The sequence below is a fragment of the Siniperca chuatsi genome, linkage group LG12 (assembly GCF_020085105.1).
Source record: "Siniperca chuatsi isolate FFG_IHB_CAS linkage group LG12, ASM2008510v1, whole genome shotgun sequence".
NCBI lineage: Eukaryota > Metazoa > Chordata > Actinopteri > Centrarchiformes > Sinipercidae > Siniperca > Siniperca chuatsi.
The window spans coordinates 21,827,214-21,971,392 of record NC_058053.1 but is presented as its reverse complement, the minus strand read 5'-3'; the positions used below and the strand labels follow the sequence as shown (position 1 = coordinate 21,971,392).

The 144,179-nt window shown below is 39.9% G+C and overlaps 7 protein-coding genes and 1 long non-coding RNA gene across 14 annotated transcripts in view; 4 read left to right on the top strand and 4 right to left on the bottom strand.

Moving 5' to 3' along the window:
- LOC122885077 overlaps positions 1-1,152 on the bottom strand; it is a 1,648-nt gene extending 496 nt beyond the window's left edge. Inside the window, exon 1 of one of the 2 annotated variants that reach the window (XR_006380039.1) lies at positions 21-1,152. This is a non-coding gene — a long non-coding RNA (uncharacterized LOC122885077). The remainder of the gene's footprint in view (positions 1-20) is intronic. The other variant, XR_006380040.1, reaches the window with a different exon arrangement.
- An 8,072-nt stretch (positions 1,153-9,224) lies between these two features.
- On the bottom strand, positions 9,225-15,728 carry hpxa (hemopexin a). Its single transcript, XM_044215719.1, has 10 exons — positions 15,591-15,728; positions 15,277-15,296; positions 15,057-15,134; positions 14,659-14,816; positions 13,579-13,732; positions 12,982-13,194; positions 12,604-12,699; positions 11,336-11,466; positions 11,096-11,243; positions 9,225-9,764 (listed from the first exon to the last, which is right to left on the bottom strand). Exons 1-10 carry the CDS (start codon positions 15,644-15,646, stop codon positions 9,535-9,537), a joined length of 1,284 nt encoding a protein of 427 aa, XP_044071654.1. The 5' UTR covers positions 15,647-15,728; the 3' UTR covers positions 9,225-9,534.
- Positions 15,729-25,021: 9,293 nt separating this feature from the next.
- ankrd50l (ankyrin repeat domain 50-like) lies at positions 25,022-44,566 on the top strand. 5 transcript variants are annotated; one of them, XM_044217216.1, is made up of 6 exons: positions 25,022-25,292; positions 29,341-29,460; positions 29,577-30,173; positions 38,306-38,523; positions 39,353-42,920; positions 43,295-44,566. In XM_044217216.1, exons 3-5 carry the CDS (start codon positions 29,725-29,727, stop codon positions 42,907-42,909), a joined length of 4,224 nt encoding a protein of 1,407 aa, XP_044073151.1. In that variant the 5' UTR covers positions 25,022-25,292; positions 29,341-29,460; positions 29,577-29,724; the 3' UTR covers positions 42,910-42,920; positions 43,295-44,566. The 5 variants fall into 5 exon arrangements, with proteins under 5 accessions (XP_044073151.1, XP_044073149.1, XP_044073152.1 ...); XM_044217217.1 differs by lacking the exon at positions 25,022-25,292 and adding an exon at positions 29,027-29,248; XM_044217214.1 differs by having other exon boundaries at positions 29,341-30,173.
- Positions 44,567-48,451: 3,885 nt separating this feature from the next.
- Positions 48,452-59,112, bottom strand: LOC122885051. The gene is made up of 3 exons (XM_044215666.1): positions 57,301-59,112; positions 51,143-53,122; positions 48,452-51,034 (listed from the first exon to the last, which is right to left on the bottom strand). Exons 2-3 carry the CDS (start codon positions 53,075-53,077, stop codon positions 50,282-50,284), a joined length of 2,688 nt encoding a protein of 895 aa, XP_044071601.1. The 5' UTR covers positions 53,078-53,122; positions 57,301-59,112; the 3' UTR covers positions 48,452-50,281.
- Positions 59,113-59,272: 160 nt separating this feature from the next.
- On the bottom strand, positions 59,273-85,469 carry fhip1b (FHF complex subunit HOOK interacting protein 1B). Its single transcript, XM_044215665.1, has 13 exons — positions 85,098-85,469; positions 79,891-79,990; positions 79,513-79,651; positions 76,706-77,110; positions 75,487-75,717; positions 71,421-71,666; positions 70,717-70,884; positions 70,003-70,082; positions 69,220-69,389; positions 67,258-68,649; positions 66,133-66,311; positions 65,288-65,450; positions 59,273-64,698 (listed from the first exon to the last, which is right to left on the bottom strand). The coding sequence occupies exons 3-13, from the start codon at positions 79,639-79,641 to the stop codon at positions 64,388-64,390; spliced, it is 3,474 nt and encodes a 1,157-aa protein (XP_044071600.1). The 5' UTR covers positions 79,642-79,651; positions 79,891-79,990; positions 85,098-85,469; the 3' UTR covers positions 59,273-64,387.
- A 1,615-nt stretch (positions 85,470-87,084) lies between these two features.
- Positions 87,085-92,647, top strand: cnga4 (cyclic nucleotide gated channel subunit alpha 4). Its single transcript, XM_044215667.1, has 7 exons — positions 87,085-87,649; positions 88,180-88,281; positions 88,399-88,505; positions 88,953-89,536; positions 89,651-89,896; positions 90,376-90,541; positions 91,503-92,647. The coding sequence occupies exons 1-7, from the start codon at positions 87,504-87,506 to the stop codon at positions 92,318-92,320; spliced, it is 2,169 nt and encodes a 722-aa protein (XP_044071602.1). The 5' UTR covers positions 87,085-87,503; the 3' UTR covers positions 92,321-92,647.
- A 256-nt stretch (positions 92,648-92,903) lies between these two features.
- trappc10 (trafficking protein particle complex subunit 10) lies at positions 92,904-116,189 on the top strand. Of its 2 annotated transcripts, none has more exons than XM_044215664.1 (23): positions 92,904-93,093; positions 96,936-97,017; positions 98,366-98,501; positions 101,019-101,218; positions 101,885-102,080; positions 102,469-102,580; positions 102,723-102,970; positions 103,423-103,569; positions 103,950-104,064; positions 104,914-104,990; positions 105,569-105,660; positions 106,506-106,646; positions 107,206-107,315; positions 108,147-108,679; positions 108,826-108,967; positions 109,572-109,730; positions 110,237-110,466; positions 110,943-111,043; positions 111,419-111,542; positions 112,108-112,272; positions 112,596-112,776; positions 113,371-113,565; positions 114,364-116,189. In XM_044215664.1, the coding sequence occupies exons 1-23, from the start codon at positions 93,033-93,035 to the stop codon at positions 114,609-114,611; spliced, it is 3,795 nt and encodes a 1,264-aa protein (XP_044071599.1). In that variant the 5' UTR covers positions 92,904-93,032; the 3' UTR covers positions 114,612-116,189. The 2 variants fall into 2 exon arrangements, with proteins under 2 accessions (XP_044071599.1, XP_044071598.1); XM_044215663.1 differs by having other exon boundaries at positions 109,554-109,730.
- A 1,154-nt stretch (positions 116,190-117,343) lies between these two features.
- On the top strand, positions 117,344-120,772 carry gdf3 (growth differentiation factor 3). Its single transcript, XM_044215670.1, has 2 exons — positions 117,344-117,908; positions 119,084-120,772. Exons 1-2 carry the CDS (start codon positions 117,620-117,622, stop codon positions 119,935-119,937), a joined length of 1,143 nt encoding a protein of 380 aa, XP_044071605.1. The 5' UTR covers positions 117,344-117,619; the 3' UTR covers positions 119,938-120,772.
- Positions 120,773-144,179: the final 23,407 nt, after the last annotated feature.

Genomic DNA, 144,179 nt, shown 5'->3' with positions numbered 1-144,179 from the left:
TTATCTCTTCCGTTTCATACCTGCCTCCTGATAGAAACTGCCAGCTCACCTTACTTGCATGTGTTTGGACTGCGGGAGGAAACTGGAGCACCTGGAAGAAACCCATGCAAAATGAGTATTGCTTGAGAAGAGAAACAAAGAATTATGACATAACTGCCCAAAGTGCAAAATGTAAACATGCAAAAAAAGCATGACTAAAAGCAGACTATGGACTATAAGCTTAATTTAATTTCCCCTAAAAGTGACACATTTTATTTATTATTTTACCTTATTTTATTTATTTTACCTTATTCCATATTAAACGTTTAAGGGCCTTTTAAAATATAAAAATGACCTCCAAAGTTTGTATATCCCAAAAATGACTTTCAATTTCAGTACTCTATCAAAATTCACATTCAGTGTTTCAGAAATTTGTTCAATGAAGTTTTGAGGATGCAAAAAAAAAAAGTGGTTTGTATTTTCAGTCAGTCTATCCTCAGATGAACCCATAGAATCTCTTACAGCCAGTCAAACTGTGCTGAGCGGCGTAGAAGCGTTTGCCTGGAGGATCATATGTGATGTAATGCTGCTTGCATCACACTGTATCTCCCCCAGCTGATGACAGTCAGGCCTGTTTCCCTTGCCAGCACATCCCAGCTGCTATGAGGCAATGTAGTCTGCCAGGCACAATACGGCGTGTCAGCCCTCAACAATGGAGGACTTGTGCTCCCTGGATGGCATCATTGTCACAGTTTTTTTTTCTTTTTGGAGGGACGGCTTTGTGAATTGTTGTTGTTTTTGTTATTGTTGTTTTAGCTACATGTCTCTCTAGGTTAGCCAGTTATTAACCCATGCATTGTTGGCTGGGAGACAATAGATGCGGTGTGTGATGATGCACAGCTCATACATAGAGGGGATGTGGGTCATGGGAAGAAGAAGGAATATGATGGTGTCGTGGGATTGCAGAGAATCTGTACTTTAGGTTTTAGCGATGCCAAACCAGATCAGTAACGTCAGACACAGTACGCCAAGCTGAATTCACCTAAAGGGTAAACCAGAGCTGGAGACTTGAGTTGGACTTAAAGCGAGACTATGTCACTTTTGAAAGAGGAAATAATACAGTATTATAATTTATAAGCAATAATGCATTACTTTGCTCAATTCAACACAGGGGGTTTATTTGCCATAACTGTACTTGGTCTGGAATGGCCAGTAGCTTATTATGTTGGCCAATTTTAGAAAACTTTAAATATATATTTCTGTGTGATATTACTGAGTGACTTTGCTGACTTAAAGACATTTTTCTACTTTTCTGCTATTGTTGCACTACATTTTCCATTATCCTGTAATTGTGGCCCACAATTGCCGTGTTGATTTGCTGTGTCAACCTGTTGTGTAATTATGGGTGTGTTAATACTCCACAGAAAGTCCTCTAACAATTTGAGTAACGAGCCTCTCTACTACATAAACAGGTGCCTTCTTAATGACACTGATGATTGCCTCAGGCCAAAATGTTTGCAGAGTCTCTTCTCCTAAATGATTCATTAAAACGTGAGAGAAATAGTCCCACGAGTGTGGACTTAAAGATACATCAATACCAATTTTTTTGCATTGCCAATGTTGTTGTTATATGATTTGAATAGGGAAAAACTGATATTAACTTTTACATTTTGAATCAATGTAGTTCGAAAAGCGATATTTTAGGGTTCATTTCAGGGTTCAGTTATTAGAAATGGAGTCATTTTAGGTGTGAGGTAGGAAATATTACCTTAGGCTTCGCAGGAAATTATCCACTGAAAATCTGTATCAAAGAAACCTCTGAATATATTGAAGATGAGTGTGTTTGATTGCTTATAAATTCAAATTTTCATTTGAATCAGAAAGTATGTGCTATTTCTTCATTCAAATATTGCAAAGGCTCGCTTTAGAGTAAGTGTGCATTGTTTCAGCATGAATTTATCAGTCTCGTTTCTCACAGATAAATTATATAATGTCGTACTGACATTAAGATGAACTCACTTGTCCACTCTCACTTACTCATTCCAACCCAGCAGCAAATTATTGGCAATGATTGTTGGCAGCCTTATAGCAGGCTGATATACTTGCCTTTACCTATGCGTTTGCATGTACATGATGGCTACCCTTTATATCCTGTGTTCCTTCGGAGTGCTGATTCCTCAGGAATGAACACTATGTGTCCGCAAGACGCAGCCCATTAATGGTGGAGGCAGTATGTCAGCATCTGAGGTACAGTCAGCAGGAGACTCTGAACAAACAGCAACAATGGCAGAAGGTTTTGAAGAGAAACTAACAAACACGACTTGTTTAGGTCTAGGGAAAGATCAGGGTTATGGTTAAAATTACTATTTCATTAAGGTTAGGGGACCTTCTTCGTCATGGTTACAATAATAAACACTTGGTTAAGGTTATGGAACGATCGTAGTCATGGTTTTAAAAAACAACATTGACTGTTGGTCTCCCCTGTTAAGGTTGGACGTTTTGTTGACTTTGTCGCTCTTTAATAATGTCACCTGACTTCCTCCTTTGCTATCGTCATAATTACTATGACCACTAGAGGGCTTTGTCACTTGAACGTAAACAGATGTCATTACGGGGTACTTGCTGAAACGACCTCTGCTTCCATTCAGCAGTTCATATTCTCTGTCTAGGAATAAAAACAAACATACTTTCCTTCTGTGATGATGATGACACACCACATGATCAGAGCTGATAAAAAGTCCGATCCACTTGAGTATTGGACATATTGAGACCTGCAGCAATACACGCTACCCAACCCAATCAGACTGAACATAATTTGGACCCGGTCCAACTCGGGTCCCAGATCAGGTCTCAGTTACCAGGCACCTGTGAAGACCCATGAAGAAGAGTATCTGTCCTTTCTTAGTCTTTCAACCACACGTGTGTTGTCACAAAGTAACTCCTGTTCTGCCCCCCTTCCACCCCCATGCTCCCCTGATGTAGAGTTAAAGTCATAATCCCTCCTCCCCTCCCTCACCCCACCATCTCATCAGGTCCCTTGAGCTTTGCCCGTCCTCATTAGTGGGTATTTTTCCCATGTTTGTTAATTGTGTCCTGCTTTCTGCACCACCTGCCCCTCCCCCCCCTCCCTTGCCCTCTCTTTTCCTCCTCCTCCTCGTCCTCCCCTCTTTCTCTCTCTCCTGCCTCCCCTGCTCATCTGTGCTCTCTAACAGCCACTAATTGTCATCATAAGGATGCGTTCGCTGTCACAACTGGAGAACAGACTGCAGACCGACAGTGTGCAGCCTGGCTCCTCTGGCCCCCGGAGGCCTCTGGAATGGTGTCTGGGGGCCCAGAGGACCTTGGCAGACAGGAAACCTCCCTCTGCAAGTGTAGCTAATGAAGACAGGATGAGAATTTTACCTGGCTGAGAGAGCGAGAGAGGTAGTGAACTCCACATAGGCAAACTGGGAATTCAAATGAGAGGAAGGACAGATAAGTACAGTGGCTGCCTAACAAGATATGACTATGTACAGTATAACAATACAATACTACAGTAACAGAGCATAAACAAACAATAACTCCCACTGTTGCTGATTTCATCACTCAGACTCCACTTACCAAGATCTCCATTTGTTTCTGTTATTTTCCTCCAGTCATTCTCATGGTCGTCTTGTCTCTGTACATTCATTAAGTTAAATCATGCAGCCTCAGGATAAGCTTAAATAAAAAAATTAACTCAAGCTTGCAGGAAACATTTGCAGAACCATCTTTGCCTCAGTTTTCAACCGCTAGATCAAACCTGTGGCTGTTTGCATCCCTTCACTTATCCGCATTCATGCTCCTTCACATTTAATGCCTACTTACATTTCTAATTTATTATGAAGCTGAGTGAAACATGTATATCCATGATGCAATGTTTTTTAAGAGTGGACCAACACATCACATGGAAATATTTATATTATATTAATATTTATATATACATACAGTAATATTTACTGGTATGTGTATAAAATAATTCCACCTGATACAGTTCTTTGGAAATTTTCATATCTTCATTAGAATTTAAAAGAAACTTCTGTAGGTTTAAACAAAACATAATAGTAGTATATAGAGGTTGTGGATTTTTTTCAAGCATTGGGTTTGTGAGATCTGTTTTAAACAATTAGATAGTGTTTCTGGGAAATCTGCCAATAACTTGTGAATGCCAGAATTAATGCAAATTCGACCAATCCCTGGTTGCAGTACTAATTTTTTCAAATAGCCACAATTTTTCCACAAAAAAATATCAAATTTGGAAAACAATTAGAAAAGCCATTTTTATCACTACAATTTGTGGATGAAAATAAACCAATAAAAAACACTTTTAGAAGCCAAGGTCAAATGAAAATCAAACTTAAATATTCACACATCATCTTCCCTGTAACTATGTTGGAAAGGATCGCTGAACTTGTCCTCTCATGTAAGCACATGCACCCAGGCTATGTGTCACAGGGAGATTCCTAAAGTCATTTTTAGTGTCACTGGAACTTGTTAAATTTTATAAGTAACATTCAATTCAATTCAACTTTATTTATATAGCGCCAATTCATAACAGAATTTATCTCATTGCACTTTTCCTATAGAGCAGGTCTAGACCGTACTCATAATATTATTTACTGAGACCCAGCAAATCCCACATCTGAACAGTTTTTAAAGCAGACTGATTAGATGACTCAAAAATGAATTACAATACAGCTGAAGTATTTTTTTAGTTTGTGTAAAGAGTATTGATATACCTTTGTGTTTAGAATATGATTTTTCTTTAAACTTCAGGGAATGAACACTGCAGATTGGTGCTTGTGTGTCTGAATGCATGTTTGAGTCTTAGCGTGTTAATGTATGTGTGCGTGTTTGTGTGCAAGTGGGAATTTGTGCTTTGTGGCATGTGTGCCCTCAGCATGGGGCCATGGCAGGCCCCGTACTGGCCAGCTGGAGGCTCAATCTGTTGAGGGGGTCCGCTGCTCAGTGGTGGGAGGTCGGCCGGACCCACATCGACGCCCCGACCGTTTGCCCCGGCCTCCCCTCTGACCAGGACGTGCAGCTTGGCAGGCCCAGCCAGGGACTGACAGCTCCGCACAACCCAATCCACAAGACACTGTAGAGGAGGAGGTGGAGGAGGAGGGGGGAGGGAGGAGAGATGCAGGAAAGGAGGAGATGATAGGAGGGGATGTGGAGGTGGTGGCAACTTTAGGGAGGGGGAGAGTGGGAGACTGCTCACAGCAAGGCAGCAAAAACAGCAGCAGAGCAAAGTCCAGACAAACTGCCAACTGCAGAGAGAAGCAGATTAAGACAGACAGGAAGGCAGAGAAAAAGTACAGAGTACAGACAGATGAAGCTCTACACTTAAATACATTCTTACACACTCTGGAGGCCACTTTGGAAAAGCTTCATTTTGGGGGGGATAAAAACACTGGTTTAGTCTGGACGGAGGATTGAAACAGAGAGAAAAAGATGCTTTTACAAATTTAATGTGGGCGAACTCTTCTTGTCTAAAACCAATGGTTTCCATCTGGTCATGCCTCAGGTCCACATTTCTCCTTAGTCATTAAGTCATGGTCCACACAAAAAACAAACTAAAGAAAACTAAAATACATAAAGTGCAATTGGGGTTTGATACCCAATGAAATTAGAGGGCTGTTATTTTTGGTTGCCACACTAAAGTTATTTTACCAGAAATTTGCTACACTTCAAGTTATTATTTTTTTTGTTGTTAGTTTTTTAGAAATTGACCCTTTGGCTCGCTGACTACTCAAAATGGACATACAATCCACTTTTGGACCACAACCCCACAGTTGGGAACCATTGTGATAAACATTCATGTGACGACCATTTATCTCTTATCTTTGAAGCGCTGTATTAGTAATCTACAAGCAAGACACTTTAAACTTGTAAATCAGATCGCAAATTTTGAATTTTTGAAAAAAAAATCTACTAGTTTGTTGTCAGTTTTTTTGTTGTTTAGAGTCATATTTTACTGATAGCATCTCTTAATACATCCATTTCTTTACCACAATATATGTACGCAGCCAAACTAGTTGTGCACTGAAATACTTTAAGAGCGACCTAAAGGGCCTTTTATCTGAGCTTTATTCACATCATTTTGTTGTGTAGGCATGTGTGCGTGTGTGTGTGTTTTGGTGTGTCTTTACCAGACTGGTTCACTGCTCTCTCTGACAGTTTGATGCAGGGCACCAGGGTTACATCTGAGGGAGTGTTTTTAGCGGTCACCAGTCTGCAGAGGGGACGTTAGTTGGCACCATCTGGTCATGAGATCCAATGTTTATCTGGCAGTCTTGGCCAATGTCCATACCTGCTTGTTCTACACACGCACACACACACACACACACACACACACACACACACACACACACACACACACACACACTTACTGGGGGTCAAGCTACCCTAAGCGACAGGCTGAGAGCAGATGTCCGTCAACCCTCCCAGTCCAGTTAATTAAGCAGCATCAAAAACAGCAATGAGACAACTCACATGCATACACACACACACACGCACAAGCATACTGTACATGCCTACAGCCAGTCCAATGGCTGTTTGTCCGTACTAGAGAGCAAAAGAGAAGAAGCATGGATAGCCACAAAGGCAGTACATGTGTGTGTGTGTGTGTGTGTGTGTGAAAGAGAGAGAGATTTATTGCATAAAACATTTTGTCACACAAAAGCTGCAACCAAAGATGTGTGAAAGTGAAAGTTACTGATGATTGTTAAAGCAGGTCTGAGCAATGAGAGGTGTTGATTCAACTTCATGATCATTTTGGACGATGTAGTTTGTGGTGCTGTTAAACTGCATTGCATCATACAGAGAGGCGTTTCTGTTATTTAGCCTACTGTCACTGATGTGTATGGGGTGGACAAAATAAGAGAAGCACCTGTCAGCACCTATAACGCAGTACAATCCAACAGCACCATAAACTGCAGCCCTCAAAATTATCATACAAATGTCTAAAACTATTTCAACAAAAACTGAACATTATAACCTTCATGGAGAGAGGGTTTACTAGGAATGTTGTATTAGACTGCATTAGTTTTAGCTAGGTGTACCTAATAGACTGGCTACTAAGTGTATACCTGCCCTTAATTATGGCCTTTTGCCAGATCGTTTATTGTGCCATCCCAGCTGTGGTGTTGCAGCCTTCTTGTTGTCGCATACTTCCTGTTTTTTGGATTTTTGCCTGCTTGCTTATGCCCTTTTGGACCTGGTTGACTGTGCTAACCTCTGCCGTCTTGTTTGACCAAGTAAACCTTACTTTTACCTTATCTGTTTTTCTTGCTGTGTTATTGAGCCTTTCACTGTGAGCATGTTAGCATGCTGATGTTAGAATTAAGCTCAAAACACAGCTGCGCCTAAGTACAACTTCACAGAGCTGCTGGCATGGCTGTAGACTTTTGTTTAGATGTTTAGGTTACATATAACTATGTTCTTCTCATTAGACACATTAACCAGATTTGATGTGTGTGTTTTGTTGGGCTGGCAGTCTCTGTAGTTGATTGTGGCATCATATCAGAGCTGGTGAAGGGCCTCAGTGTTTCTCACTCCTTTGTCATCCCAGCAGGCAGTGGGGTGAAGTAAGGGATTGTGTGATCCAATGAAGCGTGCTGTTATCAGAGACTTCAGCCCCGGTCATGAAGCTGACATCACCCCATTGCCTCAGTTTAGATCTGCATGATGCACAGTGGGTCACTGAGGATGGGAGGGAGAACCCTGAAATCACTGCAAAGCCTGTGTTGTTAATGATCAAAGTTTTCTTTTTCTGTTTATTAGGCCTGGCTTTTCTGAAAAGTAATTTCTCTCTAGCAAATGAAGGTACTTAAACCACTGTTTCACAATGAATGAAAGATGAAAAATGATTTCAAATCTGTTACTCTCTGAGCAGAGCTGTACATTGGATGCTTGAGACTTGGACTTGAGTCAGACTTAAGTCACAAAAATGAGGATTTGAGACCTGACTTGGATTTGACTGCTCTGAGTCTTGATTGACTTCAGACTTGACTCTCTAAAACATTCAAGTCAAGGCAAGTTTTGACCCGGTAAAATCCTGGAACAATAAAATATTAAGACAGCAGCAGGCCGGTCTTGCATAATCACAAAGCTTGAATATTTATTACTAGGCCTGTGCGCTGAAAGAACTTGGTCTCCTTATGTAAAAAAAAGTATATTAAAACAGCTGTGAAAGGAAAATGAAAGGAAAATGATTAAAGTTTGTGTTGTTTTGATGGTCAACATTCAGAGACTTGAAAGACTTGAGTCTTTACTTATAATTCAAACCATATATATTTTTTTTTAATTCAGAAAAAGCCTGACATATTTGGTATCTTTGTAAACTTTGGAATCTTGACCTAGAAGTGAAATTTGAGATCTGCAGGTCTGAACAATGCCTGATCGTACAGCATTGTTGGAAAGATGGAACCACTCGCAGGTACCTCAGAGTTTAATCAATATAAATTTGCAGAGACTATTCACCAGATATAAAACTACAAATTAATGCTAACTACAGTGGGTCTATGGGGTTCACATGAAGAAGAATTGACATAATCCGCATTTGAGTCTGATACCAAAGCTCCCTGTGGTTAACTCAAGTCTCAGTGTTTGCCACAGAGGAAAGAGATTACACCTGCACTGACTTATCTGTGCTGCTCTACTGGAGGGAAACAAGACAGAGACAAACACACAGTCTGAGAGAAGCTTAAAGTTTTACTATCGTGACAATTAAGCTGGTTCCTAAAGTGGAATGCTTTTGCCCTCTACTGGTGAAAAGCCAGAACTTGTGCTTGTTCTAGCATTGCAAAAAGGTACCTAAGGTCCCATTCAATTCTAGAAGAACTGGATAGTAGAGACAGTGTTCAATCAGTACACTTAATGAATAAATTAATTCCATTCCACACTAACGTCCTCTTGAAATATGTGTTAGTTTGTGTTAATGTTCTTACTGTAGTGCCAGTATGTCTTTTCTATGTTGTCTGCTATGACTGTCTGTGTCTGTCTCTTTCGTTGGTTGTCACTGCCTATGGGCGACCAAACTACTTTACCCTCTAATCTAATCTTAACTCAAGTAACAGTGTCAAAACAAGATAAACAATATAATGAAAAACAAATTACACATTACACTTCCTAGGAGATTATTAGGAAATTACAAACTTATAAAATGAAACGCCTAAATAACCTTCTCAGTGTCTCTCCTTGCCAGACAAAGTAGACTCTGTGCATTGTTTGTTACCTCTCCTCTTTATTCACAACAACACTACAAAATGAATCACAGAAAAACATGTAATACCCTTTAACTTCATGGTAGCACACTTTACACAGAGGACCACTGTTATTTTAAGGTAAGACACTGAAGGGAAACAACTAGTATGAAACATTGCATCATTGTCTGTAAGCACATGTAGTCAAAAGCTTAGTGACTTGTTGTTAGGGTCCTCCTGCATGAAATTGTTGGTGCTGTTGTTTTTCCATGTTTCACCATGTTGTATGTGACGTTCTGCACAATCCATTCAGTCCTGTCAAACAAGCCTCTTAGTGATCACAGCCGAACAGCTCCAGGGATACCTTGTGCTGCTCAGGCAGGGCCCTGCCAACAATAAACACCATGAGGCTTTCAAAGCGGTAGAAGTGGTTGCCTACGATCACCGTAACTCCTCCAGGACCACACATGGCAGCATCAACCTTCTTGAAGAGGGAAAATGGACGCTTGTTGCCAGCAACACGAGGGCTGGCCTTCAGTTCCACATCATAGATGTCCTGACCTGGAGGACAGCAGGCAGAGATGTGAGTGTATCTCTTTATAAATTGTGGAAAGCTATAGTGAATTCATTTCCCAGTACGTTACCATTAATTTGGTGATTTGCTGATCAAAAGACTTCAGACATCTAGGTCAAAACTGGACTAATTTTGGTTGAAAAGTGACACTTTTGTAGACCTCAGGGTTACATATAACTTGTTTAAACAGGATTTCAAGGACTAGATTTCATTGTGAAGCAGGTCCTAACTACATATTGAAATATAGTCCTTGAAAGGCTGTTGAAACAATAGTTATATGTAACATCTAAACAAGAGTCTACAGCCATGCTAGCAGCTCTGTGAGGTTGTACTTAGGCACAGCTGTGTTTTGAGCTAAATGCTAACATCAGCATGCTAACATGCTCACAGTGACAATGCTAACATGTTGATTTTTAGCATGTAAAATGTGTACCATGTCATCATCTTAGTTTAGCATGTTAGCATGCTCACAATTGTTTATTAGCACTAAACACAAAGTGCAGGTGAGGCTGATGGGAATGTCATTAGTTTTGTAGGTATTTGGTCATAAACCGTAGTATTGGACACATTTTGACCTGATGATGGCACTAGATGAAAAGTCATGAGATCACCTAAGTTATTACAATTATTTATGAGAGGGGCGTGAATGTGTGTTCCAAATTTCATTACAAACCATCCAATAGTTGTCGAGACATTTCACCAAGAACCACAAATATACAAAATTTCATGGCAATCCATCCAAAAATTGTTGTGATATTTCAGAAGGGCCGACTGACAAACTGACTTTGCCATCCATAGAGCCAGGCATGCTGCTAGCGTGGCTAAAAAGACCTTCACATCAAATTTAACCTGGTTTTAAAGACCTCTTTTGACCTGCTAAATCAGTGAAATCACCAAATCAGTGCTTAATTGGTTGCTCTTGAATTTATTGTACCAGCGATAAAGTCAGTGGTCAGTATTAAAAAGTATTGCAAAAAAATACTATGTTTTCAATAGTTTTCAAGAGGTTTTGGTTAATAACAAAACATTTATTAATTTTAGATTTGTTCTCTTAGTAGAATTCCTGCTGTTCCTGCTCAGATTTTTTGAGAGCTCCCTCAAACAGCAGAGCCGTTTCTGCCAAATAACATAACATAACATAGCATATACATATTTTTACATTTATTTACATTACATTTTTACATTTATTTACATAATTTCCATTTCCATTTTTAGTGCTTGTAAATGCACAGGCTAGTATCTTCAAAATGATCCTAGATTTCTTTCATGGATTGTCATCAGCCTTGCATATTATTTTAGATGCTGTCTGTGTCTTTACCTTTGATAATGTGAGCAATGTGATGATCCTCGCAGACAAATGCGGCATCAATGGGACCCTCGATGCCCAGCTCCTCCTTCACAGACTTGGGGTAACCGTCCAGGTGGGTGTGGGGCTCACCAACTTTGTAAACAAATAAATGTTCATCCTGAGGGGGAAAAAATATAAATGTTGTGTGTTTTAGCCTTGAGGAAAAGGTGATGACAAGATCAATATGATGCGTGTGTGCTTGCCACTTACCTTGATCATGTAAAGGTGATCCTCATAAGAGAAAACAGCGTCCACCTCACTGTGGAGCTCCTTGAAGGCATTCTCGATGGTGTCCGCCTTCAGTGTGTCATTGCCCTCATCTTTACGGAGGAAATGGTGACCTGCAAGACAAGTGAATCGCTTAGGGATGCTGCAAACAGTAACACTGTAGTAAGATTGAAAAAGTAACAGAGTACAAATGATAAACAGTTTACCAGCCACCTCAAAACGTTTTAGTCTCTCTGATTAAACAGGGTGGCTGGTAGAAGTCTTTATGATCTGAAACTGATCCTTACCTACCCAAACTTGATGTGCGTAAATTATTTTCCAAAAAAAGACACAATCCGAACAGGAGCCAAAGACAGTAAGAATACTTAGACCCAATCCAAAATTCATTTGACCTAAACAGAGCTGTTAGAGAGTCCGCTCGGATGCACTTGGGTATTAGACATTTACAAAGAGTCCCACCACCTGTTGCAATAGAACAGGATCCTGTCCAGCTCTATTAGACTGAATAGAATTTCAATTCAGGATCCAGGTCAGGTCTGGGTACCGAGTCAACCCATACAGACCTCTGGTGACCAACTGGTGTTTTAATAGGATCTATTCTATTATTTGCGTATACGGTGAGTAGATTTGTGGCTGACAGAAGAATACGCTTCTCTATAAATATGGCTACATACATAGTTTCCATTTGCTGCTGGCAGAGTTAGCTGTATACAATACATACAAAATACCATAGTTTGGTATATTTTGACAAAAATATTAATGTTTGTAAAATAGGTGGACAGAGGAGAAGAGGATGCTGGAGGAGTCATTGTTGGGATCTGTTGGAACTGTTGTGAATCCAAGCTGACTAAAAGTGCCATAGTCACCTTGTTGTTACCACATGTTTCTCAGTCCACTTGGATCTGCAACCCCCAGACATTTTGGGAAATTTTAGCTTAGTTTAGCAATTAAGCTTAGCTTTGCATAAAGACTGCAAGCATGGGGAAACAGCTAGCCTGGCTATGTCCAAAATTCAAAAATCTGCCTACCAGTATGTCTAAAGCTCTGTACTTAACACATTATATCTAATTTGTTTAATCTGTCCACAAACAGAAGGAGAGTTATGTGCTGGAACTATTTATTGAGGAACAGCTGCTGCCCGCAGTAACTTTGGCCGCTTTTCATTTGGAAATTGTTCCAGCACACAAGTCTTTCTGATCCCAAAGCAATCGATAACCATTTCAAAGAAATATTCTGTTGTCAGATCTCACCTCTGAAGGCATACATGTTCCCAGCATTGTCAGATGTGATGGCATCCAGGTGAACACGGCTGCAGCGCTCTCTCTCCACGTGGTCGCTCTCTTCGCCTGAACAGCAAACAAGCATAATGCTAAGGTTACTTATATATTTAGGCATATCAGCTTTCCTCAGCATTGCTTCCAAACTGACTCAAACGTGTTAAGCAGAGTATTTTATCATCACTTCATTGACAACCCTGAGTGACCTTTAAACTAAATTTTAATGTGCCACTGAGTTTGATTTGGAGGGAAATCTACTGGATTGCTTTACAGCCAAAAACAGATGCTGTTCAGAGATAAACATAGATAAAACTCTGATTGATGAATCGCTGACATTGATTTTTCACTTACTAAACTTGGAACATCTCATGAAGTAGTCGCGTGCCTCTTTGGGGTATTTGCCATGCACCTCGCCGGTCTTTGGATCAAACTTGGAGAACATGTGTCCATGGAAACAATAATAGTGCTCCATAAAGCGGAAAGCAGACGTGCAGTTTGGCATGGACTTGAACTTTTTATCATCTACAGTCTTGGTTTTGACGTTGTAGTGGTAGATGTCATTTCCTACAGAAAAAATGACACATGATGTTAGAGATATATTTTGAAGTTATTCTCCAGATGGCTTAAGATACTGAGCATGAACTTCCACCAAGGTTGCTCAATCCTCTAAATTTGTTCTTATCTTATCTTTATGTTTAAAAATGTTTAAATTGCATCTGGATGTGTTTCAAATACACACAGTGATTCTGACATTCACTGAAATACAGTTGTTGATGAGAAAATAGCAAAAATGTTTAAAAATGTCCAATCGTTGATTCACACCAAACATTGTTGACTTGTTCCGTGACTTAACCTTTCACCAAATTTCATTAAAATATCCTACTGAAAAAACACAAGTAGAACGTTTAAGGTTTTCTTGCAACGAGGTCGGTAAGAATGTACACTGACCCTTGAAGAAGATGACAGAGTCTTCATCACACTCTGACTTGGGACACTCCACGGCAGCATCCAGGTGGTCAGGGATTCCAGGGAAGACTTCGGAGATGTCCTTGGGGTAGCCGTCCTCCAGCTTGTGTTGGTAATAGCTGAACACCTTATTGTCCTGTATCAAAGGATCACCGCGAGTACCAGATTAAACTGACAATAAGCTTGCACAATCAAAATACAGAAGTTTATTAATCTATGGTGACACTATCATACAGTTTCTACCCTTGGGAGACTTACAAAAAGGAGGTAGTGCAGGAAGAATATTTGATGATTGCAAAGGTGTCATGATGACAGCAAGTTCATAACTTTCTGCAGTTGGGTCTGCCAGCTTCTAAATCTCTTTTTAGAACCTGCAAATCCCTACTTGTCCAGCAGTAGTTTTCAATGTCTTTCAGCCTTTCTTCATCACCTTACCACTTTTTTTGTAGTTGTTGTCCCACTTGCTTTGGATTGCATCTTTGGATTTTTTGCATGCCAGTTTTGCACGTTCCTGCCTGTTCTGACCAACTGCCTGTTGCCAAACTCAACTACCTTGTAAACTTTGTTTTTACCTTACCTGCCCTCTCTGAGAGACATGCATTTGTGTAATCATTTCACTGAACCATTACACAAAGGGACAGTCTTTCATAAAATAGGGTCTGATTATACATGAGTAAACTTATGATGAGCTGGATTAATTACAATTCAGACTGCAAAGTAATTTTCTTTACAGGAAGGTGGTTGAATCTAGGACCTCTGTTACATAACAGTTAATAATGAGTGGACTATGATGAGATCAGAAACTACTGAAATCAGTCTTTAATTTCCAAAACAACTTCAGTTGTTACATACAGGCCATTATTGGCGTCACTAGAAATTTGGAGCCCCCTGACAACAGCTGAGAAAGAGCTCTGACACAGTGAATAGCTCTAATCCCAAACGTGTTCTGGGTCCTCTGCAGGGGCATTACCCAAAGAGTTTATTTTTAGGAAGGAACACTTTTAATCTTACTATTAATCTCAATATTGAGAAAGATCATGAGAGTCACAGCCTGGACCGTACCAAGAAGAAGAACATGTGATCGTGGTCGGAGGGACTGTCCTCGTAATGCATGCGGAAAGCAGCATCTACATGGCCCAGGTGGTGATGGTCATCCAACTCAGCGAAGGACTCATTGGACAGCTCTGCTTTGCCATGGAACCCCTTGAACAGATGATCACCTGTTAGAAAATACAGGACACAACCTTTAGTTTGAGCAATTTTCTTCCACATCTTGTGAGTTGAAACTTCATGCAGTGAAACCGGAACATGGTATGATTTACAGAAAGCAACACTTACTGACTTCACTTGACACATGTTTAGGTATGATTTATTTTGGGGACATAAGGCAAGCAACTTCCCATTGTATTGAGATCATATGATGAATCCTACCCATGATTCCTCAATATGTAGGGACTTACCCTTGAAAAAGTATGGGATTCCCTCTTCGTTCACTGCAACAGCATCCATCTCAAGGCCTTCACAGCGGTCAAGGACAGCTGCAGAATATTATGGTCATGTGAAATTAAATAGAAAGTTTTAAATAAAGAGTTAACATTCATGATGAGAAATGTCTCCCTAATGACCAAGACGTCAAACTAGTGATGTCAAAATGAGTATTAATGCTTTCCATCAACTCACCTGATGCATGTGCTTCTTGCCTGGTTGAATAGAACAGATAAAGAAAATCATTATAATTTTGGTTACACTTTACTTGGATAGTCCACCTACACATAGGTTATAAAATAATTGTAACATTTCAACTGTTTTGCTCTTGTCTGTAGATGTTAAGCAGATAATCAATAAAGTATATGTGACAATTCATGAACATACCCTATACCCTAAGATGTTTTTTGTAGGCGGACTAGCCAAGTAAAGTGTAACTGTAATTTTTAGTTTTTAGTTTACAAACTGCATGGTGATTGTCCCTTCAGTTTAAGTGCAAAAATACTTACGACTGAGCCAATGCCAGAGCCAGGCAGAGACACAGGATGTGGGCGAGCAGCTTCATGGTGAGCAGTCCTTTGGTCCAGGAGAGGCCTGGAAAGACAGCAGAGCAATGCAAAAGGTATCCTGGCAGCTGCTGCAGCAACTATTTATACCATAGCCCAGTTTACGTGGGCAACATCATGGAGGAGGAGCGAACAATGTGCAGACGCACTTGGCTCATCAAAGACACCCACAATGTTTGACTTCCCAGAGCTGTGCCCCAGGGAGCTCTACCCCAATCATCTCACTGCTTAGACCCACAACCAGGAAAGTGAGTCCTGTGGCAGCAAAGATTCATAGAATTTAGAAGGCTCCCTTTTCACCAAGAAAATCTAATCAATAGATGTGTATCTTATGCACTTTAAATGACACTATGTCCTAACACGTGCATACTTCATCATGTATTTGTCATATTCAAACTTAAACTTAAAGCATTTTGCTGAAGATCTAGCAGCTGTTTATGACACCAACGCAGTATTCATTTTTAATGAATGTAAAGCTTTATAGATTTAGCAAATTTACTATGGCAGTAGAAAGACCTGCTGTTGGTATAAGAGAATTTGCATGCTTCCCTTTGCTTCATATATGTGGCTAAAAATAAACAAAGTCATTCTAACAAAGGCTGAAAAGTAGCCATACATTTATATTTTATTTTATTTATATTTTATTATAATTTTTATTATTTTGCATTACAGTATACAATATGCTCATAGAGATGTTTAGCCTAATCTGTTACAAATATATTCCAGAACATTCAAGAAGACAGATCAAAGTTGGATCTGCATCCAGGACCTGGTCCAATTCTGAGAGGTAACTAACCCAGTGCACCAAGAAAAATAAATAAAAACTGCTGACCACTGCCCTTCACAGTCCTCGAAAACTAGTGTTGTATAACGTTTCTATGGTGAACATTAACAGAGAATAGTGGGTTGGCCTCATTGTATGTAATACTTATCAGTGAAATTAAAAGTGCTCCACATTGCGTAGCCCATGTACGTGCTGGCTTGCATTTGCAATAGAAAAACTAGTTCTCTGTATACTTCCTATTAGGTACTAATATAAACTATGAAATTGAAAGTGTACTGGACAATATGAAAAGTCTATGAAGTTGTTGAAACAGTACAAAAAGAAACAGGAAAAGTGTATGGAAACTGTATAGAAATGGCAGCGGCACGGCTCAGCAGGTTTCTTTCTGGAAGCACCATTGTAGGAATTTCATCAACTTCCTCCTCATTCTCTGCATCTCTCCATCCACCAATCCCTTTCCCTTACTCCTTTCTCCATCCACTCCTTCTACTTCTCTATACATCTTTCTCTTTGTTCTTTTTCCTCCCTGAGCTTCTGTGCATTGGAAAGTAAAAAGGTCTAGTTGAGCAGTAAAACCCTTTTCTAACATTTTGCCAGTCTAGAAAATAGAGGTGTTTTTATTCAGAGTGGTTACTAACACAAACATTCAGTGAGTCACTGTTGAGCAATGATATTGTATAGAGGATGGTGCACAGGAGTAATCAGTGTGTTGACTGGGGCCGGGACCTTAACCTTGACTGAGGCATATAATATTCCAGGTCTGTCACGTTGAGCACGTAGTGCATAGCAAAGATTTGAAAGTGCTTTTTAAAAAAATAGCAACACTGTCTTGCTCTTTTTTGTTAATATTTGAAAAGGGCAGAACACATGTTGACCTTTAACATGGTTAGGTATTTTGTTTGTTTTTCATTTCTCTGGGAATTTATTGTTAATTTTTGGATATTAAGACAAGTACATGAAAAAAACTAAAATTTGTGTAGCTGCACTGTTATTTTTTTATTATTATTATTTTCTACAGCATGACCAGTAGCAGTTTTATTTGTCACTTAGTGGAAGCATTAACTGAGCTTTTGTCAAATGTAGTGAACACAATCCTCTTGCCGCAGGAAACGAGGAAACTTTTTTGCTGATTTTAAAAAATCTGGGTAAATATGGCCTCTCAACTGTACTGTTAGAAACAACAGGGTCTCACAGGTGAGTTTTGGCTACAAAGCTCTGAGTGACTCAGGGTTTTTTTCCAACCTGGGAAATAGTACATGGGCACATATTTGAATCACTGGAAAAAAAATTGGAGATGTGAGCAGCAATTCAGAAGTCTGGAGCCAGGGTAGTACAAAAATAAGATCCTTTAACTCCACTGTCACATTTTGTCAGTAAACCGCCTCAAAAGCCTTTCTACTCTGCCTGTGTGATGGATTTTGGTCCCAACTCCTGCCATCAGCATTACTGAACCATGATAGTCTGCCATCACTGTACAGCAGAGGAGGAGTCACCTGCCCAGGCCAGTCAAAGGGCATGTGGGCTGATCAACTCGCTTTGAGCTAGTTTTCATGGATGAGATTCCCCATTTAAGGATGAACTGGAATAAGTAAACCCATCTGAGGTGAAAACCAAGTGAACTTCCTGTGTTAACAAGGAGATATACTGTAGTGCAAGTTTCTCACCACTAGAGACCAGCCAAGCACAGTGTTATGTGAAACATTTTAAATTGGTTCAGCCTAAAAATGTACATTTCCCTGCCTAAAACAATGTGAGTTAAGAGAATTAAACGTATAATACTAGCCTTCCTCGTGGTTGTTTTCATTATTATCCAAAGAAACAACTGCAACTCAGCTTCATCTGTTTTAAACGGCACACAGCAAATTCCCATCACATGTGTTTTCTCAAAACTACAAAAGGGAAGGGTCTCTGGAGAGTTTTAACTCTCAAACAGTGCATACTAGGAAGTCAGCTAATATGCTAGTCATGTCAATCTTTTGATTAGCTTAGTCAACAGTACATTCATTCAACTCGTTATTTCAAGTCACATGACTTTAAGTCATTCACATTCAGGTTTCTAAGTTTTGAAATGGTTTAAAAATGAAAACTAGATATTTTAAGTTGACTTAACTTGAAATTAATAAAACTTTACATTAAGTTAGAGGTATTAGATTAGTTTCCACTAAAATCCTATATGTATATATGTTCATATATATGTTGTACGGTGTAGTAGCGACTGACTGATAATCAAAACTTGAATTAATATTAACGCCCATCCACACAGAAATTTATATTTATAAATTTATAAAATTTATATTCTGCAGTACATTTTTAACATCTTTTTATATTCTAGAACTGTTAAAAATCCTATGCGAAAGATTCATTTTTAATGAAAACAGAACAGCAGCGTTATTTAAAAATTATATACTAAATAGAAATGAATCTTGAAAAGAACTCTCCCACACACACACATACACACAGGGTTATGAGCTCATAGCTAGTAATTTATGGAAGATCATTATCGACAGAACCGCTGAAGCAGAGAAAATCAATCTGCACACAGAAAACAGATTTGTTACAGCAGAACAAGTTTACAAGCAAGCACAGACAGCATCCTGAGCACAATCACATATTTCACCCCACAAGACAACAGTGCTTAAACTGAGCGCCCACAGATTGCAGATTGCGATTACTCGATTTTGTACTCACTCAATTGTTTTGTCATTAATGATATTCTACATTTAAAAACTTCCTCAGAGAGCAGTTTGTTCAAATACTGTCAGCCTACTACTTACTAGTTAAGCTAGTTAGCCAGACATGCTAACGATGCAGTTTACATCAGAAAAATCCATTCCTTGTGTTATTGGTTATTATTCCAGTGCAAAAAAAAACACAACACATTACTATTCACACTCTTTAAATGCAGAGTATCAATCTTATTACAGTCCCATGTATACTGCTTCAACATGTGGAGAAATCCAAAGCTAGACCCATTGTGCCTAGCTACAGTTGCTAAGCTATAATTGGACAATCATCACCTGCCTGCACACCTGCCTTTTATTCCCCAATCAGCCTCCTACTATACCACTATACCAGCCCACCAGCAGCTCACATTATTATGATCGTCTGTCGTGTTATTCAGGCATTTACTGTCCAGCTCTAGTCTGTCTGTCTGCCTGCGTATGCTAGTTTTTGGTTTTTGACAACCTGCCTGCTCCCTTTTTGGACTCTTTTGCCTTCACTGACTACCTACCTGTTGCTGAATCTTTTTCTCATTCACCTTTTTTACTTTACCTGTTGTGCCTCTGCTTTCTGCTTTTAGGTCCATACAACACTTACCAGAATTGTCACAAATACATGTATGTGCATCTTAAATGATTGTGTTTACTCTCTTTTGTGTATTGTATCGTTGTACTTTCTTTGATGTAATGCTGTTTTATGCTGCCGTTTCAGGCAGGTTTCTCTTGAAAAAGAGCTTTTAGACTTTTACTTGGTTTAAAGAAGGAAAAATAAAGTAGCAGTATGTGTTGGGGTCACATAATCTCTTTAGTTTTCTTTCATTTCACCTATGGCAATGTTGTCGTTTCAGGACTCTCTTTCCTGTGTTAATAATGCATCTTGTTGAGGCTTCCTCAGACTACAAGGTATCACTGGCTGCCTCACATTACTTCTAAAGTGCTGTTTGACATGGAAGTAGCCTGTTTGTGTACCTCTCTGTGCTGTAAAGCTATTTGGATTGACTGTGTTGTGTGTAAAGTGCTATTTAAATAAAGATGAGGTTAAAGTTGAGTAGCTGAAGAAACTCTGTAGCTGAAAATTTAATAAATAAGTAAAGAAACTTTATTCATATCGCACTTTTGAAAGCAGTAGTTACAACAGGCTTTATAGAAGGGACAAACAAAACCTATAGAATAATATAATTATTAAACAATTGACACAAAACCACAAAATACAAAGTTATAAGATCACAAAAAGCAGTGCTTATAAGAATGTGCACTGATTTGACATCTGACCTTGTAAACCTGCTAAATCAACAGTTATGTAGCAGAATATTTGCAATTCTTGCCATGATATAATGAGAATAATAATCATTTAGGATCTTATTATCTTATTATGATATTCATGTTCAGTGCAGTTATCTTGGCATTTGTCATTTCTGTCTGTGAACTCGGCTGAGCCCGGATTATTGGCCTTCTTTGCTGTTCATTCATGAAAAAACAAAAGACGTAGATAACGAGGGTTATCTTTCCCTGTGTGTGCAACGCAAAGAGGCCCACAAGTTCATGTTTATGTTCAAGAAGTGTGTATTTGGATACCTTTTTAAATAGATGATTACATTTGAAATTACTTCATGGACAGAAATAGACAATTAAAGTTTTAGTTTGTTCAGGAATCAGTGCCTTACGTCCTTCTTTATTCCTCTCCTTTCATGTCTGTTGATGATTCACAGTGTTGGGTTTTGTAACATAATTACACTGCAATCTTGACCAAAAAAAAAGATGTTTCAAACACAAGGTAGTGGTACCTAACAGCAAAGACGAGAGCACAGAACAGGCAGTTTCATGTGGGTCTAAGAGTAAGCCATACTAACAGCAGGTAACGGAAAGTCTGACAGCAGATTTATGTCTGGCAGGTCCAGGAAAATGCAATCTGCCTGGTGAAAGTGTGTTCATTCATTAATTCTCTTCACCATCCTGTCACTGTAGTTACACTGACAGAGACCTGGAGCCTGTCGACCATGCTCAAAAATGCTCCTCCAACCTTTATGCACAAAGTTCAGATTTAAGTAGTTATTGACTCAGTTAAAAGAGTGACACTGTGGGTTATCTGCTTCAGAGGTCAGAATCCTCTTCTCTGAGAATGACATGTTTTTTTGTTTTTGTTTCTGTATGGTAAAAATGATTTCAACATAAAACAACTATGTTAAATAATTACTGGGATGGATTTTTAAAGGGGATGTCTGCAGAATTTTTCATCTTTTTTATCTGCAAAGTCAATATTGAGGAATTTACTATGCAGTCTTAAGTGTGCTATGGGAATAATTCCACAGATTTTCAGTTATTTATATTCATCTGTTAATAAATTCATACATCTGTAAAAAATACATCTTTAAATTTGCAATTAAATCATGCATTAAAAACCTTAAAGTAAAAAATAAAATCTAATGAATATTTCTACTCTGATATAAATGTTGAATTAATAAGTTGATTTTAAAATGGGTCTCCCAATTTCTTCATCTTGTTATTTGTGATGAAGGAAAAAACAATCAACTGAAAATAGAATTTACAAAATAGAGTTTCAAGGGTTCTATGTTTTGACTCTACATGGGTAGGGAAGTTCACTGAAAGTTTCTCATCTTTAAAAACCTCTACAAGATGAGAAAGTGCCCTGCACACTGTGGACCCTGACGACACTGAGGTCATGTGTCCTCTGAATTTTTTTCAGGGAATCTGGGAGTTTTAGCAACCTGGATTTACATTCTACAGTTAGAAAAATCCACATGGTGGTTATTTATTTGGGTCATTCCATTTTTTTTTTTTTTTAGATTCAGTATATTTAAATTTGACTACTTTTAAGCCAGCAAAATAAAAAATAAAAGGCTTCACAATTTCCCCACCAGAATGTTATTCCTGGCAGCGTGGAGAATGCTTTGAAATGGCATTTAGTCCTTCATGCTGGGAAATAAAATTGTAGTTGAATAAATCAATTAAAAATGAAAAATACATGAAAATATGCATATGTATTTTAGATACTTTCCTTTTGATATCCGAATTTATGAGGGGGTGCATCGTGGGGCTGGGATTTCTGAAATCCTGCCTACGCCCTGTGCTACACCTCACCTCCTGTAAGCACATGAAATAAAATGACTACTTTACATTTCTCCTGTTTCTCTCCCACAAAGCTCCCAGTCATATTTGTGGATTTCAGTCTTTCAGTGAATATTCACGTTGAAAAACAACAACATTGGTCTTGTGTTCAAACATTTATAACAACCTATGTTTACACTTTCTTGTAAAAGGCTGTTGTCTGTGAGAAGAGATGGCAGAAGTAGCGTGTTGTTGTTAGCGTTGTAAAATCTCTTAAGGAGGAGGTCGGGGTGGATGGATGGCTTTGATATGGGAGACTGCTGTTGGGCTCTGTTAACCGCGACTGTGATCTTTCCCTAAACCTTAGCAAACATTAAACATAGCAGTGGCAGATAGTACATTTTCATTTTCAGAACTATGATTTGTAACACTTTTGGAGGGCGCTGACAAACAATGCATTTTGTTGTTTATGTTGGATGACTTGTTTATTTATTTTTTTATTGTGACCGGAGGCTGACTGATTGTGTTTAATGTATTACTGTTACATAATGGTGTTGTGCATTTTGCCTCCACTCCCTGAAGTGCATCAGAGATGGTGGAGAGAGCTTTTGCTGACATTAATAAATCATCCAGCATTACAAAACAATGCAATGAGACACAATGAGAAACCAGCAGAAAGAACGAGGAAGAGGAATAGTTATTTAAACAAAAGAAGCAATGTGTACATCTATAATCTAGTACATGATTTATTCCCTATATAGAAAAAATCCTCTGTTCTCATGTGAGCCATTTTCAAACTTGGGAGCAATTATTTGGCCAAACAAACGCATGGATTGCACAGAGTCTACAATTTGTGTAGCTTCCTTTTGTGCCACAGCAGCTGTTTTAGGTCAGATGGCACTGCTGACCAACCTGAAAATGTTGTTTCATTGAATTTCAGTAATGAAGAAGTATCTTCTAACACAACCTGAATACCGGGTCTGTTGTATGTCTGGTATAATGTCTCAGAGCAAACCAAAGCTTTCAGGTTCTGACAAACAATGTTACCTTTTTTTGTTTGTTTTGTTTTTTTGACTGACTGCAGCTGATTACTATTATTCATTTTGACTGTTTAAATACTTTTCATACAGTGAATTTTAAAGTTGTAGAACAAACAACATTTGTCTTTTATATCATGCATGAATAGTATTAATTTAACAGTAAAAAGTGTGTCAGAGTGTGTAATAAATGTAACTTTAAATGTTTGAATGCTGTCTGTTTGTGAACTGTTTTGCTAAATAAAGTATCAAACTCTTTATTAAAATGCACATTCTGTGAGATATTAACAAATAAAATGCAATGTGATTGTGACTCATCTTCAGCTGAAAAGTTTTGACTGAAGTCTGTCGTTACCACAGATATCCAGTAGAGGTCTCCCCTGCAAATATAGTAGAAGACTGGGATTGACCTCCACATAAGAGATTTATCATTGACAAAAAAAAAAGTATTCTAAAAATGTACTGTTTATTATAGAGTTCACAGCAGCTGAAGTGAAACAGCAACATATAGGGAAATTGTTGGCTGTGTCATTGGTGTCTCTCTCTTTATGTAACTGGCATTCAGCGTCTCACCATGTCAAATATATTTTTAGTAGGAAATATCAATGCATTATTTAATCATCATTATTTAAGAGAAGGGATGTTTTTTGGTATTTATTAGTCTATAAGAGTGCCCTATGTTAGAATGTGGAGAATTGGCTAACAGGGTGAAAAGGTCATTTCTCATTTCACTGTGAGTTCAGTTGTGATCGTGGGACAGTTTGGGGCCCCTGTTAGCTTAAAACAGAGTTTATGTGATTTGGACGAAACACATCATGTCTCCAAGCCAGCTGTGAAATCTGCTGAAGGAATACTTCAGGAAGAACTCAAGGCATCTTACTGGGAAAATTCAGTAAAGACTGAAGGAATACTTACACATGTCCAAGGTGTAACTGGTCTAAAAACAAACAGATCACAACCTGAGACACATTTTCCCTTTTTTGGTCAGCAGGTGTCAGTGATTTAACGTCTTGAAATAACCTTTTAAATATAGAGGCCCAATTGGTATTTTTTTGACGTAACAGTATGCATATTAGCATTTAGGCACATTTGCACACTGACTCTGCATTTTGTGACTCTCAGCTGATCCAAAATTCAAAATACAAGCCTGTTTCACTGTTATATTTACAAATGTAATCAAATCTATATCATTACAAAACAAAAGTCAATTAGATTTATTTTGTAAGAATCTTGGAGTCAAACATTTTGAGATACTATTTCATAATTTGGATGTATTATCTCAAACATTTGAGAATATGACATAAAAAGTCTAAATTATGTGATAAATCACAATTTTATGATCAAAAATCTAAATCATAAGATAGAAAAAGTGATTTTCTAAGTAAATTATACATTTATTTATGCAAAATCAGGAGATCATAAGTCAAAAATTCATTTAAAAAGTCATAATTTTGACTTTCTATCTCACAATTTTGCCTTAATAAGTCTTAAATGACTGACTACCTCATCATTTTGACATATTATCTCATAAGTTTTACCTGGTAAATCAAATTAATAAGTAAATTTCTTGACTTTGTATTTTAGTATGTTATTTTTGATTCACCATGAGTAGTTATATTTTTGTCATTCCTAACATTTCATTTATGTTTGTATTTCTCTGGCGTAAATGGGCTTCCATACTCTGACAGTAAAATTGAGACAAAGCTGTAGTCCAGTCCAACATATCTGTGTGAAACCAGCCCTGCAGAAGATGCCCAATTGTTACACACTCCTTTCTTTTTCTTTTTTTCTCTCCAACATCTTTTTGAGAGTGTGCAAGGAAGCAGAGAGAGCAAACCCGCGGAGAGACGGAAGGAGAGAAAATGATAGTCTTTTAAATGTAGGCTACAGGACATTTACAGTATTGCCTACCAGAAATAATAATAAATTCACCTTTAATGTGATGTATGGAGGATTGTGGGAGTGGATACACGTGATTCAATCCGGTGAAGTGCGGTGGTCGGTAAGGAGAGTCAAGGAGGGAGATCGTCTCTGTCAGGTAAGATCATGTTTGCTGGATTTAAAACTCAGTCACAGTATTTTTGTGGTGAAATAAACGGTAGCCTATATCTGACTTTAGGAGCTTTAACGGAAACAAACTGACAAAGTAGGCTATTTGGGCAGCGCTTTGTGCTTTTGTTTACAATGGCGTCGTGCGTCTGGTTAATGAGGTAATGAGGTCAGTTAAAACCACAGACTGTATTTGGTTAAAACGCACATTGGCACGTAGATTATGGTTTCATTATCCACGCCTGTAGGGAATATCATCACATTGTTGCTGTAGAAGCTGACAGCCTGCAGCGGATCACTTGTAGATTCAATGAGACAAATGTGACCGTAGTGAAGGAGCTGATTGGCTGTAATGTTTAGACCACAGTAAGCCGAATAATTTATGTTGAACAGCACTGAGTCGGTGATTAAAAATCATGTACAGGTAAATAAAAACGTGAGACAGGAAAAAAGAAACAGTTTGGTAGTTTGAGGAAAAATCTGTTTATTTTATTTTAAACAGACCCAGTTCATCCCATAGTGATTTAGAATCCCTTTTAAAACCTAAAAAGGCAATATAAACAACTTAATTTACGAATACACCCCTTAATATAAACTAATAGTCATTTAAAGAAATAGTTAAACATTTTTGGAAATACACTTAGCTTTCCACAATTGACATTTTGTGTATTTACAGAGTTTTGTGCTGTAACTACTTATTCTTGATGAACAATAGTTCATAGTATCTATTCTGTGCAGCGTCTCCACTGGTTGGCTGGCAACATCAGTAGACAGTTGTTTTTTTCCAAGAAATAGTTAGCCAATATCCAGCACATAACTCCCCCTTAAAACCACAAATTGTTGTTTTTACATTTCTGTTTGTTTATGGGAGGAACAAATGCGATACAGTATGTTTATTAGTGAGCTTTAGAGCTGGTAGGTGGATTTTTGAACTTTGGACAGAGCCAGGCTAGCTGTTTCCCCCTGCTTCCAGTCTTCATGCTAAGCTAGGCTAATCGCTTCCCGGCTCTAGGTCAAACTTCCTTTTCTTTGAACATGGAGCTAGAGCCAGGAGGCGATTAGTATAGCTAAGCATACAGACTGGAAGGAGGGGGAAACAGCTAGGCTGGGACCAGTTGACAGGCAACCAGTGGAGACTCCAGGAAGTTAATGGTCCTGGCCAAGAAATAGTCTGACAAATAATCACTCTTCCAATGGTGAATTGTTGTCTTTACACTTCTGTTTTTGTATGGATTGAACAAACAAGATATAATGTGTTAGTTAGTGAGCTTTAGAGGTGACGGTAGGAGGACTTGTTACCTTTGGACAGATCCAGGCTAGCTGTTTTCCCCCGTTTTCAGTCTTTATGCTAAGCTAAGCTAACCAGCTGCTGGCTCCAGATTCATATTTAGTGTACATGAGAGTGCCATCAATCTTTTCATCTAACCCTTGGCAAAAAAAAAAGAAGCAAATAGGCGTATTTCCCAAAATGTCGAACTATTTCTTTAAGCCGTAAACAAACAAAAGTAAAAAACAAAACTTGTGGTTTTAGAGTTCAGTTAAGTGGTGTAACTATTTCATGATGGAAAACAGTTCATCCATCCTCCCAGTACTTCTGTGTAGTGTCTTCACTGGTTGCCAAACAGCTTCATTAAGTGTGTTTACATGCACTTAAGTAAACAGGTTACAGTAAGCTTTCTCCAATTAAGCTGATTTCCTACATGTCATGTGAACGAGAAACCCAGTCCATAATTAGGGTAGGGGATTAGAGAAACCTTATTTCTCCATCTAGATGTCTCCTCGAGAATGCCTGTTTCTTGGCCATGTATACGTACTACTAGGTTTCTTTAGGCATTTTAGTGTGTGCATGTGCCTGACAAAATATGGGTCATGCAGGGAAAGTTTTGCCATAACAGCAGCGCGGCAGAATGAAAGTACAGATCATTACATCAAAATAATTCCATCTGAAGGAAACTGACACAAAATAGCCTCTAGAAGTCTAAATAACTCATTTTCCACCACAGAACATTTGAGTATTTGTTAAATTCAGGCATATTCATGCTGTAAGGACCCAAAAACAGTGTCTTATACAACTACCACAGTTAAAATAAGTCCAGTAAAATAAGTAATGCTTCCAAATTAGGGTCTGGGGCAGGGGAGAAATCTGATTACTGCCCGGTAGACAGTACATGTACAACGTGTTGTCTGATTTCTTGCTTAACCAAATTTTTCTGATGACTTGGTTTCTTTTGTGCATGTAAAAGCACGCACTGTGACCATACGACTTCACTGTTGTTGGGCTATATAAATTAAATTGACTTGACTTGATTTAAAGTCTGCATAGACAGCATGTCAGTGAAGCACTATAAAGACGCTGCTCCTGGCTTTGCTTGCTGCACCAGCGACTTTACAGGCTACATGCCAGGTTTTGAGGGCTTTGTAAATACCACAAGTAATGACAAGAATGTAGACAACTTCACTGCTTAGTGTCAGTTCTCCTCATTACTGTCTTCAGTGTCTTGCTAAAACAACACATCTCTTCATTTTCCAGTCCATTTTCAGTATTTGGCACTTGTCAGCTTACAACATGTGTCAGCTGTCATCCACCCGTAGGATAGGGTTACACCATATAGGCTAAATGCTGCACATGTGAAACTTCAGCTGGCTGTTGTTACTTATTATGTTTCCAATTAGCTCTCTGAATCATACTGTACTGTCGCCAGGCAATCGTGTTGTAGATGATATGCGCAGCAGTGAGTTTTTTTCTGCTCAGTTCCCTCAAGTGTTAAATCACAGTTATAATCTGACAGATTCAGTTTAGTGTAGCTGATGTTTGATTAGTCATTGACTTAAAATGCGGAGCAGTGTGCACTCTCATCACTGTGTTAACTTTGTCACAGAAGCCTCTGACATTCCTTGTCTGGAAGGTTTTTATCCAACCATCTTGTATGGCTTTTTCATTTTCTTTCCTTTTATATAGCCTAGTTAAATTCATTAAATGAATTTACAGTATAAAACTGTCAGCAACTCTGAGTGAGCTGAGTGGTGTGGATGCTGCTGTGTTTCATCCTGCAGGATTTTGGATAAATGACTAAATTAATTACACTTAAAAGTGGCAGCATGCAGTCTAAAACTGACAAACTTTTGAAAGTGCTGTTGATAGACACATTGTGCATTACCTAAAAATTAAACACATGGTGGAAATTGCTTACAGTTACTCAGCTGATTATACATTGGGGATAAATTAGTTGCTTATATCATTTCATTTTAATACAAAATTGGACAGTTGGATTAATGTGGCTCAGTTGTCTTTTCATCAGTTTGAAAAAAGTTTTTGTAGTACTAAGAAGTACAATTGTGAGAAAAATTTAGAAAATATATGTAAACATCACATTAAGGCAAAAAACAAATTGTTTCAGCTCTAGTCTTAACATGAATTAATCATAAATTAAATACAATTTACTTCAAGGGTCATGCTGTGATGACAACAGTACCTCACAAGAAAAAGTAAGGTAAAAAGTAATTTTCATAAAACAAAACTTCAATAGCAATAAAACTAAAGCTTGAGGTGTATTATTGCCCTGTGACTGAACCTTGAACCCAGGTAACCCCTCCCACCTGTCAGCTGTAGAACTGCTCACAGCCACATGAGTCCTCCCTCTCTCTCCTCTCCTCTCTTTCTGCTCTCCTGTGCATGTCTTGACATGCCGGAACACCAAGGGAGGGAGGAGACAAAAAAAAAAAAACTAGACAAACTGGAGCATGAGCGACAGAGAGGTAGAGAGAGAGAGAGGTGTGAACGGAGGGCTGTAAAGACCTGGGGGCGTGAGAAAGGAAAAGCATATCTTATGCTACAGCTGCAGTTTGGGATCGATGCTTGAAATCTTAAGAGAAGCAGGACAGAAACTGAGTGGAGGGAAGACTGTAGCTGTAATTGAAAGACAGGATGATTCAGTCAGGGGAGGGGTGAGATACTGTATCATTATATCTGTGAAAAACATGCTGTCAGTTCCTTTCTTCTCATTCCTTTTCCCTTTTTCTGATTTCTGACTGAACAGCTCCACGATCTCCAGGAGAGGCTGATAAACGGTGGTAACCATGGATCCTCCTCTTCGCTTTAGCGTTTCAAACCGTGCAACAAAAAGATCATGACGAATCCGAATGAAGAAAATGAAGAGGTGAACCATCAGCTGGCTTAACCTTTCTCTGACTTCTCTTCTTGTCAGCCTTACACCTCAAGACCTGTAGGGGAAGGACAGCCACTGATAATAATCACCTGATGCAACACTTTCAGGAACTGACGGTGTGAGGAAATACACAGGCATTGCCCAGAGCTGTCAGGGAACCAGAGGTGTCACCAGCTGCAGCTCAACCTAAAAGTCAGAGTAAAATTACTGGAGGAGCATGGGACGTGGAGTTCAGAGCAGTGAGTTGTGCCCTGGATGTCAGACCCCCAGGAACAAATGAGTAGCAGTGGATTTGGCAGCAGCTCCAGCTTGCTCCAGGGTCGGCGTTTCTACTGCAGGGAATGGGCCCTGGAGAAGCTGCGGCGCTACCTGGACACCCGCTCCGTGCCGGGTCAGCCACCAGGGCTGCTGGTGATGGGGGGCCCCGGTGCCGGGAAGACCGCCCTGTGCACCGAGGTTGTGTGGCCCACGTCGAAGGCAGGGCTGGCAGTCGGGCTGGCACCACGCTGCCTGGCCTCCCACTTTTGCCAGAGGGAGGACCAGAGGAGTACGCTGCTGTGGAGGTTTGTCCTGGGCCTGGTGGAGCAGCTGAGGGCCTCACCTCTCCTCTCTCCTGGGTACGAAGAGATCCTCAACAGCCCGTCTGTATCCTCTGCACTTGAGCCTCTCACCTGTCAAAAAGACCCTGATGACACCTTCAAGAGGTTTGTATCACATTTGTTCACATTTTTACTTTCAAAATTCTGAGTGTGAGGAATGTCATTGCCGATTATTATTATTATTTTTTTTAATTATGTGATTTGAAGAGGGTTGCTCTTTATTGAAGCTGATTTGAGGGTAATTTCAAGGTTGCCAAATGAGAGAGTGAGAGAGGAAAGTTAACGAAAAGGTAACAAGCATGAAACCCATCCAGGCGCTCGGCATGTGTGTGCATGTTCAAGAGCGTGGCTCATTCCCAGCTCAACACAGCAAAATGTATGTGTGGTATCACAGACTGTAAATGGTGGTATTGTTGATGAAAGCAGGAGCAGCTGAACAAAGTTTCATCCAACATGTGTCAGCAGGCGAACAAGTGGTTTATCAAATTCAGTCAGAATTGAAAACCTATGCCACAAGTTCTTTCAGTTTTAACATTTGATTGTGGTGACCAAAAATGTTCAATGTTGGTAATCATTTTAGACATGATAACCCTGATCATGAGAATATAATCTGGTCTGTTGTGATCCAAACAAGCTTCGATTTGAGATCATAGACACATTAATGACCCATTTTGTGTTTTGTAACATACAAACGTGCTTAATGATCTTAATGCTACACAACATGGAGGATATGAATTTGATTTGTAGCCTACAGTTCCAACTAGGGCTGGGTGATATATATGAAATCGGTATCACAATAAGAATATTTCCCCTATCAATAGGATTGGGTAATATGAGACATAGTATATAACATGTGACTAAATTAATTTTATTTGATTTCATTAGGCCAGTGTGGGAAATGTTGCAAATCAATGAGCAGAACTGCTGTATGACAATACAGCATATGCTCATATGATTCTTGCATCAATGTGATGTAATACATTGAATACATCAGGTATTTAATTTGAACGATTAACAAACAACACACTTCTGTCAGGTTGCTTTATCCATAAACAGTTTATCAATTGTTTTTTTTTTTTCAGAAAGTGTACCATATATACAAGGATATCACAATATAACATTAGATATACTGTGATAGAGCGTTGTTTGCATTGTTTGCTTGTTGTACAATAACATGACATCTGTACAGTAACAAGAACAAAAAAAGAACTGATTTTGTGAGTAAAAAGATAACATAAAATTATGATATCTTGATATAATGGAAGTTGATAAGCAGTTATTTTGAATTATCAGCCCTAGCTGCAATGTCAGCAACACTGTAATAAAACATCCTTATATACATAAAAAGCTCCCCACTCTGTGTGGGAAATAAAAGTGGCTGAGTGTCAAACACAGCAGCAGCTCCTGCTCATGTTGTGGGAAAATGATCCATAAAAGCTTTAAGGCTGCATCTATTTCTTTCTAAATAGATATGATTCTCTGCAGGTGTTTAGACTGTCAACAGACAAAAAGAGTTTCAAAGCCTGTAAATGTAAAACCATGTGGCCATCACTGAAGCAAAGAGAGGCCCGGACAGTCACAGGAAAAACACGGCAGCAGCTATTCTTCCTCGTCTTATATTTATTTCTCCTCTCATAATGCAGCCCATTCACAGCACACACAATGGGCCTCCAGTGTGAATGAATGCTACTGTGTTATTTACGACACAGCATCCTTTCAGAGAGGGAAAAAAAGAACAAAGAAGTGAAAAAATGCCTCCAGTACCCCAGTGACCATCTCAGCACCAGTCAGCGAGGTCACCCTCCTCTCCCGGACTTTTTTCATTCTCTCCCGGTCTGTTTACTCTGCGATGAGTCTGAGCCCTTTTACATTCCTCCTGTGTTTGCTTACCTCTGGTGTGAAGTACCGAGCTGGATTCCACATTGCCCTCAGACTGGCTCACAGCCAGCCGCTGTATGTGTTTGTAGCTCTTGTGAGAGAAAGTGGCTGCAGGCGAAACACTGCCATGTGAGAACAGCCGTTGACAAACTGATGAAACATGGGTTTGAATTGGCGGTGAAAGGGCATGCATGGGAAGTATGCCTTCAATCAGTTGGTAGCTAGCTGTAGTCAGCAAGTCAGTAACTCTTCGCTGAACTTTTATGTGGTGCTGCTCCTTCTGCCTAAAACCATTTAACAGTCAGATTTAAAGTTAACAAAGTTGGTCTCTTTCTGTGAATTTAAATCATAGCAGCCGAAACTCAACACATCATAGCTGCAAAAAAAAAAAAAACTGGATGTCATATTGTTAGTTTTAGGTTTGTTTCACACATGTAGTTCGGTTCACTCGGCCTGGGAAAAAATTAGCCATTGTTGCCTTTTAGTTCTGGTAGGCCTACAATTAATGTTCACACTAGCTGATTACAAACGTACCAAGAGGAGTAAACACATCGTATCAGTCATATGGGCTGACAGGTCCCTACCACTCTATCTTCTCTGATGTCACCAGCAGCTCACAAGAACATCACTGATTACAAGCAGTATTAGTGGAAACTGTTACTGGACTTTGAATATGAATAATAAATAATGATGACACATAATATAGGTAGAAACAGGATATCGTGTATTGTTATGTGATCAAGGGTAGGACACAAGCACAACACACTGCTTTTTAAACCGCTTTTCAGTTTCTGACAAATCAGGTGAAACCCTCTCATTCACAATGCTGACATTCATACATAAATGCTACCATGGTTACCAAATGACCTTTCATATTTATATATACGCATATTATATATTCATATTTATAGTTCTTATACAGATGGTTTGCTTGTCAGTTCAAAATCAGCAGATGGATGAAATAGTAGTTTAGAGTTTGAATTCATGTCGACATCTTATAACTACTATAATCCTGTGGTTGGCCCACTTACAAACTGTTGGAGATGTTTAATTTTGATCTTGGTGATATTTTCTTTTCTTTTAATATCAGTAATCTGTAGCACATTGTTATGGCTGCATGTCTTGGCTAGGGCACTTTTGTCTGAATGAGAACAAAAAAAAAATGAATGAAAAAAGACATGCACATCAGTTAACAGTGTATTGTTGCTACGAAAGGAGTTTTACAGCCAAGTCGTCCCTGACATGACAGGCAGTAACCAAAAGCACCCCGACCAGATCCGGATCTTATTCTAGGTTCAGTTAGAAAACCACCATCTGATGGCCTGAGAGGTCTGATTGGATTGTAGTCTGTGAGCAGGTCAGATTTGATTGTGGCATGCTCCCCTCTACAAGTGCAATTAAAGCTCCGGGTCAAAGGTCACCCACAGACCTGTGTCCAGAACTATGTGGGCAAAATGGAGCGGAAATCCTCAAGCAGCAATAAAAGGTTCATTACACTTCCTCCTCCGCAGAGCTGAAAGTGTGCCCGGTGAGGGAGTGTTTCTTTAATCAGATGACTAAAGCCCACAGAGGTATGATAAGCTACCCAAACGTAGCTGTCATCCACGGTAGGGTTTAAATCTGCTTATAATTGCAGGATATGCTCAATTATATAAACCAAGGCTACCGTGTAAGGTAATGTGTTATGGTAATGAGATGATTCACACACATTAAAGGCCCCCACACATGATCAGCGTTAAAACCACTCTGCACTGGCTGTGCCATTGTTTTCCTATGGGGAGAGCAGTGGTGCCCAACTAGGTGGAGGTGCGACAAATTACTTCACCAGCTAACGTGATCCATGACACTAACTTATGTATTAAGACAAATGGTGTTGATTTTAGCCAACAATAAATGATGTAACGGTACAAAGCAAAGGTGTACAACGAATTGTTTTCTACTAGCCAAGGGTGATGCAAAGCAGCGGCGGCCAACTAGCTAACAGTAACCCATGCTAAACTGGGGTTGGCCAAATGATGTCATACGCTCATTTGCATATTGATTACATCATCATGCATTCATTTGCATACATCTTAGTGCAGTGAGGAAGAGATCACCTTAATTTAAGACATAAAACATAGAGAAATCTTTGGCCAAATAATCACATTTGTATTTGAAGTAAAAAAAACTAAATCAAAAAATCTACAAAGGGAGGGAGAAGATCAAACAAACTATTTAAATATTTACAAGATCAAACAAACTATTTACATATTAACAACATGTAGTAACATATTAATCTGGAGAGAGAGTGAGAGAGAAGCACAAACACACTATTTACATATTTACAAGCTGTAACATCCTAATCCAGAGATCCGGAGAGAAAGAGTGAAGGTGCCTCCCCCACACGGCACACTGACTGCCTGCGCACAGCGCAAGAGTGGAAGCGAGACACTGTTGGCAGAAGAGCCGCAGCATGCATGGGAATGAATTACAATATAACATATATTTAAGTATATTTCTCGCCTTTTCCCTGATGGTCTGAATAAATTGCTAAAAAAATTTTTTAGAAATAAAGTGTCTTAAAGAAATAAAGGGTCTTAAAAGTTGCTAAATGAAGTGACAAAGTCGCCAAGTTGGTAACACTTAGCAACAGGATGCTGACTGCAGTTCACTTAACGGCCAAAGGTGTCATTATTAGTCTTCTGAAAGTTATATATAGAACCTTTTAAGGGAGCTAATAGTTAATTTGTGTGTTTCAGAACATGGTGCATGTAGTAATGCACAATTTCATGATAGTAGCTCAATCAGGAAAGATTTGTTGGATGCATCATTTACCAAAGTCTAATCATTAAGGACTAATTTCTGTGATGTTGAAATTTCACACCCCACTCTCTACACATATGTTAATCCTAAGGTTGATATTTTGATGCTGGCCTCAGCACGTTCAGTTATTGACCCTGCTACTTTTAGTTACTTTTTTTCAACATCACAGACTTGCATGACCTCTTCCCAATTTGTTTTAAACACTGTTTTCCTTCCAGGTAGCAGCATATTCTGCTTTTACAAGATTGGAAACGTTGATTGATTTTTTTTTTTTTTAATTATTAGGCACCAGAAACACTTACAACACTTACAGTCTGTGGGTAAAATACCACACAGACTGTAAGATTAAAGGTTTTTTTAGGTTTTCTTAAAATCAGGTTTAAAGACAACCTGTTTGGTGCCTAAAGATAACTGGACCTTCTCGTCAATCTTAAATATAGACATTAACTCTAATAACAGCACACACACAAACACGCACCCTGTGGTTGTTGCAGGGTAATTGACCTGAGTTCAGCCTCTGTGTGACCCATTCATACCAGACTGCTGTGGTTAATCACTGTTTGTCACCTTTAAAACAAGACCCCTGTCTGTAAGTGTAGTTCTGTACAAATCTCTGCTAAGTAGAACACAGAATTAAACCATTGTTGTCCCTCGTATTACCAGCCTTTACCAATGATGGCCAAGCAGTCCATGTCTGACCTAAAGAGTATTGGAAACAAAGAACTAAAAAAAAAAAAAAAATGTAATCATGAGGGCAGACATTCATAAAAATAATAAGTAACAAACAAGATAGAAGGTATCCTAGAAACACAAACAAGACTAAGGGTCTACACAGCCATGTTGGCGGCTCTGTGAGGCTGTACGATGGCACAGTGGTGCTTTGAGCTAGATGCAATCGTCAGCATGCTAACATGGGCACAGTGCGAATACTAACCTGCTGATGTGAAACCGATATAATGTTTACCATTTTCACTATTTTAATTTAGCATGTTAGCATGCTAACATTTGCTAACTAGCACTAAACACAAAGTACAGCTGAAGCTGATGAGAATATTTTTTGCATGTATTTGGACCACCATGAGGTCAAATTTTGACCTCATGGTGGGGCTAGAGGAAAGGTCACCAAAGTCATTAGGATTCATCCTCTGGGGGTCATGAATGTCTGTACAAAATTTCATGAGAATCCATCCAATAGTTGTTGGACTAAAGTGGGGGACAGACCGACAAAAAATGTAACAGAAAAGATTTTTCTTTATTTGGTCTGCTTATGAAAAATTAAAGCAATGTTCTAAAATTCTCTAAGATTTATGCTTGACGATGCTAAAAGATGTTGTCAGTATCCACTGTATGGTAAGTCAGTAATACAATAACTACTTCTTTACAACCCTGTCCTGACCTAGGTTAAACACAGGTCTGGCACTGCTTGGCTTTGTTAGGTCAGGGTGAACATGGGCTTCTATAATAACTAGGATAATATACAGTTACCATAGAATTATTATAGGTGTCGGAAAACAGAGTTATTCTTTGTCTTTGGCTCAGGAATATTTTACTGCAGCCACACTAGCCATCTGGTAGTATCAACTTTGTTCTCAAAAACCCCCACTTCCCTCATACAACTTGCACTTTCATAATGAAGTTTTTATGTTCCAACAGCTCTGAACCTCATGTCGACTGCAGTATTTCATTCTCCTCAGATAAACTCAACTCTGATGTCTAGATTCTGGAATAAGAGCCTGGAGGTATAACTGGGGTCCAAAAAAAACCTTTGCTATCTGTACTCTCACGCTGGGTTCAGGTCCTTGTTCAGTTCATTTGTTGCTCTGTTCTATGTGATACATAATGTACAAGAGTTTTGTTGTTGTTGTTGTTGTTTTGAACATATTGTTTTGTTTGTTTTAAGGTTTGCGAACCACTTTTACGTTGCTTCTCTGCATGAAGGAATTCTGCTGAAATTATGGTTACTATGGAGTAAATGGTTTCACAGTAGTGTAGGTGATAAGAAACATACTTTTTAATCAAAGCTCAGGCATGTTACAGTGAGGAGGTTTAAGGGTCAGGAAATTAGTATAGTCAGTGGAAGGACCTCAAAAGGAGAGATGTACAAGTATGCTTGGGTATGTAAGGATTGTGTGTGTGTGTGTGTGTGTGTGTGTGTGTGTGTGTGTGTGTGTGTGTGAACGTGCCCAGGGTGGAGCAGGAAATTTCAGAAGTTCCATTAACCTGAGTCACCATCAGATCAAAGCAGGGTGTGGGTGCTGACTGTGCTCTTTAAAGGACAGTTACACTGTTTAGCATTGTTTTACTGTTTTGCATCATATTCCAGTGTTCAGTCACAGTAGAAGATACAATATTTGCCATTTTTGTTCCCTAATCACAGCTGTATTTCTGTGTTAAAGGTTTGAGGTAAATGCTGTCTTAATATTACAGTGTTCTAAGTAAAGAAGATGGTGCCAAATTTGAGCCATAGTGCCTGCTAATGTCAGCTTTTAGTGTTATAAACTATAGCTGATAGAAGCATTTTGTTTTGGTCGTCTGTTGGCCCTGTTGTGATGTTGGTTTGAGTGGAATAGAGAGCCGAGGTCATGACCTTACAATACGTTACTAGCCTCTTTAACTCAACGTCAAAACATAAAGCGTGTTCCTAAGATTTACTTTCCATAAGACAAAACGCCATCCACTACAGAAGTTGCTATAAGGAATTGAAACCTTTGTGATTTTAACAAAGTTAAAGGCAGAATAAGTAGGATTTGTTGGTTGCTGTTTGTAAACACATGATTCAAAGTTGGCCCCTCCTCCCCAGCTCAGAGCGAGAGAGAGCTAGAGAATGAATGAAGAGAGGGAGTGGCATTAGAGAGAACAAAGCAGTGAATCGGAGAAATAAAACCTTATTTTCTGATTGTTTCACGACGGTTACGTTCTGAAGCACAAATAAAATCGCCCACACCTCCGCACAACCCTGCAGGAAGGAGCCAGCATCATCATGTCCGCTGCTCTCTGCTTTGTGTGTGTAGCTCAGACCTGACCTATCTCCACACTTTGTTTGAGTGCTGTTCCAGCGCTGGAGATACATCTATGACACAGACAGAGAGCAGAGGAGAGACAGAGACAGCGATGTAACCTGCTCGCTTTTTATGGAGTCCCGACCTCACAGCCTGTGCGCTGTTATTGGATGGTGGCTACACACCACTGCCCAAAGGTTGATGCTCAGAAATGTCATGAACACAGCAAACTAATAAGAAACCTGCGGGGTATGGTAAGATTCTAAAATAGGTGAAATGGAAAACAAAAGCAAAAACTCAACAAACCATTTCCCTGCTTGAAGTGGAATTGCCTCAAGTCATGGCATTGATTTCATTTAGTGTCACTGACTTTATATGCAAAAGAGTTTGACCTTCTGTGTTTATCTGTGATGTAATTACACTGCAGTCAATATGAAAGAAAATGCTCACACTTTTTTTGAACTCCCTCATCTGCCCACAACTCCTGCATTTTTTACAAGGCTGTCTTAAATTTAATCTCTTTTTTTTAATGTCTCTCTACTTCTCACATGCCCTTAGAGCAGTGTTGGAACCCCTGTTGGACATTCCTCCTCCCACCCAGACTTTGATGGTGTTGGTGGACTCCCTTGACTTGGGATATGGGGCAGGCGAAGGAGGTGAGAAGAGCCGCTCCATTGCAGATCTCCTGGCCACCAATCAACACCTGCTGCCCAGCTGGCTGCTGCTGGTCTGCTCTGTCCGCCGCCACAACAGAGCTGTGTGCAAGATGTTCTCAGGTATGAAGAAAGAATAACTCATCTTAATGGGCCTTGCACTTCAAGATATCATTTTATTGTAAATTTTAGTCTGTGGGGGCTACTACCACAGACACATGTGAGGTGGATATTGGGCTCTGGTATGTATTTGTCTCAACCAACTTTAAAGTCATTGTTTTTACATCTGATAAAAGAACTCTGATCGAGTCACTTTTAATGACTATTGATTGACATACAGTAAACAAATCATTCAATCATTTTCAAAATTACTACCAAGGCTACCAGATGAGAAATAAATGTAGTTAAAAAATTTTACTTTTTATTTCTACAGCGAAGTTGGGGATTTTACAAGTAATCTAGCAGCCAGTTGTCCATCATCCCCCTAATCTGCACAATTTTAATCAGTGGATGTAAATCAAAAGATGTACAGTAATGACCTTAATAGGATAGGGTTTAGCATCCAAGTTTTTGTGTAACTATAGCAAAAAGGATCTCTGACTATAACTCTTGTTAAAAGCTGGGACTAGCCTGAGTGCTCTGGTTATACACTCACATTTTACTGACAAATTATAAATGAAGGAGGGAGGTGTTGTTTTGTAGCTGTCGAACCTGATGACCAAATTATACTATACTAATACTTATTTAAGGATTCTTTGGGCCCTCCGTCTTCTTTCTTATTTTGGTTATTTAAACAAGTTATCAAATGTACCAGATGGTGATGATCAGTGGGAGACACAGAGAGAAAAGAACCAAAATGACATAATGTAAGACTGATAAAGTCTATGCCAGACAAATATGCAAAACTATATTGGGGTTTTAAAAACCTGCACTATCTCTATCTGTGTTGTAGGTTTTCGTAAGCTCTGTCTGGATGATCTGCGGAAGCCCCCGCCCGTTCGTGACGTGCAGCAGTACATCCTCTGCCGGCTGGATGAAGAAGCGGCACTTCGCCGTCAGCTCACCCCTGACACAGCTGACATGCTGAATTTGCTGCACATTAAGAGCGGTGGCTGCTTCCTGTTCCTCGAGCGTGTGCTGGATGGTGTGGCAGGTGCACTGGTGGGTCTCCGGGAGATCCGGGACATCCCTGGGACTCTCAATGGCCTGTATCTGTGGTTGTGCCAGAGACTTTTCCCCCAGGGCCTCTTTGTCTATGTCAGGCCTCTCCTCAATGTCCTCTTGGCTGCCCCAAGGCCCCTCACGCCCCAGCAGCTGTTCACAGCAGCCTGGACACATAACACCTTGCTCAGCCTCCAGGACTTCCAAAACAAGCTCCGAACCCTCTCTCCTCTCCTGATCGATGGCCCTGGGGGCACCAAACTACTATTTCATGGCAGCTTTGCAGAGTGGCTGATGGATGTTAAGTATTGCACACAGAAGTACCTGTGTAGCAAAACAGAGGGTCACAGTATGCTTGCCATGGCTATGACTTTGCAGGGACCCCATCTGGACATTGAAGACACTTGCCAGCTAGCCACACATTTAGTTTGCTCAGGTCACCATAAAGATAACCTCTCATTATTGGCACTGTGGATGCTGTGGGCAGGTGTGCCTGCACTTAGTCCTGGCGACAGTAGTGCCCTCACCACATCCTTAACTCAGCCTCCTGTTGTGGTCAGTCAGGAAGTTCTTCAGCTGTTAATGAGGAGTGGGATTGTCTCTGCAGCCTTTTTTTCAGATGCAGACCCAAGTGTTGGACTTCATTGTATAGGTGAAGAGGGAACTAATTTACAACAGGCATTTGAAAGGGAGATGTCTGTAAAGAGGCTGCTAGACAGTGGAGTGTCTGTAAACCAGCCTGGTTCTACAGATGGAAAGACCTTGCTTGCCAGTGCAGCCCATGAGGGTTCTGCAAATGTAGCCAAACTTCTCCTGACACATGGATCTGATCCACTGGAAAGTGATCATCAGGGTCAAACGCCACTGACTTTGGCATCCAGGCAGGGTTATGTGAAAGTGTTGTCTGTGCTCCTGGAATGGGCAAAGAGCCAGGAGCCAGAAACTGCAATGCGGATGATGGAGCATGTGGACAATGAAGGCTGGACAGCACTGCGCTCTGCAGCTTGGGGTGGACACAGTGAGGCTGTCCGGCTTCTGCTGGATGCAGGAGCAGATGTGGATGGATGTGACGGTGAGGGTCGGACTGCTCTCAGAGCTGCTGCATGGGGGGGTCATGAGGAAACTGTCCTGACCCTGCTGGACTATGGGGCACAGGTCGACAAAGCTGACAGCAATGGCCGCACGCCTCTTATTGCTGCTGCCTATATGGGACATCATGAAGCTGTGGAGATATTGCTGGACCACAATGCAGAAGTTGACTTAGCTGATGGAGATGGGCGCACTGCTTTGTCAGTCGCTGCCCTCTGTGTCCCTACAGCAGCAGGGGTGAAAGGTTATGGTGAGGTAGCAAGTCTGTTACTGGAGCGTGGAGCAGATCCAGGACACAGAGACCATGATGGAATGACACCATTGCTTCTTGCAGCCTATGAAGGTCATGATGATGTAGTTGAGCTTCTGTTAGAAGCTGGTGCTGATGTAGATGAGACTGCTGGCCCTGATGGCAATGTCCCTGCTGCAGCTGCTGTTACTCCCCTGCTGGCAGCTGCAGCAATGGGCCACATGAAGACTGTGTCACGGCTGCTTTTCTGGGGAGCAGCTGTGGATGCCATTGATTGTGAAGGCAGAACAGCACTCTGCCTGGCAGCAGCAAGAGGGAGCGTTGAGGTTGTCCGCGCGCTGCTGGATCGAGGCCTGGACGAGAACCACAAGGATGACCTCGGCTGGACTCCACTGCACGCAGCTGCCTGTGAAGGCCATCGGGCTGTGTGTGCTGCTTTGACAGAGCGAGGCAGCATGGCACGTGTCGGAGAGATGGACATTGAAGGACGCACCCCTCTTATACTGGCTGCCCAGGAAGGTCACTGGAGCACTGTGAGGCTGTTGTTGGACAGACGTTCTCCCATTGACCACAGGGCGTACGATGGACATTCTGCCCTGAGTGCCGCCCTCCTGGGGGGCTATGCTGAAGTTGCAGAGCTGCTTATGAGGCGAGGGGCTGATACCGATGTCCGGGACGCAGAGGGAAGGCCTCTGCTCTACCTCCTGGTGTTAGAGGGTCGCCTTGAAATGGCTACTCTCCTCATAGAGAAAGGGGGGGTGCCCCTGGAGTCCCGAGACTCTGAGGGCCGTACAGCGCTTCATGTAGCTTCCTGGCAGGGATGTGTGGAGATGGTAGACCTAGTTTTAAAGCACGGTGCAAACCCCAATGCACAGGATACAGAAGGGAGACCACCAATGCATTCAGTGGCTTGGACAGGACATGTTGAAGTAGGACGTCGTCTCCTAGAAGCCAGTGGTGTCAATATAGACCTTGCTTGCCACCAGGGGGCAACAGCTCTGAGCATCGCTGCCCAGGAGGGATATGCTGACATTGTTGCAATGCTTCTGGAAAGAGGTGCAAATCCCAATCACATGGATAAATATGGCCGCAGTCCAGTCAAAGTGGCTGGGAAACACGGGCACTTTAACATTGTCAGGCTCTTAGAGAGCTATGGAGCAAAGCCATATGTAGGCCTGTTGTCTAACTCTGGTACTTTTTCTCCTGCAAAACACAAGAAGATCCTCTCCTCTGGCATCTCGGAGAGTAATGGAGGTGAAGTCGCAGCCGCTACCTCCTCCTCTTCAGTATCTTCTCCCGGCTCCACTGCAGAAAGATTCCACTCCATGCAGAGCTCCCAAAACTCATCTACCTGCCACTCGCTGGCCACCGTGCAGACAGTGCCAGCTGACAGCCTCAGCTTTATTCAGCAGATCCAACAGCACTCACTGCCCCGTAGTCGTAGCCGTCCCTCCACCCTCCGCCCACCAGGGAGCTCAGGCATGGGCAGCCTCCATGGAAGCAGCCAAAGGCATCCCAAAGGCAGCCCCCCTCCCACTGTTTGCACAGTCACTGCCATGGTGCACAACTGTGAACTGCCTCAGAAAGGCTTGTCGTCTGGACTTGAATATCATGACAAAATGAACAAACAAAACTCAAACTTAATAAAAGCAGACAGGACTACTTACGCTGGTGGTAAATGGCACTCAGTCATGGCTTCCCTTGGGATAATGCCAGGGCAGGACAGCCCTGCAGTAGGTGCTAAAAACAGGGAGAGTCCTCCTCTGGGCTACCCATATAGGCTACAGAGCCCACTTCAAGGGGAAGCTTGGGATTCTCCACCCCAGAAGAACATTTTGTCACCTGCGTGCTACAGTTTTACCCCAGTCACACCTTGTAGTGCCTTGCCAGAGGATGTTATGGTCACTATGACAACCGCAGACCCGCAGCTTAATCTGAAACAGGCCATGAAACTGCAGTTTGAGGGTCCCACCAGTGCAGCCTTATACAAGAGAGAGACACCCCTGTGAATGATGCTCCAGTATGTGACCAAAGTTAGCTTTTGCTGCACTGTCTTCAAACCTTTTTCTTTTACTTTGTTAAAATATGTGGGTTAATGCTGAAAAATATAGTTCATCAACAGTATATACAGTAATTTAAAGAAAGTAATTTATCAAGCAAAACTGCCAAATACTATCTGGTTCCAGCGTCTCCAATTTAAGGATTTGCTGCTTTTCTTTGTTTTATATAATTTTAAATTGATATATTAGGGTTTAGTCATTTAAAATTTTGTTATTTAGAGAAAATAATTGACAGATTATTTTGTGGTATCAAAACAAAAATAGTTGTCTCTGGTGGCATACATTTAGAGCATTTACAAACATTTTAATTCTAATGACAACATCTTTGTTTTAGGGGGAGTTGGACATTTTTGCAGTTCAAGGAGAAGGCGTGTTCACCATGTACAATGACTTTCTGGGTTCAGATGATAGAGGAAGTGATCACTTTCTCCACCCCCCTTCAGAAAACCAGAGGAAGAACGAACTGAATGACATCAAAGCTTACATTCCTGCCTTTCCGTTGACTGTTGTGTGTTTTGACCAGGGCTCTCACAGATAAGATCATACTGATTAATTTAGTGTAAAGCATAACTGTGTCCATTTTCAACTTGGACCATAATTTTGTACTGGTTGCTTTGTTAGTTCTACAGTGAATAACACTGCCTATTATGGAACACAAGTGTCTAGGTTGGGTTATGTTTTAAATATTTTTTTTGCTAGTAAGGAGCCCTTTTTTAAGCAGTAAACAACCTTGGTTAAGAGTTTTAAGCTTGTGGCCTTGATCTTTATTGAAGCATTTGATATTTACTATAAACTGGCCTTCATCCCCCATAGGTCCATCGCTGACAACCAAAAACAGTTTGCAGAAAAGCAAGCTTACCAAAGCCTGACCCAGTGCGGGGTTTATGATACAAACTATAAGACAGCCAAGTTTACTGAACCAACTTGGCTCGCTCAAACTGTCTGTGAGCAGGCAGGAAGGACAGTGAAAATTGGACCATTAAAACTGAGGGTGGATGTGGGAGGGTTGTTCATTCCTAACTTGTATATGGCCTAAAGAAATTTCTAGTTCTTTATCATTTTTCATTGGATTAATATTTAATTACATTCATTCATTAAAATGGCAAACAGTGCCATAAAATTGTCTACCTCTGCTCTGTGTGTGTGTGTGTGTGTGACCATGTTTTAATGTTTTATTTCATGCACTTTACAACTAAATGTCAGGGATAGCTTCTGATGTGGTAGCATCATGCAGAGATGAAAGTCTGCCAGCGCCTGGGATTATAAAACCAAGCACTTTTGGACAATTTTGAACCTGATATGTTGTATCTGTGAAACCTTTTAGATATTTGGACTTTGGGAACTACATTTCTGAACTGCATTTTCCATGTATACTCGCATGAAAAAGCATAGGTGTACTCTATTTGATGTCAATATAAGCTCTTTTGTCAACATTTCCCCTGATGAAGGTCTAGTGGCTGAAAGGCTTTATTATTCAATACTCAGGGTGGACATAAGTGCCTTTCGTTCTCCATATTTGATGTTTTGCAAAAAAAAATACTTCTATAAAGTACTGTAATAGATGCCCATTTAGCTTATAATATGAATAAAAAACCCCACGGAAACATTCAGTTTTTCAGGAAGACTGATGAAGGAACTGCTCTATGAGAAAGCTACATATAATGGAACAAAAGCTAACCCACTTGTGGGGTGGGACTTTGGCTCTCTATAGCTGAGCAGAGACAGAATATTTCTGTTTGATACACTGAATTCTCTACCATGTCTGTGAAGATTGACAGCCATACATAAGTGTTTTCAAAAAAGCTTTTTTTTCCTTTTTTGTTCCACTCTGAAGAGCATTTTGAAAAGCTCACTTTTCAGTGGTAGAAAATGTCAGCTTGGTGTGGCAGGAAGGCCAACTAAGAGAAAAAGATGTGCTTTGAAATCATACACATCAGTGAAGACTATTTTCTTAATTTGTATTCTGCATCCAGCAGTGTGTACTGAACTTTATTTTAGTGCCGTATGTGCACTGTCACCAAGGTGACTGACAAAGAGATAGCACTGTGTACATGATGTTTGTATGCATAGGCAAGTCACGCTACTCCCAAGTCATGCTGGCAACTGTGTTACTGCTTTTATAAGGGCAAGCTGGAAAGGTTTCAACCATTCTGCCTCTCTTTAATCCCTCAGGAAGAAACATCAGTCTACACACTGTGTTTAACATAAGGTAAGTACAAAAGCCAACTTGTTTTGGAAATGTTTTTGTGTAATATTTGTGAAAAGGATCACTTGGTAGACAGGATCCAAAGGTAAACATCATGTGTACACAGGTGTACAGAGACTCAGAAACATAAAAAAAGAAGCAACAGGGGCTGGGGGAATACAGCAATATTGGTATTTGCTTGACACTATGAGAATCAGACTATGAACCTCTTATGCACTTTACTCTGTAAGTAATTGGGTCATTTTATGTTGGTGTCTTGTGCGTAGGAGCCCAGTCATTTCCATAATTCTTCCTCCACAGCTCATCAATGAATACAGTGAGCACAAGGTTATAATGTTCTTATATAAATGCATGAATCTGTAATTTAAACAATGCTTGCTCCTAACAGACAAACTGAACAAGTATAAAGTTTATTTGATAAGTGTATTTACTTTCGTTTGAAGACATTATGTCTAATGTGCTGGTTTGACAATGAAAACATATTTTTAGCCAATCAAGTGCAAAAAACGTTTTAAAATCCATAATTTAGGCACCCTGTGAGAGAATTAAGAGTGTTCTTCCTTGGTATCATTATTTGTAAACTTGTTCTCTAGGAGTGCTGCTGAACATGGAATATTTCTAGAGAAAAGCTAGACTGTCTGGAAACGTGAACCATCTACTGTAAATAGAGTTGGGCAAGCGAAAGGGAGAATAGGGGGCTAGTGAACTGGGGTTAACTAATTGAGGAACAGGAAAGCTGGATGACAGGATGACCAGCTGGCTTGGAAACAAGCAGGCTGGCTGATTGGAGAACAATGGAGAAACAGGATAGTTCATCAGCTAGGAAACAGCTGACGGGAAACAGGACGACCTGCTGACCAGGAAACAGGAAGATTTATTCTGCAGAGAAGGAGATGAAGTTCACAGTGAAAAGATGAATGATCCCAGACAAAATAGTGACTGGGATCAACTTAAGTTCCAGAGAGCTAACCCAGGCTTGGCTTTAACCGTAATCCTACCGACTGAGGTAACCGCAGACCCCAGAAGTATACTTTTTGCCATATCTCAGGTGCTTTATTCTATCATTCCAAATTGGCATGACTTTGTCAATCAATTCGTTCCGAATGACTTCATATCATTGTTTTCTGTTTCTGTTTTAAAGTATTGGGGTCCTGGGGGACCCCAGTTAAAAGCACCTAATTCTGCCTATGCAGTTTTAATAGATGAAACTTTTTTGAGTTCATGTTTGCCATGGGTCCTAATTTAAAGTATCACACACTATCAAGGGGGTTGGGAAACTCTGTCGTTTTGAAGGAGACAGACACAGATGCAGCAGACAGATTTCCTCATGTGCTCTGTCGACAGTCCTAAATACTGCTCTTCCTAGGGTAAGATGATGTTCAAAGTCAGAAATACAATATATTATTTCATAATAAAATGTTTTATGACTATCAAGTTAAATGCTTATGTTGTGTTATACAGGATAAGACTGTAAAATAGTGTGCCATGACTGACATGTAGTACAGAGCATGATCAGGGTGTGGGAAAGAGCACAAATGTAACCATTTTTGAGGCAGCAAAGGGAGATGGTGAGAAGGAGAAATCTAAAATGTATTTCTATAATATAGAATGACATCAGTGTTTGTTTTTTACGCAACAACTGCAAGCAGATTAAGTCCGGCCAGATTTGACGTTGGTGAAGTTTTGCTGATTTTTTGTTTGTTTTACACAATATACAAATTAACTAACTTTACTAAAATAATTTAAAAACATTTCAGATGACATTAACATTTTGCCATGATGGTTGTTTATTCTTGGGGTCCCCAGGGACCCCAGTCGGTAGTCCTTGTATGTTAAATAGGCTACAGCAGGACCTATGTTGGCAGGATGAGGGTTAAAGGTACTATTAGTAAAATATGCCTCTTTAATAACATCTAGTGGCAGTGGCAGGAAAATACAACAATGTGCCTTCTTTACACATTACCCAGGGGGTTTTTAATTTCTGTAACGCTATCTGCCACAATCAGAGTCTTGTTGGAAGTTTGTATAATGCTTATGAGAGATGCTGTTGAGATTACATTGCTGTGTTTCATCAACAACAAACATTAGCTTGCTAGCTAAGCTTATAGCTTATGGTGCTTTGCATCATCATTGGTTGCCTATCCACCCAACATAAAGTCCATTCTACCAAGTGAAGAGCAAACAGTTTGTATTCTGGGGGCCTGAGAGGTAGAGAAATTCCAGCAAATACACAGAGCCACACCTAAGTAGTTCAGGGAGCCTTGTGGTGCAGAACATTCCCAGCAAATGCCCAGAGCTGGGGGATAGTTCAGGGGACCTGAAAATGTGGAACATTCCCAGGAAATGCACATAGCCAGCTGAAATAAGTTTGATTCTTCAGCAACTAACTGGGGTAACTGCATCGATCAGCAACACCTAAAAGCCCCTGCTAATATGTTATGGTTATTTAGCGCAAAAACAGGTAATATAACTGCTTGCACTTTTTAAAAACAGACTTGGATCCAGGAGCACAGGGCTGACAGTAAAACTGAAATCGAAGGAGGGTAGCTGACAGGAGGTTTGGTAGCCCAGTGGTAGCCCAGTCTCTGCTGGCCATGGTGCTCCAGGAGGGTGCTGACAGTTTTTTCACACAGTGTTTAGTTAAATCTACTGTGCCTGCTGTGACCTCTGTTGAAAGTACTTATCTGAACTAAACATAAGTGTACAGTATAAACCATAAAGTTTTTGAGAAAGAAGACTTGAATGAATCTTGGCTGCAAGCTATTAATTTTAATCAGCATTAAAATCGGCCAGAATTTAACTCATGGTTTCTCACTAGTGCAAGAAATGGCTGGTATATTGTGTCAAATAAATGACAAATGACTGATTGTTAAGTTAATGTCAAATACTGCTGGAAAATGGCTGATAAAATAATCAGATTCTCCATTCTGTACATTAATTTATAGATGTAATATTTATATACAGCAATACTCAGACAACTACATACACAAATTAACTAATATTTGTCAAATACTCCAAAAAGCATTTAAAATATGTCTGTAATGTTCCATAGTTAATTGCTACAAAAGAAACTGTGATATATTTAAGCTATATTTTATGTTATTGGCTCACCCATTGTATTTCTGGAAAGGCATATAATTTTGCTGACACTCCTGATCATAAGACTTGATAATACCAGGATTTACTAGATTTTTGTTTGTCATATGAGAAAAAACAAGACAAATGAAGAAAAGAGAAAATAACAGACAAAATTTTAATTTTTATTTACTGTTAACCTCAGGAGATTTTCCAGGAATAAACATATCTATAACATAATAATCACTCTTCATTCTATAATAACAATATCATAAAAACAGAAATGATAACAGATGAAACCAGCTTAGATGAAACCAGCTCGACCTCTCGAACAATGGCTCACCTACAACTGTACACCCTGCTAAAATATCAGGTCTGTCTTGATATGTCATGGCTTAATCTAAGAGAGCATGGGAACATTTTGGATGTAACCCATTTGGTAGAAAAGCACTCTAATCGCTTACTTTGGAAAAACAAAAACTCCATCATATGTAAAAGTCTTGTATTAAAGGTCATAAAGACATAGGAAAAAGTTAAAAGTATTAGCAGTAAAAAGTACTTAGCCTAAGTATCAAAAGTAAAAGTACTGACTGAAGAATGGTCTTTGTCACAGTGTTAAATTATTGATGCATAAACATTTAAACAGTATTTGAGCTACGTCTAACTATTTCATTATACTGTTTGGGGGCCTTAAACTACAGAAATATGTCTCAAGTTTTGAGGATTGTTATACTTTTAGATCAGATGAAGGATTACATGCTCCTCCAGAGGTTTGGAAAACTGTCTAACCTCTTTCCATTTCTAAAACTTATTAGATAATGTCAGAAATGCATTAGCCTAATGGAGCTAAAACAAGGCTGACTAGAAGTTTTTTTACCCGACAATAGTAATGTGACTTTATTTTATACTGAATGTAAAATCTTAAAAGTAGTAAGTAATTCCTTTGAGTGGTAGTGGAGTGAAAGTAGAAAGTATCCCAAAAATGAAATACCAGTAGTAAAGTAACATTGCTGCAAATATACTCTACTTATATACTACACCTCTGCCTGATCCCAAATAAGCAATGGTCCCCTGAATGAAACATCTGTTATAAACAGACACATTTCACAGAGGAGAATTTGGATGACAGTATGTTTCACTGCTGATGATTCACCCATCCTGTACTTTCTGGCATCAGTGCATCCACGTGTTAAATACAGACTCCATCAGAGAGTGGTGGATATACGTGACAGACACTGCTGGTGAAAGAAGGGAGTGGGAGGACTGAAAAAAGCCACCCAGCTCTACTCATTGTCAGAAAAGATCAGTGACAGCATGAAAAATTGTAGAATTTCCGGGAATTACTGAAGCCAATCGTGACAAGATTCAATTGAAATATTGAAACCATTCTCATTTGAACACATCAAAATAAAACACACTGGAAAAGAAAGTATCCCACCCTCAAGTTGAAATTATTTATTTAATTAATAAATTATGATAGTGGATGTGCGTGCATTCATATTTGTCTTTGACTTTGTTGAATTTATTAAATCCAAAGTGAATACTGTTGAGTTGATTTGTCAGTGCTAATCTCTGCAGGTTAGCAGCTGTGGGTGATGATTCTGACAACAGGTAGCATATCCTGGAGAAAATTAAAGGCAGCCCATACAGACATTGTACAGACTATAATTAAACTCTAATCTATAAACTATTTTCGGCAAGCAATCAGCAATTCTATTTGATCCTGAACCACAAAACTAAACCAAACTAAACTTTGTTTGCTCAGTGTAGCACCAGCTATTTTTTGTCTCCTTTTTTTTTTTAACTCCCTCACAGTACAGCTAGACCAAACACCAATTCATAATTTTTCAGTCTAAATGCACATGGCGTTCTGCAAACAAGTGAAGTTTGCAGAATCAGCACAGGAGCTGCATCTGACTGTAGTTCAGCAGTAAAATTACTCAAATAGTTTTATTAAGAATAAATACACACTATGTTTCAGGTGTGATTGGTTACCTTGCCACAGTTTTCTTTAAACATTGTGTATATTTAAACATCAACTCACTCTTTCTGGTCCTGGGTCACTTTGTACTGGTATATCTTTATGCAATGGTGCATGCTGTCGGACACTGCTAGTTGGCCCTCAGGTAGCAGGGTCAGGCCACGCGGACTACTCAAGCCCTGAATTACCATGGGCCACCCCACTCCCTGTGCCGGGTATAACAGGACTCTGTGCTGCTCCCCCCAGTCTGCAACCAGCACATTACCATCTGTATCTATACAGATGCCCCAGGGGCAAGCCAGGATGGGTCCCATACCAGCACATACACCCAGAACTCTCACTGTGTTCCAGCCTGGCTCCAGCACTTTGATGCAAGGCACACAACCTGTTTCATTGCCCCTTTCAGACACAGCTACCATGCCTGAGCTCAAGCAAGCTGCCACTAAGTAGGGCCGGTGAAATCCGGTCACCACTGTGCGCTCAAGACGGGAGCCTGTCTTAGGGTCAAGCTTTAGGGCAATGAGGGTACCTTTCCGGATATCAGCTACCAAGAACTCATCCAGCCTGGTTACGGTTACACCCCTGGGAGCCTCAAGCTCATCTTTTGCGGAGCCCAACCCTGACCCTCCAAAGGTCTGGAGCAGGCGACCATGCCGGCTGAACACAAGCAGGGCTCGCTCAGCTGCACAGCTTAATGCAATCAAACCCTTAGCATTGACAGCAATATCAAAGTAGTTCCGACATCGTCTGGCAGAGCCATCAGAAGTTGGGGAGGTCACTTGCTGGAGGACATTGCCCCGAGGGTCAGTCACCTGTTTCAAAGTTTAAATTTAGTTTTGGTGGCATCGGTGGCAGTTTTATTTGCTATAGCACACACTGTATGTTGTACATGTCTGAAAGACATTTAACACAACACATACCTGAACACGTGCATTTCCGCAGTCCACTATAAAGAGTTGGCCCTGTGGTGAGGCATGGATACCACTTGGCAGGGTAAGGTCAGCCCGACCTGAACCCTGTTTCCCAAACTGCCTGATCAGATGGACTCCTCTGGGGTTGAATGCTGTCAAGGAATGGTCTCCTTCTTCTTCCAACTCCACCAGGGCTGGCTCACCTCTCTCTCCTTTGCCTCTCTTTGGCTCTTGAGAGGAACCATCTATGACAGACATGGATAAAGACCTAGCCACCAGGGGCTGTTTTAAGCCTTGCTTGTGTTTCTGTGGCTGGTGCAGAATATTATGACTTCTATATGTAGGGTACAAGAGGGTCTGTCCCATGTCAGAGACCCTAGGCCCCCTACTGAGAGTTGGTGAGGTTGAGGTGGAGCTTGACATGGAGTTGAAGTTGCCACACTTTACCCTCCACACTCCCACGTGCTCATTCGTCCCACCGCTGATCAGCGGGCATGTCTTGTGTGTCAAGTCCACTGCAGACTTTGATAGACGGCAATTGTAATTCAAAGAGCCTCTGTTCATGCTGTAGTCATGAGATGGGCTAACGATGAAAGTATAGCTGGAGTCAAGGCTGTCTGTTGGGGATGGAGCTCGGCCAGAGTCACCATGGGTCCCTAGAGAGTGTTCATCAGAGGACTGGCTGAGGCGAGAGTGAGGTCGGCTTCTGGAGGTGAGGTCTAGGCAGCTTTGGCTGGTTAGAGGCTCTCTTGGAGTCATCCTTGGGCATGTAAGGGCACTGTTGCCGTACCTCAAATGTCTACTATTGGAATCTTGATTCACTTTTCCTTTATTTCGATCCTGGTTGTCTAAACTCAAGCAGTGACTCAGCTTTGCATGCTCCCGTCTTCGTTCAGTTGAGGGGGACGGCTTCCTATCAGAGACCACAGTACGCAACTTCCTCTGATTTCTAGGAGAGTAGTGTTTTCCATTACTATTCATCTTGTACACCTGCTCCTTGCCTTCAGTATCCATGTTTTTAAGTACCGTAGGGACAGTCAGAAATACGTCCTCCCTTTGTGGCTGAAAGGAGGCTGATTCCATCTTGTCATCCTGGAATGACTCCATGTCAGATTGTTCACACTTTGGAAGCCAGTGACATATCTTTGATGAGGATAGCTTTTGTTCCTCCTCTGATTCCAGATCACTCCAGGTAGAGAGGTTAAGCTTTTTAACAACCCTGCCTGTTGGTGAGGTCCACCCCTGTCCTACGGTGCTTTTTTCTCCCCCAGCACCTTGATGGTTTGTGTCTTCACACTGCATCTCATGTGAATGGAGAGCACACAGCTGCCCCTGTGGCCCACAACCTCCGAAATGCAGGCACAGGCTTTGTTCTTGCACACGAATATCTCCAAAGGCGACAGCATTAGGTTGGGAGCTGGGTTTGAAGTTCACTTTCTTTAGGGAAACTGATATTTCCCAGGGTTGTAGGAACTCTGCAACCTCCTTCAGCAGCAGGTTCTTGTGTGGCCCACTTTCATCCAGACCCACCTCCTGAATCCGCTGCTGAAGTTGATCCAGTTTACGGAGCCTTTGGTCCAACAGGGATTGGCTGACCCGTGCTGCTGCCATATTCTCCCTCTGAACCTGCTCCAGACGCTGCTGTGTGTCCCGATGGTCCTGCTCCACCCTCTCAAGTAGGCGCCGCTCTTCTCTGCGTGCACCCAGGATGGCTCGCTCTAGACCCCGCTTCACAGATTCAGTCTCAGTTGCATGACCCTCTTGTAGGCGACGCAGCTCTGCCTCTGCCTGGGCAAGGTCGCATCGTGCCTGTGTTGCCCAGCATGGAGGAGACTGAGGCAGGAGAGCAGGTGAAGGACTGTCTGACTGACATTCGGGACTGGGGATGTGGGCTGGGATAGGGGAGGTGGGATTGCTATCCAAAGGAGTTCCGACAAACATCATGATGGATGTATGGATCTTTTATTTTCTAGCATTCAATTTGAGTTCCTGCAGAAAGACATAATAAAGGGAAAGGGAAGATAAATGCACACATAAACAACAAAATCATGAATATAATAAATTCTTAATGAACCCATGGTATGTCAGGTAATTAAGATTTTAACATTAAGAGTGATATTTGAATGAATACATAAAATGATTGTGATTTTGTGCTGTATAGGAACTGAATCAAACTCAAACAAAGGCTTAGGTACTGTAACCAAATTAATTCTTCACCTGAAATTGGAATGACTACCGAACACTTATTCTCACTGAATCAGAGAACTGTGTGCACCACAAATTTATAAAGTATGGTTACCAAGTGGTGACCCACTCATAAATAGCCCAATAAATATAGTTAAATATATTTTAGTTCAGAATAGGATCTAAAAGGTCCTTTTTTAAGGCTGTAACTTGTGATGTTGTAGTATTGGAGTAGAATAGTATGCAGAATATTGACCTGTGTACCTGCGCTAAGCATTGTGGTAGTGACATCCAAATATGAAACATTTCACTAGAATGACAATGACATTCATCAGACATGATTTTGATTGATATTTTATTAGAGCTTTTTCTGTGCTGCCAAGTGAACAGATGCTTATTGAAAGGTGATAGAGCTTTAAAGGAAGGCCATAAGAGAGACGAGGCAGTGGGCAGAAAGAACTAGCATAGAGGAGGAAGAAAGTTTTAAGTTTTGCACAGAGAAATATATTACCATTTCAAATGGCGGCAGACAGCCAGAAGCATCCAGAGTGGGCGGTAAAGAGACACCCCAAGTGTCAACACAACAATACTTCTCAACTCCCCAGTTCTGCAAACAGACCCTGCTTTGATATTTTATTCATGAGCAGAACAAAGTGATGTAGAGAAATAGCAGTGAAAGTCGTGACGTCTGTCCTCCGTGTGATGTATTGTGATAATACTGGAACCCCAGGGAGCCATCATATAATAAACAGAAGTTAGCATTTTTACTGGGAATACATTAGGAAGTTTATGGCCCTAAACAATTTTTTCATTTAGGGGAATGGGTACGGTTGCCAGTCTTATGCATGAATACTATATAATGCTTTTTTGCTACTATATATTTTGAAAAGGATTTCTAAAATGGACAAAACAAGCTACTTCAAACAAATAAGCATTTAACACAGCTGTACAAGGACTTTGCCTGTAATAAATGCAGTCTGAAATAATCAAATTGCAAAATATTTCTTTAAGTTAAGAGGAATAAGAATGATCAAGTATTCAGTGACAACATTTGGTACTTCACAATTATTACTCAATGGTTTGCACACAAGTATTCAAAAATGATCACACATAAACCCATTCTTATTGTTATGGTTCATTCCACGCTACTGAGGGCTTATGTGTTTTCATCTGTATGTTGAAGCTTAACAAGTAGTTTCAACATACATACAGCTTCAATATGTGGCCAATACTCAAAGGTAAACAACATATTGTGCTTTATATTTGCTCCCTGGCATTGTCATTTCTGAGTTTCATCAAAGTAAAGAAAAAATACAGCCACAACTGGTGATTGTGGGGTCCATGTAGTGTAAATGCTAACACTATGAGTGTAAAGAAGGTTAATTAGTATGCCATACTGCTCATTTTGAATGTACAATGGAGATTATACAGTGATTATAACATATTATAGCAGTGCTTCGGTTATAAAGTGAAAGTGGTGGAAAGTAATTGACATCAGTGTATCATTTATACCACAAACTATCAAATATTACAGTAAGAGAAGTCTAGAAGTACGCTGTGGGGTTGATCTAGAAAATTCAGTGGTACAGTGGTACTGTTTTCAGTCTGGTTATACATACAATGAAAGTCTATTTGATGATTATTTTTGGGAATCTGCCTCCCTTTCATTGACTATGAAACCCTTTAGAAATGTTGCAAATAGAATAACTGTGGAACTCTGCAGGTAACATACAGGTTAACATGTGTATCAGTCTGTGTGAGATTTGGTACATTTGGTTGAGAAAGAAATTGATTTTTCAGTGTTATGGTGCACCCATATGGGCGACGTGCTTTCCCACACATAAAGCCTTTTTCAACCAAATAGTTCTAAATACTGAATAACAGGTCTAAGTTATAACCATATCTTAATTTAGTGACATTCAATAGTTAGAGGAGAAGAAAAAGAAAGATCAAAAACAAGAAGAGAAAGAAGCCATTATTTTCGCTATTTAAAAATGCGATAAATTGTGGTACAAAAAATATGACATCAGGGATGCAAAATATTAAACTGGACCTCCAAACCCTCTAGTCCCTTGAATAGCTATTAATCCTAAACCTGACCTATGGATCCTATTTTTAACCCTAAACCTAACTGGTAGATGTACTCTTAATTGGCATCTTGATCCTGGCTTTATTTCCATCCTTAACCCTAGCCCCAATCTAATTCTGCAAGGCACTATGGGTGATAATTTTTCTTGGCTTTATTTCATGCACTTGGATTGACATAATCTCACAAATTGTAAATCTAATTAATATTTTTAATTTAATATATATCTTTACCCTAATCACTGGAGTTAATTGACTGCACCATCATAGAAAGTGTCATTGCTGAGATTGGGTAATTCTGTTGAGGATTCTGGTTCAGGGTCTTGTTGGTAAGTCTGGATTGTTTTCCTTTTAGTGTCTATGTCCTATTTAGCTTGTTGTTTAAATCTCATTCGGCATTTCATGATTTTACATTAACCATTGTATTGTAATGGACAAAGTTAGCAGCTAACATTGTTAGTGACTTATTATTTTATAGTTTTAGCCATGTGAATGCCAAAGACCTCCATTATTGTCCAAAGACTATTTAAAACACATCAACGTCGCACTGGCTGGCATATTCTTCATTACCATGAACACACACATTGTAGTTCATTTTAAATCAATCCCACATAAACTGTCCTCCCCAAATACTCACTAGAGGACCAAATGTGTATTTATCCGCAGATGAAAATAGTCCCCAACAAATACACTATTTCTTCCTGTTTTGAGTAACATTTGCTAAAACTTGCACTGCTCTACTCTGCTGTTTTAGGAAATTACTGAACTTTTTCATTTTTAAAAATGAAATTATACTGTATATTTGTGACCAGTTTCATTTTAAAGATTAAGTCTTCAGCCAGCGCCAATGGGCTTGGGGTTGAGTGCCACAGACAGGACGAGAAAGTCTGAAAGTATTGAAAAAACTCTTGTTGGTTTTGGACTTTCATGGGATTTGTTGACTACAACAAAGTATTGAATATCACCAGCCTTATCCATGTGAGGCGAAAATGGAGAGACGCACATGTCAATCATGCAATGGTCATGCACCGTACAACTTAGAGTTTGGAGTTTGATATTTTGAGCTGCAGCATTTGTAATATGTTTACACATATTTTGAATTAAAGGGGCTTTAACAGATTTAAATACCAGTAATACTAAGAAGCTGTCAGAGTAGCAGTTGATATAGGAGTTGAGGGAGTGTATTATGTTTGAATTAGTGTGGCATTTGTATCAGGGGTATGAATAATTTAAGCAAGTAGCCTACTGTAAGTCTACTTGCTGCGGTATAAGTTGCGTAACACATTACTAATTAAACATTCTGAAAGAATCCATTCTCCATATGAGTTACTTGTTCTTTTGATATTTTTGTTGACTTGTATTTGGGTAAAATAATGAATGCATAACTTTTACTTTCAATGGCCTGTTTTTCTTTCATTGTGGTGTAGCTACTTGTATTTAGGAATGAATTTTGAGTTTTCCTTCCACCACCAGTGCCAGTAAAGTTATTTATGTTGGAGATACGTGTGTCTGAGGCACTGTGCCAGTCCCATCTCTTTGTGTCACAGACCAGGTTTCCACTCACATTACTAAACTACATTATAGATGAGGAGGGTCCAGTTGCTCATGTTGTGAGTGCTGTGGGATAACTGGGTCACATTAGGAAAACAGTGAACCAGTCTTACTGCTACTGTTTGTCTAAAAAAATAATACTAAACTTTAGAAGGAATGAAAAGATTAGAATTAAAGTTTTAAAATATATTTATTTTTATTACCTTGCCAAACACTTTTCACGTTCACATTTTCACGCAAAAGAAAAATAAAGTCAAGGAGCACTCAATCAAATTGTACTTTATAATAAAACCATTAAAAACAGATTTTGTAGAACGATAAAAAACACAAATCCATCACTGTCTTACCTGTAGTCAGGTACCAGCGCTGCTACGACCCCATGCTCTGCTCTTCTTCACATCTCCCCACTTCTACCATCAACCTCTGGCCCTCCCTTTGTGCTGTTTCCCTTCTTGTTGGCTGTTGCTAGGAGACCACCAAGCAGACTCCAGTTTCCCATGTGTGCAGTGTGCATCCACAATTGACATTTTTCTTGGCACTTCAAGCTGTGTACTTTATGCTTTACTTGGAATCCTGCTGTGTGTTTTAGCAAATACCACATTAAATAATAAAGAGTCAGAGTGGGGAGCAAATTCAGTAATAACACAAACCATACGGGCTGATGCTTGAGGAGCCAACACTTCCTTATGTTGTGTTATACAGCTATGAACTTTGTATAGATGTGCTGTGTGTCTGCATTAAACACTGATTTCTAGGGTCAGCTAAGACAGGATTAGTGTTTGGCACATACTCAGTTCTGGGTTTCAGCCAGTTCTTTCTGCATGGACTTTAAATATTGAGTTTCTGTGGTGTACTGGTGACTAGGGCTGCAACAAACAATTACATTATCAGTTAATCTACCGGTCATTTTCTCAGTTGATCAATTAATCACTTCATCCATCAGAAAATAGTGAAAAATGCCCATCATAAGTTCCCAGACTCTATGGTGATGTCTCCAAATATCTCCAAAACCCACAGATTGTTAGCTGTCACAGAAAACCAGTAAATATTCACATTTGAGAGGCTGGAACCAATGAATTGGTGACCAGTCCAACTGGCGAGTATGTTTTTGCGTACATTTTTATCCTGGTTATGAGTCTTACTTGGAATATCCCTGTATACATGATTATAACATTATAAATGCTGCAACTAACGGTTATTGTCATCGATTAATCTCCTAATTATCTTCTCGATTAATCGTTTGGTCTGTAAAATGGCAGAAAATACTGAAAAATGCCTGTCACAATTTTGCAGAGCCTAAGGTGATGTATTCAAATAGCTTGTTTTGTCAGACCAACAGTCCAAAACCCAAAGACATTCAATTTGCAATGATATAAAACACAGGAAAGCAGATAATCGATCCAGCATAGCACTGGAAAAACTGGAATATGAAATATTTGCCATTTCTTCTCGCCCAATGTCAGCTGGGATCGGCTCCAGCCCCCCGCGACCCTCTAAGGATGAGCGGTGATAGATAATGGATAGATGGATATAATTTCTTCTTAAAAATGCCTTAAAACAATTGTAATTGATTACTCAACTAATCGTTTTAGCTCTTAACATTATCCAGGTTTCTTTGACTCCTCGACATCCAGTTATTTCTGTACTGACTCAAGTTAAGGATGAAGCCACTTTGGTTGCCTGGATAACTGCTTATCACTCTGCTGTTTTCTTCTCCATCTCGTCACCAGTAATGGAAGATGAGAATGCGAGTGAAAACAATTAAGAAGATGAAGTGAAGATGCAGACAAAGATCAGAAACTTAGAAACCAAGATACCTTAACCATCAAAGTAACCCTGTTTCTCAAAACCAGGCTATGGGCTTCTCAAGGTTTCTGAAAGCAGGATGTGTAAACATAAATGATACTCCAAAAACGTGAAATTGAGATACTAGTGTGCAGGAAAACATGCTCAATACATGCAGGGATGGGCTCCAGCCCCCAAAATGGATAAATAATAAATGAACACTGCTTAGTATTTGTGCAATGAGCATGTGAACATGCTTACTAGTCACAAGCGTTGCCAGTCTTTTATCACCATGGTTCCCTTCCTGGGGCTTAGGCTCAAGGTGTCCCAAGGGAAATTTGAGGAGTCACCAGATACTTCCATTACAAAAAATACCGCATATTTGTTTTCTGATTTTTTTTCTAGTTTTTGCTGTTTTTCATGTTAAATACTAGATAGTTTCACCTTTTCAGGCCTCTAAAAATCTTACAAATGAAACTATTCAAGAAGGAAAATCCCTCCTCGGTTGAAAGAAAGGACACCAGGACAATGCGATATTGCTAGGCAAAGAATTTATAAATTAATAAAAACATTCCCTTTGTAGTGTTCTTCTAACAGCTTTTCCCAACTTTGTATTTTTGTCCTTTTTTCTAATGATTTCAAAATATAGAAAAATATTTCTGACAACATTCATCATTACATTATTCTTAGCATGATTTCCATTCTGTCCCGTTAGTTATTTCACATACCTCTGCATTTTTGACCCATTGCTTTTTACAATATTTACACATTAAATCTGTCCACATCATCTTTCAACTTCAAACGGGGGACACCAGAGCATTGCATAGATCACAGGGGAGAAATCAGTCAAGGGTGAAAAGTCAAAGCGTTTCAAAGAAAAAGGAAAAGTGAGAAGATGCTGTACATCCCGTGATACGCATTACAAATCAACACATGAAAATCAATTTCAAACATGGCACAAAGTGTACATGAAGTGTTACGAAATCAGATGTGAAAACAAGTTCTAAGAGGCAACTGAGTCCCTTCAGCTGAACTGTATACATTTTCAAAGCTAAATAGCAAAAACTGTTTCAGTTTGTTATATTCATACAGTCAAAATCTCTTGCAGAAACATACTGTCAAACCGTACGTGCACTGGAACTAAAATGTGTTGCAAAGTTAAAATGGAAGCCTCATCTGGCACACAGCTTTCAAAGCTCAGCTGCTGTGAAAATATGAGGGTTTTTTACCCACTTTTGAGTTGTGTTAGGGTGATGGAACAGCCAATCCCCCACCCTGAAACAAAAGGACGTGCTATAATTCCAATTCAAATGAAAGTCCGTGACAGTTGAACTTTGGCTTGCTGTTTGCAGTGGTTTGGCATGTAACATCTTGAATGTACAAAACACAGAAACTCAAAACATAATGTGCTCTGAATTTAGCCAAAACTAAACAATCTGAAAGATTCTGTTTTTAACTCATTGACAGATCAGTTGTAGTGTTCAAGTACATCTGTCTGAAGCAGTCAGTCAGTCAGCTGAGGGGGAAAAAAAACAACAAAACACAATATCTGTGACATTACACAACATTTTGTGAAGCTTAGCTTTGGGTTTACCACTCACCACCATCTTTGTCAGTTAACAGAGTCATAAAATCTAAATGTGATCAAGCAAATAAATTGGAGTCGGAGTAGAGTGGAGGTGAAACAAGGAATCAGAAACCATGACAGCTGAGACGCCTGTTTATCAAGCCAACACATTCACAAACATAAGACTTGATGCATTTTGAGGCCCTAACTCCTTATGGTAAGTAGATACATACATTTAACAATTTTTAAGTTCGTTAATTTGGTTCTCTCTGTCATTTTATTACAGGAAGATATTTTTGGTGACAGTTTCTGGCGGCCATTACAGGAACTGAAGTTAAAGACATTTCTGAATTGGCTTCAGCATCCAGCCGTGCTGCATGGTCTAAAGCCAAAATCCCTTTCCCAACTGTAAATTTAAAATACTTTAAATCAGTATTGGTGTTTGTGTATTTTAAAAGGCTTTCCCCCTGTCCACAATCCCTACTGGTGTCTGAACAGTTGGAGGGCTCACTTTCCCACCAGCAGAGGAAGCCATTTGCTGCCATTCATTCTTGTGGAGTATGAAAAACAACTTCCATAAAGCTAGGTAATCCATCACAGTAACCATGCAGCCGTGATTATAGTTGTTTTATTTCACTGTGTGTGAGTTGTATTTTTCCAGATCAGCGCTGCACTAAATTAAGCTCTGCTTACAGTCTGTCATCTAACAACTCCGGGAAGAAGTCAAAGTCCCTGGTACGAAATTAAAAAAAACCACCCCATTACAAACTTTGTCAAATGTATGTCTTTGTAGTCTTAAAAATGAAATACAACAGTATATATATAAAATACAAACAGTAAGCAGTGAAAAATGACTGCAGGAAGTGTAGACAGGATGTGCATGGGCTGAAATCCCAAATCAGAAAAAAAATTCTGTCGCAGAGGACCAATGCCAACAATTTAAGTTACTCAGCAACTCAGGGTTACTCAGGAGCTCCCTTTTTTTAGGGCTGAATCTCAAAAACACACCTTGCCCTGTTCAATAACCATCACCTGACAAAAATCTACTTTTTAAGGATGATTCCGGTTTATTACAGCTTGGGTCATATTTTCATAGGTTTAGCCATCGGTTCTATCATTTGACAATGTTGTAGTACCAATAAACTTGGTGAGTACAATTTTATCATAATAGTTTCCATCCTTTAACATTTTCCTTGTATTTGGCCATGTAACGTTTACTGTAAGCATATTATGTTAGGCATTGGCACCTTTTTTTGTGGAGTTATTTGAAAGCACTTTCAGCATTTAAAAAGTGCTAAATGAATAAGGTTTGTTACAGTATTCAGATTGTGTACCATGAAACGGTCTATGATTGCTTAAACAGACACACTGGGAGTTTCAGGTATTGAGATTGTCTTTGGTGTCCACGAATGTATCACAAAAATACAGATAACTCACTGAAATTGCTTAGTTACAATAACCAACTGACCAAGTAAGTGATCGTACTGAGAAGCTGAGCATTTACCATATTGCTCAAAATACAACTTATCTTTAACAGAACTGTTTGTAAAAATAGTTTAGTTTAAAAACACAATCTTGAGTGTAGAGTAGAGGAACCTGGTGAGGAATGAGACCCTCTGGCCTTTTTTTCTGTGCAAGGGAAACATTAATCTTGTTCTGAAAACACGGATGTAGAGCAGACTAGGTGAACAGATGGACGGTGTGAAGTGATTTCTCTACCAATTTGATTAGGCAAGAGCAAACATTCAGTGTGAAACGTGTTCTCTGAGCTCTGCAGGCACCGGGATGACTCACTAACCACTAAAACCTACTGCATGGAAGCTAATTTGAGCTCAGCACTCTTGCACAAACCATAGAAAACTTACTCTATACTACTTAATTGTTACTTAATTATAAACCTGGCCTTAATTGGCATGCAGAAACTCTTAACTAATGGCATTTAAAAAAAACACACTGTGGGGTGTTACGAAATGCGTCTAGAAATTCCTTAGAAAAGTGAGTTATAGTGTAATGAAGTACTACATTTACAAACATGCCAACCATGGCTATGGCTTTGACACATTGAGAAGGTCTCAACTTGTTGAGAAAGATGGAACAGTTGTCAAAAAATTATTAAATTTCAAAGAGTAAGACTTTGCAGGATGGCAGGCACATTTAGCAGTTTCTCGACTGCTAAAAGTTGAGAGAGAATGGCTAGTATGTGCAGACAACCAAATAATTTCACAGAAAGCTGGGTCATAGATGGATTTTGCATTGCAGTCATACAGCTAATGCTTCATTTTACAGGTTCACTATTTCCTAATAATTTTATTATAATTTCCTGGGGAGTTTACAGAGAAGAACTGAAAAAACTATTAAGAAATAACCTACCTGTAAAATAAAGAATTACCATCTCATAAAACAAACTACCAACAATTCAAAGCCTCAAAAGGTTTCTTAACGTTGAGGAAAAAAGTTGAAATAGATTTTGTCTTGGCAAAAGCTTTTAACACTGTGTGGCTGTGACTTCATTCAACCTCAGACACAAGAAAATAAATTAAAGGCCGATCACAACACTGGCTCCTCCACATCCTCACACACACACACACACACACACGCGCGCACACACACACACACTTATACTTGGTACCTAACAATGAAATGAAGAGATAGTAGCTATTACACTAATAAAAAAAGGGTGTTACTGTTAAATAAATAGCAGCATGTTAAGTTCCAAGTGGAACAGTTGTATGTTCAGTTTGGCCTGTCTCACCCAAAAGAGACATTTTGAAGCTAACTAAAACAAAAATGGAAAAACTGAAATGGAGATCGCTTCTTACGAGCGTCACCTTTAGCTCACAAACAGATCTGTTTAAAAAAAGGCAGTGAATGCCTCATGAGGACCTTTTTCTGTCAGTTCAAAGTAAATGGAAATCATGCCAACGCTCCCTAGACAAAACGTCCTTCCCTTCTCGCGTTTTTCTTGCAGACTCTCAGGTCTTTTAAAAAGACTAAATGACACACAAAAGGTATGAAATTGTAAAGCAGTGCTTCCTTTTCTATCCCACAGCCTCTTTTATGGCAACAGGTGAATGGCTTACTGATGGCCTGAAGAGTTGGCGTCACCTTTTGGAAAGGAGTCATTCGTCAAAATAAACTCGCATAGACAACGACAGACGCACCTGCTCCCGCATGTTGCTGATATGTCTAGAAAATGGTGCAAATGCAAAAGACAAACACGTTTAAAACAAAACATTAAAAAATGGCATTAATTATCCAAAGTTTTCCAGTACAATTGTGGTGGTCGTGCTGATTCACAGGAGAGAAAGTGGCTCTCTCTTTCACCTGTGTGTTCCAGTTTTCATCTCATTCATTGATGAAAAATAAAATGGACACTTGAGATGTTACTAGGAACACTTGCTGTTTTTCTGTGAGCTTTGTCTATTGGCCAGTCCTTGATAGTGGACGAAAAGCTCTGTGACGAAAGCAAAGATGAGTTTGACGTACAGAGATGGCCAAAGCTGATTGGATCACTTAGCCTAGCCTAAACTATCAATGTTTTCCTGCCAAACAATTTTTAGTGTTTGTCATAATTTTGTTGAGGACAAAACCTTCTTCTCCTGTGCCGCCTGAAAGCACCCTTTCAACTTAAAAGACAACGAGTATCGACTAGCACCAATATGTGCACCTATTTCTTTTATCTGTGGCTTTACTGTGTCACATTATACCATGACATGGTATGTGTATGTACAAGCTCCCAAATCTCAAGCATTTACTGAGATATTCTGTGTATAGAATGTAATATAATGATATGCACAATATCATATAAGTTTACAAGATGAGGAAAATTCTTCCAGTCCTATAGTTATCCTATAATGATTTTGGTACAAAAATGCCACTGTTTCCATCTTGCTTTTTGTCAGTGTCACTGCAGACGACCCACTTCAGTGACAGAAAAGTCTCAGTGGCTCCAGTCTGCTCCAGTCTGTCCTCTGGTGATTGGAGAATCCTATATAACTCTTTTTACAGCCAAAAAAGAAAAAAAAAGAAAAAAAGAAGAAGAAAGAAATGGAGGCTAAGAGCGAGTTTGAGGAGTTGACCGTCTATTCTTCTGCCTCCTGGCTGTGAGGGAAAGGCAGAATGACGGCGTGCTCTTGAGCCAGGGCAGCTAGCTCCTTGAGGAACTCACAGAAGATAACGGCACAGTAGACGGCGTTCTTCACTCGTAGTGCCTCAGCTTGCTTCTCCAGGCCAGAGGCCCCTCCGCCTCCACCGCCCCTGAACAGAGCGCTGTGCAGTGATTGGCCGCCGTCCCGTACGTGTGCAAGGGCCAGCTGAGCGGCGTGTCGAGCCCGGGTCGGGCTGTTGGTGTGACGAAGGATCAGGTCTCCGAGAGATGGTTTACGACTCTTCACTGGAACAAGGAAACATTTTACAAGTCATCACAGTGATAAAGGATATGTGACTTGAAATTAATCTGAACTCAAGGTCCACTTACTAGGTTTTTCCAGCTCTGTAAAAAAAAGCTACTAAATTGAGCTTGAGGTCAGATTATTTTGTTTCTCTCTTTTCATTAACGTTCATTAGAATAATTTCATGAATATGGTTGTCTCTTTAAAATATTTTTAAAATGTAAATGATGTCATTAATTCTTCTGTTTGTAATTCTTTTTAAAGTTAAATTGTATATAAAGCATTTTGAAACTACTGAATTGTGCTATATAAATAAACTTGTCCACTTTTTTAAAGAAAGATTTTAGACTAAATAATAGAAATAACTTGTTAAATAGACTTTTTGTGAGAAAATTAAGACAGTGACTCACATCAAGAGACATTTTTAGGCCTTGATAATTAACTGAATCACATGCAAAGAGATTTCTTATAAACTCCTGAGGAAATCTTATTCTGTTCCAGTTTAATAGCTATATCGGAAAGGCTTAAAAGCCGTCCTACTTTGCCTAATTAGATAGATACCAGAAACATATGACACACATACACACACACCTAGTGAATCAGAGCGCCGCAGGGGAGGAACTGCTGCAGGCGAGTCAGTCCAGTCCACTTTGCCTCGGGCCACCAAGTACTGCTGAGCTTTCTTCAGCATGGCAGGGAAGTCCTCATGTGAGGCTGCAAATGCCTCGATACGGTTCTTCACAGAACCTAGAACCTGAGGTGAGTCAGGGACAAAACTTTTAGAGTTTTGATTGATCTTCAAAAGCAACTGGCTTGTATTTGTTGATTACTTGGACAGTAAATTTCACTTTATTAATTTGACTTTAAAGATTCTGACATAGAGGATAAGACTTGAAGCTACGCTAGCAGTCCCTAGAGGCTGCAATGTACATTACACTCCACAGTATTAAAGTGCTGAATGGAAAGACACTACGATAAGGCTCTGAGTGTGGAGCTAGAGAAAAGGACATGGGGTCATTTAAATTGAAAGGGTTTACTTCCTTGCATTTATGAGTGTGTTCACACTGTGTGTGAATGAGTCACTCAACCAAAACTGAAGTGCTACTTTTTAAAAGTCCTGTCCAGTATTAGGCATCCATCTACAATATGAGAATATGGACAGAAATGGAATATGTAAAAGAAACATTATGCAAATGCATTGTGGGCTTGATGCTTTTGGAACAGAAGTTAGCACAGAAGTGAGGTGGGCTGAAAGTGGACAACCATGCCTAAATAATGAGACTAAAAACTCATTACTTCAAGTATAAATACAGAAACTATTTTCTCCAGTTTGTACTGAGCACCTGGTTTAGAAATGTAATACAGTTAAGGTCCATAGCAAGCATGGAGAGCATTCATAGGCCAATATATCACAGGTTCTGCATGGTGCAGTGTACCTGGATCAGTGACTTAACGCTGGGCTGGAAGACCATGTTGGTGTTGAGCAGGAAGGAGCGTAGGAGGGGCTGAGGATAGCAGGCCAGCTGGGCCACGATGCCTGTGAGCAGGATGTTGACGTACAGCGAGTTTTGGAGCATGTTCTCCAGCTTGGCAAACAGAACCACCATGAATGGACCTGCACAGAGAAAGATTGATGGTTCATTGAATGGAAAGATACGAGACACAACTTTAGCTCAGCTGCATGTGAACAAAACTAGGGATGAAATCAGAAGCGTCTTTGACAGATTTTTTTTAAATAACTGAGGTGGCGTAGAGGCTGTCAAACTGTGAAAAATATGCAGCAGGGTGCTTTAACAGCTTGTAGAGGTTAAATGGGGACAATGAAACTCGGCACCTTTCTTTAGCAGTGCTGCCACTGTGGCGAGTAAAACACTCTCTCCCCCATGAATTCAGGACTTTGACTTAATGAAAACCTGAGCCTATAAAGAAAGGTTATTACAAAGAAGAAGAATTGTTAAGTCTTGGGTGGATACTGCTGCTAGAAATGTTATTCAAGTGCTGTTAAAGCATGAAGCTGGTACTCAGACTACAGTGTACAGTATAATGCTGGCTAGCATAAGCAATCTTCAAATGCGCAGCAGTGTGATAAAAATCTGCTGGTTGCACCACACACTTCACTACTTATTTAAGAAGGCAACATACTTTCAGGGGAATTTCAGATTCAGTATTTGAAATAACAATGGAGGAAATAATTTATCCATTTTAGTCACTTTTGTTATTAAAGAAGTAAAATTTTCAAATTCTAACTGCAACTGAATTGTATCTTATGTAATTGGTTTAGAATCGTAGTATTGCTTATCATTACAAATGTATCTATCATTTTTGTATTGGATCATGGTACACAGCGAATAGTCAGAGAGAAAGAGACACACTGACAATAAAATAAAATACCACCCCTTAATGATGACCTTGTGCTGCACAACCAGGCATTGATAAAAATAAAAAATAAAAATACAACCAATAAAAGTCATTACACTTTTAACAGTGCCCCTCTGCAAATAAAACATCTAGGTTGAAAACACACATGCAGGAACATATGACATCAACAATGTGAGTCTTACCTGTGTACGGCTGAGAAGCAGGCTGATTTAGTGGTCTAGCAGGACTACAGAGGCCCACCACAGACCCTTCTCCCTTTGTGTCACCTGTCAGCTTCACCTCCAGGGCCAAGGACAGTTGTTGTTCCTCCTCCTGCCGCTCAGCAGACAGGGACTCTCTGGCAGTTTCCTCCTGCTGGCAGCTTGCTCTGTTGCGCTCCTTCACCCGCTCCTCCAGCTCCCTCAGCTCCTGTGTGAAGGCCTCGATGCTGATACCCTGGCCGTTAGAGTCTCCAGGGAGGTGTAGTTCTCCTGGTGCCTGCTCCAGCAGCTCCTGGATAAGACTCTCTACAGATTGTTGCGTCTGGTTGGCTTCTGGAAGCTCTGAGGATGCACTGTGTGGGTTTGAGATGTCACTGGTCAGCACTTTGGTGTCAGGCGCTGGCTGGGTGATGGAGCTCTGAGAGGGAATCTGGTTAGGGCAAAGAGATTTTGCATCACTCATTTCACTGTTGCTAAAAATGGACTGTGGGAGAGCAGTGTGGGAGGGGCAGGTGACAAGGGATCCATTTTGATTTGCGTTTTCATCCAAATACTGCTGCTCCCCCAAGTCTCTCTTCACTTTCTTTACCTCCAGTCCTCTGTCCCGATTGTCTGAACACCCATCCCCCTGCCCCACCGTTCCGTTATACATGGCCTGGTAGCTAACAGTGATGGCAGAAGTTGGAATGTGAGGAGCTGGGGACGAGGCGGGGTGGGAAGTTGATAAAGGGGTGGCTGAAGACGATGAGGGGGGGACGAGATGAGGTACAGGCTTTGGCAGGAGCTCCTCTCTCTGCAGGCTGCGTTTCTTGGAGCGTGGTGTGAGGCTGATGCAGTTGTTTTTGCCGATAGTAACGTCCCACTCTCCGCTGTCCCGCTCTGAGCTGCTCCACTCGGATCGTGCTGCAGCCACAATGGCTGCCCTATGCTGGCCTGGAGGGGTGTTACTGCTTCCTCCCTGCTGAAAAGAGAAGTGCTCAGGGAACATAGCCATGGAGGGGTTGGAGGTAGGGGGAGGTGGGGGTGGAGAGGCTGTGTTTGGGGAGGGGTTTTCTCCATCATAGGGTGCCGACCAATCACGGCAGGCCCAGGAGCAAAGCTCAATGCCCCGCCGGGCATCCTTGAGGTACTCCAGGTAACCTGAATCCCAGTCCAGACCCTCTGCGAGAGTCTGCTGCTGATGCATAGGGCTGTCAGGGGACAGGGGGTGGGAGCTAGATGGACCAGACTGCAGCGGCTCCATGCTGGTGGGGGTAGAGGGACCCCCTCCTCCTGATCCACCTCCACTGCTCTGTTGGCGGATGAAGAAAGCTAAGCGGGATGGGGTGCTGGGTCTGGCTGGGGCTGGAGACTCTGTGCTGGGACTGTTCAGTACTGTAGGATGACAGAATACAGACGCAAGCAGGCATTAACTTTCTAACACCACTGGTAAGTTAACATAAAACTTATTGGCTTTACAACTCAAACAAACATGAACACATACAACACAGAGAAGTTTGTTTTGATTTGATATTACAATTAGATGCAGAAAATTGGTCTTTCTACAGAGCCCAGCAGGTGTCATGAGAAAAAAAGGGCACGTAAATCAATCATTTGTGCTCTTGAATTACTTAATTTGAGCGCACGAATTAACAGAACACAACTTTACAAATGATTGTACACATTGCACAACATTTTAGGATTTATTAAAGGGATGTGAAAGATAACACAATGTAGTTTAACAGGCAGCAGCTTATTTAGACTTTTTTTCACAGATTATTTTTCACTGCTCAGGCTACACAGTGTTATATGTGCAGCTGGCCAGTACTGGTGAAACACAGTCAAATATAGTATCACAAAACACAACTCACAGTGTTGAGTGTTCACATATCCATAGTTGTTCACTTCATGTTTACAACCAAAGCTATAAGTGTGAATTGTTCCTTTTCCACAGGTGTTGCTCACCTTTGCCCCAGAATGCACTGTCCTCGTCCCGCTCACCAGAGGGTGTTGCATTCAGCCGGCAGCACTCTGGAATCAGCGACAGAAACTTGTCTGCTGACTTTCCATACACATCAGCCTCCCTGATAGCACGACGCTGACTCAGCATTACATGGGTACAGGGTAGTAGATACCTGGGAGCAAACCACACACACATATGCACAAACCATTTAATCTGGATTTACATAGTTATTCCCTATTCAGGCTGTCAAACATAAATTATTATTTCAAAACTTTAAACAGACTGTTGTTTGTGTTTTGGTGAAATCAAATTTTTGATACCACATTTTCATTGGCAATGTTGGCTATTTTATCTCGCTGGCGCAGGCCACCTGGTCACACACTGCAGTTATAAACTTTAGTTAATGTATTAATCAAGATTCTCAATCATCTTGGTGATGAAATACCCATAAGTACAAAGTCACAAACAGCGGGACGTGCTGTTTTATTCCTGAAGACAAACTTAGGCAAAACTGGCCTTGGAAGTTCACAAAAGTTCACAAAATGCTTGTAAAGATTTAAAATGTGGGCACAATATGTTCTCTATCAGTGACTAAACAACACTATCCCCTTGTTTAATTTTTCAACATTCTGAAATGAGGACACACATCTTAGTGACACAAACTGAGTGTTTCTTTGCCAATATGAAAATATATTTCACTAAAAAATAAAATTGCTCAAAGGACCCAGATACTACATCTAAAAACAACATATTAAATGAGCCTATGCTGAGATGTGCAGACATACCTGAGAATGAGCTGCAGCATGACGTCTTCACAATTCAGGGAGAGAAGAGTCCTGAAGAGGCTCAACGATACCATGCAGAGCTGCAACACATGGTCAGGAAAGTAGTTAGAAAACAGTTTTTATATATATAAAAATGTATTATTATTATTTTGTCACAAATCCCCATCAGAAATTTCACAAAATTTCCAGGTGTGTTCGAGTAATGAAAAACTGCTCAAGAATTTTTCAGGACGTGGGAATCCTGTGTTCAGTGGTACTGCTATATTAAAATGTTATCATGTGAGTGATACCAAAACTACAAAATATAAGACTTAAGTTGTCAAAAACCACAGCTTTCCTTTAAAGCTGAAGTCCTTACTTTCTGTTTTGTTTCCACTGTTTCCCTCTGCAGCCCTCTGAAATGATGTTTAAACTAAAACAAAGATGACAGCCACTGAAACATGAAACAGTGATGAAATCCTGTTTCTTTTTTCTAAACACTATGATTGTCTCAGAATGGCTGAAATGTATTTATTTGGAGGGAATTTAAGATTATGTATACAGGTTTGATTGTGGATTGTTTTACCAACTACATACAAAGTGTAACATAATACTTCTGTATTCTACTGGAGTCACTTTCAATAAATTATTGCTCTCAGCCCACTCACAACCCACACAACTGAGTTCACATAAGGGCCTTGAGGCTATCACACAAACACATATATATTTTTATACCCTTGAATTGCTGCTGATGCGTGTGAGCAGTGTGTCCAGGATGGTGTCATTGTCGTGGCGATGCAGCAGGATGAAGCGCAGGAAGGTTTTGAGGAGGGAAGTCTCTGACACGCTGCGCAGGAAAAGGTCCAGGTAGGCGGTGCTGGCGATCATCTCATCCACCGACGACTACAAACACACACACACACATTTGTATCCAAACTGCAAAAGAGGGCAGTGCGACAACTGTCCCATGAATAAGATGAAGTCTAAGATTAAAAACAGGCTATGAGACAATTTCTTGAAATATTGTGAAATGATTTTTTGTTTGACTCAGACTCTGACTCACTCTGTTTAAGAAAGTTCAGCAAATAAACCAGTTCACACAATTGTTCCAAGTCTCCTGCTAATTCACTTCAAACACATGATAAAAAATGTCTTCCGGTAACTTAAGAGGAGCCATAAACGAGTGGTCAATTTTCATCTGGTACACAATTTGTGGTCCACCTTATCCAGCTTTACTTACAGGGTCAGTTTACCCTAATCACAAAAAAAAATCTGGCCATGCAGGTAGATTGTGGTGCTCAAAGCAAAAGCTGCAAAATAGAAGCTTTGGAATCATTTTCTGACAAAAATGGTTCCAATGTAATTTGGTGACAGGGAGGTCTATGATTAACCAGAGTAACCGTGATCTTGTTTCGGCCACCCATCCTTTTCCTTCCCACCTTATGCAGTGCGGGGCCCATGACAGGTACGAGGAAGCCATTGTGGAGGTAGTCCAGGAGCTGGCAGCGGACCAGGGGATGAGCAACCTGCACCACAGCGTTGCAGAATTCCAGTGAGTTCATGAACAGCACAAGCGATGACACACCAATCCAGTCCTCCCGCCGCAGGGCATGCCAGTCGTCTCCTCGAACTTCAATCTTCCTAGGCAGAGAGGAGTAGAGAGCGCTGAGGCCGGTCGCCAACACCTGAGAAGAGACAGCGAGACTTCAGATGAGACAGCTGACTCTCAACAGCCCGAGTGGGTCAGTGGGTGATTGAGGTGCTGGACAGCTCTCAGGTAAAAATCTGTGTGTATCCTTGAAGTACAACGTTTTTTTGCAGATAAATTACTCGATTTTGTAACAATGGAAACAAAAAACAAAACAAAATAACAAACGAGAGCTGAAACAATAAGTCAATTAATTAAAAAGAATCAGCACCTATTTTGATTATAGACTAAGTCATTTTTCAAGCAAAATATTTTAGGTTTTGGACTGTTGGTCTGACAAAGTAATTTCAAGATGTCACCATTGGCTTATGAAAATTATGATGGGTAATTTTTTACCATTTTCTGACATTTTATAGACTAAATGATTAATCAATTAATCAAGAAAATATTCAGCAGATTAATGAATAATTAAAGTAATATGCAGCCCTATAATAAATCCCATAATAGATCCTACATGTTTATAATGTACATAATACTTCGTAGTGTTCTCTTGTACCTTGGCTGAAACACATTTTGTTTTCATAACACCACCAATGACTCTACGGATATGTACAACAGCTCACTTACCTATTGCACTCTTGAAAAGGGAGTTGAATAAGCAAAATGACTTCCCAGTATGTATAGACATGATGGAAAAGTTCCAATTTTACAGTTGAGGTAAAAGCCCTCATGTGACTTAGTGTTTTGACAACAGCTGATGACATTTATGAAACTGTATTTTTGCATTCTTGTTTGCTGGACCAGTGAAAATATATGATGGAGAAACCTGGTCCCGTTAGCCCGACTAAGCAAATGCAAACAACTCAATAATCAAAATTCATCAAATAAGAGCTCTACACTTAAACTGCAGGATGGGAGAAAAGAGGAGTGTGTTTGTGATGAGCACTGCTTAAAGTACCACACAGTAAGAGCTGTTACAGTTGTCTAAGAATCTATTGCTACATCCAAATGTGTCAAACAAAGCTGATTAGATTGTGTGAGAATGCACAGGCAGAAAACAGTGAGACTCAGGCAGAGAGGAGTGTGATCCTTGATGCCACCTCCACTGGTCCTTCTAGCCTGTAAGTAGGTCAGACTGAAGCTGCTGGAAGGAGGACGAGCAGAAAATAGCTAAGCTGACTCTTTAACACCAAAGTGAACAGGCAGAGTAACAGAGTACTGACCACAGCATAAAACTATGGTATACAGATATATTCATCACACAACACCGTTCACCCTCGTAATGCAGTTTTGAAGCTATAATGACGCTCATTTGTGTCATTTGTGACCAGATTTTGGCTGTTAAGACTGGATTTAGAACGATGGTCCTGATGTCCAAATGTATGCACACACGTCTTCGCCTTGCACTGAGTCACTATCAAAATTAAATCCAGCAGGCACACTCTATTTAGTAGACACACATTTTAAAGTGCAATCAGCAAAATATGACTCTTTAATAACACCTAGTGGCAGCTGGAAAAAACTACAACACAGGCAGACACCGCTCACAATCTTCTATATATTTTTTTGTCATTTACAGACTAAGACTAATTATTATCGCCATCACTGGCAGTGATGAAATGTCCCAGAAAGCACCTGGTAGATTCTTACAAAACAAAATCACTACTCTATCCCTCCAACGTCATATACACTAGCCTCTAAAACCTTCTACTAATAACAAAAGGCATCTTGTTCCAATCAAGACATTATCTACTTGTAGCACCACTGGTTTGTCTAGTATTGAAAAGTACAACCCTAACAAGACCCTCAAATTTGGTTTTATGAATATCAGATCATCTACTTAAGCCTCAGTGATAAATGATGGGCCCTTACTCCCAATTTTTTAGAAGAATTTGGTGATTTTATCTCAGTTCTTATTTCTCACTCTGATAAGATCTTAGTTATTGGTGACATCAATATTCACTTAAATAAGGCCTGTGACCCGCTTTGTACATGAACCTGCTCATAGCAGTCGTAACACCCTGGATTTGATTCTCTCCCTTGGGATAGAGGGGTCTGCCCCGGATGTTTCTTCTGTCTCATCCTCGGTGTCGGACAACTTTCTAATATGAAAATATGTCGAAAGAGACAGAGTGTTTTTGCTATTATATCTACAAGTAAAGTAAATTGTGATCACAACTTAATAGAAGATCTGTTTGTTTTGTTCTACGCTTAGACATTATTGATTTGTGTAAAGCAGCAGCATTTAGGGGTCTGTGTGACACAGAGGATTTTCGATTTATCTGTTTATCTTAAACATGGTAAACGTGTATTGTTGGGTGAGGTGCTTATTTTTTAAGATTTCTACAGGAAGCCTTCTAAGTTGAGACAAAGCTGATAGGATGTAGATAAGGATGAATGTTCTGTCAGAGTGCATAGTCATGTCCTTCCCCTTCCATTATCATACACACCATCACTAATAAATCAGAAGTAGATAGCACATTAGAAAAGAAATGCATCTTGCTAAACTGGAACCAGCAAAGACCTCAAACATTTACTTTGTTCAAACACATTCTGAACAAAACATTACAACTGTAACAGCGCACTTACACTTTAAAAAATAAGGACGATATCTTTCTGAGAACATGGGAACCTCTTATGAACCTCTAAACACCCGCCCCGCCCGGTTAGATGTGCTTTGATTCTATGTAGAAAAGAGATATACTGTATGTACTGTGACCACAGTTTATTTATTTTTCATCAATTATGTTATGATGAAAATAAATAAAGAAATAACTGAAAAAAGAAGTACATAGCACACACACCCCTCTCTTAAAAGCAGTGTTGAAAGCAAGCCAGGATCCCACATTATTAACTGTCCTCAACTATCACATCATTATAGAGTAGGTCATATTAATGTGTATAAAATACTGATGGCCCTTTTCTGTGAGAGCCAAAATTAACTATAAATAATAGAGTTGACTTTGATATTTTATGCATCGTATTGCCTAGGAATGTGAATTACAGTTAAGTCAGCTAAGCTAACAGTGGGGAAAAAAAAGGTTTTTGACCATATAACATAGCGTAAAAGAAAAGAAAAAGACAGGTTGTATATTTCCAAATATTTCCCTTTGAAAGAAGCTCAGTGGGATTTTACCCTGATGTTGGAAACTGAAAACTTGAGGATGTTAATAAACCATCAAACCCGAATGATCACCTTTATTTGGAGTCATGAGTTATTAACAATTTAACAACATAATTAATGAATGCTTGAATATTTGATATGCCCTTATAAGTTCAGCTGTCAGCCACATGCTGTGGCCCTTAAAAAAGCTGCCAAAAAAACAAAAATCTATGTTAATGTTACATGAGGCATCAGTAGTGTTGCTAAGGTTACCTGCAGTTTGATAAAACTTGCAAATATTTAGAATAGTAGTTAACTGTTGACCAGAACTAAATAAGTTTGAGTATAAATGTAGGATCTTCTGCTATTCAGAAACAAGTATTTTCTGTGGTCATGGTATATTGGAATTATCCTTTAACTTTACTTAAAATTTACTACAAAGTAAGGGAAATACTTACAACCAAGTCCAGTCCAGTTTTTTGTAAAGCCCAATATCACATACAATGTGTCAAAGGTCGGAAACACAACAGCAATAGTTTCAAGTGACACAACTCCCCCCAAAAACCTTGGGGGGAGTACGTAAAAAAATGTAAGAAACTTCAAGACAGGAAGAAAACCTGCATTACTGTATGAGCAAATACAAAGGATGTTCAAATTCAACATCTGTAACCACATCCTCTCCTAAACCCCCAGTTAACATCTAAAATACGACGCTTTCCATGATAACATGGTTTTCATGAACACCATCACTCACCGGGCAGAAGTAGGAGTTCTCAGCGATGTAACGTGCCACGGCCTCATTGCTGGCCGAGGCCGCCATGACCAGCAGCAGCGCGTCTCGGGCCTGCTGTCCGATGGCTCCGTCCCGGTGGATGAATGGCACGAGGAGGGAGAAGATCAACAGATTGGTGGAGCCCTGCTGAGCCGGCGCCGCCCGGAACAACATCTCTAGAACCACAGGCTGCCGGGCCATGGACACACAGACCTGGTGGGGATTTACAGTCACAATTAAAAACCGTACCATAGTTTAGCCTAAAATAGTGATGAAACACTGATGAAAAATCATGTCCAATGGAGAGTCAAAAGTGCATCTGTTATCATTACTAGGTAGGTTGTTATACATAACATGAACATCAGGTGTTGATATTGAATGATACCTCATTCCGAGGTGTCCTAAAATGATTGAACCGACTGCCATATCATTATTGTTCTATATGAGGACACCTCGGAGTGTTGGACTACAGTGTCAGATAATTTGCGTGTATGCCATGATCACTTTACAAAGAAAAAAGAAAAAAAAAGAAAAGCCATCTTCAAATCATCACCCATGGTTGTCAGTTTCACAAATGAGAGTTAGCTAGCTGTTAGTTATTATGGATGCCTGCAGTGTAATATACTGTACCTTATGCTCAAATCTGGAACACTGGTTAACTCCTGAGTGAAACTATGTTTGAGGTGTCCTGTTCTATGATTTTAACGTAAAGCTGTCAGCCAATCAGGAAAAAGCCATGGCTACTATATAAATAAATTAGAGATACAAGCAGGACAAGGTACGTTTAACATTTTTTTTAACACTTTCTTCTGATTTTAGCAAAGCCAATCCACCATTTCATCCAAATTCAGCATTTTCTTTCCTTTTTCCTTTTACATGTACATTGCAGTTAAATTAGCAAGGTAAACTTCTTGCAGTGCAAACTTCCCCCTAAAGCGTTCTCCTGGAATTTCTAGAGTTACCAGAACAATCATAGTCTACCTCAGTCTGACTGTCAAGACAAAAAAATCTGCATTATGTTGGTAGAAATAGTTGTTACGTGTGTGGTATCTAGTCTTTGTAGGTCTCAATAACCTTAAGATCTGTTCTCACCTTTAGATGACATTTTGCAAATTCAAGGCCAACAACGAACAAGTTCTAATGTAGATTGTCAGCAACTATATACACATTAGATAAGTATGTAGACCGTAGGTGAACGTACCTGGTTGAGCAGCAGTACCAGGCTGTTTTCCAGGGCCGAAGGACAACCAAGTTCTGAGTCAGCGCAAGCTCCCAGCAGCCTCAGCAGGGGGTGGAGGACGGCTGTGTGCTGCAGCAGAGGCTGCTGGGACTGGCCGATGAGCATCTCAAACAGCTTGAGCAGCGCCCCCTGGCTGTCTGGGTCCAGGCCGCGGCGGAGGTGCCACTGAACCAGACATTCCAGAATATTCTCGGTGACCACCAGCTCCAGTATGGGGCCCATAAGTGCCACGCTGGCACCGCCCTCTGAGCTCTCAGCAGGCCGCTCCTCTGCCAGCAGACATAACATCTGGTCGGTGTGATTCCTTACTGCCGTCAGGTCATCGCTGGAGGATGAAGGCTCGTGCTGCTCCAACACCCAAGAGACCTGAATAAAGGAACAGTGTTTTAGTGTAATGTTTAACTCTTAACACTGCTGTCCTTCTATGAGGAGATGAAAAAATAACAAAAGTGTGACCTCTAAAAGACATTTAGAGACATTCCATTTCAATTCAGTTCTGAATTGAGGTTTTGAATTCAGTATGCATACAACAGTGGGGTTATTAGACTGGTTAAATTCATTAATCTGGACATTTTGATATGTCACAGTAGGAAAAGCGCAGGTGTAATTAATGAAATGAATGATGGCTGATTTGCATTTAGCGGCTTCGGTTTCAGGGTATTGTCTGTGGCTCACTGTCACACAGGCTGTGTCCGAAATCACTCTGTATTTACTATATATTCCACTATATTTACTGTTTGACATTTTATTTAAGTGTCTGAATTCTAGGTGTGAAATCTATGCTCTATGAGTGGAATGAAAAAAGTAATGTCCATGGCATGCACACTACTTTCTGCTAACATAACGTTCCAATAACGCAATGTGGTGCATTTTCTAGATATCAAAATTACAGTTTTGCAACACTACGGCTGTCAGTGATGAAGCAAAATGCAAATGATGATGACTCATAAGTGTCTAACTTTACTGCTCACTAATTGTTAAGCGTTCGGTATGTAGGGAGTAGTGAATTGGTGAACAAGTAAGTCATTTCAGACACAGCCAATGTCACAGGCCTCTTGATTTGAACGTAGCAGTTGTTCATGTTATTGGTAAAACCTGTGTTTTTTCTACTATGACAAGTCACAATGTCTGCTTTGAAAAGGGCCTATTTGTTATGGATGACAGATATGATGGACTGTCAAATCTGAAAATCTTTGCCCCTTTTGATCTGTTGAAAAATGTGTTTGCTGTATTTTCTACCCTTAAAAATAAAAATAAAAAAAAGGTGTTATATGAACATTTACTTTAAATTTTTACAAAGTAACTGATTTACTGAATTCTAAAATGCGTTCACAGATATTATAAATGCAGTAAAAGTAATTACTGGCACTGCAACACGGTACAGATAAAATGTAACAAAATTGCACAGTAGTGGTATAAAAATAAACACATTGACAAATGAGGAGAGATTTCACAACATTTATCAGGAGGTCCAGCAGTCAGCATGACTACAGCAATGATGAATTTGCAGATGTGCGAGCAGCTTCTGCAGATAAGGGATGTGCTTCATGGTGTTTTAGCAGCTTGAAGTGTGTGTTAAATGTAGCCTATGAGCTGGAGGACTGGAGCCTAATAAAAAATAATGTTGCATAGCGCATATTTATGTTTGTACACACAAATATGATATGTTGCAATTCAGTTACAACATATCCACCTTTTAAGTATGATGTCTGCTTATTCTATAATGGATTTCTCCTTGAACAATTAGTAAGCATCCATGCAAAATGTCCAGTTGCAAAGCTTAAACACACCATTGAGCCAGACCAATAAGTATCACTCAGATGTCTTATTTTGCCTCTGAGGAAATTCAACAGCTAGGAAGTGGCAAGGCTCTGTAACCTATGAAACTTTCAGCCAGTGATTGGACATAAGCCAGTCACATTGTTAAAGTAGACTGACTGACTACTGTCATCAGCACTGGCACTGCCAACTGAATGTGTGAATATTCACACTTGGTGTCTGGACAGATAATCATTCACTAAAACAAATGAAGAGCCTTAAAATTTGAACTGGTTTCTTTGTCATTTACTGTCACCAAAAGTGAACATTCAAGCTTTATCTGTATGCTGCTCAACACAAAACAAAGAAAACAAAACCTGCCAATATTTTCTCAACCATTGTAAATTACTTGTGCAAACATTTATCAATAGAAAATCAATTCTCTGTTAACAGAAAAAATTTGAAATTTTGATAATCAATTAATTGTGTAATTTATCAAGCATATAATTGTAAACTGAATATCTTTGGGTGGTTGATTGGACAAAACAAGCAATTTGAAGAATTCACTTGCTCTGGGGAATTTGGTTGATCACATTTTTCCCTGTTCTGACATTAAATAGACTAAATTGTTCAAAACAATAAAATTATTGTTAGTTGCAGCCCTAAACAGGTTAAAGCAAAGGTTTTCAAAGTCTGACACACATAATCCAAACTACTTAAGTACTTTCAAATAAGTGGTTTGGATAGTATTGTTCTACTGAGTACTTCTAAACCCTTCTGATGGCCTGTGTGGTTGCCCTGTACACTTAATGGTAAAGCTGAGTATAGCAGAGATGCTGTGTCTCCACATCTCAGCTATGAAGTTTGTGAGTAAAATATTATTCAGTAAAACTAAAATCCAAGTTGTAAAAAATGAAATTTTGAGGCCGCAAAGTGTACAATATGTCATTATCATAACAAAATATGTAATTTCATCAAAATTTAAGAGAAGAGGCTTGTCTCCAGCTCACCTGTCTCCAGTGGTTCTTAAACACCATGAGGCAGGTCTCCGGGTCTGCAGTGCACGGGCTGGAGGGGGCGGCGCTCCGGCCGGACCGACTCCCAGGACCCCGAGGGTTCAACCTGCTCAGCCAGCTCATGCTGGACCCACTGAGAGGCAGGTCACAAGAATTCAAAGACGAGAGGATTTCCAGTTAAAAAGGTCGGAGTATAGAAGCAACAGAAGGCAAAAAGAAATTAAGAGGGAAGAAAAGGAAGGAAGGAAGGAGGAGGAGGAGGAGGAGGAGGAGGATGGTAAAGGGGAGGGAAAGTGTGTCTAAACAGAGAGAAGGAGGGCAGCTGCAAACGCGCTGTCACTGCCGTTCAGTGTACGTCTAGGAAAAACCCACTGCTGCTTTAGAATCTGAGTGACCCTGTCCTCCCTGTAGACCCTGTCATCCAGTCTGAAGCCAACACCACTCCATAGCCAGTCAGGACGGGCACTCTGCACTGTGTAAACAAAGAAAAAAACAGAACATAGACATCAGCATGTAAACCTGAATCTGTAAGACATTTCACAACCTTCCAAATCCTTCTTTTAAGGCTCCCAAAATATAAATATGCAATTGTGTGTTTTCCAAGTGTACATTACTTGAATATCGTCCTGTATTTCCCTCAGTTTGGCTCTGAAAAAGTAATGTTCTAGTTTTTATATTTATGGTAGTCGCTGTGTATGTCACACTATGCACCAAATCTAAAACTGATGGGGAAAAGTGCTTTACCCAACAATTATACATGTCTGACGCCCACCACATCAATAAAATTCTGAAAGTGTATTATTCATGCCAGCAGTTCATGTAGGAAATATGGATATAATATTCAGTCACTGTATATTTGATTTTGCAAGATGATAGCAAAATATACATTGTGAAAATGTAGGCCTACATTTTTCTCAAAACTTAAGAGAAATAATAGGAATGTCTGTTTTAGGTAATCTAGTAAATTAAACTTGAATTAAATATCTGAAAAATCAAGATATTTCATCACATTAATGGAAAAAAATGTAATCCAGTATTTCCATAAAGAAGTCCTATTCATTCATTTGCGGCATAGCATGAAATGGTCCCATACAGCCAAACATATTAAAGTGACAACTACCTCAATATAAACTGGAGAGCTAAACCTCTGTCAGCATGCATTGTCCCGCCCTCCAGCCCTACAAAACACCTCTTTAATTCAGAAATATAATAATTTGTGCTGAAGAGCATCTGTGTTTTTTTGTGTTTTCCTAAACAAACATAAGTCAGCCTCTACAGTATGTCGTTACCAGGGAAACCATTCGGTCCTTCTGTGGAAAAGCTACAGCCAGTCCACCTTCTGCTCAACATACGAGTAACTGTCTGTCCTTTATGTCGTTTATTATGGATGCAAATTCCAAGCAATTTTCTTGCTTCAAGCATGAGCCAAGTTAATGACAGATTAATCATTAAAGCTTATAAAGATGCATGCTTTTCTTCAATGAAAGCTTTACTTCAATGATTTACATGGGTGATTTCTGCCCCACAACCATAGCAAATTCAGTACTTCAATCCAAAATATTGCCACTCAAAATAGCTGTTCCTGCTCCAACCAACCTTTATTCAACAAACTGGCCAAAAAGTCAGAAAGGTTAAACAAAACATTTTTGTACAATTTACAGGCTTTACTGAAGGGCATAAATTAGATGAGACTCTACTTAAAACAAAGCGTAATCCATTCTTGTATCAACTAAAAAGGTTCTATAAAATGGGCTACACAGATCTCCTGACAACAGATTTATGTCTTAGTAGTATCTACGTTGCATGCAAAGTGTGTTCTCTTTAAGTTTTTGTTGATAAGAAATACGGTTGATCTGTTTTGCACAATATCGCAAGGAAGCAAAGATAAAAAAGGAAGCAGTCACAGGGAACTCACGAAGAGTTGCAGGCAACAGGCACTTGTACTTTAGTTTGGGCAAACTTAAACCTCCAACACGTCATTTTTATCAGTGACACCTTTGCCGTCATATTGAAGATGCACAAATCCTCCACCTTTGTGCACTGCCAGTTACTTTATTCTTGATCCATTAATTATCATCATTAACATCCCTAACGCCAGCGACACACTGCCTGAATTGCGTTGCTACTGCCAGTCTTATCTTTCTGCAATGAGTTTGCTTTTGATAGATACAATACAATAAAGGCCTCGTTAACAAATGAAGGGATTCTGTCGACAGAAACACTAGAGGGCTTTTAATCTGTCCCTAAATTAGCTAGGTTTTGTTCAAGATATTAACCACAGAAAAAAAAAGCTGCAGTCAATTTGTGAAAGCCTGAGCTTCATTCATTATTATGATAGTCACAGTCCTACAAATGCCACAAAGAAGACAGTAAAGGCTTATGTTTTGCTTGTGCTGTAGTTAGGTTGTAGTTCTGCCACGTAAGTATATACACCTTTTTTATAGCAAAAGGTGTTTGTTTTTGCATTTCAGAAATTTTTTTTCCCTTAAAACCGAGGATTTAATATGGCACAGATAATATTATTTTATGTAATTAAAGCAAGATTTTTCTAAAAAGGAAACCAATTAGTTGTTCATTTTAAGAGATCTGTCTTATTTTCTCTTTTGCATATTTCACATCCTGATAACTCCAAAAATATCTGCCGGAAGCAGTGTTTTTAGTGATTTATTGTGAGGATTACTTGGAAACAACTGACCAGCTGGATAAACAGTGGAGAAGTGGATTATGCTGCAGGAGTGGTTTTGATGCCTTTTTTTTTTTTGTTTGCTGTGACTCTGTGTTGCCATCGGAAATGAATGAAGGAGCAAACTGCAAACATTGGAGACCCACCTTTCAAGCCAACAGGCCTATTCAATACTTAAAAGATATATTTTCTTTGGCTTATTCCTTTAAGAGAAACCTGGTTATCAAAGTTTGATTTCTGCTGGAGAAACCCGATTTCACTAAAATGCATTTAGTTCATAGTTAATGTCACAAGCATTGGTTAATGGAGTTTCAAACCTATTTATGTGAAGCTGTTTGCCTTCAAGTGTTGAATAAAAGATCATTCATAAGACCCCTCTGGTTGGCCCAGCAAGGTTCAGTAGATTAATGACTTCAGTGCCACACTGTTGTTAAGGAAGTCTAGATATAAACTTAAAAATTAGATTACAAAAGTATTTGTTATTACTTGTGAGAGTAACAGATTTGATGACTTCTGAGTCGACTTCCCTATATCAATAAGGAAAAATGCTTTTCTTTATTGAATATCTATACAGAAAAAGCACTGAAAAAGGCAGGTAAAATTTAACGTCCACACCTTTTTTTTTTTTTTTTTTAATAATTCACCAGCCCTCAGCAGGTTAGTCAAAGTTAATGATACTCAAGTTGCTCAGAGAAAATTCTATCTTTTCTTTAAATGCACTAAATGAATCCATTTCCAGACATTAAAGCGGAAAGAAACTCAACCCACAAAGAGTCAAAATAGAGATATCTATAGCAAAATAACAGACTGAAAATAAGCTCGATGAAAATAGAGTATGTCTATGATTCACCATATGCAATTACCTTAAATGCACATAAGCCAGTTTTCCTCAGCATTTAAGACAAAACTTTCCGACCGTGACATGCAGGACTCGGCTAATATGAGGTATACCACATACGGAAATTCAAAATGTGTTTTATTTTCAGGTCACACACACGGCATCATAAAAACCACCCATGAAATGTGTTCAAAGTTCAACTACAGATTCCACTAAAGGGAGGCTGCCTTTTTAAAGACAAGAAAGTTTGACAAAAGGTTCGTGATTAAACACACCATACCAGTTTGTCTTGACTGTTATAATATACACTACAAAGTCTACAGGCCAAGATATACTCTCTCAGAAGTTCAGACAGACTGAAAGTAGAGAAAAGCTAGCTTCCAAAGTTTCTGTGACTTCCTACAACTGACAAACTGACAGCCACACCTGCTTTCTGCAGGATATTGGCCAGGTGTACACAGGTGTGAAAACTGGCAGTGCTCCAAGGTCTCTGCAAATTCTGTCCTTCACATTCGCACTACCTGTACTGGTCTCCCTCAAAATTTTAATCTCAAGGGACTTCCTAGTTAAATAAAGGTTGAATTTAAAAAAAATGCAATCATTTATTTCCTGTAGCCTGTTTACTGATTTCTTGTACCAACAAATACTTTCGCTCTGTAACCACCACCCCTCACTATGACCACCAGCTTCTCAACCCACCTTCAAAAGTTGTCTAAAATAAAAAAAAAATTAAAAAAGGATGTTTCTGTTATGACACACAATGCATAATCCAAGCTTATTCTGAGAATAGATTTCAGCCTTAAAAGTGAACTGATCAGGCAAAACACTAGGTCTATATAAAAGACATCTACACTGGAGATACAAAAATCTTGTCATGCAATGCTTAGGTGGGTCACTTTCAATCAGTTCTCTGGAGATGTCAGTGACTGTTCCCAAAACAGAACAAACTTCAAGTGCATCACTTTGTCATTTAGTCTTAATGCGAAGCAGACCTTTGCCTATATAAAATGCAATTACTTTAATTATCAATTAATATGCAGCTTATTTTCTAGATTAATTGATTAAATAGTGAAAAATGTCCATCACGATTTCCCAGAGCCCTGGTGACATGGCCATATCTAAATTGCTTGTTTTATCCGACCAACACTCCAGAACCCAAAGATATTTAATGTACCTCCATCGAGACTAACGGAACCAGCAAATATCCGCATTGGAGAAGGTTAAACCAGTGAATTTGTGGCGTTTGGCATTTTCAAATTTGTTGCAGATTAATTTTCTGTCAATCAAATTATTTGAGCATGAAAGTTCATTCTTGACCTTGAGTTTGTCAAAATAGCAAAATTATAGTTTGAAGCAGAAAATATGAAATCAAAGAAATACTTGAAAGTTTTCAATACTATATGCTACAGTCACATTCCAGTCAATACTCAGAGTATTGATATTCAATACCCAGCCCTACACTTTGAGAGTGGCCATTTGCCTTTGATCAAGAGAACTGATCTACTCAATCTCTAGGTGCATTTAGAGTACAGATTATTGAAGAATTAAGTGTTTTAGCCACAGTTGACATGGTTTGAGATAACAACAAAAGCACTCCTTGTGGTTAAGTTTCAGAGAAAACAATATCCACTCATTTAGCGTTCATTCAGGACGCCAACGTTCACAGATCGTATCATGCAAAGTCAGACATCAATCACTGCAGTGTTTTGAGTCATGTGTCCCCTTCAGTCTGACAGACTGTTAGCGCAACCATCAAATAGTACGTCCTTGCCTTTAAAATGATTGATTAATTAACGTTATCTTATTAGCATTTGGGCTTTACGCCTGATCTTGAAGTCATCATCCTGCGCCAGATCTCATGTTAGCGAACCGAAGCGGCGACGCTAGGGTCCGCCGGAAAACAACAATCAATGCATGTCAATAGCGAGATGATGTAGCAAGCTAGTTGATACAGCACAGATAATTAGCCCGTTTAGAAATGTCAACCATGTATATAGTTATTTTATCAAGTTGAAGTGCTGGTGCACTTTAATATTAGTTAATTCCGAAGTTACTCACCTTGGATGTTTGTAGGAGTCTCAACAGTTGTTGCGAGGTGCTGATTTCCACAGATACCTGCTAGCTGGTTGCTAGTAAGTTAGCGCTGGTGGGTTGCTAACGACTAGCTGCTAATGAATTCCACAATGTCAGAGCAGTAAACGGATGACCAGCACGCAAGTAACCTGGAGACAACCAGCGAGCTAGACCACACTGAGCCGGGGAAGCTAACAAATGAACCACTCCTTCGTTCGGGCTGCTGTGCATCCTGTTAGCGACATATAAACATCCCATTTGATGATTTCTCAAGCACTCTTCTCTTTCCCGCAGCCATCTTACTTTAACTCCTCCCACACGACTTCTCTGACTCACACCCACAGCGACTCTGCCCCACTCTGCTGTATGAAGGGTTTAAAGTGCCAAAATTAAGGAGCAAACACTGTGACCCAATTCCATACTAACTCTTCATTGTGTACTAATGTTGATATGGGTTATGTTAGGCCGTTAGTATGAGAAACAGATGAAAAGTAATCCAGAAACCAGCTCATGATGACTGAGCATCATTCTTGACTTTGGAAATAGTAGTTTGACAAAATAATCCCAACTCAAAGTCTGCTAACTATCTTTTCCTGGTACTTTCGACCATATCACATGGTCTTCGACAGTTTGCTTAGTTGTCATGAAGATAGATATATTGACGTGACCTCAGTAGCTGTTGAGATCTCATCCTATGACTTCATCTTGTGTTTGCTCAAAGGGGCACTCCAATTTTGTATTGTATCATAAAGTTGGGGGACTCACAAGAGACAGATTAGTAAAACAAAATGGATCAAAATTTGAAGCAGCAGAGGCCACGATACCTTGACTTTTAGTCCCCACTATGGCTCTAGCTCCAAAAACGCTGCATCCTACATTTCCCCTAATGCAACTAAATAATGTCTTTAGTTAGAGCCTCCCTTGCCTCCTAAATGCCCACTTCTTAAATGTAAACCACACACTTTGATTGTAAAGTTAAAAATGTTAAGTCGCAAGCCCAAGCTGAGATGACCCTGATACCATCACTATGACATCATCTGAGTTATTTTTTCAAACTTCAGAAAGCTCCCTCCAGAGCCACAGAAGACATCAGACAGGTTGAACAGTACTCCCTGTGACGAGTAAACTGAACTTCAGTGGAGTGCCCCTTTAAAAATTAAACATCAAAGTTCATTCTTGACCTTGGAAATCATAGTCTGACAAACGCTGTCTGCTGATGAAGGCTGAAAGCTGGCTAGTGGACCGTGAGTTTGTTAGGATTGTTTTGTTAAAATGCTGCTGATGATTTCCTGTCTTCGATGACATAGGCTGGTCTTTGATGCTCTCTGTCAGTCTGTGAAACTTCAATCTACAGTTAATGTGGGCAGTCAGACTGATCCAAATATTACATGTCAAGTAGTTCCACATTCAAAATTAAAAAGTAAATAAGTATTATCAGAAAAACAGAAAAGTTTTAATGTTGTAGATATGGAATTAGATTTGTTTATGTAGCAGTACTGTTCTGAAGATTATATAGCAGGACAGGTTGTTTGGGGGCGCAGCCATTAGGGGTCGCTGTACTGTTGGGCAGACAATTCATAATGATGAACCATCAACCCAAAATAAAATATGCAAACAGAAAAGAGCAAAATGCTAAATGGAGGGCAGAAAATGGTTAAAAAAAAACATGTTTAAATGTTCTAAAGATATAATTAAAGCTTTTCATTTAAACTCGCGTTGCACATTTCCACTCTCACGTGTCCATTTGAGCTTTTCCGTGTTCCCATTTCAAGTTTTTCAATTTCACTTTCACAGTTTCACTTTCAAAGTTGCTATTTAATGATATACATTTTTCAATTAAATACCAATAACACATTTCTTTCAAAAGTCAATATTTTTTATTTTTTGCAAACATTTCATTTTGGCCATATTATTCCTAGTTAAAAACTAATACAAATAAATGGAATAAAAAAACATGATTGTCTCCTTTAATTATTAGTTTTCTCTCTTAATGTGGCATATCTCTAAGTACATATACAGTGCACTCTGTATGTTTATTGATTGTGACACATTCTCTTGGGCTCTATACTCCAGTCATTGTTTGATGTCTCTAGCAGCCTCTGGGATGTGCAGAGGAAGACCTCTCTGGTTTTCTAGGCGAGGGAAGGATTCCCAGAGGACACATGACATCTGTTGTGGTTTTCTTCCATAGAGACCTGCATCACCAGGCAGTGCTCAGATAGACCTGGTTTGTTGTTAGGCAAACCACGCAGTACTGCCTGATGCTAGTCAACAAGGTTGCTTGAATTATTGTCCAAGAAAGTGCAACGCTCATGCAGGAGAGAAGAAGATCGAGAGCAAAGGCCATCGTCATTCAGAAAACAATGTTAGTCTAAGGCTACACTTTGGAGAATGGATAAAACAGGTGATGTTAGTGCTGGGGGCAACCAATGGCAAAGACTGCTCAGATGGCAACGGGAGCAGAAAGTGAATGAGGAAGGAGAAGAAGGAGTCAAGGATGGAGGGAAACTCAATCTGGATCTGAAGTTGAAAGTTAAGTGAGTAATTAATGGTTGCGATGGACATTTTTGCAAAAAGAAAAAAACATTTTTGATCACTACGAAGATTCTCAATCATGCAGTAAATGTAATTTTAGTTGTAAATGTATTCAATACACTGTATCATTTCTGTCCTGGCGAAGAACTGACAAAGCATCTTGGATGACAGAATAAATGTTTGAAGTCCAACTAATGCACTCTGCTATAGTCTACTACTCTAATACTACAGAACGCTTTCTTCATCCATGACAAGAACATTTGTTCAATTGTATACTCCAGCATTGTTCTTGCATATTAATGTGTTACAGGATGTAAAAGAGGGGTCTGCCAAATCATAGGCTTTTTCTAAAACTTTCAATTTAAATTACAGAGAGGTATATATTTACAAACACATAGGGTAGGCAATATGGACAAAATTTATATTTTGATAACTATGTGTGTCTATATGACAATGTTCCTTGTGTATGACAGATAAAGTAGTAAATACATTTCATTTCTCTCCATTCTCTCCATCATCATTTCCTTCTCAGTTGGAAAGAATGGTTGGTTGATCCGGCAGAACAGTTTTATTATGTCTGGCTACAGGTCATGATCTTCCCCGTTGTCTACAACTGGGTGATCATCATTTTGAGGTAAATGCTTGAAATATAATGAATATCAAATAGTAATAATAATCATATATCTAAACATATAACCAGTAATCATTTGACATCCCTTGAAAGCCAGTCTTATTGGTTATGTTTTCTCAGGACGTGCTTCACTGAAATTGCACTGAGCTACCTGCCTGTGTGGCTTACACTGGACTATCTGTCAGACCTCATGTATATGGTTGACATGATCATCACTGTTCACACAGGTTAATATTTCATTTTTGTAATTTTTAAAAATATATTTATATGTATTATATAATATAATATATAATTATAAATAATAAAGAAGCATTAGAACTATCACACCATAGACAAGTTGTGCAACATACTTACACCTTTCTGGTCGAGCTAGTTACAAACTACCAGACTTTACTCCAAAAAGCCTAATTAGAGCCTTGAACCAATTTTCATAAAAGTAACCTTTTTTTTCCATAAGGAGGCATTTTTTTCTACATGAGGTCTAAAATGCGGTTTGATGATATTTTGTCAAAATAACACACTCAGCATAGTCGACCAACAGTTACTCTCACAAGATGGATCAGATGGATCTGATACTCCCTAATAGTTAGCGCCAACCTACACTTATATTATATACTTATAATTACACGTAATTGTACCAGTGTAAGTGTTACACCTTGTTCTTCCCTCTCCAGGTTACTTGGATCAGGGCATCCTGATCAAGGACCTAACTCAGCTGAAGAAGCGCTACCTGCACTCTAAACGATTCTTGAGGGACCTAGCTTCCCTGCTGCCCACTGACTTCCTCTATTTTGTCTTTGGCATGCAAACGCCGCTGGTGAGGATCAACCGCCTTCTGCGTATGCCACGACTCAACGAGGCCCTGGATCGCATGGAGACGAGGACCTCCTACCCCAACACTTTCCGCATCTCCAAGCTCATGATCTACATCTTTGTGTTGATCCACTGGAATGCCTGTCTCTACTTTGCACTGTCCAGCTACATCGGCTTTGGAAGTGATCGTTGGGTCTACCCCAACATCACCGACCCAGAGTTTGCCTCCATGCGTCGTCAGTACTTTTACTGCTTCTGGTTCTCTGCCCTGATTTTCACCACAGTAGGGGACACCCCACTGCCAAAAAGGGAAGAGGAGTACTTGTTTATGATTGCAGACCTGCTCATTGCCGTGCTGGTGTTTGCATCAGTTGTTGGCAATGTTGGCAATGTCATCACAAGCCTAAGGGACCGTGATAATGTCTTCTTCCCTAACCATGAGCTGGTAAGTTGGGAAAGTAAGGGTATGGGAGATGGCTTCATGTTTAATTACATTATTTGTCTAGGTGATAATTTAATTTGTTTTATAGTAAATAAGGTTCTTCTTTTCCTCTTTCAGGTCAAGGCATATCTGCGTAGCCATTACGTAAGCAAGGAGCTTCGACAGCGTATCGACAACTGGTACCAGCATCTTCACATCAACAAGAAGATCATGCGAGAGAATGAAATCCTGCAGCAGCTGCCCATACACCTGAGGACAGAGATCGCTGTCAGCGTTCACCTTCCCACACTTTCCAAAGTCACCATCTTCCAGAACTGTGAGAAAAGTCTTCTGGAGGAGCTGGTGCTTAAACTAACACCTCAGGTCAGGGGAAAAAGATGGCAGTCAAAAGGTACAGGTGGCTCAAGGAGTTAAGGCAGGCACCAGATTTTTTTTTCCTCATCACAAATAAAAGGCATGGAAATGGGATTGGACGGAATTAGCTAGCCCCACCAAAAGCCATGTGGCTGAGTGTGAGCAATGGTATATACAAATTAGAACCAGGCAAGACGCATCACCCTATAGTCTGTCCAATGTTCATCTTAGGCTCTAGAGTAGAGTAGAGCTTAAATTTGGTTTACAGACAGTAGTCAAATGAATAATAAATACAGCACATAAGTACAACAATAAATACAAGAAATACTGTACACATAATGCACAAGTTGATGTCATCTCCACTGTTGTCACTGATCATCCAAACCATCAAAAAGAAAGCAATACGTTTATTATCTAATACGTCAGAAATGGTTTCAGAAAAGAACTGTTTAAGGATTAAGAGGTTTCTCATACCTTTTGTCTTGCAGGTGTTCAGTCCAGGAGAGTACGTCTGCAGGAAAGGAGATGTGGGCCATGAAATGTACATCATCAAAGAGGGAAAACTTGCAGTTGTAGCAGATGATGGGGTCACAGAGTTTGCTGTGCTGGGTGAAGGGAATTTCTTTGGGGAAATTAGTATCCTCAACATCAAAGGTAAGTCAAGTGTCAAGTACTATAACTGCGGTCAGAGTCACAGAGAATGTTCATGGGAAGATCCTGTAGATGAAGCTAATGAAAGGAAATTGCTTGTCCTTTGAGGTGGAACAGTGAGATGCTGAAGAAGTGTACAATACCTTTATAGTGTGAGAGTTCATCTTTTGGAGTGGGGGCATGATGGTGTATGAAGTAAGCAAAAGAAACATTAGTGCAGTGTGGTTGTGCTGCCTTATAGTTGGTACTGATTTGCAAAAATCTGTGCAAATCTCTATGACATGCGGACTCCCACAAGGGTTAATTCTTGAACTTACAATTCAAACTACATGAGCTTGATATGCTTCTGGCCAAGTTAGATGTTGCTTATTCAATAATTAAATAAGACAGTTTTGGAGCTGTGGCTTCCAGTCTTTGTACAAAGTTGGGCTAAACACATTCTGGATGTATCTCTGTACTGGATGTACAGTGATGAAATTTTATTTATTTTCATTTTCATGTATTTATTTAAGACAACCAGCTAGCTAATTTTCAACTTCAATCCACTGGCAAGATTTTCTAAAACCAATGAAAAAATGTTAAGAAATACAAACATGGGACAGCATGCTTAAGAGATAACAATAGCCAAAAAAATCAAATTTCTCAAGATAATGCACAAATCACGCAGAGCAACTGAAAGCAGCAAAACATCGATGCAATAATATAATAACATCCATTATTCACTGCAAAGCAACAAAGCACAAATGAGCAACACTAAATAAAAACTTGTAAAAACCACATTTTACACACAGCCATGAAGAGCAGCATTAAGCAATTAGACATGTAAACCACTGACCTTCTCATTTCCCTAGTGTTCCTTTAAACTCTGAAACGGGCTTGCCTTAATAATCGAACATGGGTTGGTAAACATCCTTTGTATTGATATTTGTTTCTTTTTTAAAATGTGCACCATGTTTCTTTTTAGGTAACAGGTCAGGCAATCGTCGCACTGCCAACATCCGAAGCATTGGCTACTCTGACCTGTTCAGCTTGTCCAAAGAGGACCTGACAGACGTGCTATCCGAGTTCCCTGCAGCCAAACGTCACCTGGAGGAGAAAGGCAGACAGATCCTGACCAAGATGGGCATGTTGGAGGAGAGTGGGGAGGGAGAGGAGGAAGAGACAGAGAAAGTCGAAACCAAGATAAAAAGGCTGGAGAGCAACTTGGAAATCCTGCAAACAAAACTAGCTCGACTTATGGTGGAATTAGAGTCGAGCAACCGCAAGATGCAGGCCAGGGTAGAGCAGCTGGAGTGGGAGGTGGCAGCAGTGGAGACTCAGCTGCCAGAAGATGGGGAAGAAGGAGAAAAGGCACAAGGTAGAGGAGAAGGGGTGGGAGGGGAGGTTGACTGGGAGCGAGAAGAGGCAGAAGGAGAGGAAGAGGAGGGTTCAGATGCAAAGGTAAAAAAACAGGGACAAGGAGAAGATGGTAATGATGTGACCAAAGAGGGAGATGGAGAGAGCACCAAAAGTACAAAAGAAGACGTGGAAAGGATTTTGGATGGAGATAAATCTGGGTTGAAAGACCCGGAATATCAGGAAAAGAAAAAAGAAGATGATGCAGAGAAAACCAGAGAGAAAGGAGATGACAGACCTGGAAAAGGAGATGGAGCTGAGATTGAACCTGAAGATGAAAAAGAAGAGAAAAATGGAGAGAGAGATTCTGAGGAGGGGAGAGAAAAGGCTGAAGAAGACTCAGAAAAAAGAGAGACGGGGCAGAAAGATGAAGGGCAGAAAAAATGAATGAAAAAGCAAAATAACTGAAAAGGAGAGTGAAGTTAAAAAAAATCTAAGTGTGTATTTTTGTCTGTAGGCGTTTGTCTGTTTTATATTATTAAAAATATTGAAAACCTCAACAGCTCATTGACAGACTTTCTGCAGTACAACGTTGCACCCCTAGATGGCAGCATTGTACCCCACTGTCGATTGAAACTACATGACAGATTTTTCTTCTTAATTTGATAAAATACTTTAGATAAATTTTTGTAGGTTGAATGCAGATGAATTGATTGCTTTTAAAAGGAATTCAATGAACAAATGTTAAGTGGGGTTTTGTCATATGTATATTAATTTTGCCACTTTATATTGTAATTTGTCTCTTTTGGGCTCGAAAAAAACATGAATGCTACATAAAATCAATGCTAGAGTTTTATAATGTGCTATTGCTATTTTTACTTAAGTAAAGATTTGAATACTTCTTCCATTACTGTAAGTAATATAAACTTACTAGCTGACTTCTCACTTCCAAGTCAAACTCCTCAATAATACACCTGTAATGTGTGTCATAAAAAAGCACAGGTCTGCCCTTTAATGACGCACAGTTTACGCACTTCCCGGAAGTGCAGTGGGGACAGGACCAGGCCCCATCGATTCAACACAACTGCATACATAAGCATTTACTAATAATAAAGCTCTGTTTGTATGTCATTTTCATGGAGTACTACCGCTAACACAGATGGAGTGTCTAGAGGAAAAGCCGATCATCTACACAATGGAAAACAAGCCGATTGTGACATGTGAGTGTTTATTAAAAGGAGACGTTCAGTCTTATTTTTTCTGGTCTTGACAGTTAGCCAGCTAGCTATATTCATTAGCTTGTTTTAGCTAGGCTAGCTGGTACCTATATTAACCAACTTAGAGACGCTGCGTGTGTGTGGCGATTGGTGGCTTAATTTCTACTTGTCAAGGCTATAATATTTTCATACTTATATACTACACCGCTGTCTGTGCTCAATGTTCACATGGAAAACGGTATCTCTCTCAGCTAGCTAGTAGCTACATTAATTAACAGGCCTAGCTAACCAAATAACGTCACGGCTAGTTGCTGCAGTTTTGGGAAGGATATCACCTTGTTCCCTGCTGGACAGCCACAGTTCCTTGTGTTAGCAGCTCAGACAGCAGTCGCCACATGATGTTTGGGCGTCGGTGTCAGTTTGCCATTCATAAGTCGCTTGGAGTCGTATGGAAGCTTTCTTGAAGGGGTTATTTTAGGAGCCGACTCTGGTAGTGGGTGCCGGTTTTAGGACAGAGTGGTCGGAAGGTGCCCCAGTACAGGAGTATGCACTGGGGAGTCGGAATATGAAAGGAAATCATAGGTGTGAACAGTTGACCAGTGGGATCTGTTGGTGGATTAAAAATCTAAGTCACAGGTTGACCCAACTGGGATCCAGGGAGTACCTGGATTTCCTGAGGGGTATCAGGTGTCCTAACTCAGGTGTATTCCTCTGAAATAATCTTGTTACATTTGTGACTTTTGCATTGATGAGTAGATTCAGAAATAAGCAACATAATTAATTGCAAATTGTATAACCGTCATTAGCGATTTATAGGGTACATCATCTGCATTTATAGGGCAGAAGAGTCTTTAAGATTATGGACATGAAGTAAGATTTGTTTGGTATTTATTGTTAGGTTCACAAGTCGCCAGTGGCTCAAGTTGGATGCAGGGAAACACCTGAGTTCTGTGAGGGGGGGTTACAAATGTATGAATGACTTCTCTTTACACTCTCTCTGCATGTTTATGATTGCACTGTGAGATCATTGATTTAAATCACCTGCAGACTATACACTACACCTAAACATTGATTTATAGATTTATTAATAAAAAGAGTGCATCTGAGTTATGAGTGTACAACTTCTGCATTTACTGGTGTCCCCAGCAAGATGATCAGTGTTGTAGTTTTATTATTATTTGACCCTGTGTGTAAGATTGACTCACATGGTCACAGGGATTATATTAGTGTTTACTTTGCAGGGTTGTATCTGATAGCAGTTTTTGATAGCCTTTGTGAACATTCAAAGTCCAGTTTTATTCCGGAGCTTTAAGAACTTGGAAAGATTAATGACAACAACTAATGCACACCGATGCATTAACTAAATGTGTATACTGCCGCATTTTAACAATGGCATTCAGCTTTCAGTTTCAGATCAGAACACCAAACCATACTGGTTCATGCCAAATTGAAAAGACCACCAAATGACAGTGTTTGCTGGCAGCCATGAACTATAAGAGGGACCATTTCATATTATGTTACTTTTTGTTCTTTTGACTTATAGCATATGATGCAATAGTGATGTTATATGCCACACAGCAAAACTCCACATCCAGTAATGTTTTGTATCTGTCCAGGTGTTAAACAGTGGATAGCCAGGCTAATTGATTTACATTGCAGTCAAAGTGTCAGCATAGGGAAATGTGTTGGACCAACTCCAGCACGCTGGATTCAAATAGAGCTCACAATGAGGTTTAAGAGCTGATGTTAGTCTTACAGGATGTTTAAGGGTGTTTACCTTAACATTGGGTGAACAGTGTGGGACTAGTAGTCCTGTTTACCTTTGGGGGGGTATTTATAAAAAGGGCTTTTTACGAGGTTCATTGGATGTGGCCCAGTTCCAGTGTAGCTTGAACAAGTACCTCAGTTTTATCAGAATGCACACAGCTGCCATGAATAACAATTTGAGCATTTCTGAAATGGGGCACCGGCTGTGAAATTGAAGTCACTTTATTGTTGAGCTGGACTGGGGACTCTACCAGTAAAGATGAACGTCAGCACCTTAATCTCATAGTCACAATTTCATTTTAAAATGCAATGTGCTTGAGTGCAGTGCCACAACAAAATTGTTGCAATACGTAATGACTGCTCTCCATATTGAGCAGTATAAGATGATCTGAGGGGCAGACTTTTCCTTAAAAGCACAGGTGAGGTGTGAGCAGCAAGTTATGGTGGTCTTTTCTAATAGGATTTTGCAATACTTTGCACTGTTGTTGCGTTTTTGTAATTGCATTGTCAACGATAGACATATTTTGTTAAAGTAATGACTTTGTGCTGTTAACCAAATGAGAATATACTGTATTTGAATGAAAGTCCTGGCCATTAGGGGTGACAAACGTTTTGTTGTGTCCCTGATCTTTTCTGCTTTCTGGCAGTTGAGCCTTTTTATAGCTGTTGCTGTGTGTGTGTGTGTGTGTGTGTGTGTGTGTTAAAATGGCACAGACTGTGTTCACTTAGGTATATACTATATGTAGAGATTACATAATGATGAAAAAGAGTCTAAGGATAGAGGGTGTTGCATGTTGTGCAGATTGTAAAGCCCTCTGGGACAAACATGTGGATGTAAATGTCATGACTTGAGCTGTCTTCACTCTGAAACTGAAAGCTCTTCGTAATGCAATGAATAAATCATACAGCATAAGTTTGAGTTCTGCTTCTTAAAAAAGATAGATTGATATGATACATCACAGATGTCGAGATATATCACATCACACATATGTGTCGCTATTTTCTGTTCTCGATGGTTTTAAACAGCTGTGCAGAAAGCTACTTTGTCAGTTTAGCCACACATTTTCAACATGAAAATTATGAAAGCATAATAACTGTAGAAAGCATGACACTGACATATGAATCAATTGCAATACAGAGCTAATGTCCAAAGTTTTTTGGAAGCAGGCATTTACCAGTCAGTCTGCTGAAAAGACAGAAATGACAGTTTCAATGACAAACAAGTAAAGTTACCAAGACATCCAAAAGAGAAGTAGACATTTCCACAAAGTTTGAGAGGAAAAGTATCTTTCTGTTTTGGAAAGAGATTTATGTTGCAAAACCCTGATGTAGAACAGTGGTAAAACAAGTTTACTTGTTCAAGGAAGTACATCGTGTAGATCCACAGGGCTGTTAAACAACAGAGAGCAGATGAAAAGGCAGAGCGCTCACTACAGGATGTTGACCCCTCCAAGGTCTGATGGACTCTGGGCTTTGAGAAAAGAGTGCAGCAAATCAGACTGTCCTGGCAAAACCAAAAACATCCTTTACTACATTCTCAAAAATGAAAATCACATCACAGCCTCACAGTGTTTGCTGGATGTGTTTATCTGTGAGAAGGCTGCTAAATAGATATACTTTCTGATACAGTTTTTCCCCAGTAATGTCACACAACCCCATAATTTCTTCCAGGCTCACTGTTGTTTTGTAACTTAACATCAGTACAATGGTTGAGTGTGAGGAGAGCAAAAACAAGAATTCTGATGTTTGCTTAAAATCTGCATTTTGTTCTTAAATTTTCTTATTTTTTTCAGTCAGTCATATTTTTCATTTTAAGTATTCTTAGTAGCTTGTACCCTTTTCACTTTGTACCGTTATGTGTGACTTAATTTTCCCCAAAATATCCTCCATGCCCTTTACACTGAACCTTTGAGTCATAAAATGGGAAGAATTTGGGGCACTATAACAAAATCAGAGAATGTATCTTTTGCCCTGTTATTTTTATGAGGACCTGAATGAACAGAATGAGTAGGAGCTATTTGAATGCTTCATTTCTGACCTAATTGTAAATGCTCTTTGTCCTGCCCCTTTCATCACAGGTGCGGGAGACCAGAGCTTGTTTACTTCTCTCTATACCTCATTGGCCCAACAACTTCCCAGGGAGCCAATGGAGTGGAGGAGGTGAGTACTGCCCTGGTGAATGCATGATGGAAAAACATAGTAATTCAGTTTAATTTTCAATTTTTGTTGCTACTGTGTCAGAGAGGTCTATGGTCATTTTGGCGGATGTAGTTGATGGGCTGCTCTTGAATATTTGTCCACTCCCCTTAATGTCACTGGGTATGCTTTCGGTACAGGTGGTGCAACATTTAATATCATCACACCATGCATTTTTTATTTCTTACATTGCCACAATAATAACCACAAAACATGCATGAAAATTTTACAGTAAAAGACAAGAAGCACATAGGAAGCAGTGTGTGCCGGATGTACATAGATTTAAAACTGTTCATTAACTGTTACAGTTTGAATTAGTGGTGCTGGGCAAGAGATCATGATGTACTTACTGGGTGTGCAGGGCCAGAGATTATGTGCCTCACTGCCTTTACTATCCTCTTCGCTTTCTGATAGAGACATTTAACGATTGGATGGGATGCTGGTGATTTTGGATGACTTCTTGATGTTGGAGTTTAATGCAGGTCTGACAATCCAGACTGCTGTAATATACTTCTGTGTATGATGTAAGAATACTTTCTATGATTGTCTCACCTTGAATTTTATGAGGTGACATCGGAAGTGTTTGTTGGGCTTTTTATATGATGCCTGTATCAATATTCCATTTAATGTTATTACTTATTAGTGCCAAGAAATTTGAATGAGCCGATGAAGGAAATCAGAGATGAGTATCAGAGTTTTGATATGTGACATACTTGTGTTTTGATGTGTTTAGAAAGAGATTATTGACCATGACCAGGCCAAATTTATCTGTACACTGTTTGTCACCTGTGTTCTGTGGTGTGGAGGTAAAATTACTTTATTTGTCAATGGAGTCTGGTGGCTTTGAGGAGAGCGATATACGGCTGTTTCTGGTTAAACAAAACGGAGCTTACTCTTTAACAAAAAGGTCTATCTCTGTAAGGATCATTTCCATAATGTTGTCAGACACTTATAATAACAATCTGAAAAACAAGCACGTTTATTGGATGTAAATTTATGGTGCACAATTGCCCCAGATGATTACATTACAACCGGTTTCGCGGCTGCAGCCATCTCGCTCAATACTGGACCAATTTCAAAAATTGTTGTCCCACTTAGTTACTTAGACACAAAAACGTGGTAAAATAGGGTCCAGGTTGAAAAATACCCAAGTTACCCTTCAAAGGGAAGGATGTGGAGCTTAAATCTATTTGAAAAATTCAGGCATAGGTATTCCATAGATTTAATATAGTAAAATAGGCATATTTTGTCATGGGATAATGAAAATAATATTCATTGTAAACCATATAATTCTGCTTTCTCTTTTGTGCAGGACATACGGCCGTGCACCAAAAATGATCCACCTTGAAGCTAATTTTGTCCAGTTTAAAGAGGAGCTCCTCCCCAAGGAGGGCAACAAGGCACTTCTCACCTTCCCCTTCCTCCACATTTACTGGACTGACTGCTGTGTGAGTAGCTTAACACACACACACACACACACATGCACACACTTTGCACAACAACCTCAATCATGCAGTCACTCAGTAATTTAATTAACAAAACTGGGAAACATTAATTATTGCACTGTGCATTATCAGATTGTTACAATACAAGGGAGGCTTGTTTTAAAATTTTGCAACTCATAGCTCTCCCAAAGACAAACGTCTTGTTCCAGTGGGACAACAAAGGACTGTTTTATTAAAAAAACGCTGGCAAGACTCAAGTGTTATTGTGTTGACAACCCTAGTCTATCTTTGGGGTCCTCAAGTTGGTTAAAAGATCTATAATGAAATGATTATCTGTGAACCCTGTTTTTGTGTTTCAGTATAGTTGAACACACAGTGTAGATGATGTGATAATTTTCTGTGTTTGTTGCACGAATAATGATTTGACTTGTGGTTTTAATAGCTTTCTGTTAAATAAGACTCATGACAAATATACTGCTGCAGTGAGACATTGGATTAAACTGCTGCTTTATTGTCATTATCATGAAGCTGTCTGACAACATAAATATAAAGACACATCAATGAGAACACTTTTATTGTCTGATCAGTTGTGTTTACGTACACATTGACCACAGAGAGTGGTGGCGACACAAAGTCTGCTTTTTAATGTTGCTGCTACCTGACTTTTCTGTCCAGTAAGTCACAAGAGCAGAATCTTGGTGAAGTTTGTTTATTCAGTGTGTTCTAGACGATCGGCAATGTCTGCTTGTCTACCCTCTAAGAATAGATTAGTGCTTATAGGCATCCTATCTGGGCAAAAATAGGTCACAGACAGCTCTGTATGCAAGATACGCAAACTCATATTGTGAGATAAATAAGAGATGCAAGTTCACGGAGTTAAGATCATTGTGTCATAACTCCATGTGTGTCGAGGTTTACAGGCACACGTCAGTGTTTTTGAAAAGCTTTATTTTCCCTGTCCACACAACACTCTGAAAATAGCATTTTCAAATGTATTTAAGTTCTGACATGTTTTTAAGAGCTCAGTTTTGCAGAGTGAAAAAGATCATCCTCGTGTGGATGAAAGGAGAAAATAATACGTTTTCAAATGTATCTGCATTAATGCACACATGGCCTTACTTGATGCACTTTAAGGAGCCTGCAGTCACCAGCCTAAACTGAATTTAACATCTACTTTGCAAGACTGCTTAGGGATAGCAGACGGGAGAAAAACAAGAAGGGAAGCAGGAACCTGCTGCTGCTGACTGAGCAGCTGTTTAGTTTAAGGAAGTGCTGTCATCAGCTCGTGACTCATGACATTTCCCAAGGACTATGCCTCTAGTGTGGGAGTAGTGAGCTGGTATGTGTATGCAATATGGACACAGTAACATTAACACCTGTACAGTATTACAATTCAATACAATAGACCTGCAATAAAGACTACCTTTGTGAAATTTGCACCGTTCAATTTTAGTTGAGACTGTGTCAGAGAGTGAATCACCACATCCCTGATAAACAACTATCTGAAAAGGAAGTAATAGTAACAGATTCATTAGTTTTAATTGTCAAATGTCTTGTTTTGCAAGGTTTAAAATGTAAAACACAAAGAAACAGAGACACATACTTCCCCTGCCCCTGGTGCAGGTTGTATTTTGACCAGTTTCCCTGACCAGGCCTTCCTCACTAGCACTTCACTACACAGTTTCACAAACCATGATGTCACGGTCGCCGCAGAATGTACTCCTTTTTAAAGGGGGAGGGTGTAAATAAAGAGGTAAACTGTGGGATGTTAAAAGCTACAGGCTGTCCTGCTGGAAGAGGTGTAACAAAGCTAAATGGAGATTCAGGGAGATATCAGTCAAACACAGTCTGTGCGTGCTCACACAGTCTTGACAGTATAAGCAGCCGGAGCATAAGGAGCCACAAATCCTATGCACACAGCATGACGGTATCGCAGGTGCTGAGGACAGGTGGGCTGCGTGGTAGACAAAGTTCAGTGAACTCAGTCAACAGTGAGCTGTGACCTGGACAGGCTATAAAACCACAGTGCACCAACTAGTCACATCTGTATTTGTATGTAAATTAGGCAATTATTTTACTGCTAAAATAAAACTCTGTTTACGTGCAGCTTTTGCACCGGCCTGTTTAACTTGTGAACACAAACTGCAGCAACCAAGTAAGTAAGCTTCCACAATCAGCTGACTGTGGGAGACATTGGCACCCTTGTCAAGTTTGGTTGGGTGGTCCATTGAGAGGACAGTCAGACAGAGCTGATCAGCTGAACACCTGTGTGCAGTTTCCATGAGTGTGTACAGCCTTCAACAAACTATAAGTTGTACAAAAATCAATCCAAGCCTTCAGTGGCACGGTTAAATAAATGCTTCAGTATCAACAATAGTTTTACATGCACTATTCCTTAATTTGTATAATTTTCATGTTTTAACATGAAGCAAGCAGAGCGAGAGGATCATTTTTGCCAACCTCTCGCTGTAAAGAGTGATTATTTTGCCTGAATAATAAATGCATTTTACTTTATTGCAGGACACAGAGGTGTATAAGAGCTCAGTGAAGGAGGACATGATGCGCTGGCAGAACAGTTTGCGGACTCATGGCTCAGCAGACTGGGTCATCATCGTTGTGGAGACCAACGATACTAAGAAGAAGAACAAGCCCAACATCCTGCCTCGGGCATCCATCGTGGACAAGATCCGCAGCGATTTTTGCAACAAGCAGAATGACAGGTGAGGACACTCCTCCCTATAAGCAAGTTGATTTAGGTGAAATTGGCAGAAGACGATGAGAATAGGTTAACACACTGACGTAGAAAAGGTTTCAGTCGTAGTCATCTGGACACTGTTTTCAGAATCAAGACGTTTCGGCTCCCATCCGGAAGTCATTCTCAATTGTGTCCAGATGACTACGACTGAAACCTTTTCTACGATAGAACACTCCTGGACGAATGAGGGACTACACTGTCTTAACACACTGACTTTCTTCACAAGACATTCTCAATCTCTAGTTCCTCCTGTTGCTACAGTAACCGATGATTGATGAAGACGATTGTTGCGCTCCTATACAGGATGACGTGAAATGTGATTATATGTAGTGTTGAAACGGTTAGTTGACTGACATAAAATTATTTGACAACAATTTTTAATAATCTTTTAATTTTTCAAACAAAAACACCAGATATTCTCTGGTTTCAGCTTCTCAAATGTGAACATTTTCATGCTCTTCAGAGACTAAATAATAAAGCAGTTACATTAAAAAATATTTGCAACATTAACCGAAAATTAAGAATCATTTATTGCTGCCCTTTTTATATGTTCTCACAGCTGGCAACATATAAGAAACCACGTTGATTCAACATTCCCTGAGTATATGAAGGTCATTGCTTTTTGACGCAGGTGTGTGGTGCTGTCAGATCCTCTGAAGGACTCGTCTCGGTCTCAGGAATCCTGGAATTCCTTGCTGCTGAAGCTGCGAACTCTCCTCCTCATGTCCTTCACCAAGAACCTGGGCCGCTTTGAAGACGACATGCGTACGCTCCGAGAGAAACGCACCCAGCCTGGCTGGAGCTTCTGTGAATACTTCATGGTCCAGGTACCTAGAAAAATAACAGGCATGTGGACTTTTGATTTTGTGACTGGATTGCCTGCAAATAAAGAGAAGTAGAGGTTGTGTCATGACTGAAACTGACTGGACTGAAAGGGCATAAAAACATGCACACCCCTTCACTTAAACTACAGATTTTATATTTACTGTTTCTGTATCTTTAAATACAGATAATTGCATTTAACCAACCTCAGAATACACAGTGAGGCTTTCAGTTGAGAACAAATTCACCACTTTGATGTAGAGGGACTCTATGTTGGTGGTGTTGATGCCGTCCTCTAACTCTGCCTTGTTTGCAGTTGTGTACTACGGTGCGTAAGTGTTCAGATGTGTCTCACATGTGAGTGTGTGTGTGTGTGTGTGTGTGATTGTGCAGGAGGAGCTGGCCTTTGTTTTTGAGATGCTGCAGCAATTTGAAGATGCCTTGGTCCAGTATGATGAACTAGATGCTCTTTTTACCCAATATGTCCTAAACTTTGGAGCTGGAGGTAAGCAACCACCACCCAGTACTATGGTTGGTTTCATTATGGCAGTCCTCTCAAGTAAATAAACATGATTATTTTCTGTTTCCAGGATAAAAGGCCTATTCTAGCTTTGGTTTTGGTCTGACTTGTTTGTTTCCGTCCACAGATACAGCTAACTGGCTCGGCTCATTCTGCGCCCCAGTGCGCAGCTGGAGCGGCTTGCTGCTTCGGCGGCCCATTGACATGGAGAAGAGGGATGGGATCCAGCGTGGGGAGGCCAGCCTATTAGATCTGAGGAGCTACCTGTTCTCCCGCCAGTGCACCTTACTCATCTTCCTCCTGAGGCCCTGGGAGGTTACCCAGAGAGCCCTGGAGCTGCTGCACAACTGTGTCCAGGAGCTACGCCTGCTAGAGGTAAACCGACTCCTACAGGGCCATTTTTTCATGTAGCTCATACTTTAATCAACATGTACTTTATACAAGCTTAATACCATGTAACACCAAATGTAAGCTCTTCAAACTCTGGCTTTAACAAACATAATCTTACTCACAGAAAACAGTACATTTTCCTGTGTAGCCAATTATAGAAAACGAAAAATGAAAATGGGTAATGTTTGGATTGAAATTTGGACTGCTCTACATCCTAAATCAAACTACATTAATCTCTTTGGCAACATGAATAAAGTGTTCATCTGTGGAATGTTTAGACCTTACTAGATGAGAGGTGAGTGGTTACTTAAATGATTAGGAATTATCGTTATCCATACTGTGCTGGATGGACAACAAACCTACATTGAAAACCTAAACGTACTGAACTGAATGTGTCACTCATCATAATCCTGTGTGTTGTTGCTGTTGTTGATCAGGTGTCAGTGCTGGAGGGGGCGCTTGACTGCTGGGTGTTTCTCAGCTGCTTGGAGGTTCTGCACAGGATCGAGGGCTGTTGTGATCAGGCCCAGTTAGCTGCAAACTGCTCCCATACTGTCGGGCTGTGGGCTTACGCGACTGACAAGGTAACAAAAAATACTGAATCATGTAGCTTTGGCTTTGATCACTTGTGTAACCATGTGTCATGATACCAGGTTCATTTGAAACAGACGTTGATGGAAGGAAGCTCTCACTACAAGTTTTTAACATTTTTGAGGGTTGTTGTCTTCACCCATTATCTGTCTCCATCAAGCTGTTAAAACTATTAATAACATATAATTCGTACGTAATTTTCTACTGTGCATTGTTGCACTAAAATCATGTGTCTGTCCATATTTGGTCAGTTTTGTTCAAATTAGAGCACTAGGAAATCTGGTAAATATCTGGTTAAAAATAGTTTTCTCCAAATAAGGAAAGTGTTTTCAAATTAAATTCTTTATTCTTTTTTCCTGTTTGCCTTCTCCAGCTGAAGTCCCTGGGGGAACTCTGTGGCCTGGTGTCAGAGAAGGGACCCACATCTGAGGACCTGAACAGGACTGTGGATCTGCTGGCTGGACTGGGGGATGAGAGGCCTGAGACTGGTGAGTTTTCAGACTCTGCTGTTAAATGAAACAAGTGTAATGTTTGAAAACATTTTTAAGTCCTGCTGGGTGATAATGAGAACCTAATTGCAAGTTTTCTGGTATTCTCAAAATCCCAACCCCATCCCCCTTCCCATTGATGATACCGTATCAACACTTGGATTGTGATTTAGGGCCCTGACACACCGAGCTAACGTGGCATGTTTGAGCCGTGTGTGGTCGTCTATTGCCTGTAGCTTTTGCAATGTGTCCGGCGCTGCTGACCCTTCTCGGCTCTGATCGGCCCTCAGCAGCAGCGATTCAGCTGATTCAGGACTTACTTGATGTCTGGCTTGCTTTTCAGCCTGAGTGATCTGTGATTTCACCCATTTAGTGCAGTTTCTTCTTACCTTTTCTTATTTTCTTCCATAAGCAAACGACAATTGGCTGAAAACTCCAGCAAATATCCACATATACTGTATATTCTCAATTTGTACTCCAATTTGTACTCCAAACACTTTTTATTAAGATTAAAAGTATCATTATTGCCCTGTAGTCGGTTTGTTTTGTGCTTGTTTCTCCGCAATGTTTTTTGTTTTGTGCATTTCGGTCCAGCTGTAGTCTGTAGTGTGTTCAAGTGCAGCTTTTAACAGCAGACATAAAGCAATGTCTATGTTGGCACAAGTTCTTTTAAGTCAGGTTGGTGTGTCAGTGCCTTTAGGATTAGGATTTCCTTTTCACTGAAAGAAGTGGAAGCTTGTTTAGCAACTATTGTTGATTAAGGTGTAATTAAGAAGATTGACTTCTATTTGAAAGACAATAAATAACTGTCTGTCTCTTGTTTTAATTTTCCTTTGTTTTCCTCCACAGTCAACAGTTTGCAGAGCCCTTACAAAAAACTGAAAGAAGCCTTGTCGTCTGTGGAAGCTTTTGAAAGGCACTATCTTGTAAGTTAATTTCTTGCCACAGCTTGGTGTTATGTTTCAGAAGTTGGCAAAGCAGGAAGTTAAAGGTCCAGTGTGTAAGATTTAGGGGGATCTATTGGCAGAATATGGCAGAAATTGAATATAATAATCTTAAGTATATTTTCATTAGTGTATGATCACCTGAAAATAAGAATCGTTAACCTTCGAATGAGCCCTTTATATCTACAGAGGGAGCAGGTCCTCTTCCACAAAGGCGCCATGTTACACCGCCATGATTCTACAGTAGCCCAGAATGGACAAACCAAACACTGGCTCTAGAGAGGGCCTTTTGCGTTTTTGCGAGTTTCGCAGCCACCGTAGGTTCTCCTACATGCTTGGAAGGGGAGGGTGAGGCGAATTCAGTTGGTTGCAATCTGCAACCTCACCATTAGGTGCCACTAAATCCTACACACTGCTCCTTTAACACACATTCTCTGAATTCCTGTCCAAATTTTTAAATCTATTGATGTAATCTCCCGGAAACCTCCAGTGGAAACAGTTCAGTTTATCTTTCTCCTCTCTTCCTCCCCCACCACCTTGTTGGCCACTTCTTGCATCAGGAACTCTCTCATGCTGCTATGGAGATGTACAGGGCCATCGGCCGGCTGAGGTCTGCCAGACTGGTGGGAAAGAGCCTGGCTGAATTCTACATGTAAGGAAACCTGCTAGTTCAATTGGCTTACACATCCGGTTTGTCTCAAAATTGCCTTATAGGTCCTGCACATCCACACTGCGATTTTCAGTTATTCTGGCTGATTAGGCCTCTTTTCCAGAACTGTCAATCAGTCACTGCTTGTAAACACCCACACACTCCCGAGGAAAGGGCTAATCAGGCAGAATAAATTAAAACACTAATGTGGTATGATGGGAGTGACAGGGTTTTGAAGTAAATGTGAAGCCATAAAAGTGCAGTTGAATTAACATTTCAGACACATTTATTTATTAGAGTCTAACTCATCATGCAGTGACAGGTTTCTTCTTGATGTGTTTAGACATACAGTACTTATGGTGAAGGAAACAAAGTGAACTGGGCCTCTGCTATTGGCCGATATTTGATACGTGATGTCACTCTTTAAATACCGATCATAACATCACGTATCAAGTACATTTACTGGTGTACTGTACTTTTACTCCACTACATGTCTGAGAGAAATATTGTACTTTTTACTCCAGCCAATAGCAGATGGATAGTTCATTATTCTGCATTCACAGTAGACATGAGCTTTTAAATATATTTTGATTTGCCAAATAATACCTTTTACAAAAGTTAAAGATGTCTTTATGCTAATTGACAGTACAGTTCCATACATATATGAATGATATAGAAAAAATACATTTCAACAATTATCACTATCTGTAATCTCTATCTGCCTTTACTTTAGTCTTTAAATTAGAGTTTTTAAGTAGCATTTAAAAGATTTGTAGACACATTCTGTCAGTATTCTCTGTTTCTGTAGATATGAAAAACAAGGTGATGTGTTTGTGTGTGCTTATTAGGAGGAAGGGCGATCCTGAGCGGGCAGAAACCTTCTTACAAGAAGCTTTGAAGTCATACGTATCAGAGGGATGGAGCCTCCCAGTCACTCACACCAGAAAACAGATTGCTGAGTGTCAGAAGCTGCTGGGCAGAACTGAAGAGTATCCTTCAAAATCACCAACCAGTAGTGCCAAGAGAAAACTGTAAAAGCAAATAACCTCTTACAAAATGGTCCTGTGTGCCTTTTCTTTTTAATACAAAAAAGGATATGGGATGGTTAAGGCGCTGTTTGATAAAGAATTGCACACTTTGCAATACAAGTAGATCTTTGTGGTACTGAAAGATTCAGATAAAAATCCATTGTATGATTGCACACCCTATATATATTTTTATTTTCAATTCAGAACTTCAGAACTTCATAAAAATAAAGTAGTTTTATTACCTAATTGTAATAGAAACCATTGCATCAATCTAAGGGAATTATTAAAGTAATTACATTTTAAAATGATTTTGTGGCATTTAAAGTTGTTCAAATAGTCAAGGCTTGTAGTGCTGTACATAAGAGAAGAAATACAGTAATCAGCTTTGAGTTGGTCCAGTTTTATCGTGCTCTCTTTTCAGTCAGGATTTAAGTAGGCTGGCCCATTGGTGATACAAAATCTTGTGCTATTCTTGCACCATTGCACTGTAGTGTTTGGTTTCCTTTACAACCCTCTGCAGCTACCTGCAAACCAGTGCCTTGTTGGCTGGTGATGTGAATCTGACCACAGAGGAGAGGAAGCACTTTTGTCAAGAAATTCTGACCTTTGCCAGCAACTCTGGAGATCAGTGTAAGTGATCATGTTCATTACTGGTACAAGTTTACCTTTACAACAACTAAAGGGGAAAAAACATTTTATATACTCTGTTCTATATCATCAGTCTGTGATGTTCAGTGCTTTCTAGGGGTCATTAAGTTTATCGTGTGTGCCTTTTGCTTCAATCTACCACCTCTTTTTCTTCTTCAGCTGACGATGTCTGAGATTTCCCGCAATGCTTTTAGACAACCTCAGTAGGAAGGGTCTCAACTTTCATTCTGCAGTGCACACATTGCATAAGAAGCTACATAGCCAAACAATTGATCAATAGTTGGCTGGTCTTTTGTCATCACATAAGTGATTATCTACTTCAAGGTGTCTCAATATTAGAATTGGTGGAGGAAAATGACACTCCACTTTGTGTTGTAGTGTTCTTTGATCCAACCATGTCCATTGTTTTCTTATATCAGCATACCTCATTGTGCATTATCACTTCCATACTCATTCCTTTGCTGTAAACATCCACAGTATTTTTGGCTGGACTGCAGCAAATTGGGGCCAGCCCTATAAATGCGAAAGTCAGTCCCCGACTTACTGAGTGAGTGAGTGATGAAGTTACACCATTGGTCGGTTGAGTGTTGGAGTTTCCCCATTGGCAGTTTAGGACTGTTCACACCTCCTAAATTACATCCTCAGGAGGCTTTTACAGCGAGGCGTTGACAGTCCTCAATTTCGTCCTCAGGAGCACATTGATCATACACGGTCCAGTCATATACTAGTTTTCGACCTAGTCTTTTTCTTGTAGTCATAAACTGCAAAAATCCATACTTCATTAACACCACATTTTATTTTCTTCCTCCACAGCTCACAAAGTGACTCTCAGCATGGGTGTTTTTTCGCAACTCACACGGCTACAGTTCCGTCCAGCCACTGCCTCGGTGCACTCTGGAGCTGTCCTGCAAGTGGAGCTCACTCTGCGGTGTTTGATGCCTGTGTCAGTGCGCATACAGCAACTATCTGCTAGCATTCACTTTGACCTAGAGCGTGGAGGGACTAATGGAAGGTCTAAGGGAGCTCAGAGACAAACAAACCCAGGGACAGTAGAGTTTAACCAAGGTAACTCGTCAGCGGGTCCCCCCTCCTCCTCAGGTGCTGGTCCCGCTTTAGAGCTAGATGAGATTCAGGACAGGAGTCCTTCGGACAATTCTCTCAACTCTACAGGAGTGGTGTGTAAAAACACTCATCTGGTCATGCGTCGTCATGACAGCAACTCGCCGCCGGACACGCCCAACTGTTTCAGCCCTCCAGTTGTTGCCATGAAGGAAGGAGCACAGATGCTGAAAGTGCAGGATGTAACGTTAGAGCCCGGGAACAACAGCATCGTGTTCACAGCACCAGTAAGAGACACTTTGCTTTTGCCTTATATCTGCTGATTGCATGTTTTTCACTCTCCTGCTCTGTCAGCCTTTGCTGATCTGTTTCATGAACCTTGCCTCATATTTTCTTACTTTTGCTTTTGTCTTTTCTCTGTCCTTCTCTGTAGAGTGGGCAACCAGGTACTTACACATTGCGTCAGCTATATGCCACGGTGGGTCAGGTGCAGTTTGTACTGCCTCACATCTACCCATCGGTTCAGTATGAAGTCTATTCTCAGGAGCCCCAACTCACCGTGGAGCCTCTCTCAGGTCTGAATTCTTTTATATGATGGCCGACATAAATGCTTAAAATCTGAGGTTGTGGTATTGGTTGCAATTTTCAAGTTTGTTTACTTGTTCATCATGAAGTTCATTTCATGAAACACTAAAATTACATGTTTTTACTCAAACACATTGATTTCTCCTGACAATCAGACATTCTAAAAATGTGCTGTTATAAATCACTTTCAGTGCTTACAGTAGAAGCTGCACTCACAGATTTCTCTTATTGAACAAACCAACGTGCATTTTTGATTCTGTTTTTTGAATAAGGAGAATTAAAAACATTGTGACTGCAGTTCCTACTTTCTTCATCATGCATGAAGTTTTGTGTTGGAGGTAGTTCAGGAAGTTCAGTATTTTATCTACTGATTAGTAAAAATATCATAAAATGATACAAATCATGTTGAAGTTTCACCTGAGATGCAGCTTGCATCAGACGTGTTTCTACTGCTCTGATTACCTCCAAATCACGTTTATGATTATATATAAACCACATTACAGTGTGTGTGTGTGTGTGTGTGTGTGTGTGTGTGTGTGTGTGTGTGTGTGTGTGTGGGGGCGTTGCTCACTGTAGTTGTGTTTGTGTTTTCAGAGCCACTGTTGGCCGGGCTGCCTCAGATGGTGAAGTTCACTCTGTTGACGGGTCACTACGCTGTGAAGAAAGGAGATGCTCTGCAGCTCAGCAACACAGACACCATGCCCATCCTGCCCTCCACCAGCTGCACCGCCCGCATCACCAACCCTGCTGCAGGTCGGTACACATTTTAAAGGCTTTATTTGAATCCACCAATTACATTTAAGTAAAGAGGATTCAAATATTTTAAGGGATTATCTTTGACACTTAGTAGAATTACTTATTTCAGTTTTGGGTTTAGTTGAACTTGAATTAAATTTTTCTCTAATTATTTTAGTATAGTGTAGTTATCTTTCCTGACAATCCATCTCTGTGATATCATTCTTTCCCCATCTGAAGTCTTTGTTGTACACATGACCACATGTAAAAACCATGTTTGAAATCTGGGTACACATCTACATGGCCAAGAAATCTGGTTTCTCCAGCATAAATCTACCTTTGCTAACTGGTTTTCTCTTAATCACCCGACTCAGGCCATGTTTCTTGTGTACATAATGGTCATAAAAACAGGTTAGTGCAGAAAGCTGACCACAACCAGATATTTGCGTGTCTATAAACACACTGACAAATATACAGCTTTAAAGTTCTCACAGCTTCCTTTTCTGTCCCCTTCATGTGTTCAGAGTTGGTAGGTGAAAGCGTCCTGTCCATCCAGTCGTCTGAGAAGGTGACCAGCATCAGCCTGCCCCCCACCCCTCCTTACCACACTCTGGAGTTCCAGCTAGAGGTTCTCTGTGTCATCCCGTCTGGGTCTGACCGGCCCGCAAATGAGAGGCTGACCAACGGGGAGGTCCGCCACCGACCACGCAGCTACAGTCACCCAGACACGCCCATGACCGCCATCGACCAGAGGGTGAGGCCCTCAAACAAATACACACTTTCAGAGTGGGAGATGCGTTACAACTTATGTGGAGAAAATAGTGATGGAGGCATGCCACATTTCTGTTGGTGCAGCTCTTCATGTGTTCAACTACGATTTAAAGGCTAGGGCGGTATCTACACAGTATATTTTATCAATGGATGGAATTGTAAATTTAAAACGATTAATTGATTAGTTGATCGACTAATCGTTAATACTTTTTTAATAATCAATTAATTGTTAGTCATTTTTCAAGCAAAAATGCCAAAAATTTGATATTTCCAGTTTCTCAAAAGTGGGGATTTGCTGCTTTTCTTGGTCTTACATTATAGTAAATTTAATATTTTTGGGTTTGGAACTGTTGGTCAGACAAAACAAGACATTGGATGAAGGGCTTTAGGATATTGTAACAGGCATGTTTTGTCACATGATACATTTGATAGTAAATTCTCGCTGGTGTCTGTCCACAGATGTCTATCGACTGTCCGTGGTCGATCTACTCCACACTGCTTTCCCTTACCTTCTACATCCCCTTCAAGACCAAACACTCACTGCTTTCTGCTGGTAACAGGTGAGCCTCCAGTCTCATACAAATGCCTGTATGTTTCACAAATTTAAAAAAAATCACATTTACATATGAAGTTAAATGTTGTAATCTCATCAAAATTAAGAAAGTATGAAAGGGAAACTAAAACATGTCACCACTGAAATTATTATCTAACCGTGTTCACAAGATGGTGCAATTTTGTATTGTGTATTATTGAACCAACAATGTTTATCCATGGGAACCCTTGGGAAATTTGCTCTTTCACAAAAAATCCTCAAAATACAAGAACCTATAGTTTATTTATTTAATATTAACATAGCATTCTTTGCCATGTGCACCCCCGCCCCCCCAAACTTACTCATATACGTCTGACCTGTGACCTTTGACCTGACCCCACAGGAAGTACATCCAGGTGTGTGTGCAGAATGTGTCAGATGTGAACTTCACACTGGCAGAAGTGAAGCTGACAGAGAAGCAGCATGCATCACTGGAACTACAGTCCCTCAACACTAAAACACAACAGGTGAGCAGAAAAAAAACTACAGAAACTAAACAAATGTCAGTGACTACAGGATGGATCAGTAGATAGCTTCCAGCATTTGAAAAATGGTTTAGTGTTTGTAAAAATATATGCTTATGGTAATTATTGTGAAATATAAAAAGTTTGAAAGATAGGTTCTAAGGTCATATTCACACTAATGAGGATAAATATGAAAATATAAATTTATTTTCCTTAGTTTCAGCCTTAAGAGGGAACTGAGCCTGAAGATGAAGCTCTCAATTTACCAGTTGCAAGCCTCATTTATGGTCATGAACTCTGGGTAATGACAGAAATAATGTGTTTACAAGCAAAAATAAGCCAAAATAAGTTTCCTTAGCAGGGCTGAGCTGTAAGGAGAGGGTGAGGAGCTCAGATATCCGGGGGGAGCTTGAAGTAGAATTTTAAGTGGCCAATTGATCAGGATGCCTTCATCCACATGAGTGTGAACACTGGCTGACAATATACATATATGTCAATATACATTTCAAAAATACATCAACCATTAATTCATATTGACGTCTGGTATGGGTTTTTTTTGTGTGTGTAGCTTTTGTGCAGTAAGCACAGTGTGTTCTGCTTGTGGGAGGTGAGGTGGAAGGACGACCTGCCCTCCTGTCTCCAGTGTGTTTTCTCTGCCAACTTCTCTCCGCTCAAGCAAGACATCTCTGCCTTCAAACCCTTCCACTACCAGTTCCAGCTCGAGAGAGTCACTGTAAGTCCACTTCAACATTTATTTTGTTCCTTTGCTCTAAGAGTTTGATAAGTGAAGCTGTAATTGTGTTGTCAGTAGCTCAAATATCTAGATCTTTTTGAAACATCTGGACAGGCAAATAAAACAGGTCTTAAGCAAGGGACAACTGTCTATTATGTTGTGCAGGAGAAGGCGAAGTATGCAAATTGGTTAATGTTACAAATGGTGCGATAAAGCTAATGTATGAAAACATGCATATACTGTACTATTTTGCGAGTTTTAGATTATTTGAGCACTCCTACAACAATAACTTGAGAGACTTTCCCACTGTTCGATGTTGTCAGACGTTGTACAGTGTGAGAGCTGAGATCTCGCCTCCTGCTGGTGAGCAGCACTGCCGCTCCGGTTTCCTCTGTGGGCTGGAGGTGTGTATAACGCGACTGACTGAACCTGCAGAGGGAGAAATGGGAGAGGACAGCAAGACTGACACTGATGGCCTCAAAACCACCAAACTCATGTATGAAGGTATGTCTGGAGAATGGCTTCTCGTCTGGGTTTTCAAAACAAAATTAATAAAAGCGTAGAGAATGGGGATTATAATAGCGCTGAAAAATGAATTAGAAATTCAGTCTTTGATCCAATAACATGTATATTTACAGCGTTTCAAATGTAAATAAACACTTTTTTTTGTTGCCAAGCACTTTAAGCTTTGGTAATTTGTGATACAGACTAAATGATTATATGATTACATAAAAACATAATAACAATAATCATTATTTGCAACTCTTAACAGTAAAATATTCAAATAACTATTCCAAAAATGAAATTTTCCGAGAACTACATACTTTACCAATATGAGACAAAATGAAATTAGTGCTGAATTAGTTTGTTGATTCATTGATTAGTCGACATAAAATGTTGTAGCGACTATTTTAATAATAGATTACTTGTTTAAACAAATAAAATTTAAAAAGCCAAACATTATAACTGACATTTAATAGACTGAATAGTTAATAGTTACGTGTGAGTATAAGTATGTATGAAAGTATGTTCCTATTTCATTATTGTTCTTTGTGACTTCAGCTCATATGTTTCTGTGTGTGTGTGTGTGCGTGTCAGTGGCTGACAGCAGCAGTAACTGGGCGGTGTGCGGGAAGAGTTCAGGAATGGTGTCGATGCCTATGATAGCTGACGCCACCCACAGGGTGCAGATCGAGGTGATGCCACTGTTTGCAGGACACCTGCCCTTCCCCAAGATCAAAGTGCTGAAGTACCTGCCTCACACTGCAGCAGTGGCCATTCAACCAGACCCTGGTAAGACCTGGAGACTTTAATATCCTGGAAAACAGTAGATGAACTCCTTTTGAATTTGCTGCCATCCGAAATGTTATGTAGCAGAAAAAGCAGGGAAAACCACTTACATGTCATTTAAGGTACGATATTGAATCACTGTCAGCTGGCGATCCAACAGCAGCAGGTAGTGTTTTTCAGACGCTGTGAGAACGCTGCTCATTGAGGAGGAGTTGTACTAAGATGTCCTAAAAGAGTAAAAGGCAGCTAGATATTGGGTAAACAACATATTGGGTAAACAACATATTAACCACTGTCTGTCTGGCAACATCCAGTTATCATTCAGGACAAACTTTAAATTTATTGTTGGACAACTTGTAAACAAACAGAATACAATAGGTAAACTGAGTTTAAATGGAGTGGAAATCACACTGGTCTGTCACAAAGCAGCATCATGTTTTCAGTAACACTGAAAAGGAGAAGATTGTGATTTAGTAAAGCCATTTCCACACAAATCTTCTGCTACAACAAATTTGGTAGAATTAGAAAAAAGTTTGTTTACAACCCGTCTGATAGCTTGTGTTCTGTGATCTGTTGGACTGTTCATCAATGCATCCCCAGATCTCAGCAATGAAACTGATGAGTAAAATGTAATTATAACCAAAAGGAATGATGGCCAAATCTATAAATTTATGGGCCAGAATGTAAAAACAAGAAAAAACAGAATCTTTCTTTGATTATAACAAATGGACTCCTGCTGACTTGTTGATCTTCTTTCTCATCCTGTGGACGCTCAGTAATTTGTTTTCTTGCCATCCTCAGACAGCTGCGTGGAGAACGACAGCCTGTCCCTGCTGGACAAGACGCTGGATGACCAGGGGGACACAGCGAGCATCCGCAGCCGGGGCAGCGTGCACTCTGTGGGCAGCGGCGACCAGCAGCAGAAAGGCGTGGCCATGCCGCGTCTGGAGCCCTTCAGCCCCGGACAGGTGTTCAACCACAGCCACACACGGCAGGTCCTGGTGCTGCCCGCCACTGACGACCACATCATGGAGGTCAACGCTACATGACCCTGGTGGCGAGACTGCCCGTCCCCTTCTTATAGAACTGAACCCAGGCCCCGGATGGACTCTGCTGAGCTTTTGCTCTGGGGCAGATCGGGTCCATGTCGTAGACTGCTGCCGGTTGCCGGTATGGACTCGCACCTAAGCATGAAACGTTCACATCACTGGAGACATTACGGACTAGACGCAGTGAAGAGCCAATGACATCTGCTGATACAATTTAAATAAAGATTTTTCTTTGCCATACTTTGTACATAGCTCATTGGATGGATTTATAGTTAGAAATATATATATATATATATATATATATGGACTGATCAATCAGATCGGCGCCTGTCGTGCTCCTTCGAACTGAAGAATCACAGTCCTGATTGTCCCATGATGCACCAAAGCCCTAGATGTGTGTACGCCTTGATCAACTACTCAAGTACTGTAACTTTGACTGAGTGTGTGCAGCTGTAAGTGCTCTTCCTGTGCCTCTCAAGTAGTCCTTATTTTTACATTTAAAACTTCGGCCTTGATGTTTACATTCAAGTTGCCAAAATAAGCTGCTTTTTTCATCAAAAATATTACAGAAATCAAAACCAGGCAGACTTTAATGCATCTATGGAGACATATCCATAATCCTCACAGACTCTTCTGTCCTGCCGATTAAAAAAAATAGTCCCTCTGGTGTCTGTTGAAGTACACTACACATTCTAGGATCAGCCTGATAAATTGTTTTCTGTAATGAGGTTTTGTTTAGATAAAGCTTTGGATCATCCAAAAAAATGTTGCTTCCCCTCCACAGTAGAATTTTGATTAAAAAGTCATCTGAGGTAAATTGATGAAAATGTATGTTACTATACTATATACTGTATTCTAAATATCAGTTTTATAGAATAGTTTTTGTGCCTGCAGGAAAGAAAAGTATTTGGTGATTATGGATATATCTTCAAAAACGTAGTCAGATTTATTAAAAAACTTTATTTATTTGAACAAAAACAGTTACATATTCTCTATGACTCGAATGCAAACATCAGCACAAAATTCTCAAATATAAAACCATTGATGACGTGAGAGGCTCAGGCTGAGTCTAGCGGTGTGTGTGTGTTGTGTGTATCCGTTCAGCTGTAGTTCTGTGAATGTGTGAGGGGCTATGTGTATGTGTCTGTACGAGCGTGTGTGATCAGGTGAGACTTTTAAATAAGGATCAGCCAGTGCACATTATTGTCTCTCTATTGTCTTACCTATCAGTGGATTGATCATATATCGTGTGTGTATATTTATTCTGCGTGTGTGGGGTGTGTGCGTCACCAAATCCGTGTCTGAGCTATGCACACATACCGTTAGGTGTTAGGTGTTGAATTGATGGATGAAATAAGTCGTTTATTGGATTTATTCATTCATTTATTTAAAGAGATGAATGTCAGCTACTTCTGCCCCCCCCTGGCACACACACACACACACACACACACACACACACACAGAGTGTAACTACAGCATCCTGCTCTTCTTTGACCACTGTACATACTGATCTGTAAATAATGATTCAAATCAAAATCATCTTTGATTGCCAACTATATTAAAAATGATTGGAACTGACTTGATGTATAGTGTTTATAACAGCATGTTAGCTTGAACATGAGCATTAATCTGCTGCTTTAACAGACTCCACTCTTCTGGTTTCAGGCGTTCCAACAGATTTATGAACCTGGCTGCAGGGATTTGCTCCGATTCAAGAGCTTTAGTCGGTGCATTGGCATCGGTGTTCCAGTTCACCCCAAAGGTGCTGGATGGGGTTGAGGTCAGGGCTCTGTGCAGGCCAGTCAAGTTCTTCCACACCAAACTGGGAAAACCATTTCTTTATGGACCTGGCTTTGTGAACGGGGGCATTGTCATGTTGAAGAATGAGACAAACGCAAACTGGTGTCACAAAGTTGGAAGAATATCGTCTGAAATATTATTGTATGCTGTAGTATTAAGTATGTGGTCAAGGGTTTTAAACTTTTGGCCATGTAGTGTAACATAACAAAAAAAGACAAAGCATACACAAATGATAAACTGAGTAGATTTTTTAAAAGTTTCATTTTTATGGATAAGTTATCAGTCGGAATAGAAATAAAACCTTTGAATAAGCCTGAGCACAACTAAGCAGAAAGAGATCAAATATCTCTGGAAGTGCAGTGAAAATCAGTCCTACAAAAAAGAGGTCTAGCTGCAATTTTATACCGCAGTTTAGTGTTGTATAAGTAGAAATCAGGCTAAAAGAATCAGTTACCAACTTTTTCTGTTGTTAAGGAGAACAGTGACAACACTGACTTGCAAAGACTGAGCTTGTTGCTAACAACATGGCGGTCAGGACCGTCCCAGGTGCACAAAGATAAATCTGTGGAGTTGCAAGATCCCAAAGTTTGTAGAATTACAGTAAGTAAGTACCAAAAATGGACACTAGATGGTGTAATAAACTCCCTGCTGGAGCAGACCTGTTTGAAAGCAGATATCTCAAAACTTCAGCAAAACTTTTGTGGTACTTTTAATATAATTTCGGTGAAGTGACCCTTTAATCAGTTAAACAGCTTTCTATTTTTCATCTATAACTCAAACTCTTGGGTTTGGTGAACCTCAAATTTATATGGTGAAAAAATACCGATTGGACCATGAAGGGGTAAATTGGGGACATTATAGCGCAGGGCGACTAACACTCCCAATGAATGGAAGAAAAACTTTGGGATACATCAGAATAAGTATTTACAAACACATTATGTGTTAAAAAAAAAAAAAGGTTTTGCAGACTGTTTTTTGTAGTTGGGGTCAGAAGCCTCCCTGTTTGTTGATTTCTGAGGGCCTGACCTGAGATCAGTCTGCATGTGTTCCCGCCCCCCTCACCTTATCTCTGGCCTGTCTGCCAGCTTCTTATTAACATAATTATGCAGCCGCACACCGGGAGGTTTCACAGGTTAAAACAAACGTCCTGCGCTCTTTGGGAGCAACGTTACAGGTGAAGAATCAAACAGCGCTGAGTTCAATCAGACATGAGGCCAGACATGAGTCATCTCGTGCTGCTAGCGGTGTGTTTCCTCGGTGTGTGCGCTCTCTCACATGTGGATGAGATGAAAAGCCAGGAGCGGCTCTTCCTCAGCTCCCTGGGGCTCTCCGGGCGGCCCCGACCCGCAGGGAGCCATCAGCCCCGGCGCCACGTCCCCCCAGCCCTCTGGAGGATGTTCCGGAGGTCAGAGAACATCCAGGCCCAGGAGAGTGATCCCTGCACGGTGTCTGAGTACGGAGTCCGCGGCAACATCATCCGATACGTGCAAGACCAAGGTAGGCAGGGTGCCACCGTAGTGCGTGAGCGTGTATAATGTTCACGGTTGTAGAGACCCAGTATGCTCATAAACCCAGCAATTAGACAAGCCGCCATGTGAAATTGAGTTGCTTCTGCATGACCAGAGCATATGGAGCTTGAAACAGATCAAATGTGACTTCTATCATTAAATCCTCTAATTAATGTAAGTTACTCTTAGTCAATTAGCCCCCCCCCCCTTTACAGAATATGGCTCTTGGCTCTCAACTTTTCTTGATAAAGACTTGAAAATAAAGACGGAAACCAAATGTTTGTTTATTAATTATGCTTTCAAGATACCGTTATTTACACTTCATATTTAAATAATACATGTAATTAATTTATTTAGATAAAATCAGACTTAAACATCACCTAAAAATGTTGTTTCCTATTCTACTGCAAATCACATCTAAACGTCTGTTAGGAATTCATTTTTACAACATAACATGACAAGTTTGAATATATAAGAATACATCCAGTACATCAAACATATTCAATTTTGGTTCACCAGCACCAACATGTACAGCTTTAAGAACTGTTGACAGCCCCAGTAGATCTTTTTGCATAGCCTATAATGTGAAAATACAGTTTTGAAGTAAATTGGATAGAAAATAGTAGCCTAAATTACTTGTGGAGTTTTGGATGGACTTCATAATTCTCATTTATATACATAGCACTAATACTCCATGTGTGTTGTGGTTCTGTACTGTACTTGTCTGTAAAGCTTGGCACATTTTTGTTCATAAAAAAGCAGGTTCAGCCAGGATTTGCACACAGGTATGAGAGAGAGAGAGAGAGAGAGAATATACACTATTATTTATTGATCAAAGTGTTATTCAGTAACATGGCAGAGCAAACAATAACAGCATGTCAGTTTCATTTTTGTCAAATGTTTTTAAAACGTATAAAACAAAGCTTGAAAGGCTTGTTATTCTTTATCATACCGCAAAAGTGCTTCAGTAAAACTCAGTCGTCCTGCTAAAAATGCAGAGTGAGTACAACCACAGTGTGTATTTGAAAGAGAATTAAGTGATCATGACAAATTATTCTTCTCTGTGATTTAGATTATCATGCAGCCCATCTCCACTTAAATAAAAAGCCTGATAAACTGTAATGTCCTTGTTAAAATGCTCCTCTCCCTGCTGGTGTTTTGCAGGCAGGCTGGTGTCTGGCTGGAGCAGCAGCTGTCAGGCCTGTCTGGAGAAACAGCTTTTCTTCAACATGTCCGTCCTGCAGCCTGTGGAGCTGCTGTCTCTGGCTCAGCTGGAAATCAAGTTCCACTGGAAGCCCTTCAGATCTGCAGAGCTCCTGCAGGGGCCCCGGGCTCTCAGCGTGTCTCTGTATAAAGTGATTCGAGCCACGCTGAGGGGAGCCAATCCCCAGGCCAACCGCAGACCCCTGCTGTCACAGTCAGTCCAGCTGCAGCCTGAACCCACCTCCATCACCATTGACCTCACCTCGCTGGCGGAGAGCTGGCGCAAACCGGGACGCAACTACGGTTTGGTTTTAGAGTTGCTGCCTCTCAGCGCTGATCCAAAAGAGCTGCTTCCTTTTCACCCCGGGAACTCCCTCCCATTGGAGCCAGCCTTCACCTTGCCGCTGATCCAGGCCTCGCTGGTGGCCGTGTCCCTCAACCCCCACCAGTGTCGCTCCAGACAGAGAAGAAGCGCCGTCCACCTCCCCGTGACCCCCAGCAACGTGTGCAAGGCCCGCCGCCTCTACATTGACTTCAAAGACGTGGGCTGGCAGGACTGGATCATAGCTCCGCAGGGCTACATGGCCAACTACTGCCACGGCGAGTGCCCGTTCCCACTCAGCGAGAGTCTGAACGGCACCAACCACGCCATCCTGCAGACCCTGGTGCATTCCCTGGACCCGCACGGCACGCCACAACCCTGCTGCGTCCCCATCCGCCTCTCCCCAATCTCCATGCTCTACTATGACAACAACGACAACGTGGTGCTTCGACATTACCAGGACATGGTGGTGGATGAGTGCGGGTGTCGATGAGGTTTCGGGCATTTCGATTGGCCCTTGACTGTCAGATATCCACCTGATGTTTTTTTTTTTTAAGCTTCTTGGTCAAAAGTTAAGAGTCTTAATATCTAAATGCTGTTTGATGATTTGTCAGTTTAGGTTTTCACGGTTCACAATGTTCTTTGCAGTCAGTGATTTTTAAAGAATTTAAATATGTATTTGTTTGTTTTCACAGAAATTTAGACATGTCTTTTAATATGAAGGCTGATAATAAAAATTGCGATAAAGCCACACTGGAGGACTGAATTCGAAAGGCAAGTTTTCTTTTTTGGTGGAGCTTTCTTTACTGATCCACACTCTGAAAATCAAATGACCTGGGGGCCACTGGCCAGGTTGTCCTCTCTTATGTGGCCCCTCAAACGCTTGGTGGAAAATAATCCAGTGCACATACATATCATATATATATAAATATGCTGAACTGCTTCAGGTGCTACATTTAGAAACAATAATAGATAAAGAAAGTGATTTTTTGGCTTTGTCAATTTCTTAGTGATTCAGTGGATTTGCATGGTGATTTGTAAGAGACCAAAGAGATTATTTAAGTCCAAAAGCTAAAGATAGTCGAGTTGCAAAGATACAAAACTCAGCAAATCTCACATTTGAGAAGCTGTTGACAATGTTTGGCATTTTTTCTTGATAAAGGACTTAAATGATTTCTGTTGATCAACTAATCGATAAATCACCTAATCAAATTGTAATTGTAGCCTGAAGATAAAACTCACGTCTTCCTGGGAGACAAATGCTCATTTCAAATAACTATGTACATAGTATTTGCATTACAATAAACTCCTCAAGTTTTGGAATGTAATATTCACTGCTTATTGTGGATTTTTGCATAATTCATTGAAATATTCACATCAGCAAAAATTCAGATAACCACACATACCGGTATGTACAGTGTAAGTCTTGGCCTTTACGTATCACCACTGTTTTCCTGTGGTTTAAATGCTTTGCTGACAGAGACCAGCTACTCTTTTATCTACTAAAGAAGAAATTAACTCTTATCTCACCTTCCCGCCTGATAACACCCCCACCACCTCCCTCACTCAGCCAGACAGACCACTGGAGTTGCCATGACAACGGCCGGTTGCCACAGCAACCGGGAGAGGCTGACAGGTTGTAGTAATTAGTAAGAGAGACAGAGAGAGTTTGGGGTGTGAAGGAGGAGAGAAGATCAGTTTTTGACTTTCAGGATGTTTCCCTAACATTCCCAGTGGGTTATGGTAATGTTAGTTTGAAAAACATGTTTGGTAGCAGGTTTTTTAAAGGTTCCCAGACTGTTGTTCTTTCATTCCCAGGTTATGAGAACATTATTGACCATTCCTGTTATTGAACATTCTTGAAAAATTCTAAAACAACACTATTAACCCATTTTTCGACTATTTCAAATTAAAGTTCTGCCGTGTTTGAACAATGCCTGGCCCTACATCACGTTTGGACAAATGGAACCACCCATACTGTAGGTACTTCAGAGTTTAGGAGGCTGAATTAAGTGTTGTCTGATGCACACCTTGTAGGAGAATAAGAAATCAAGTAAAGGAAAGTTTTGAAAATGCAACGTTTGCGGTGAATATGACCAAAAACATTGCTTTTTAAATAAACTTGGTGCTGACAGTGTGTGGGAATCAAATACTTTTCCTTGTAGAGTTTTAGATATTAATACAACGACAGGAAAGTAGAGCCACTAGATGGCACTGCTCCTTGGCGGGCTCACAAGAGACAGATTTAAAGAAGAATAATCAAAATCTGTGCAGCAGAGGCCAACTTTTAGTCCCTATGGGTCAAGCTCCAAAAACACTGGATCCAGCATTGCCCATAATGCAACCAAGAGGGTTAGTAAGACTAACCACGACCAGTAAACTGACCATGTGTGGTTTTGATAATGTACAGGTGAAAAGAACGCATGGATGTCCATGTTTATTTATTTTTTATTACATGCGTAGAAGATTACATATAATTGTTGTTTCAGCAGCATTTAAATAGCAATATTTCAACATGTAATTAGGACCTTCACTCACTGAAATATAGTCATCTAAATGGCTCATTATTTTTTTTGTTTTTACTCTAGTATTAGTGTACACAAAGATTGTTATTTCATTTTGTTGCGTTTTTTTATTCTTCATTTAACCAGGAAAAACAATGTGGAGCTGCCCAGTACAACCAGTTGTCTTGCACTGACCACAGACTAAAATCAATCCTCTAATTATTAAAAGACGCTTCATCTGAAAGCTGTGAAGTATTTCCTCTACCATTAGGGTTTTTGTTTTTTCCCATCCCTTTCTTTATCCCTTCCTATTTATTGTTTTGCCAATTTCCTTAATCATGTTGTTTTCTTATTCTCCTCTGATGTGTCACATAAGTGAACTGAAACAGAAGATGAATGGAAGAGAGAGAATGTGGCGCAGTAAAGAGATAAACAGGAAAAGGAAGAAGCCTCAGGCTGTTCAACAGTACTTTGCTGTCAAAGACAAAGTCATTTCCACTTTACCCTCTGGAGCCCACAATGCACACTCTCTAACAGTCAGAAGTGTTTTTCTTCCTGTCTCTAAAACTAAAACACTCGCTCTCTCTCTCCTCCTCCCAAATGAATCTTTACTTAGATAACTTTAAGATAAATTATATTTAAGCTTCAGGTCAGTGGTGAAGCCTGGGGACACGCTGAGCTTCTTCAACACTCTTAGAAAACAAGATACAGAGTTGAACCTTTTGTCACTGGGTCTGGGACAAAGGGTACAAGTCTGTTTTTAGGAGGGCAATGTTGGTCAGTTGATCGGTCCACCACTTTGGTCCTGACTGAAATAACTCAAGGGTTGCCATGAGATTTGGGACAGATATTCATGGTCCCCAGAGGATGAATCCTAATGACTTTGGTGATTCCCTGACTTTTCCTCTAACGCCATCATGTGAGGTTGACATTTCAATCAATCAATCAATCAAACTTTATTTCTATAGCACCTTCCAACAACCGAAACTGAACCAAAGTGCTGTACAACATTGAAAACAAGATAAAAAAATAATAATGATAATAACAAATAATAATAATAGTACAAATAGGTCAGCAGAGCACATTACAACATTAAGATAAAGAGAAGTGTCACAGGGCCACTAAGTGTTAAAAGCTATTCTAAATAAGTGGGTTTTAAGTTTGGCTTTGAACAAAGGCAGGTCAGTGATGGACTGTAAGTCAATGGGCAGAGAGTTCCAGAGTTTCGGACCCGGACACTGCAAAAGAACGGTCGCCCCACTGTTTGCACCGGGACCGGGGGACCTCCAGCAGATGTTGCCCAGCAGATCGCAGAGATCTGCTGGGTCAGTGAGGGCTCAAAATCTCACACAAATATTTGTGGTTTTAAGTGAAATGTCTTGACAGCTATTGGATGGATTGCCATGAAATTTGGTTCAAACATTCATGTCCCTCTGAGGATGAATTGTAATAACTTCCTTGACCCCATAATGTTTCCGCTTGTGCCATCATCAGGTCCAACTAATGTCCAGTACTTTGGTTTATGACCAAATACCTGCAAACTAAATTACATTCCCATCAGACCCTGGGATACATGGGCTGAAAGCAACACACAGACTGCACCAGTTTTCACCTTTATTGTCTCATTTTTCTAGAAACAAGTAACCTAGTGGCTCTAACTAGAAATGATTCCAGTGATTATATGATCAAAGTGGGGTCTATCAGATCATTGATATAAAACCAAGCTCCCAGGGACAGAAAACAAGAGGTGTTCTGCAGAGTTTAGTGGTGCAGGACACCTATTTTAATTTCATCATTAGTTACATTAATTACATATTTACCTTCCAGAATCAACAAGCAGGCTACTGACTCAGCAAACAAAGCTAACAGCTGGTTGATTTAGGATTTAGGTGATAAGGCTACTTTTCATACCTGTTGACTACAAATAATACATATGGATACATACACACACACACACACTTTTGTTAAATCTGTGCTTTCATCGACTAGTGTCATGACCAGTTTCAGATGTTATCGGACACAATGGATAATTGCTTGGTTTTCTTTCTCCCTTCCGTCTTCTGCAGTTTCACCCTTCCACATGTGCACAGTCAATGAGAAATGAATAATCAATACCAGTCGAGATGGAGCCTGTGGAGCCAGTATGACTCAGCCATCCTGACTGGATGTTGCCTCTTCCGTCTATATGTATTTCTGTCTCCAGTCCCTCTATCCATTTATGTCTTCTCTTGCTGCCTTGCAAGAGAAGAAATTGAAGGGAAACCTTAATGCTACAGTATACAATAATATTTCAGATAATACGGTGCCTGATCTTGACCGGCCTGCACAGATCTCTGACCTCAACCTCATCCAACACCTTTGGGATGAACTTGAACACTGGCTGCGAGCCAGATCTCATCGCCCAACATCAGTGTTGGACCTCACTAATGCCTGAGAGCAAATCCCTGCAGCCAGGTTCCAGAATCTGGTGAAAACCCTGAAACCAGAAGAGTGGAGGCTGAAAATAGAAGCAGATTAATGCCCATGGTTTGGGAATGGCATGCATTTGACAGCAATAATATGAGTGTAATGTCCGCATACTTTTGGCCATGTAGTGTAGCTTCTTACTTGTCTAGTTGCAATCGTTGTTTGTGTCAAAAAATGGAGATACACCTTTTGACTGTTTAACTTAGTTTATTTTCAATTAAACAGCATCTTTTTTTTTTACTTAAATGTAATTATTAACCCAAAACTGTGAAATGTAAAAATGCATCAGCTTCTAAACTAGTGTGTGCTTGTTGCTTTACTGATTCTTCCCACAGAACAGGATGTGAAGACACATCAGATTGTTGGATCGACTGGGATCTGCTGCTGTTCTGACTCCCCATGAAACTAGGAAACAGGCATTATGAAATGATTTCCTTTATTTTCTAAGAGATTGCAAGCAAACGCCTATGGTGGAAAGCACGACATTTGATAAAACAAGAAACCAGAAAACAATGGTGGAAAGTAACCACCTATACTCAAGCACTGTACTTCAATACAATTTTGAGATGCTTGTACTTTACTGTTAATATTTCCATTTTATGCTACTTTTTACTTAAACTTCACTACATTTCAGAGGATAATATTGCACTTTTTATTCAGCTACATTATTCCAAGACCTACACTTTTACTTTACAGATCAAATTTAGCAAGTAAAAAAAGTTTTAAAAGTCTTTAGACATTGATTTTGAAACACTCAGATTCAGCTTCACTCGGATCAGGTACATTATACTGCTTCCGGGTTACCACACATTAAAAACACTGAAAGGAACCATTCTTCATAATGAGTAGAATTACTTTGACACTTGATTACATTTTAATGTAAATGCTTGTTTACTTTTACTTGAGTGGAGGACTAAGTGGAGTTTCTACTTTCCTTTTTAGTAAAGGATCTAAATACTTTGGCCACTTAGAGGAAGTGTTCTTCTATCGACCAGCAGGGGGCAATGTGGCTTCAGCTCAGAGTCCAGAGCTGACTGGCTGCTGTAGCTGTCTTTGTATCCACTGGTTTGATGTCTGTGTGTGTGTGTGTGTGTGTGTGTGTGTGTGTGTGGGTGTGTGTGGGTGAATACTCTCAGCATGAGGTAGCTGGTTAGCAGTGGGTAGGCGCTGAGCTGACCACTGCAGAGCCCATCAGTAGTGAATCTTAGTGAGGATTGGATGTGTGTGTGTATGTGTGTGTTTGTGCAGGGCTCAATGGTAAGTTTTTAGCATTTCATAATTTAATTTAGGACTAAATGTGTCAATAAAACATCCAGAACACAGTCAGAACTCATATTTGTTCCAATCTGCCATCATTTCCAAATTGATTGACAGGTCGTCAAATACACAGACTTACACTTATAAACATCCTAATTAATGTTTGCTCTGTGCTCTACAAAGATTAATTTATAGCAGCTATGTAAACACATATTTTCAAATTAAAACCGATGATATGCAAAAAATGCAGATTTTCCATCTAAGGCTCAAACTCTTCAGTTATGTCAATTATGCCTGAAATGTTTGTGGAAAAATTGAAATGTACTGATTAGGCCTTTAATTAAACACCATTAATTCCCATAAAAACACAGTCTCTTAACATTTCAATATAATCACACATGAACATGTGACAAAGGCCAAAGATAACTGAATAAAATATTAATTTTATGGCAGATTTGTTTTGCTTTGAAACTACTTCTACACATTATGAGTGTGTGTACAATTTCTGCATGTTAACATATGTAAAAATATGCTAAAAATGTACTTCTGTCAAAGACTTAAAGCTTCTGTATTCAATAATTTTATATTAACAATGGATCACATGGCTACTTTTATGAACCAACAGAGAATTATCACCCAACTCTGCAGTTCCCCTCAGCTCTACAGAACTGTATAACGTTTTCCTGCTTTTGTCTTGGTTGTGTGGCCCAGGGAAAAATGATGTCCTGCTGTACATTTATTTTGCATTCTGTGGCGGCTTCTGGTGGCTATACAAAGTTGGGAGAGTCCAAACCTTAAAATGAGAGCTTAACACTGTTCTTTTTTTGGCTGTTTTGCTATTGGCAAAGGGTAAAATCATTATAGATATAAAATACACTCAACTGAGTGGTAACATTCCCAATGTAGAATTTGGTGTGTCAGTGTTGTTGTAGCTAGCTTACAGCTGCCACTAGATGTTACTTACGAGACACATTTTACTGAACCTTTAATATGACTACATGATCATATGAGTGGTAAAGATGACAGTGAGGCACTTATTATTGTTCCATTGACCTCCATAGTAAGTACAGTAATACTTCGTCTGATACGACAAGCACTCTGACTAATGTTCTGTCACCAACCACACACACACACACACACCCACACGCATTTCTTGGCTCCCATATTTCTAATCCTTTTACAGTCTGTGTCACACTGATATACATTTGGCACACACACTCTGTCACCTAATCAATGATAATGGAATCACTGTGTATCCTGCCTAGTAACACAAGCCTCTGTGTCATTAACATGCTAACCTACACTTTCGGTCACACACATACACATGTTTGCATGTCAGAACATGTATATACAATCAACAGCACACTAAACCAGATGTTACACAGTAGGTCATGTTGTCACTGTGCCGCCTAATGGGTTGATTGAGAATATGTAATGTTTAAAAATAATAATACTTTAATACTAGAGCTCCAAAAATCTATATTTTTATATAAAAAATTAATCAAATGACTATGAGTAATGTAAAAGGTGTCACCTGTATTGATGAAGTTTTGATGAAGGTTTTACGACACATTTACTGTTTGGTTTAGTCTCATCATTCTCATCAACCTTTTTCCTGCAGCATCAGGCAGTTGTTTTTAGCAAAACAAAAAAAGCTGCCAAAGTTAGCCACTAGCTGTTGAAGAAATCAGAACATTTAGCAGCTAAAGAGCCACGAATAGCTCTCAGGAGTTGGTGGAGACCAAAACTGAGCTAAAAGGAGAGGGAAAATTGGACTTACATTCATCAGGTGGACAGAAACATGACTCAAAATCAATGCTAATGTCGCTCCATGTCTGCTGGATGTGTAAATAGCTGTTTGCTAACACATTAACATGATAACGTCAAAAAGCGATAGTATATATAGGTGAGTTTAAGAAAAATAAATAATAAATAAATAAATCACAGCTTTAAGGCAACAGATTTGTTGAAGTGTTTACAATTTACAGTGGCGGTAATATTGATAGCACCGTCTGGGAGTCGAGTGTTCACAGATTTGAAATGGCAGTTAAAGTATTACTGAGTGAAACTGATATATGGACAGGTCATATGTTTTGGAACGATTTGATCAAATTGTTTAGGAATTTGATTTGATTGCTCAAACAAATGGCTCAGTCACACTGGCATTCATAACAGCAACATTTTGAGCTGAAATCACTTAATTTCAAAGGAATCACTCTGATTAGTGGATTTAGAGAGTTAGTGGTGAAGCACATTCACACACTGCTTTCACATAGAGTTCAACTTTGGTGAACATTGAGATGCAAATTTGTGCCATTGACAAGCAAAATTATCTTGACAGTACTGACCTTTGAGGGAACTGAGAGAACCAGAGAGTTCAAAATGGAGAGAGCTATCATATTAGCTTCCAGCACCACTTATTTTGTGAGGACACATGAATGAATTTCACTTTGCCACTTTCTGGTGTGGCTGGGTAATCTGCTGTGCATCCACAACACTTTAGGAAATACACACAAGGTTTATGGCCAACTGACACCAAAACTAGATGTCCACTTGGGTCCAGAAGTTTGGACCTGATCCGAATGGAGCCCATGCAAAACCTACCCAAACCTGACATGCCAATTAATGTTTTTAAAAAAGACACTTGACCCAAAAGGGACCTGGCAGCAGCAGCATGATGATCAATAAATGAGCAGCTACAGTTGAATAGAGCAGAAATACATCATTTTTCCTGCATGTCACAATTCACACTTTCTGTGTACCTCAAAAAGACACATTTTTCTCCTGTGATGATGATGACGCACCAAGGAACAGAGCCAATAGAGAGTCTTGGATCAGGTATTGACACACACTCACAGGAGACCTGCAGCAATAGAACTGGATCCTACCTGACCCAGTTATACTGAATATAAATTTCATCAGGCCTGAATCAGATCTGGGTAGGGTCTTGGTTTCTGGGAACCGAGTGGACCTGTGAAGACGTCTAAATGGGAGGAGTTATCTTGTCCACAATCACAATTGATAGGATAATGAATGTATGTAGGCCTACTGTACTTGCCAATGAGTGCAGGATGATGCATATTTTAACTTTTCACAGGAAGTGGAAAGAGAGGGACCTTGATATCTAAATACTCAAAACTGCTTCTTTTTTTTTTTGTTTTTTTTTTTACACATTTGAGGGTACAGGGATAAAAACACAGAAAAGGTATTTTTTATTGCACTTCGTCTTTAACAGTTTTCTCCATTCCTCAGTAAAAGTTGATTCCAGCAGCTTTGTGAATGTGTCTTAAAAGGAAAAACTCTTAGCTCAGAACTTTTTGGTGCCATTTAGGAGAACTCATGGTGGTAAAATAAAATACTCTGTGAATACGGCCCCTGGACGTCAGCGTGAGTTGTGGCCGGCGGTGTCCTGTAATGAGGTGACAGCAGGTTCCACCAACACACACTTTAACACCTCACATGGACACATACACAGACACACAGCAGACAGAGGTGACACCATTACCCCTGACCCGTCAGCTCGCATCTGTGTGTGTCCAGGTGTGAATGTGTGTGTGTTTACAGTGGGAGGGGCCGTGGCAGTTGGAGCATTTAATTACAAACCATAAGGCTGAGCTCACGCTGATACAGTTCAACACATTCATATTAATCCTTACACAAATATGATTTTAATGAGCATCTAACAACAGTGTCAGATAGTCAGACACACCACACTCTTAAGGTCACTGACCCTCTTCAGGTTAATGCGTCCTTTTGCCATATTTATGAAGAATGTTTTTGTTCAGTGAGACAGCTTCATGACAGGAAGTGTAAAGTCTGTCTTGACTTCCATTTATATAATTGCCAGAGGAGGAGGATGGTTCTGTAAGAGACAAGGATAATCAGCAAGAAAACACTAGTCAGGTTTCCATCCAAATGTAGTGCAAATTTTAACCAAATTTCCCCCAAATTAGCAAAAACAAATGCAAATTAATGCATATTTCCAGTCACTACTGTTTACGTGAATATTAGAAGTTGAGCATCTCGAGATAAACAGCTGGTGGCTCTAATTCTCTAGTCGGATGCCATTAATCCATTGCAGAAGAAGGGGATGCAATGAGATGACATAATTAAAACCAGTCAAACCTTAAATGTGAAGAATCATGTAGAAAACATGATGGAAACATGACATTTATTTTTGTTTCATGTATTCATTTGAGGAACGTTAAAATCTCCTCATCACTCCACACAGATCTGACGTTTTCATCTTGTTCTTCTTCCTTTCTTCAATGTCTGGGTCCACAAATGTAACTGAATATTGGTGTTAACAAGTTGGCATTAGGTTTGTAAGATCTTCTACCTCTTCTACTGTCACATAGAACTCAAACTAAGTGCTGAACTGATTAAACTCAATGGCAGAATATACACCTGGATAATACCTGTCTGTCCATACCAGACCATATCAGTGTTTGTGCCAGTTTGAATGCCTTAATATTCACGTGTGCTTACAATTTTTAAATGCATGCTGAACAGTTTTAAATTTGTTCCACTTATTCCACTCCTTCCATTATCACATTAAAGTCAATTAGCAGACTCTTGAAATGTGTTTGGGTTGTGTAGTCCATCACAGTGATCATCAAGTCAAGTTACAGACTTTTCAAATCAGTTACAACAATGAAAACTTTGGCAAAAAACTTATGAAGGAAAGATGAGACAGATTACACAGCTCAATCAGGTTTTGATACTTTTTATACTGTGACACTCCTCGCCCTGTCAGCACCAACCTCAGTAGACAATTGGTTGATGATGGAGGGTCGTCAGCTGATTAACCTCACCTGGGCCTTTGGGCTATATTAGCTGGCCCATGTAGTCATACTGTCTCTGCCTTCCTAATGCTGATATTCACCCTGCAGCACATTCTTTTGGTTTGCTGATGTACACACTCTGTTGTTCATTTGAATAAATTACTCTTGTTTTAAGAATAATGTTTGTGTGGGCCCCCTCCATGTCACTTTTGTATGGAAATAAATGGAAAGCAATTGCTGCCTTACAAAAATCTAAAACACACAAGCATGGATTACAAAATGGTGATTACCTGTAATGTATAGCATACGTGATTTTTAGTAAATGGGCTAAAACATGCAAAATCACTGTTGATACTTCAAATCTTGGGGGACCCAGGAAAAAAATATATTTTACATATTTTGGACTCACTACTAACAAGGCAAGAAAAATCACACACACGTGCTCCGGACAGCATTAAAATCACTGATCAGCACATGCAATGTCAAATCACAAACTCCCCTGGAGAAATAAATCCTGTCTGAATGAGGCTTTAGTCTGTCTGAGTCTGAGGTGATGGAGGGGGATGGCTGCCAGGAAACCTTTTCAGGTCTTCCCACACACACACCAATAACCTGAACCAGAGAACCAGACAACAGATATTGAGGATGAGAAGACCTATATATAGATCTGGTATCGGTTGAACTTTGTATATGTGTATATGTGTGTGTGTGCTGGTGTACACACTGCTTCAGTGTTTTTCCCCCCACTGGTACTCTCAGACCAGCATGAAAGCAACCAGTCAGATTTACAGCATATTGATTAAATTAGCATTTGTTCCACAACCTGAATATTAACTCATCCAACACGCACGCACGCACGCACGCACGCACGCACGCACGCACGCACGCACATTTACATTTGTACACACACACCCCTTGTCACACACAAGCATAGAGTAGGCGTACACACCAAGAAGTGATTAATTTCTCCTCAGAGACAGAAAATTGACTCAGAAAAAAAACATCTGTCATAAGACCCGAGGTGCATCTGGTTGGTAGGTCGGCAGAAAATGGCAGCAGGCGATGATCACCTGTCCACTCCCTGAGGAAGAAAAGGGTGGATTTTTTTTAACCTTTTTATTTCTCCAGGGAATATTGACAAAGCTGTTTTACAGAAACACCCTGCACCACATTTATGCAAGGGGCTGTCTAGTCTTTAATACTAGAACACACACACACACACACACACACACACCACAACCCAGTGACCTGCCTTCCCATTGTCTGTACAGCAGCAATTACAAAACTTTCCATCCAATTAATTTGTTGTAGAAACATGATCAATTAGGTGGAAAAACAAAGAACTACCTGGTCGGTTCTCTTGTTGTGCTTTATTTCCTCTTTCCGTTACTCAATAAGCTCTCCTGTAGAAGAAATGCTTACACCAACATAAATGATTCTTTCATCAGCCGGTAAGATACAGTTCTATTTGTGAGTGGTACAGCATATAAGCCTGATTCTCTGCAGATAAACAGGTTCTGTTTTTACAGAGCTGAGAAAAAATTAACAAGCCTATAATTTTGCACATATTAGTATTTTATTTGGAGTATTGTATAGTATTGTTACCATTTTGAGCCAGAAATTACAGAATAGATTTAACCAAAATGAGTTTTTGTGGGGCGATACTGATTTTTAGTTACTGAAGCAGCTTGTGACCATATTTTCATGCCACAAAAAACCTTATACTGTGCCTCTAATAGGTATATGATATAAAGACTGATATGCAAACTAGATGAATATGAACACATGCTGTACCATTAGCTAAAACTTTCTCCTATACATATACAGTATAACACTCTAATGATGTTCTCTAATGAGGCTTTCAGGATCTTTTGCTAAACTTCCTTGTTTCCTCTCTCTTTGCTCCTTTTCCTGTTGGCAATTTTCATTCATGAATTTCCTGTTTCTGCCATTTATAATTTCCCATGCTTTCATCTACAACTGCATTTTTTTAAAACCATAATTCAATCACCTCTTGTCCCAACATTGTAGGCACCAATCATTTAGTGGATACTGATCTTTAAAGCAGCATTTCGTTTCTTTTTACCACTTGGGGGCAGTAGAACAAGCTGTAAACATAACATTGATATATTGTTACTTTAAAAGTTGTTATGGTGAATGTGTTAGCAAACTGCCTATACACATCCAGGAGACACTGAGCAACATTAGTATTCATTTTTGGTTTTAGTTTTTCTGTCCATCCGGTGAATGTAAGTCCAATACTGACTCTCCTTTTAGCTCTGGTTTGGTCTCCACCACCTCTTGAGAAAATGTATCTGTCTCTTGTTGCACTTTCTTCACCAGCTGGTCAGTAACTGTGTCTGTCTGCTGTTTGGAGCTGTGCAGGTAGTGTACAGTGGTTTTATCAGAGCTTCTTTGCAGAAAATAGCTTCCTGCTGCTGGAAATGAGGTTGATGCACTTATTTTATTTTATACTTATACCCACTTAGTACTTACTTTATTTTCTGACCTGTATTATAGTGTATTATATATATATATTTTTTGCTTAGTACTTCTATTCCTGTGTGCACTGAGGTGATAGTGAGCTGCTGTAGCAAAAGAGTTTCACCTCGGGGATCAATAAAGTATTTCTGATTCTGATTCTGAGAGCGCTGAGACTGAACCATACAGTGCCGTAAAACCAAAACAATGAGCTGAAAGACTCCATAATTCTCTGTAGAGCCGAAGGGAACTGCATGATAAATTCTGTTGGTTTGTCACTGCAAGCTACCCCTTTCACTTTACATGTAGTCCTTTGATTCAAATGTTCATAAGTGCAGCTTTAAATACTATTGCACATTTTGTCTTTCAATGCCAAAATATTTTGCATCCCTCCACCTCCCTCAACTCCACCTTCAGAGGTTCCACCACCACTGTCCAGACCCCAAGGAGGTTCCTGTCCTGACTCCTCTATCTTCCTGGGCCTGTATGTGGTAGTGATGTTATATTTTAATGCATTCTAATTGCTAAAACCTTTCTATGTATGTGTATCTATCATAAATAGTTTTTAATTTCATTTTATTCTTTACTTATTGAAATGTGCAAACATTATTGACTGAGAAAAAGGACAGTCAGCATCACTGAGCAAACCTGTGGCAAGCAAAGACAAGCTGGTGAAGTGTACGGCAGACAGTGACGTGAGAAAGACTGCATGCACTGACACATGTTTTCTTGTCGAAGGTGTCTTGAGTTTGAAAGTAAAATTCAGTTCCCACTTTTGTTAAACAAAGGGATCATTTGCTCCCGTCCCCTTGTTTTTCCTTCCTTCTACAAGAATAAGAGAATGCAACCCTTCATTATTATATTCCACAGTTTATCTGCTCTTGTGTTGAATGTGGGCTGAGGATTTATCTGCACTGGCTGCACTGGTGGGACTTACACCACTGAGACGCTCACTTTATCCACATGCACAGCGTGTAGAAAACATTTTCTCCCACAAACATTTTTCCCAAGGCAAGATGAAAGTTCAAGCAATGTATCTTGAAATCAGTAATCCCTGCCCATCTGCTACTCCTGGCAGGTTTAAAGCAAACAATCAAATTGAACATGATTGTTTGTGAAACCTGTGAAACCATGTGCCACAGAAAACCGGATGAATTCAGAGAACAGCAGAGCTTCAACCAGAAAGAGTGGAATTAATCAGATGTCTCACCTAGACTGAGATTCAGATAGTTCTACACTTTTGTTTAAAATCTTGTTGTTGTACTCGTATTGTAATTTACTTCTCCAATTTAGCCTATTTGCTCTTTGACAAACCAGGGAGTGCAACAGCTCCCACACAGCAGCATGGACAGTAAGGTAAGAGACAATTTCTAACTCATGGCCAAAGTAAAAGTACATGTGTGTTCAGACTGACTGTGAAGCAGATTTTACATGGCTGCTCTAGGGTAGGTGGGACATAGTACGGTGAAGATGCATCCATGTGAGTCGAAAATGTTTCAACTTGGGCGAAAAATTCCTGCTTTTCCTGAGGTTTTATGACTCCACTTAATGACATCACAGAGACGAGGAAAAAGCAGAGAATCTGAAAGAAAATAACAGAAAGAAGTTCCTGGTAAGCTGTCACACAAACACACGCAAATAGAAACACTCCACACACACACAAACACTTTGGTATGTTGGTACATTGCTAGCTTGCTATCAGCTAATGTCTGAACAGTCGGTATGGCTGTTTGTGGCAAATAAACATGGATTGGAAAAACACCAGCTGTCAAATTCACTTAAATAAACAAGTAGAATATTGCTTAGTGATCAATCTGAATGCAACCACATGTAAATGACAATATTAAGATAAGATGCGTACACTAAACTTGCTAACTTGTATTATTTCTATGTAGTTTGTGGATAAGGCCAAAATAATAATGTTCCAGTATATACCTCAGTAAATATAGTGTATTATACAATGACCAATGACAATTCTGGACTTTGATTGGCTGGACGGATTCACTTTAGAATTCTGAGTGTCCTTTCACCTCCAGTTTTTGTCACATCCAGCACCCATGGGTCCTTCCACTGAGCCCATCAGAAGTCCTGCTCCACATCACATCCATTCAGATCTTCAGCCATTGCTCTTCACCCTTTCACCACCGCCACCAGTGTCTAGACTCCACTGGGGGGGGGGGGGCGCATCACTGCCCCCTTAAACTATGACATCATAAACATGACATCATGCAGCCTCTTATCACAACGACTCCTCTCATTTTTCTTCTACTTTCCTATTGTGCACTATGTCAAATAAATGAATTTAATTACTCTTTAAGCATCTTTTGCAATGAAGTCTCTCCTGATTGAAATGACTTTAGAAGAGAGCGTTGGTGAATTTTATGGATATGGACGACACTAAGTACCTGCGCTGCTGCACGTAAATTTTTATGGGAGCTGTAGTTTTTTCTGGGCTCACAAAATATTAGTTGTTTAATGAAAACCCAAGGAAAATGCTTCATGTTTTCAGAAAGACGATGAAAATAAATGCCGAATGAGAGATTTTCTCTTTACCCAAGTTTGTACGTTCCATGATTGTAATGGATGACACGGGGGACTGAGAACCACTTGATGCTAAGCAGAGGTGGTTTTGCCTTTGTTTAACAAAAGTGGGAAGTGAATTCCACTTTTGGGGAATCAAGAGAAAACAGCATTGAGAGGAAAATATTTGATGTGGAAGTGAATGCAGCCTTTCTCGTTTTACTGTCTGTCGTGCACTGGCCAGTCTTTGTCGGTTATTATGCCTTACTTATTCAGCACTTTGATCAATCTGATGACCAGAACTAGAGATGTATAAGATTTTAACACCACCTGCCAGCCGAAACAAGTGTTTTCTGTGGAGCGGCATTAAATCAGGGTCAGTATCTGTAAGCTTTGTGTGTAGTATGTGTCTGTATTTGTTTAATATGTCTGAATCATTTGCAGGGAACATTAACAGAGAATTTAACCAGTGAAAGTAGTTAGAAGTTTTAATTACTTTTAGTTGTGTGTGAGCATGCATGTGCGTGTGTGTTTGTGTTTTTTTCCTTTACTGTAGTTTTATATTATATAACATATATATTATATTTATACAGTGTAATTTAAACATCTATCACATATTCAATATTCACATGGGCCTATTATCTATATTTACATATTCAACATACAGGTATGTCTTTTTACTTGTATCTCATGTCTTAATGTGCATGTTGTGGTGAAACTGAATCTTTTCCTCTGCCTCCCTCCTCCATTCACAGCTTTCCATGCTGCTGTAAGATGTGACATAATGCAGTTATCACCATGGAGATCACTTGGAGATGGACCCTCTCTGGACAATGTCAAGAGTCTCTCTCTCTCTCTCTCTCTTTCTCTGTCTCTGTAGATTTGATTCCAGGCTTGAAAGCTGCTGAGAGCCAAAGCAGATGGATGACTCCTAAGCGCCTACGCTAGAATTTGAAAAGTCAAATTCAAGGGTAGGATTTTCAACAGTATGTCTTATAAGAAATAATGTGAATGCTAAATGACAAAGCTTACAAAAACATCAGCTCAGCAGCTTTGTGTTACCAATAAGACATCTGATAGAGGAGCATTATTTAAAAAGCCAGTGGCAGGCAGTGACTTATGCTTATCGATATCATTCCTACAAGAACAAAGGCAGAAACCAGTAATGAACACAAAACACAGCAAAGCTAATCCTGTTCGGCTAATGTAATGTGAGCAACCTTGTGGACTTCGATATGCTAAAAGAGTGCTTTCCACATGAAATCACGTGTGGGCTTCTCAAAAAACATTTAACAAATCTGGAGTTGGTGTAAAAACAGACAAATTGTGCATTTATGTTTCTTTTGGAGAATTAAAGCTTCAAGATGTTGTGTTAGATTGTTTAATAATAATTTGAATCCTGTTTCTCATGCTTGCTTTGTCACACTACGCCATGAAATGTTTTTTAATTAGCTCAAAGGACTCAGCAGTTCGCTAGCTAATGATAAGATTTCAAAATGAAACTACAGTATTTTGTTTTGACGGACACTGTAGAGTTTAGAGTATTCTGTTTTAAAATGATGTATATTCTTTCCTGTACTGTTTTTATCAGATAAGCTAGTTAGCTTGCTAGCTCAATTGCTAGTAATATAGCTAGTGATGATCATGGTTATTTTCTACTTCTTGTTCTTTTTCTGTTCTAACTTATTTTAAGTCATATGAGTGGGATATTTGCCTTGATTTGATTGGTTCAGCTGCTTTTTATAGTCTACTGTAATAAAGTATGATTAAATTAAATTAAAGTCTATTAATGGTACTCTATGAGATAACAGAGCTGAGAGTGAGGGTTAAAACATCTGTGAGCATGTTCTTGTAGCTCGGGGAGAACAGAGATGGAGACAGAGATTGAAAGAGAGAGGAGAATGAGAAGGAAATAAGGTCCAGTGCGTCCTAGAATAGAAAAAGAAAATCCATTTATTCTGAGAGGCCTGTGGGGCTGGAGGTAGCAGGAGTCCACTGCTACTCTACACACACACACACACACACACACACACACACACACACACACAAAAACCTCTCATCCTACTGGATAAAATGAATTCTTTTCCTCCTTTTCCTCTTTTTTTCCCCTTTACCTTTTTTGCCTCTGTCAGCGCAACCACCATAACTCCAACCTGGGCACAAATCCCATCACGTACACACACACACACACACACACACACACACACACAGTCACTCACCTGGTCACCTGCCTGAGGGGTTGTGATGCTGTTTCACTCTTTACAGGGGTCTCTGTTTCCTGTCTGCTCGGCCACAGAGAATAGGAGGCCATCAATAATCCTGCTGAGAGGAGAGGAGAGGAGAGGAGAGGAGAGGAGAGGAGAGGAGAGGAGAGGAGAGGAGAGGAGAGGAGAGGAGAAACAAAGAGAAGAGAGGAGAAAAGGAAGGAAAAGGAGAGGAAATTAAAACAAGGAGATGACAGAAGAGAAAACAGGAGGGGAGAGGAGAGGAGAGGGGAGGAAGCAATGAAGGGAACCAAGTTAAGGAAAGTAGAGAAGGGAGGGAAGGAGTGGATTAGAGAGAGGAAACAGGAGAAAAGGTAAAGGAAAGAAGAAGCAAAGAGAGCAGTGAATAAGAAAAGAAAATCAGAGAAAAAAGGAGCAGAGGATAAAATGAGAGAAGGGAGAGAAAATAGGTAAGAAGGCTGAGGGGGACAAGGAGAGGAGAGGAGAGGAGAGGAGAGGAGAGGAGAGGAGAGGAGAGGAGAGGAGAGGAGAGGAGAAAGGATGTCACAACCTCTGCTTCTCTGTCCTGCCATTCAGCCATTCCCACTTCCCCAGGCCCCTGCATTTCTATGATGCCTTGAAGTCATTGCCATTCTCCACCAGATGCCCTCAGACTGTCAGTACTTATGCCAGCCCTTTTTCCCTAATCAGTGCCAGATTGTCAATATGAACCTGTACCTGCTTTTTTGTTGCCTGTGCCTGACCTGCTCACCTGTCGTATCCCTCTTGGATTTGTTTGACTGTTCGGACTACCATCCTGTTGCCAACGTGTTAAGTCTGTTCCTGACCATCAGTGCGAATAAATTTCCCTTTATCCTACCTGCTTGCCTGGTGTGTATTTGTCTGCGTTTGAGTCCTCCTCCCTTTGTTGCCTGAATTCACCAAACGTGACAAAGGAAGCAAACAGAAGAGTGAAAATAGGAGGAAAAATGGAAAAAATTAAGAAAATAAGAGAGAAAACAGTTAGGGGAGAAGAGAGGGAAAAAAAGCAGAAGAAATACATCTGAGACGAAGAGAGAATAGAAAACATGAAAGTGAGAGAGGAAACAAGGAGAGGAGTGGAGAGAAGAGAGGACACAAGGAAGGAAGAGGAGAGAAACTGAGGAGAAAAGAGGAAAGTAAACGAGGAGGAAACAAAGAGTAGAGGATGAGGAGACAAGGAGAGTGGAGAATAGAGCATTAGATGGCTGGAGGGGAGGGCAGCAGAGGTAACTCTCCGTTGGGCCTGATCCTGATGCTGCTTATTGACAGGTTAAGACTGAACATGGTATAGGTGTTCCTTTACACCTGTTTATACTTCTATACTTCTGAGGACCATTACTGACAAGATACATTCCCATCCCCTAACCCTAACCTAAACATTAGAACTAACTTTAATCCTAAAACCAAGTCTTGTTCTCACTCTCAAGTGTCCTTAATGACCTTACTGTCAAAAAGTCAAACTCACAAAGATAGAAGTACAAGAACACACACACACACAGGTGAATGAATAAGGAGATAGCAGCTTTTTTTGCCCTCTTCTTCATTACACTCCATGCTGAGTTGATTCTCCCTCCTCCCCATTTCACCTCAAATTGTCTTTTCACTGCACCGTTCTGTTCTTCTCTCACCCAGACTAAATCTTTTTCCTCTTCTTCCTTTTTCCTTTCCCTCTGTCCCTGTCAACCTATTTCCTTCTCCTCTAATCCGCCAACCTTCAAACCACCTCCAAACCTTCCTCCAAAGTCCAGAAATACCTTCTATTCTCCTCCACCCACTGAAATATCACGTCAACACTAATATAGTATGTTCATGTTTCCACCCACCTTAATGCACATTTTCACTTCAAGCATAAAAAACACGAGGGGAAATACCAGACATTTGAGAAGAAGCTGAAATATCACAAAAAAAAGTTTTGTGCTCTGCTGAGATTGGAAAAGTTATATCAAAAAAGATCCTGCTTCCGCTTCTTCCACTGTAGACAAAGCATTCGCGTCAAGCTGCCACTGACCATTACATGCCTCCACACAACTTGAAAGCCCAGAAATAAAGACTGGAAAGAACAGGCATGTCAGTGGTGTACATCCCCGTTTTGAGTCCAGAGGCATGCTTTTTGTTGCATGTCCTCCAACTCTCTATTACAATAGTGGTAAAAACAAGTAAGAGACAAATTCATTCATTTAAAAAGATAATACATATCATACCATGAAGGAAGCAGTACAATGCACCAGAGTTACTGGTGCTCCATTAATTATGTAACCTGGTCATGTCTTTATGAATATATTTGCATTCATAAATTAGTAGGTGTAGGGCAAGAAATGTTCATTTAGATCTGGTTTGTGTCGAGCTCTACATTTTGAGATGGCTGACGATCTTAACACTTCGCTGTTGGTTAGTTGCATTTGAAAGCGCAGCAGGCAGCATGTCACTGCAATTGTAGATGACTGTTGCTCTTACTAAAAACAATTAATGTTTTGTGGATTTAACTTGATCTCTTCATTCATGTTTATTGACCTACATGTTTCAAAGCCCCTTCGGGCCAACCTTTTATTGCTGACCACACTAAAAGTCCAGTTTGCCATCTTCCACATACCAACAGTGTGAATGCACCCTAAGACTGATCATTTAATTTCTTTTTAGTCCCTTCTGGCTTTTGCTTCTGATGAATCCTTTTCAAGGGCACTGTGGAAATAATTACCCATCTGAAAGGAGAACTTTTGAGAGGATAAATGGAGTCCCTCCCACCTCTGAAGATCTGCCGGGTATGTCCACATATATGCACATATATGGTTTTGTGCAGACTAAACCATATAAACAAGAGATGGACACACTAATAGGGGCTGTTGTACAATTCAGTGCAATATCCTTACAATAAAGTCAAATTTTGACAAAATTCCGTTTTGTGTGATTTAAGTTGTTGTTGTTATTTTGTCCACATCATGGTGGATAGACTACAACAATAACCTCAAAGATTCCTATATTGTTGGATCACCACCACACTCACTGTGTGTCAAAACTAGCCTCAAAGTACGGTGGCCAAGAGCTCACACACTGCAACTTAATAAAACGCATGCAAATAGAAAAAAACACAAGCAAATGAAGAAAAAAAATCACTACTTTGATAGAAAACATGTCAAATTACAGCAGCTCTAAAGCTCACTAATTAACACAATATACTGTATCTCATTTGTTTAATCCATACAAAAACAAAGTGTAAAAACTACACGTTGTGGATTTACGTGGGAGTTATGTGCTGGACTATTTCTTGGCTGGGAAACTTCCTGGAGTCGTGTCACTGTGAGGTTGCCGGGTTACCAATAGAGACTTGTCTGTCACTGGGATTACATGCCGACAGATGAACAAATTTAGGGTTTCCACTTCACCTACCTAAGTACCCTATATCTAATAAAGATAATGAAGCACATTTAAAAATTTTGCATCATATTTTTACCATAAATTCCTTTATTGCAAAATATATGTTGTTGTTTGACTGTGATGATTTTCCTGTGTTTGTGTTATATATCGTTTTTCTCTTTGTATACTATTTTCAGCTTTTGCCAATAAAGTTGAAAAAACAAGAGTTTCCACTTCACCTGACCTGCATGTCTTTATTCTGTGATGGGACAATGTTAACTACTGAGCCACAACGCTCTTCTGATAAACTGATGATTACTTGTTAATTAAAATAAATTGTCTAATTAACTAGAATTGCATATGCAATCTCAGAAGTGCAATAAAAGTCATCACATGAGAACGCAACTATTATCAGCTCAGCTTCATCAGCACCTCCAAAAGCTGGCCAAATAGATGAGAAAAGGCCCATACTCAGCTCCAGGGCTGGCAATATTTACTGTTTCAGGGCCCCAAGTGAGCTGTTTCTGGGAGACCAGAGGTTTTAACAATGCCCCTGTCTCAATATATTGGTCTGTGACTGTGCTGGTGATTCTGTGATGGAAATAGATTCTTATCAGTGACTAACGCTAGAGGTAAATTTGGCTTTAGACCCAAAGGAGGGTGGTAAAGTTTAGGAATGAGACTGATAATACATTTTGATCTTGTGAGGAATTATAATGACCTCTTAAAAATGGCTGAAGTTGTCCCTTTTATCATGCTGCTAAACCACAGTACTGATGCAATAATTTTCAATAAGAGTGAAAGAAATATATATTGTCATTTTAGACACACATACTCACAGTGCTTCTGAATACCTCCAGAGACAAAAAAAAGAGGCGATTGGGGAAATAAAGTGAACTATATATGGGCAATTTGTCTTATTTCATTAATGGTGTGAGGTAATATGAGATAGTGTTAGTAAAATTATTAACCATAAAACACAAAAGAGACTTAGTCTGGATTAGAGAGAGGGAGACAGACTACATTGAGGCCACTATATCCTAGACCTACTGACACATTGGAGACGGGGAGGAATTAGGTCAGGGCTCGAATGTAGAAGGTAATAGATGGCTACAGCGGAGATTTATATGCGACACCCTCTCTCTAGAGAGAAATAGAGAGGGAGAGACAGAGAGAGAGAAAGAGAGATGGGAGGTTGGTATTGGAACTAAATCAGACTGTCAGTTGGTGCTGAATTTTTCCTGAGGCGACAGAGGGAGGGAGGGAAAGGAGAGCAGAGCAATGGAGAGAGAACTGGGACATGGAGAGGGAGAAGAATAATGATGGAGGAAGGAAGGAGGCTGAAAGAAAGATCAGGGTGGTGGAGTTCATGGGGCAGAAAACAGCACAGCCAGAGTGAGGACACAGCACAGATCGGGAAGCTTTTAGATGATGTAACTTATTCTGTGGTGGCAAAGGAGTAGTTATTTTAGGCGCCCAGGGTTCCAGAGGTAAAAGTCCCATTCATTTTCTAAATAGACAGGTGGCTGACAGTTGCAGCACTTCCAAGGCTAAGATGAACATGTAACTCTCCTGGTTGAATCATCAGTACAAAAGATGAACTGTGTTAAAAGAAAATGTGGTTCTTTAATAAAAAAGTCAATGGTACAGTACTGTGTGTATAAAAACTTAAAGAGAGAAGACAAATTTGACTCCTCAGGAGCTTTTTGGTGTGAAACTTAAAATTTTGTAGCGTGCACTGCTAACGGCAAGGTGAAGCTACAGTAAAGATTACACTTCGTAGAGACCTGATAAAACCTTCAGACGTTCAATTTTGGATTCTGTGTCAGTTTTAGATAAATGTAAGCAACTATAGCTCTGTGTTTTGTTCCTAATTACAAAATGAAGAAGCTTTCTAGATTTGCTAAAGCTGTCGCGTTTGGTGAATACAGGCAAATAATGGAGGAGGACTCAAATACAGACAAACATGGACAAGCAGGTAGGATGAAGGGAAATTTACTAAAGCAACGGTCAGGAACAGTCTTACAAGTAGGCAACAGGTTGGCAGTCTGAACAGTCCAACAATTCCAGGAGGGCACAACAGGTGAGCAGGTCAGGAAAAGGTAACAGGTCAAAACACAAGAACAGGTAACAAGAAAGCAGAAGCAAGAACATGTTCGGGTTCACGTTTGGGTACAGATGATAATCCGGCAGGGAATCTTTTTAATGTCATCGCAGTGAGACACAACGTTTATTTTTTTTCACCATGTTTTTCAGATGAAACAGATGGGTAAAGTTAACTACAGGCTATAGAGACTAGTGTGTTTACTCCTGTGACCAACAGTGACCCTTTTCCCATGCCTCCTGCCGAAGTACACAAATACTATATTTTGCACATTTTTATTTCTGCAGATTTATAAATAGTTGTGGAACTAAATGTGTGTATAGTGGTTGTTCTTGTATCTGAAAACAAGTATATACTACTATATATGTAAAAAGACACGTAATGCTTATGTTACCATATTCTAATATTACAACGCTCTGAGGAAATAGTGGCTCTAAATTTCACCATTATACACAGCTCAGTATTTAAAATAGGTGAGAGTGCATAGGTTAAATTAAGCAAAGGTCCTTATGCTGAATTGCAGGTGATGTGTTTAATAAATTAAAATAATAGTGTTATGCAGCTGTGTGATCGGTATAACCTAATGGGTGTAATTTGCCTAATCTTCCAGCGCCTTTAGACTGCGGTGGGAACGCACACAACAATGGGCTGAAAGAACTTTTTAGTTCCTTGAAAAGTAGTTCCTGGGGATAAAAGTTCCTGGTACTTTTGGTGGAAAAGCAGCTATAGTTTTGGCTGTGATTGGGTCATTGTGCGTGACAAAAACACAAAATATATACATCATTTGGATTTCTAAAAGCTTTAGTAATAGTCTTTTTATGATGGATGCTGCTAGGATTAAAAGGTACTTTGATCATTTTTACACAATACATTATTTCTGCAATGTAAAGATAATAATAATAATAAAACTTTATTTATAGAGCACTTATCAAAACAAAGTACAAAGTGCTTCACAACAAGAGAAATAAAATACCACAGTGAATGACGAAATATAAAAAAATAAAATACACAAAAGCAAATAA

Bases quoted from the DNA above. Each gene is read 5' to 3' on its own strand.
- ankrd50l (XM_044217216.1), top strand. From the start codon at position 29,725: ATGTCAGACCCCCAGGAACAAATGAGTAGCAGTGGATTTGGCAGCAGC. The intron at 30,174-38,305 runs GTTTGTATCACA...ACATGCCCTTAG, and splicing joins CCTGATGACACCTTCAAGAG to AGCAGTGTTGGAACCCCTGT. The intron at 38,524-39,352 runs GTATGAAGAAAG...TCTGTGTTGTAG, and splicing joins TGTGTGCAAGATGTTCTCAG to GTTTTCGTAAGCTCTGTCTG.
- fhip1b (XM_044215665.1), bottom strand. From the start codon at position 79,641: ATGAGCTGGCTGAGCAGGTTGAACCCTCGGGGTCCTGGGAGTCGGTCC. The intron at 70,885-71,420 runs GTGGGAAGGAAA...GTGTGTTTGTAG, and splicing joins TGGGCCCCGCACTGCATAAG to TCGTCGGTGGATGAGATGAT. The intron at 64,699-65,287 runs GTGTGTGTGTAT...TCCTTGTTCCAG, and splicing joins GCGGCGCTCTGATTCACTAG to TGAAGAGTCGTAAACCATCT.
- trappc10 (XM_044215663.1), top strand. From the start codon at position 93,033: ATGGAGTGTCTAGAGGAAAAGCCGATCATCTACACAATGGAAAACAAG. The intron at 102,081-102,468 runs GTACCTAGAAAA...GTGATTGTGCAG, and splicing joins GTGAATACTTCATGGTCCAG to GAGGAGCTGGCCTTTGTTTT. The intron at 107,316-108,146 runs GTAAGTGATCAT...CTTCCTCCACAG, and splicing joins CAGCAACTCTGGAGATCAGT to CTCACAAAGTGACTCTCAGC.
- gdf3 (XM_044215670.1), top strand. From the start codon at position 117,620: ATGAGGCCAGACATGAGTCATCTCGTGCTGCTAGCGGTGTGTTTCCTC. The intron at 117,909-119,083 runs GTAGGCAGGGTG...GGTGTTTTGCAG, and splicing joins CCGATACGTGCAAGACCAAG to GCAGGCTGGTGTCTGGCTGG.
- LOC122885051 (XM_044215666.1), bottom strand. From the start codon at position 53,077: ATGATGTTTGTCGGAACTCCTTTGGATAGCAATCCCACCTCCCCTATC. The intron at 51,035-51,142 runs GTATGTGTTGTG...ACTTTGAAACAG, and splicing joins GCGGAAATGCACGTGTTCAG to GTGACTGACCCTCGGGGCAA.
- cnga4 (XM_044215667.1), top strand. From the start codon at position 87,504: ATGGATAAAACAGGTGATGTTAGTGCTGGGGGCAACCAATGGCAAAGA. The intron at 87,650-88,179 runs GTGAGTAATTAA...TTTCCTTCTCAG, and splicing joins GATCTGAAGTTGAAAGTTAA to TTGGAAAGAATGGTTGGTTG. The intron at 88,282-88,398 runs GTAAATGCTTGA...ATGTTTTCTCAG, and splicing joins TGGGTGATCATCATTTTGAG to GACGTGCTTCACTGAAATTG.
- hpxa (XM_044215719.1), bottom strand. From the start codon at position 15,646: ATGAAGCTGCTCGCCCACATCCTGTGTCTCTGCCTGGCTCTGGCATTG. The intron at 12,700-12,981 runs GTAAGTGAAAAA...TTTGCTGTTCAG, and splicing joins CATGAGATGTTCCAAGTTTA to GCGAAGAGAGCGACCACGTG. The intron at 11,467-12,603 runs GTGAGATCTGAC...CTTGTCTTGCAG, and splicing joins GAACATGTATGCCTTCAGAG to GTCACCATTTCCTCCGTAAA.